This window comes from Calypte anna, chromosome 3 (assembly GCF_003957555.1).
Source record: "Calypte anna isolate BGI_N300 chromosome 3, bCalAnn1_v1.p, whole genome shotgun sequence".
NCBI classification, from domain to species: domain Eukaryota; kingdom Metazoa; phylum Chordata; class Aves; order Apodiformes; family Trochilidae; genus Calypte; species Calypte anna.
Genome location: NC_044246.1, coordinates 60454483 through 60594293, shown reverse-complemented (window position 1 = coordinate 60594293; position 139811 = coordinate 60454483). Strand labels below are relative to the sequence as shown.

Here is a 139811-nt window from a genome sequence, read left to right as displayed (position 1 = left end):
AAGACAAACTATGATGTAATTGGGTGGGAACTTCCCCTCACTGTATGCGAGCAGCACTGGAGCGATGGGATGCAAGTTGTGAATAAAATCACAGAGTTGATTTTAATTAATCCTGGGTTTTATTTGTTACAACCAGCCTGCAATAGCAGTGCTTTTCTGGTTTATATCTTCGACTGTGGTTCATCTGCCATAAATTGGGGCTCACAATTTTCCATTCCTAGCCATGTTCCTCTCATACACAGACGGAAAGCTAATCTGATTTGCAAAGTTGTCAATCACAGCATTGATTATGTGGTTGATAATGGTGTTAATGCAATAATGAAATGGCAAGGAGCTTTTGCAATGTTTTCTTTGAATAGCTTGTGGGGCCCCATCTATATTACAACCACAGCTGACCCAGGGAACCTGGCTATTGACAAATTACCCTATAACTCTGGTCTAATGTTTCTATTGATTGACCCAAGGTTGCTAAGACCTCAGTCTTGCAAACCTTTAGGTACACAGTCCATATTTTTGTCTGTTTGCAAAGCCATAAACTAGTTCTGCTTACAAGAGATTTCCCATTCAGCCAGTTAGGCTTAGACACCTTTACATGAAATTCCTTGAAAAAGGCTACTTGTGCTGCAGAAAAATGTATTTTAAAGAAAAATTGGTACTTATGTTGATGTCTCTAATTTTCACTATTCCATGTAAGACTTAAATGGTGCTAAGAGAAACAAAGGTCAAATTCTGGCTTCCTCACTTCACTAAGAAAACAGCCTCTCTTGACAACAATGTGCTTTGATTTTTATCCTGAATTTTATATTTTACACTGTAATATGGCCCAGCAGTGTGAATCAACTGTTTTATTCTTGAGAGCTTACATCAAAATGAGTTGAAGAAACTTATTTGTTTCTTCTTCTTGGGTGTTTCCTACTACTATATGAGCATTTGCCTGTAACGTTATATTTACAGTGCTTTATTTTCTCATGGAAAGATCAGAATTGACTCTTAGAGGTTGTATTGGTCTATGATGAATTACAATAGAATGTACTTATGAGAGAGATTCAGATAAAAGATCCATCTCTTTTACATTTTGCTTTCCCTAGGAAGAAGGGAATTTTCATTTCTATTAAATTACAGTTCACAGTTTCCCTTATATGAGTATTATTTCATTAAGCACACTCAAGAAAAAAACAGCTGCGGATACAAACAGCTTCCCAACTGGCACTGATTTTCAAAGAAATGTGTTACCAGTTTTCAAGTACTATATTCACAAAGGTCAATAAACTCAAAAAGCACAGACTCATTGTTTGAGCCTACAGAGTGCTCAGGGGAAAATGTGCATCAAGAAGAGCTAATCTCTTCAAAATCATTTTTTCTTAAGTGTTTACTTCAGGTCATTTTTTAGCATTAAAAAGCATCCCATGTATAGACATGACCTTCCCAAGACATCTGTGATATCTTGTATCAAAAATAATTATTATCCTAATTTTCAGATAATTTAATTTTCTTGATCTGCAGTCAAGAGCTTCACACTTTTTTTTTTTAAAATATGGATTATCAATTTTTTTTCTTGAAAGGAAGAAATAAAACATATCAAAATTTGGTCCAGTTATTAAATTTAAAATTATTTATTATTTGATGTATGTATAAAATGTTTAATCAAAATTGTCACTGTGTTATTTTATTGTGATACTAACTCTGATTATTACCCATGTGATATATAGCAGTATTTCAGTTATATGCCACTAAAAGAATCCTTCATTGTTAAATTTTTTTGTGACTGGTTGTTATCACTGAGTGAGAAGCACTGTTGTCCCATATGCAGTTTTAAATGAATGTTGCTGTCTTTTAAAGTGAGTGGAAACAGCCATTTATATACACATAAAACCAAAGACTAATAGCACAACATACTTGTCTAACACTGTTTTTCCCAGAAAGCCTCAGAAACCAGCTTTTGCATTCAAGGTCTGACTCAGCCCCCCCTTTCCCCCCAGTGTATATCCATCCAAGCTGTGCTCAGAGCAAGTGAGAGTTTCCCGCCAACTCCATAGGCACAAAGTAACCTCACTTTAAACTGATTCGATGTGTCTGCACAGCAGGTGTGTGCTAAGTGCTTAAACTGATTCAAGGAACATCAGGCATTCAATTTTCTGTTCCGACTAAGCCTGCTGCAGCTTTTGAAAAAGAAGAGGTATTGCAGCACCAGGGCTGCTTGCAACACCCTCTGGAGCTGAGCAAGAGAGCAGTGCACCTCCCACCTCCCTCTAGGGACACACTGTGCTCCTCAGAGGGAAGGGAGTCTGGAATCAGATGTGGATGACTTCTCCTCGAATGCCCTCCCAGCCCATAATCCACAAACCCCACTAATCTGCACGGGGGCTTCCCTGCATTATTGTGGATTAGTGACGTTCTGCTGTATCATATATTTATGCACTGCTTGCAGACCCTATTGAAAGTACTGTCAAGACTTGGCCTGGCATCTCACATACTGTCAACCTTGTTTGGTACAGGTACAAACAAAGATGTATAAATAATGTTATGTTTACTTTATGATAAAGCTTTATACAGCATACTATATGCTCACCTTATAGCATAACAGTTTTTCACAGCCTTGCAAAGGGGGTTTAAATATCTCTCATCACATTCAGACATTCTTTTACACAACAGCAGCCTCTCACAAATCTGTCAAGAGGCAGTGGTTTTCAGGGTCTTTGTCTGGATGCTCCTTTACACCACAACTTTTCTGGTGGCTTGGCTTCCAGCCTAGCAGCTGGAATTACTCATTCTGTCTCTCTCAAAAAAGGATCAGTAAGCCTATATCCTGCAGGAAGCCTGACAGTCTTAGGCTCCCCACTCCTGCAGGCTCCACTCACCCTTTTTTTTGTAAAGTCTACTAGCAGCCCTCTGGCAAGCATGGCTCTGCTGAAAAGTGGTCCTGACTGAGTGAAAAGGAGAAGCAATTTAGAGGACACACAGAATTCCTTTAATCTCAGGGTTTATTTCATCTCTTCCCTACTCAGTGCCATCACATTATCTCTTTTCCTCCACTTTTCCATGGTGAGCCAAGAGGGCAAGCTGCTTTAGGTAAGATCAGGAGAATTGAGATAGTCCTTTGCCAGGCTTCTCAAGCTTTTTCTGGTGTTACTGTGCAAGGCACCCAGCATCCAAGGTGCTGGTGGTCCCTCTTCCTTCCCCTTCCACTCCATCAGTCCACAGTCTTCCTCTGCGTAGCTGCCATGGGAAACTACCACCATAAATGCCAAAATAGACCTGTGGGCCCCATGAAGAATAGCAGCACTGAACTGTTTTCTCTTGTTCATGACAAAAGGCTGGAGCCAGGCAGTGGAGTGTCAAGTGCAAGACCCAGAGAGCAGTAATGGTGTGCTGTGGAATGACAGGGGGGTGACCATGCAGGGAAAATGCCTCCCTAAGTCTGCTAACAGCACATGGAGACTCACCCAAACTGTTCTGCATACCTCGCAAACACTTACATTACAAATCCTCGTAAGTTGTTCTTTAAGAGGAGAAAATACTATAGCTCACTGTAGCTGGAATTGCTGTGTAAAGTCATGTCCGTCCACTTCTCCAGGGTCCTGCCAGGGCAGCCTGCAAGAAACACTTTTCCTTTTAAAACTTATACCTCACTCAGCATCACCTATATCATCTGTAGCCTCCGCTCTCTCTTCCTTTTTCTGTTTGACTGGCTGCCAAGAACCTTTGTGCAATCCCTACTCTTCATTAAAGCTTCTGCAGAGTGATAAAATGTGGCAGGGACAAAGAGTAGGAAAGATTCTGATACTGATGAGAAGGTACAAGTGTGAGCCACATAGAAGAGTAAGTTTTGTGACAATGAACTTCTAACTATTCAGTACAATCTTCAGCTCTAATACTTATTTCACTGTGGATAAGTTGCTGCTATTCATATTTAGTAAATTATTTCTCTAGCTACACTGGTGCCTTGCCATACCATTTTTGGGTTTTTTTCTTGTGAGCAGAATTAAAAGAAAAAAAAGTCTTTCTTTTCTCCTAATGTGGATTAAACTGTAAGTTTCCTCTTTGGCCATTTTATTTTCTTACTGGTATTGTAACTGCTGTGAAGGCAGGAGAGTGAAGTCAAATGAATCCTGTGGTCTGTGAATTTCTTTCAGCAGAGTATCTGGAGATGTTACCTGTCTATTTCTTCTCCCTTCCACAATCTGTCAGTTGTTTTTTTTTTCCTGGTGCACAACTGTTATGGGAAGCTGGGCTCACAAATAACAAGTATATCCAGGACCACCTGCACAGAGTAATGACAGCACTGAACTCCTTTTCTCCACACTCTGAAAAATGTAAAGGTTTATTACAGGAATGCTGTATCTCTGGAAGCAAAACCAGGAACACCTATTAGAGGTTGTTAGCCTTACTGAATTGGGTTGGGTTTTTTTTTTTTGTCTTGAAGAGAAGAGGCTGCTGTAGCTTGCAACTATATTGAATTTTGTCCTGTATACAGCATTTATCAGTGTTTCTGAGGAAATTTTTGAACTGTAAATTGACTGTATATATGACAGAAATCACATACTTCTTTAGAGAAGTAGCGGGAACAGTCTTTACACAATATGCACAAAACCTCTTATGATTAAATGTGAACAGACCACGCATCTCTGCCATGTTAGCTCAATAATCCAAACTTCCCTTGGGCGAGTTGCCTGTGTGTCTAAACAGCATGCATCTGTTCTTTTCCACCCCTTGTTTACATGTTCTTCCTCTCCCTGTGCCTGCATCATCCTCATTTTAAAGACATTCCTTAATGCTTTGCTTATATCTCATGTATATTTCACAACTGCCTGCTGTAAAAGGAGTATCTGCTGAGGGCTGGTTTTATACAATTTAGGAGGCAGTGTTTGGTTTTAATATATTAGCATTCATTAAGAATAACTCCATGAAGTCATTCAAGGTTAAAATCAAGCTTTCTGGCTTCAGGCTGACTGGGCAACATTATGAAATACCACATTGCATGGTAATGTAACTGACACATCTACAGTGATACATGCAATAATACAGAGTAAGGGATTTAGAACAGGAGAAAAAATGTATATTTAAAATCAGTAAGAGTTGCGTTCAAATAAATTTATTTTTACTAAGCATTATAAGAGGGAAAACACACATTAAGGAGATATATTATTGTTTCTTAAATGATGACTATATTTTTTGTCTGTTCTCAGGTATTAAACAGTCTGATTTGCAGAAATGCTGAGCAAATATTTGCTCAGTAGTGCTGAAAAAAATAATGCTGAGTGGGTAGATTCTATGATGTCCACCATCTTTGTAACAGTACATTGCTGCACAAATATTAGAACAATGAAGATGCACATTTCACCCTAGGATGGAGTAAAACACTGATGCTGCTTGAAAATTGTTGCTAGAGCAGCCCAGTTCTGAGAAGAGGATTACAAACCTTTCTACTTACATTATTTTGTGTTTTCTCTTTACTATTTAAAGGGTTCTACAATTAATAACCCAGATAAGATGAAGTGGGTTGTTTGTCCCTCTACTGAAACTACAATTGGTGCTATCAAACAAAGCACTCAGCATAAGACTTGTTTACATGTTTCGTCTGCTTGCTTATCATATTTGAGTGCTGATTAGTGCTGCCCCAGTCTCTTTTTCCAGAGCCTCTGGTTGCCAGCCTGGAGTTGAGCCCACTCTGGAGTCTCAACAACAAAAGTAAAATTCGCAGAGAAATATTTTCCCTTTTTTATGTCAGCAATACAGCATATGAAAAAAATCAGTAACATTAGGAATGGGCGCATCTGACATTTCATTCCTACAAAATGCATCTCGCATAGTAACAATGCATTGTTCAGAAAGCAAGCCAATTACTTTGAAGGTATAAACAGAAAACAAACTATTATTCCTCTATGTAAATGGATATTTCTCTAGGAAAAAGGTTTCTGCTGATTAATCTGCCAGAATGAGAAAAAACTTCAAATTAGCAAAGTAGAACATTGGTATGGAATTAAAAATCAAGCTCTAAAGAAGTCATTGATACAATTTCCGCTTCCTAGGCTTTTTTTCTTTTTTCCTTTGTAAAGTAACTTATCAATTCACATCTCTCTTGGCTGTGGTGGCTATAAAGAATCAAAAATATTTTTCAGATGTCATGTTGATCTTCGATCATTGTAAAAGCAATTATTTCCTTTGGACAAAACCCTCTGTTTGTTAGCACTGAATGGTATTTATCAGTCCTTTTCCTGTTTAGATAAGTTGTTCAGTGTTGATATATTCAAAACCACTCAATTGGTTGGAATAATATCTGTGGCTTCCCATCAAAAGAGTGATGGCAGTAGCTGTGGGTCTAAATCTCAAAGCACCACTCTAGATTTCTGAAGTGATTAGTCCAGAGTATTATCACTCTCCACCATCTGGCTCTCTAATATGGAAACTATATTAAAGGAATCAGAAGACCTACAGAGGCTTCAGCACTTTGGTCATAGAGTGTTTTGCAGCAAAAATGTGGAAGCTATTTGTAAAACAACAAGAGATGTGCCCAAATAGAAAAGAATTTTTTCTGCTTGCAGAGAAAATATATGTCTGTCCTCCCTCACTTTAATTACTTGCAAGTGTATAAAGCCATACATATGTATACTGAGATAATACAGCTTAGCACATATACGCCGGCTGCATGTTTAGCATGCTAAGAGTGAAATCTGTTTAAATTAAGAGTCTCATTCTGGTTTTGATGTCACTACAATTAGTTGATGTGTTGGATGGATTCTGAGGCTTTGATTCATCTACGCTTTAAAGGTTTTGAAGTTAAATGCTTTGGATAAGGCGGAATTAAAGAATCATCAGAAATTTCTGTGTCAAAGCCTCACAATCCAATACATAAAAAGTCTTGTAATTCAGTGTACTGTATATCTTTGTGTATAAAAATATCCCTTTATAAAGAAGAACAAAAGATACGCTTCTCCACTCCAGGAACATTACATGGAATAAAGAGCCTCTGAAAACCTCCAAAGCACAGAATGCAAGCTTGTGCTGCCAGACAAAAGTGAAAGCCTATCCTGTTTTCTCTCTCCCTGATGTAGTTGCTGTGTCAGATGAGGGCATCAGGGCAGATTCAAAAGTCAGAATGAAGAAAAGAAAAACAGTGCAGAGAGGAAAACTGTGGTGAATTCTGTCCTGTGAACACCTAGGTTTCCCCTGCCGAAGCCCAGCCTGAAGCTTTCTAATTTTTTTTTCTGTTTTCTTTGCAGAAGTGCAGATAAAGGTGTTTTTTAAAAAATGGGCTATCAGATTCCACTCTTTCATAGGTGTTATGCTCCAGGGTATTGGGAGTTCTGTATCCGGTAAAGAGAGAAGCAGAAAAAAAATGAGGCCTTTCCGCCTGTTTCCTTCGAGCTGTTTAGGAAGTTATTTCTTCTTAATATAGTGGTTTTATTGTTACCTCATAATGAAAATAAAGCAGTTTCTTTTCATTGCCACAGAATCCTGAGCTAGTGGGCTTTCAATTGCACTTGTGTAAGAAAAGTTCAGTAGCCATTAATAAGGAAACAAATATTTCACTGATCAGCACAATTAATAGAGTCTGGTTAGGTACAGATCTGTGTCTTTGGGTCCTGAAATCTCCTTCCCTGCTGCAGTAATCTCAGGGCCTCTTTTGTCATCTGTGATGCCTGCCCTACACAGAAGAGTGTAGTTCGTGGCTAACCTGAAGAAGACAGTAATGGAGCTGAGCCTACCTTTCCCTCTGCAGAAGAATTACTTTTCTTTCTCCTCTATGCAACAGTGTTTTTTTTTTAACCAAGCTCGTAAGACATTAATTGTCTTTAAGATCACTATCCTCTTGCACATATGGCCAGAACTGGTCACTGACTTCAAAAGCTAAAGGGCAATGGCTGACAGCACAGCCACATGCATCCTTTAGGAAATTAGGCTATCAAATTGCTTCAGATATGGTTTTTTATATTTTATATTCTCAGGAATTTTGACCACAGTACTCTGATCATGATAGCCAAGGTCTGTAATAAGTAAAAATTCAACAAGCACCATCTTCTCACCCAAAATTTCAACTTCTCTTTCTTCTCCACATATCCCCATTGTCTATAAGCTACTTTACCATGAAGGCTGCAGATCCATGTAGTGCTGCATATGGAAGAAAAACCAGCTCAAGTCAGCTCAAGTTTATGGACCCTTTTCTACTGCTCCTGAGCTAATCAACCCTGTATTGTGCTTTGTATCCACATTAGTTAACAGAGCTGTCTGTGTACCCTAGGGTGAGGTGCTAAAATGATCAGGAATCATTTTTTAAGGTATTGTTAAACCCAGGTTTTTCCAATGTTCTGACTATCATCTTTTCTACTTCAGTAGTGCACAGCTCCAGTAGGGAAAGGAGCTAGGAGATGAGTCTTTAACTGGTTCTGATACCAAAGGGAATAAATCTTTATTTAACCCTGAAGTGTGAAATTCTGTCCTGGCTGGAGCTACTATAAAGTTTGTCTTTACTGCAGAATGAATAGAATCTAATGCAGCCACAGCACAAGGGCAGGAATCCAGGCCCCACCGACATCAGGAGTAAAATATCCCATGAATTCAACATCTTGGCACTGACTAAACTCCAATAGCTGTGACTCTGTGCTAGGGTAGCAGTAAACCCTGTGAAAGATTGTTTGTGGGTAGAATCTCCCCTGCCACAAAAAATTCCAATCATAACTATGGAAAAGAATTATTAAAGGAGCAAAAGATAAATTTATTGCTCCAGACTTAACTGTCCTGATCTTTTCAGAAATTAGCTAGGCAAATAATTTATGGAAGTATTTAAACTTTTCTGGTGCTATTTTTTTTTAAAACCAGTGTCAATATAGATTGTGATCCGTTTTCTGTAAAACTGGCATTAACAGTGCAGACAGAGATAAGAACATCAAAAAATGCTAGTTTAACAGAATTAAAAATATGATTTTCAAACATGCAAGAAATAAATCAGTTGCTGTCTGGATATAAAAGGAGAGCAAAAAGAGCTGTCAGCCTTTGTGCACAGTGTTCAGCCAGTTCCTGATGACCTTTTGTATGCTGGCTCATAACACAGAGGACATGCTCATGAAGACATAATTCTGGCAAAAACTCCTTTTGCCTGAGTAAGGGGAGAACAGCAGCCCTCACACAGTGTACAAGCAATAAGAAGGCATGTAAAGACTAGCATAAGATAGTTTTTGATAAGGGAAGATACAATAAATATATTTTCCAAGCAACTTATTTAGACATTTTATCTTCTGGTTTGTACCCAGATATCTCAATATAATCAAGAAACTGCAGTAAGGTAACTCATTTAAAATACATTTGTGCTCCACCATTACTCATTGTTGGGCACCTATATTCTATGATTGACAGCTGGAACACAATAACAGTGGTTTTTTCTGATCCTAAGGGGACAGTATTTTTGGCAGAAATTGCCCTGGTATTCCAAAAGCTACCATTTATCTCCTTTCCCTGAGTTAGTAGTCTTGCAGTAACTGTTTAGCAGGAAGTAAGGGGATTTCGTGACCCTTTGCCAGTAAGAGAATCACAAAAAAACCCCAAACAAACAAACAAACAAACAAAAACCTGTGTCCAGTATAATCACAGTAAGCATATACTTTTTTTGCCTGCAAAGGAGTAATCAAATATTCTGGTGTCCTCATTGCAGTAAGACAATATGCACATTTCCTTCTTTTTAGTGGAAATTGGGACAAGATAATGAAAATGCCACTTTCAAAAAAGCAGATTTAAGTAAAGTATAAAGTATGTAATGTTTCTTTAGACAATTCCTTCTGGTAGAGATTTTAATACAGCTTTATGTCCTGGATTTCCATCAACAGAGATGTCATCTCTGTTGTAATTAAACTCAATCATTTTCAACAGTATAGGATGCAGAGTCACTTGGAAATCAACATTAGGAAAGTAAACTTTTCCAGTAATTATACTTTAAAAGATTCAGGAATAGGTATTTGCAGGAAGATGTGACTACTATGACATACAAATTACTTGAATTATTATGGGTTCTTTTTAACATGATGTAGCAGTAAATTAAAATAAGGGTTTTTTTAAAAAGGATTTACAAATGGACATCAGCTCTTGTTTTCAAAGATTGAGATAATGGTACTTATCACACGAAGAAAGTTTCTTGTCCAGTTTTCATGAGACAGATTTTTGTTGTTTGGTGTTTTGTTGGTTTGGGTTCTTTTTAAGTTTCAAAGCAGACAAGCTCCATCTGAGATAGATAAACTGGGATATATACAAGGGAGCCATAAGACAAGCATTAAACGGCTTAGAAGATTGCCTAAGTGCATTACTAGCTCAGCAGTTGTAAGGATTACTGTTGTTGTTGTTTGGGATCTTTTTCTGGAAATACCGTAGCAGATAACAGTTTAAAGGATGACAACAAAGTCGTTTTGCTGGTCTTAACAGCAATGTTTTTGCAAAGAGAAGAAGGGGCATAGGAAGAAACATGGATTCTGTGCCTGCACCGTATTAATGTAATGAAGTGCATAGATATCTGAGTTGCTTCTGAATGAGTTAACGTGGCACTGGAAGCAGAACAAATTCATTAGTGCACTATTTTCCTTGGGTTGTTTACTTGGCTGAGAGGCACAATATATTCCTCCAGATGTACAACCACAGTAAAGCAGCCATGCAGCTTCCCATATCCATAACCAGTTGTTAAGATCTGGATGGTGTTTTTCTTGAGCTATGCAGGCACAACTGATCACTTCAGTTTAGAAATTAATTTACAAACCTCTCAGAGAAAGAAATCAACCTTCTAAGTAATGAACAAAGGATAATTAAGGAAGGCCTCAACCGTAAAGAATATGACACCTACGTTGTTTCCTAAAATGCTGAAGCTGTGGAGGTAACATTGTCAAAGTTGAAATTCCAGAAAAACTACCTCTCCAAACACTTTCTAAATTACCACATAGGAGAATTAAATCATATTCATCAAAGCCATGAAAAAGAATGTTTCAGTATTTGTGACATAAGGTGAAGATCAGGACAAGAATTTGAATAGTAAGCATGAGAGGACACATTGATAAAACTTAATCTTAAATAAAGAGTTAATTTCTGCATAACACATCTTATGACAGATTGAGAGAAAAACTTTGAGAGGTTTGAGACAAACATTCTGCCCATGTGGTAGGTACAAGCTGACAGGCAGAAACTGTGGACCCTGCTGACTGAAGGATTATGGAGAGGACAAACTGTGTTAAATGATGTTGAGTGTGGGCTGAAAGCCAGTCATCCACAGGCAGGCTGACAGTCAAAAATAGGCTGAGATCTTAATTTGAGAAAAAAGGAAACACATAGGAAGGAGAGAAAGACCTGGGAGTGATTTTAATAGAGATAGTAACTTGTGCCTTAGATGAAAGAGGGCAAAGGGTATAAAGAAAGGGGTGAAGGAGTAAGACAAATCTTCCAAAGGCAATGCTGAAAAAGGGGGGATTCATGAGTCAGTGTTGTCATCCCAAAGCAAGTGAGACAAGATTGCAGTGAGAGAAATGCAGCCGTATGATTTGAAAGATGTTAACTAGCCACAAAGAATAATGATGGAGTCTTGTTTCTGGGATTTGGGTCATTTGAGACCTCGGTGAAAAGAGTTTCAGCTCTGAGGCAGAAACTGGACTGTAGAACATGCAATTTTAGAAAAATTTGGATGACAAATGGAAACAGCATCTTGACTGAGCCTGGAGCTGAAAGGGTAAGATGTAACACCTAGAAAAGCAAGTAGATACAGACTTACTATCAATGGGACAACCTCCCCTCAGGTAGCTGATTCTCATGGGGAGTCAGTGAGCTCTATTTAATCACTCTTGGTTGCTCTAAAAATCTCCCTAATTGTAATCTTAATGACATGGATATGACAACTCAACTGCCATTAGTGGTACTTCCCATGAGTCTCTGGAGTCTTCCAAATATAACACATAATTTGTAACATATGCTGTAGACCCACACATAGACATGAAAAAAGTGCTACTTAACTTTTCCTTTGGCAATTCAGATTGCTTTCTCCCCCTTTTGTTCTCCTCCTGGTTCTGCTCCTCTCCAGTGAAGCAAATAGGTCCTGGATATATTATACCACTGCAGAAAAAAACATTGCTTCTTTCACTGAATGCCCCTCAAGTGAGGGATCCTATTATTGTCTTCCTAAATGTTCCAAATGCATAAGACATTTTTCTGGGTATTAGTTCACTTTTTTTTTTTTAATTCTCCACACATCCTACCTGTCTCAGGCAGATACAGTGTGTGGAAGTTATCCCATTTGGTCAAAACTGAATGCAAGTATTCCTGATACTGAAATATTTTGAACTGTGTATGAATTATATGTGTCAAAAAATTCACCAATTCTCTGGCTGCCCACCAAAAGTAAGAGTTCTTGACAGTGCATATTAATATATGTCTGAGCTCCTTCCTTCCAGTGTTTGAAAACATGTGGAAGCCATCGTTAATGACTTTTAAGCTGTAGATTGGTTTTTGTACATAGGAGGAAGTTCTATGGCAAATTCTACTCTTAAAATTAAAATCACCAGTGAATTGATTAAAAGTAAGACTTTTTCTGTCCTACATAGGCACAAGTTGTTGTGGTAATACCAAATAGCTGTTGTGAGCAGGCAAAATTAAATACTGTTCTTCTGGAACCCTGAAGAGATGCTTGTCCCCACTTTCTCCTCACTTCACTCTAACTGTAGTAAACAGCTGTTAGTCCATTTTAACAAATAAACATTAATGGGCACATGCTGGCTTATGGAGACAGACCGGCTGCCAGACAAAATGACCCAGTTCTGGTCTTTTCAATAGGGGTGCTGAGAACACTGCTCTAACCTGGACTAAAACACAGGTCTACCAGAGGAAATGTAAATGGTTTCCTCCCTTTCAGTTATTACAACATATTTAGTGCTACTGTATGAGCAAATGTGAATTGACATTGACTCAGCTTAAGCCTGTAGGACTGAAGAAGAACTATAGGAAACCATCAGTTAAAGACATAGCAATGTGCTAAGCTGGAAAACAAAACTCTTTCTCCATTAACCAGAATGTGTTTAGGTGTTTTGGTTTAATTGTATTTGTTTCCTTTGTCACGCTTTGTCATAATGCTGGAATGTAGACACAAGTCTTTCACTTAATGTAAATTAAAATAATGACTGTAAATAAGGTAGCTTTAAATCGCCTCACCCCTATGGTTTGATACATTAAAACCTTGAGCCTCAAGAAGAGGATCAGCAAACTCCACTCTCAGCAAAGAGATGGCGACTGCCCTCAGAGCAATACATTCAAGCTGACCCAATAACTGTAAGATTTCAGTCACAGAAACTGGATGCTCCATGTGTGAGTGGCAGCTAAACTGATGATAGAACTGAGATCTCTCGTTTCAGTTTATGTCAGGGACCCTTTTCTCCTTCAAACAAGTTACTGTTTCTCTGAATAACTCGTACAAAAGGTATTTTGAACATCACTGATTTTTGGGGGTTTTCACGCTTTTGGTTATATATAATCAGACATCTTTTAGGCCCAACAGCACCGGGGATAAATCAATTTCAAAATTCATGTGAAATATAAAACAACACTGCTTAATTTTTTTTTCCTAGGTAGGCTTTAACTTGGCAGAGTCACAAAACCTACACTGCGTGAAATTTTCTGAGTGTGTGAGCTTTGCAGCACTAACCATACACATTATCAGGTGCTTCAAACTAGATGAAGGTTAGTATAACATTTGAGTAATGCTGTTTTGACACAAGTGTTTCCAGTTAGAAAGTAGATGTTGAATTTAATTGTCCAGAGCCTGAAATATTGGGCCAGAGGACAAAGCTTTCTTCCTTATTCTGAACCAGATAATCATGAGATTCAAGCCTTGATCCATTTCACCCAGCTTGAGCCTCCTAACCAACACGCCAAAGCAGGAGATAACCCCAGATGTCCTGGCCATCTCTGTAGAGATGTTATTTAACATCTGGATGGAGAAAGAAGAGCATCTCTAGAACAACTCTTAGTATGTGAATTACAATTTCCTCCAGGAGAAGCCTCTGTCTTTATTGACTGGTGAAGACATCCCAGGACAGCTGCATCTCCAGCTAAATGAGCAACTGGCTAAGGCTCTGGTAGTGCTTGTGAACTAATGTCTTAGCTGCTCTTAGGAAGAAAGGCAGGCACTCACCAGATATGCATCAAGAGGTAAGAGTGATGATTAGAACTTCAGGAAGGACTGTACTATGATCTGGCAAGAAGCTAAGATCTGCATTTTTTTAATTGGACTTTGTGGTCTACAAATGTGCATGGAAGATAAATGCTCCTATTCCTCTCATATTCTAACTTCACAAAAAAAAAAAAAAAAACCATAGATAAAAGAGGAAAAAAGATGCAAGGCCACACATGAAGCCTGGCTAGTGGTGACAAACACATAGCATATTTCTGCAGTATCTGGGGCTTGGAAAGGTGAGAAAGATGGAGCTTAAATAGAAGCTTATGGCTGAAGAGCGAGACAGGCAGAAGAGCAAGAAGGGAGAGGAAAGCAAGAAACACAACAGACAGGCAGCTGAGAACCAAGTTTTTTTCAGTTTAGTCAGTAGAAGTGTATTTCCCCCACCCACATCTGGAATAATATGAATTTTGGATTCAGAACTGCATTCTTTACTTGCCTAAGACTCCCAGTAAGTGTCTTCCACTCAAAGAATGCAGGATCTGGTGTCTCAGCTGTATGACTTCTGCATGTAGTTGGCAATAATCACCGTGTTCAAAATCAAACTGTTTTTTAATTGCGAGCAGTGTCTTCTTAAATAACACTTTCTCTCCACTTCTCTCCTACACGTTTCTTAAAAATCTCTGTTTCAGTCGGAAAATCAGAACAGCTCCAGGAAGGAAGTTGAAAATTTAGGATCAAACTTAACTTGACCTCTGCAACTAAAGTCCAGCAGGTTTAGTCAAGTTCCTAAAGAAGAACTGTGGTTTTGTTACAAGGCACAGTCCCCTATGCTGTAGATCTGTGATGGCATCCTATCAGATGGAACAGTGTCTTCACCCTCCTTCTGAGACAAAGGTAAAGAAATTAATAGCTGCTTTTAATTTTTTTCTGGAGTAACACAGGGAAGACTGATTCTGTTTGTCTATGAGACGGATGACATAACTGCTGCAGAATGAGAATTCACCTAGATGACTTCTGTGCTAACTAGTGAATGAAGAATTAGAAATAAAACTTTTTTTCAAGCAGCAAGGGTTGTAGAAGTTCAAACTAGAGATTACTCCCTATATAATTTAATAGTAATGCCCAGTGTAAAGTACAAGCTAGGAAAAAGTGTCATGGGTTGTAAACTACTGAAGATGTGCATCCAATGACTTATGGGTGTCCAGCGACTTTTGCCAAAATCTATCTGTCCTAGATGCAAGATTTTACATTTGTCTCAACTGAACTTCATGAAGCAAGTGTCTATTGCCCCACTTCTCCAACCTATTGAGGTGCCCCTAAATGCCAGTCTGTGGGTAGGAACATGGGATGCATGCTGCTTGCTCAGGCAGAGCCACTGTGCCATAATGCTGTGCTGCATCCACTTATGTCTTATCTACCATTACCCCTCTGTGAGCACATCTGTTCCAGCTCTTCCAGTTTTCTTTCAGTTTAGGCCTGATAGGATGGCTTCTTTATCCCTCAATAACCTAGTTTAAAGCCTTCCTTACAAGGCTGGCATGCCTCTTGGCAAAGACATGCACTACTATGTTGGGTGAATCCTTCCTCTGCCCAACAGTCATCATTCCTCAAAAAAGTCCAATCAGCATAAAAGTCTGGAGGAATCTGGAAGTGTGTGAAACTATACCTTGACATTAGTAGCATTTGAGTGTCTATGCAGATCTTTAGCCAATGTCCCTCATAATCCAGAGGGCAGCAAGTGAGGAATGCTGCTCTGGGTAATAAATTAATTTTATACCTGATCCCCTCTCTTCTCTTCCCTCCTCCTGCAATGTAAATGAACTGCCTGTGATCAACAGACCATCAAAATATCCTTTTCTGTTAATACTTTTTACACTGGTCTCCGTAGATGTCAATCAAATGTAGTTTCTATTCACCAAGTACAACTTATGGCATGCACTGCGCACTCTACATGCACTTCTTCCTTTTATAGTAGTTATTGCAGAGAACCTAGCCTGTCTGCTTTTTGATCTTCGCATTAAATTACTTTATCCCAGGCACTCCTCTACCTTTCATTTTCCTTTATCTGTAGTTTTGCAACTCACACTTCTCTTTGTTTCTCTAGCAAATCTTCTGTTCCCAGATCACAATCTACTCTTCACTTGTCTGAAGACAAGTTGCTGTATCAGCAGTGTCAGTAGGGAAGCCTTCTTTTGTATCAGCTCCCTTCTTATCACAATTTCCTAACAACAATTTCCTAAACTCCCATAGTGAGTCATGTCAGAAATACTCATAGCTCACCCATATCTCTTGCTTGACTAAGATAACACATAGCATGTATTGATAATATGTTCCATGACCTACCATGTAACGAGCTGACCAGTACTCACAGCTAGCCAATGCTTGATGGAAAAACATATGCACAGCACTGTTTCTTCTGTCCCTTGTTGTGGGAGCTAAATGAGTCTCTCTCTTCAGCCAAACCACTCAATTTCAGGAAAGGTGTGGGGCTACTGTATCTCTGAATCCTCTTACTCTCTCCTAAACTTGACTGAAATTACGTGGTGGATTAAGAGATGTAAGGTGGGTGAGAGGCTAACAGGCATGGGCAGAGCAGCTGTGTAAGCAAATTTGTAGAGATGACTGTGCTTCCTCTTTCTACCAGAGTCACTCAGCTGTCATGACATGATTTTTTTTTCCCTCAAAAGGACAACTAACTGTACTGCCATACTTATCTGAAACTCTCTTTAGTAAAGGCAAGGCCACAGAAGATTGATAAAGTGATAGCTTTAGCCCAAACCTAAGCAGTAGTGAACAGCAGTTGCTGGCAGGTGATGGTCAATGATGTCCATGAAATTTGTGCAGTATATGGGCAGGCTGAAAAATTAAAACTTCCTACTTCAGTTGTCTAGTCCTCAACTGAAAATTTCCCTTGAACATCACTATTATGACTTCCAGGGATAATTCACGGTAACTCTTACCCTTTTAGATAAGGTGCTTTTAACTTCTCACTACCCCTCAGCCTGGAGACAGTAGGTTCAGACATGTCATTAACCCAAAGAACACACCTACATATTACTGCCAGGCTAGTGGTTATTGGTTAGGTACAACTTCAGCTATACTAACAATGCATTGTGTTTTCAGTAGTTAAGAGGACTATTAAATGCTAACTTATCTAATCACATTGGGCTCCCCTGTCAACTGTACAAACAGAAATGTTCTTTCTAGAGTTTACTTGCTGAAGATTTCTGCTAAATACCTAATGAACTTATCCAGAGTAGTTTCAGATCCAAAACTGTGATTTATATTCATATTCTTAAGGGGACACTTGATACCAAAAGATCTCTCTGTACTTAGCTATGGGCCCAGATTTTTATGGGAGTGTCTCACTTGCCAATGCTATCAGGCTAGGAAGAGGTGACCACTTACGTATTTAGTCTTCTAGTGACAGCTGATATTAAGACAAAATGTGTATTTTAAGAATAGCTGCCAGCAGCCTTCTCCTGAATCTTCTCTTAGATCTCACAGAAATTGACTTTCTGTGACATGCTCAGCCTTTGGTCTCCACAGAATCATGCAGACCAAATGGAAATACTGTGTTAAAGACAACTAAGGCAACCACAGCACAAAGTTGGTGAAAACAGTGATAAAATCTTTCCAGACTAATTTGATCTCCCAGAAAGGGAAGTCACGGAGGAGACAAATACAGAAACTGCCCTCATTTTCATTCGTCTCGTTTTCTAGCACACAGCAGAGATGCAGCTTCCTCCCTCTCAGGGCCAGGCTGTTTTGTTTTCGCCATCCCTACTTCCTTTAAAAAAGAAAGCAAGAATCTTTTTATACGTACAAACAGCTGGTTCCCTTAGATCTAGCCTGCAGGCACCTTTCTTCGGATTGTACACAGTTCCCTCGGCAGCCCTAAGCTACAGCAGCTGATTTTTGGGAGACACCAACCCAAACCCCTCCCGTTCGTCACAGCCCTTTTGGCGGGACGCGCCCTCGGGCAGCCACGTTTCAGTCAAATGCTGAGTGAAAACTGCAGAGGCAAATGCAGGTTTCACGTGTCGGGGCACACTGTCTCCAGCCGCTCTGCGAATAGGACGGCTCACCCCAAAAACAGCACTACAGAGAGCTAGAGAAAAGGAGGTGACAGCTCTGCCGGTGGCGGCGGACGGGACCTGGAAGAGTCGGGCCCGCCTCCCGCCATGCCCCGAGCGGGCTGCCCGGCGCGGAGCACGCTGGGAGTTGTAGTCCCGCCGGTGCACGGCCCCTTCTCCCCTCCGCACCGCGCTCCCACCGCTGCCGCCCTCGTTTGCCGGAGGGTGGCGGCGGCTGGGGCAGACCCTTCCCCGAGACGGCAGGTTCCCGTCGGCCAGCCCCGCTCGCCCAAGCCGGGCATGCAGCGGCTGCTACGACGGCTTCTCCCCGCTGTCTCGCTACTACCGCCGGCGGTGGCGGCCGGCGCCCTCCAAGCCCGGCGGGCTGTGCCCGCCTTCCCGCGTCTCATGGAGCTGAGGCCGGCGGTGGGACCGGGAGGGGACGATGGCGGAGGGGACACCTTGCGTGCGGCCGGCGCGACTCCGCAGGACGGTGAGGAAGCGGCGGGTCGGCGCGGAGCTCGGGGGAGGGGGAAAAGAATGGCTTGCGAGGCCCAGTGAGCGCTTCCCCCCGCCGCTGCCAGCTGGGGGAGGGTGTCCCGGGGCTCCGCAAGCGGCTGGACGCGGGGCGGGCGCCCTCCAGTGCCGAGGGGCGGTGCGTGGGTTGTGCTGCGAGTGAAGGAGTGGGGAGAGGTCCGGTGGAGGACGTCCCGCTGATGATAGCTGAACTGTGCAGGAGGCAGTGAGAAGTCTGTGGAATATTAGGGAGGCAGAAAAGGAGGTAGATAATTGGTTTCAGGTACGTACTGAGGCACATCCACAGTTGATCACGCAGGAAGTAACTCACCCGTTAAGAAACATGGAAAAAGGGGCAGTGAATAATAAAAAAGAGAAATGCAAGATTGTGAAGGCAAAAACCCACAGGAAGAAGGGGCTTCCGTCAAAACCTGAGGTTCCCCTGGAGAACCGTTTTGCAGTTCTGTGGACTGAAGGAAAAAAAAAACCTACACCAGGTAAGTTGAGTAAGGCAGACTATTTGGCTTACTTTATAACAACAAATGCTCAGAAGCGTCAGTGCTGGATTAATGGGACGCTCCCTTCTCAGAAGTGTATTTGCAAATCTGACCCTCTCACCAGAGGTCTGCAGCTTACCAGGAGCTTGAATGGAGGCGATTGCTGAAAGACTGCCTAAACTTGTACAGCCACTGACTTTTATCTCTTCCTGCTGTTTCATGTGGGCACCAGTGGTACAGGTAGGAGCAACCCTAAAGCTGTCACAAAAGATTACAGAGCACTGGGAGCAGTGTTGAAGAGCTCTGGGGCACAGATAATGTTCTTAACAATCCTTCCAGCCGAAGGGAAGCGGCTGCAAATGGCAAATCAAATTGGACAAGTCAATGAATGGTTAAAGGAGTGGTGCCATAGTCAGGACTTCAGTTACAGGACTCACTTTGATAAACCTGGTCAAAAAGGTTAGAAAGTCTTTGGTCAGCGGCTTGGCAATTTAGTTTGGAGCACCTTAAACTAGTGATGTGGGAGGGAGGATCCTCAGTTCATCCCATCCACCCCTTCGAGACCAGAGCCAGTAATAGATGTTCTGGACCTGGAGGAGTACCACAGGCCAGCAAGAAAACATCTAAACTGCAGAATATAATCCCTGTCAGTCAGTCTGCTGCAGTGAGGACCCTTCTTAGATGCCTCTGCATATGCACACAGTATGGGGAAGAAACAAGAGGAGCTGCAGATGTGCACATTCCTGCAGGGCTGTGATATTATTGGTATCACTGAGCCACATGGTGGGATGACTGCTATGACTGGAGTATGGTTGGGTACCTTTGGGAAGGACAGGCAAGGCAGAAGAGGAGAGGGTTTCACCCTACACCAGTGATTAGCTGGAGTCCATGGAGCTTCTCCTGGAGATGGATGAGGAGCTGACTGGTTAAAAGGCAGACAATAGCAGAATATATCACACTGGGGGTCTGCTACAGGCCTCCTGACCAGGATGTCTGAGAAGAGGAGGCCCTGTATAAGCATACAGGAGCAGCTTTGCACTCCCAAGCCTAGGTCCTCATGGGGCTTTTCAGCCAACCCACTATCTGTTGGGGGGACAGTACAGCAAAGCACCAGCAATCCAGGAAGTTCCTGGAATGTACTGGTGAAAATTTCCTCCTCCAAATGGTAGAGAAACAAACAAGAAAAGGTACTATACTGGACCTTGATCTCATTAATAGGGATGGGCTGTTGTATGAAATACAGCAAAGCACCAGCAATCCAGGAAGTTCCTGGAATGCATTGGTGACAACTTCCTCCTCCAAATGGTAGAGGAGCAAACAAGAAAAGGTACTATACTGGACCTTGATCTCATTAATAGGGATGGGCTGTTGTGTGATGTAACACTTAATGGGAGACGGCTGCAATGGACACAAGATGGTAGAATTCAGGATCCTTAGGGCAGCAAGGAGGTTGGGAAGCAAGCTGACCGCCCTCAATTTGAAGAAATCAAACTTTGTCCCCTTTAAGGACCTGTTTGACAGGGTATCATGGGACAAAGGCCTGGAGGGAAGAGGAGCCCAGGAAGGCTGGTCCCTGTTCAAGGGTCACCTGCATGCCCAGGAGCAAAGTGTCCCAACAAAGAGGAAGAAAAAGCTGGAATGCCAGGAGGCCTGCATGGAGCTCCTGGGCACGGGTAAAATATAAAAACAAGGCCTATGGTGAGGTGGAAGTAGGGACAAGTAACCTGGGAGGAGTAAAGAGAAGTTGTCAGAGAAGCCAGGGATCAGATTAGGAAAGGCAAAATACAGAATCCCTCTGGCAAGGGATGTCAAGATCAACAGGGAAAGTTTCTACAGGTGTGTCAGTGATAGAAGGAAGACTAGGGAAAATGTAGGCCCTCCTCAGAAGGAAACTGGTCATGCAAGACATGGAAAAGGCTGAGATACTCAATGACTACTTTGACTGAGTGTTCACTGGCAAGGGCTCCCATCACACCACCTAAGTTGCAGAAGACAAAGGCAGGGACTGAGAAAAGGAAAATCTCCCCCACTATAGGAGAAGAGCAGGTTCGAGACCATCTAAAGAACCTGAAGGTACACAAGTCCATGGGACCCAGTTCATCTGCAGCTTCTGAAGGAACTGGCAGATGAAGTTGTGTCGTGGTCCGTTTATTATTTTATATTTTGATTATGAGGATTTCTCAGCCTCTGCTTCAGAGATGAGGCATAAAATTGCAAGCTAACACGTTTTGACACTTAAGTTACAAGGATTTATTTATATCACAGTTAAGAAAGGGTAAACACAATTTGCTACTTTTGGAGAGACGAGTCCTTAAGGAAAGAAAGGAAGAAAGGAGAGGGTAATTTAAAATATTTCACCCCCAGCTGGTCCCAGCGGAGGGGGGGGGTAGGAGTTGTTTTACTGCGCTGCTGCTTTCCACTTGTGCCTTCAGAGTTCGTAGTCACAGGAGCTGGCTTCCGCGGGGTTCTTCGGAGCTGCTGGCTGCTGCTGGCTTCTGCTGGCTGCTTTTTGGTTCTTTCTGGGGGATTTTTATAATGCAAAGGAGAGCGGGTCCCCCTCTTTTTTTCCTTTTGTGTGAGTTATTCATGAAACAGGCTTTCCCGGAATTGAGCATGCTTCCCGAGAGTTACCTTATCAGTTCGTTAAGATACGCTAAATTCGCGACGCCTGGCCAAATGTCAGGCGCCAGGAATTTGTTGTCCTGTTTGCCAGTCTTTAGATATGTTAATGTGGCAGCATGTTTGATATGTAAGCTTAAAGAAAAAAAATTAAATAATTCTTGCTCAAGAATCAAATATTTTTTTAAAGTGTTTGCAATAAGTTGCAAAGCCACTGTCCATCATGTTTGAGAAGTCATGGCAGTTGGGTGAAGTTCCCACTGTCTGGAAAAGGGGAAGCATAACCCCCCTTTTTCAAAAAGGTAAAAAAGGAAGAGGTGTGGAGCTACAAGCCAGTCAGTCACATCTCTGTGCCCAACAAGATGATGGAGCAGATCCTCCTGACGGTTCTGCTAAGGCACACGGGAAATAAAGAGGTAATTTGTGATAGCCAATATGGCTTCACTAGGGGCAAATTATGCCTGAAAAATCTGGACACTATCTACAATAGTGTCACTACATCGGGGGACAAAGGGAGAGCAACTGATGTCATCTACCTGGACTAGTTCAAAGTGTTCAACACTGTCCTACACAGTCCTCTGATCTCTAAACTGGAATTATATGGATTTGATGGGTGGACCATTTGGTAGCTAAGGAGCTTCTCTGGATGGTCTCATTCAAAGAGTTGTGGTCAATGGATTGATGTCCCACTGGAGACCAGTGACAAGTGACGTTCCTCAAGGGTCAGTACTTGGGCCAGTGCTGTATAACATCTTCGTCAGTGACATGGACAGTGGAATTAAGTGTGACCTCAGCAAGTTTGCTGACAACACCAAACTCTGGTGAGGTTGGTATGCTGGAGGGTATGGATGCCATCCAGAAGGACCTTGAGAGGTGGGCTCATGCAAACTGCATGAAGTTCAATAAGCACAAGTTCTACACCTGGGCTAGGGCAATCCCAAACACAAATACAGGTTAGATGGAAATTGGAGGGACTTGAGGGTGATAGCTGACAAAATAATCAACATGGGTGATGAGTACTTGTAGCCCAGAAAGCCAACTATATTTTGGGCTGTGAAAAAGAGAAAAGATCCTGACAGGATTAACTCCTGTAAGGAGAGGGGATCAGGCCAAGCTGTTTGCGTAAAGAAGTGGACAAAGCAGCTGAGACAATGATTAACTTCTGTCTTGAAGATAAGTAGGTGACTCTGGGGGAGTGCAAACACCTGCATGGAAGACAGGATGAGGCTGAGGCTGCCATAACCAACAGATAAGGGGAAGACAATTGCAAGGGTCCAGTTATCCTCTATAACAAGAGGATGAAGTCATCAAAAGCACAAAAGGTAAAAAGTTCAAGACCCCAAGACCTATCCCCAAAAAGATGACTCTGCCCAGACTCCACCCAGACTCTGCCTGTTATGAATATGTATGTAAGGATGACGTAACCTCCCGTTTTAATGTATAAATATCCTAACCCTTTCCCTTAACCCTCGGAACTCTTTGTCCAGCGCGAGCTGGGGGTTCCCCGGATCCGAAAATAAATATCTTTGCTGTTTAAAGGCTCAAAACTTTGTCTCTAAACAGTTTGCTAACCTTTTTCGGCTTCAGCTGCATCAAAAGAAGTGTGGCCAATAGGTCAAGGAAGGTGATTCTCTCCCTCTGCTCTTGTAAGACCCCACCTGGAGTACTGTGTCCAGTTCTGGAGCCCCAGACACAGGAAGGACAAGGAGGTACTGAAGCAAGTCCAAAGAAGGGCCACAAAGATGATCAGAGGGCTGGAGCACCTCTCCTAGGAGGACAGGCTGAGAGAGTTGGGGTTGTTCAGCTTGGAGAAGAGAAGGCTTTCAGGGAGACCTTATAATGGCTTTCCAGTATCTGATGATAAGGGTTAGTGGCTTAAAACTGGTAAAGGGGAGATTTAGATTAGACTTTAGGAGGAAATTCTTCACTATGAGAGTCGTAAGACACTGGAAGAGGTTGCCCAGAGCAGCTGTGGATGCCCCCTGCCTGGAAGTGTTCAAAGCCAGGTTGGATGGGGCTTTGGGCAACCTGGTCTAGTCAGAGGTGTCCCTACCTATGCAGGGGGGTTGGAACTAGATGATCTTTATGGTCCCTTCCAACCAAAACTGTTCCGTGATTCTTTAATAAATATTTCACAAAATATGAGGGATGGATTTTTTTTTACTTGAGGCAAAACCTGTGGACTGTACAGCTAATTGATTTGAGAGGGGACATCATTAATCACTAGCTGGGCTTCTTCTATGCCCGTCTACTATCCTGAGCTGACAGAATTTTTGACAGTGGCAGAACTATGTTGCTTTATGGAGCAGACAGAGCAAAGGAAACCTATAGTCTGTAATATACAGTACTCTGATTTAAAAAATAAGTCCTTTTTCTGGAAGGACTGATGTTACCATAACAAATTGCTTTTGCTTCCAGCTGGTTATAATTCTGCATTTCTAAATTTGTTGATAACTTTTCTGTCCCAGACTGACCTACTTGTTTGTCAGTTTCATGGATTTTTGTCCTGTCCTTTGAGATCTCTTTGAAGGAAGGATTGTTGTGTGGTTGCAACAATCTTCTGTGTAAGCTTTAATCTTAATATTAAGAAATAATTTTATAGCTGCTTTAACATCTGTTTGGTCCCCTGCACAGGGAAGAAGCAACAAATCTAATCAGTTTGGAAATTTTTTATAGCCTCTGAGAAAAAGTTAGGTTTCTGACCACAACCAGAGAGTGATTTATTCCTCCCTACTTTAGACTGGGTGAGCTAGCATTTAGTCAGGTTGTTTTTTTTCTTATCTTCCCTAGTGTAAAGTGATATATACAGGAAACGTTCTACTGGGTGATAATAACCCATATTGGGTCAAATATATTGATTTTATACATGTAGTGTAGCTCTGCATGCCATAAGAATATAATATGCTGTTTTGTTGCCAAATTTTTCCCTTGGGCCAGATTTGTACTATCTGCAGTGGTCACAAGAAGAGCTTTGAAAGTGTGTTGTCTGTAGTAATGAGCTGTCCCAGGATAAACTGCAATTCTGACACAAGGCTTCTTCTACTACAGTAACCCTATTGTGGAATCGTCCCGAAATAATATTGCTGGATGTCTGTTTATGTGCACATTTTTTGCTACTAGAGAAGATTTTACTTTTTTGTTTACTTTTTTTTGTTTACTTTTTTTGTTTTTTTTTTCAAAGTGTAACGTAATATGCAAATATTGGACTTTGCTGATGCCAAAACATGGAGGAGACCTAAGGAAACGACCTACATTTAGATAGTGCTGTTGAGGAAAAAGATGTTTTAAAAAAGTTATTAATGACATTAATCTGTCATTGTTGTATTACTCTGAGATAGGTATGTATGTATGTATGTATGTATGTATGTATGACTTTATACATGCAATATGAGTTTTGATTTATACTGACTCATTCTTTAGCTTGGATACAGAAAGTCAATTTTTAGAACAAGTTTAGATCATTGCTGTCTAGAACATGTTGCAGTGTGTGAGAGATACAGAGCTAGAATAATCATCTCAGTCCTGAATTATATCATCAGCTGAGAACTCGTTATATGTAGGTGGTAGGATTCCTTCCTGCTCTTTCATTCCTCATTTTCAGTGTGCTTACACTGGAATTCATTTACCAATGTTTGTCTGCACTGAATTTCATATGTCATGACTGTTATCTATTCTTTTTCTTGCATGTAATTGTATTCACTTAGAACCAAACAGAACTGTAAGTCAGTAAATATTGAAGGCTGAACTCCCTTTTTTTGCTGTTTCACGTAAAATGTTGAAGTATTTTTGGTGATATGCTGGAAGGAAGAAGAGTGGTGTACTTAGGGGGTTTATGTGTTATATTCATTTGCTGATAATCAGACAAATGTGTTCTTGGCATATTGCTTGTGTGTAATATCTAATCTGTTTGTATCAAAAACTATATATTGCTTGTGTATGTCTCTTAGCTGTTTGTATCAAAAACTAATGCCCAGTGTTTTATTTAAAATGCGTTATAGTTGGGCTGGAGAATGTGCAGCAAAAGAAAGACTTGGAAGAGAGTAAGAAAAGGATGCAACAGAGGAAAGAGCCATGTTCTGAAGTTTTGGTGGAACCTCTGATGGCAGAAATGCCATTTGTCGACACAGATATTGAAGAGGAATTTGTTAGTAAGTATATTAGACAGAAGTAGTGTGAAAACATAAATGCATCATATACTCAGTGCTTGGTCCTGCCTGTTGGCATATACCAGTGGGCTGTGCACATGGAACAGAGCCTCCCTGCTAACATAGGATCCAGTGCAGAGCCTAGGAACTGCAAAATTAAAAATTTACTGTTTTGTAATCCATTGCAACAATGAGTCACAGGATAAAGACATCTGTGTTAATTCACATTCCTGTATATGAGCTTCTCAAGTGATGGCTTTTGTGAGCTGTATTCCAGTGTGTGGATTCTCAGCATGGGGCTGTAGAAGACCACATTAATTGAACAGTGGGTGTCTGCAGCCTGATCATTTTATGCATATATCTCAAGCCATGTGCTGGGAGGGGATCCGGAAAGCCTTGAGGTAATAAGGTGGGAGAAAAATAATTTCTGGTGCAAAGCAAGAATTGAAAATAGACACTTTTGTTATGTTGGAAAGGGTCTTTGGAAAAGGAGAAATTAGAGAGTAGATGTGGCTTGGATTAAATTTTCTTCTGGCCTGGGTTCGGTCCTTGGAAAAATCTCTGTGGAAGTGTTTTCCAAAGTTGCCCTTATGGAGGGAGATAAAAGGCACAACACTTCCTCTTCTGGATCAAGAAGCTAAGTATGTCCGAGTGAGAAGCCTAAGAACTGATCAGGGGCCTGGAGAGAGATCAAAAGCATTTGATCTGTAAACAAGCTGCATGTTTGAGGCTCCCCACTAGCGTTTGATCCTTGATAAGTTGGCAAGTTGATAAGTTGACAAGTACTAGTCTAATAGAACCTTTTCCTTTAATAATCCCATGTATTGTCTTGTTGTAATATCTCTAAATGCAGTGTGCATGGGATTTTTGAAACTTGGTACTGTCATTTTTTCTCTGAAGTCACATACGTGTTCAAATGCAGACAGTTGCAGGCCAGTGCTGACTCCACTACTGTGTGAGTGAGCTAAATGAAATAGTTTGGAAGTGAGGTGTCTGATAAGCCTTGCTGAGAGGTGCAGGCTGTTTGTTCAAGTATGATCCTATGTATGATCCTCTCTGCTTCTGTGACTGACTACATCAATTTGAACTGGAATCAGATCTCAATCAGACAGGGCAGAGCAGATGATGGGGAGACATGCTCCTGTTAGCTGTCTGAAGTCCAGCTTCTGGTGACAAGACATTAAGTGTATCTTTGTTTTAGTTTGTCTGTATGCTGAAAGTATTTTTTTCTCTCTTCAGTGCATGCAACCTCCGAAATAAATATAAAGAAGAAAAGAGAGAGGAATACTGAAAGGGAAATTGAAGAAGACAGTAAGAAAAAGAAGAAAAAGAATAAACAGTATAAGCCGAATTATTTCATTTCTCTTCCAATTACTAATCCAGAGGTGACATTATTTAATATTCTAATGTGGTATAACCATAGTTACTTCAGCTGCATGTGTTTATAAGAAGAACAGTGTTTAATCTTGAGCAAAAGAGTAATTTTCAAGTATTTTAAAACAGCATTCAGAGCCTATTCAAAGATCAACTTTATGTAAGATTTTTGTGAAGAAAATTGCTCATTTGGTAAAGAGTAGAGGTAAAATATCTTTTTATTCAGTTTGTCAGTCATGTATTTCACATTATTTTGACTGAAGCTGGCTTAAATTTCCCCTCTGTACTGTTTCACTTACTTATTTTGTCATTCACTTAGAATAAGGAAGAGGTACATTCATATTTAATTAATTAAGGAAATCACTAGCAATATTTTTAGCTGTCCTTATAGATAGGAATTTAAATTTGGATTTGTTCCTAGGCACTTTGTAGTTTAACCTTTTCCAGTAAAGTTAATCATGTTATTTAAAATTCAAATAACTTATTGTTTTAGTGAGATGTTGTTCAAATGGATTAAAGAGGTGCAGAGAGCTATTTGAAAAAATGTATTTTTTGTAGTTAGTGTGGTTTTGTCTCAGATGGTGAATGAGAATGATGTCTTACATACTGTGTAATATCTCTGGTATGTCTTTCTTACTTTTTGTGTCTCTGCAAACAGGGAAAGTAGATGCATTATGCTTTAAAAGTAAAACCCAACAGATGACTGCCATTTCCAAATTAGGTTTATCTTTTAATACCAGAGAGCTGTCTCAGGTGAATTTTAACTCATCCTGAATCTGTGCTGTTTTCGGGTGGTAAAAGATTTAGAGAATCTGAAATGAAAATACACCAAGGTAGGTTTGGAAAGTGCAGTGCAGTCTTTGATTCTGCAAAACATGTTATGTCAAGAAGATATTGTGAAGTCTGGTTTTATAAGATCCAGGATAGCCTGACACAAATATTGTGGGAAATCTTTTGTGCCATCTTGTTCTGAAATATCTTTTTCTCTGTCCCCTGATTTAACAAGTGTAGGAGTAACACAGGTTATATAATCTGATAATTGAGAATTCCTGCTTACTATTGTTACTATACTGAATGTCAGGTTGAGTGAAAAGAAATTTAGAGAGTAAAGGAATGGAAAGTATCAAATCTAAGAGTGTCTGGGGACTTCTGGACTTTGTTAGAAAGTTTTGTTTATTCTTGCCTAGGTGTAGAGTTGTTCTGAAAATAGAAAATACATGTTGAAATTTGTATAGGCAACATTAGCCAAAATTTAGTGATAGGACACCTGGTTTCTTGATAGTTTCTTACCTGGTAATTACTGGTAGTATTTCACTTTGTAATGTTGTTAGACCTTGTTTTTTTGAGTATCTGTTATATACAGATTATTATATATTACTGTTATATATATTACTGTTATATATATTACTATTATGTATTATATATATTACATACTTTATACTGCTGTTATTATACAGCAATATAACTGCTCTAGTGTTGCAGGTGCTAAAACTCGTTTTCATATTTTATGTAGCATTCTAAGCTTTACACAGGGAACCATGTTGTAATAATGGATATTTCTGGAACATTTAATGAACTGTTCCTCTTGGGAACTAAAAACTTTCCTTGTTTCCATTTTAATTATGTTTTGAATCTTCAGAAAGAAAATGTGACGTTCCATTGGTTTTGAGCTTATGTTGAACTTTACATTATTATTTGCGCAAAAGTAGTGTAAATGGATGATTATCATTGTATCCTTTTTGGTAGGTTATTTCAAGTTCTGTTTCATCTGATGTGTTATCACTTGTGTATAATTATAATTGTAATTAATATATTAAATATTTAAAGCTTACAGTCTTTATATTCACTTATTAGTAGAGTTCTTGCAGTAATTATGGAAGTAATTTTTCAGAATAACATATTCTGAGTAATGGAAGAAGGGACCTCGGGATCAGTGTTTGAGGACTTACTTTGAAGCACTGTTTAAAATAATCCCAGAGGGGAATTGTTGAGTATGATCTACCCTCAGACATTTATTTAAGTTAGGAAATTTCAAGTTAAAAGAAAATTTGATATTGCAGAGGGACTGATTTCCTACAATTTCCGTGGATTTGGTGCTTGTGTGAAAGAGAGAGCCTTGACAGGAAGCTGAACATGAGCCAGCAGTGTGCCCAGGTGGCCAAGAAGGCCAATGGCATCCTGGCCTGTATCAGGAACAGCATGGCCAGCAGGTCCAAGGAAGTGATTCTGCCCCTGTACTCAGCCCTGGTGAGGCCACACCTCAAGTCCTGTGTCCAGTTCTGGGCCCCTCAGTTTAGGAAGGATATTGAGGTCCTGAAGTGGGTCCAAAGGAGGGCAACTAGGCTGGTGAAGGGACTCGAGCACAGATCCTATGAGGAGAGGCTGAGGGAGCTGGGGGTGTTCAGCCTGGAGAAGAGGAGGCTCAGGGGAGACCTCATCACCCTCTACAACTCCCTGAAAGGAGGTTGGAGCCAGGTGGGGGTTAGTCTCTTTTGCCAGACGACTTTCAACAAGACAAGAGGGCATGGTCTTAAGTTGTGCCAGGGGAAGTTTAGGTTGGATATTAGAAAGAATTTCTTTACAGAGAGAGTGATCAAGCATTGGAATGGGCTGCCCAGGGAAGTAGTGGATTCTCCATCCCTGGAGATATTTAAAAAGAGACTGGATGTGGCACTCAGTGCCATCGTCTGGTAACCGCAATGGTGGATCAAGGGTTGGACTTGATGATCTCTGAGGTCCCTTCCAACCCAGTCGATTCTATGATTCTATGAAGGATCCTGCTTGTGTTGAAGGCTATGGTGTGAGTGTGGCAATCAGCTGTTCTAGACCTGCCAGCTGAGGAATGAGTATCTGCATGTTTGTTAGCCTGTCACACCCTTGCATCTGAGAATCAACCACAGTGTGTGGTGCTTATTGCTCACGCCAGAAAGGAACTGCCTGAGGAGCTGGAGGGAGTTTACAACAGGAGCAGGAAGGGACTTGGAAGTACTACAGAGGGAGACACTGTGGGTAAAGGGTATTGGCTGATAATCTGAATGATGGATAGGGTTGCTCTTTTTCAGAGCTGGGATGGTCTTAGTGCTGTGATGAAACAGTTCCACACTGATTTCTGTATTCTGAAGGAGGCTTGTACGTTTAATTCTTTTCTCTTTGCCAGCTCTTAGGTGCAAATTAAGGTTAGAAGCAATAGTTGAAAATGGAATAAAATTGTAGTTCACATTATAGGTGATTTCAGTTTTGAGGTTTTGATTTTTGTGGGTTGTTTTTTTGTGGGTTTTTTTTTCTTTATGGGGATAACAGCATTGGCTTTAGTTTATAAACTTAGATAATAATAAGGATAATAATACCTAGTTGATACATTGTAATTCCCAGGGATTACATTTACCGCTGTTTTGCTTAATTGTGGATCAGATTTCTCCTACACTTGAGACAACAGAAGTGGTATTTGTCCAGATCAGTTCTGACATATGAGAAGGAAGATGGCTTTTATATTAATATGATTTATGATCAAAATGTGGGTGAAGTTTTTTTCATCTGTTTTACGCTGCCTAAGGCACTTACAGTTTTGTAGATTCCATGCCACCATTTTTTAGGAAGTGGCTTTTACTTTCCTCATTCATACTCTCCCTAAACTATGTTTCTTTCATTTATAATTTGGTTTTATTCATATGGCATTATTAGGTATCTATGGCACATTAGATAAAACTCCTATATGGCACAACTTGTCTCAAGACATTTGGTCAGGAAAACACTGACCACTCCTATTAGATTGTTGGGGTTTTTTTCAGGAAATTTCTGTGTTCCTTATGATTAACAGAGCTACCAAAATATATCAAGACTTTTATTTTGTAACCTAACAGCTACTTGCACTTGTCAGTATGAACAGTGTATTTGTGAAGCATTCATGATTGAGCTTCAAATTAAAAAAAATCAGATTGAAATTTTTTACACGCTTCTTTTAGACTTTATAAACCAAAGCTGCTTTGTTTGTAGTTTCTTGGCTTACTGTGCTTTAAGAAATAACTAGTTTTGTTAGATGGTCAAGGTTATTTAGTTTGATTTAATTTCCACTAACATAGTCAAGAATTGTTGCAAAATTTTTTGTGATTTTTCTTTTTCTTTTTCAATCACTACAACTATCATAATGGCAAGCACAGTAAACATTTTGGGTGCAATTTGTAAAGCATGTGTAACCATACAAATAATTTTCAATGAAAAAAATGTAATTAAAATACTTTTAAAGAAAAAGACTGAAGTTAAAACTACATACATGTTGTATGGAAGTTCATTAGAATACTTTTGAACAGAGCATATAAATTACATCTGTCTGTTGGATAGTATAATCAGAATAGAAAATCTGGTGTGCTACATATTATTTTACTGAATATTCCTGGTATGTATGTGTCCGATCCTGCAAAGATCTCTTCTTCCAGACACTTGTCTGCATTTAGCAACACACAAATTCAGCAAAGTAGTCAGAGAAGGTCCTTGAACAAGCCTTTTATTTGGTTTGCTGGCAACGAAAAACTGGATGAGCTTAATCTGCTCCAGGATTTTATCATTCTTATGGAAGCAAACTGCTGTTAAGATGTGAGGAGTGTCCAGTGATTTATTAATCACTCTGTTCCCACTCTTGAGTTTTCTCGGGTCAATTAGCAGAGCTTTGTCAGAGGATAAAACTTTCTTCTGCTAGACTGGTTTTTTACATGAATGTTTGATTTCAGTTTGTGTGCTTTCTTGTTCACTTGCATGATGGGATACAGTAATTGCAATGGCTAAATGTTGTTTCTGTGTCTGTATTTCTTCCCAGATTACTGCCAGTGTCCGGGCTGTCCAAGATGCAGTAATACAAAAGGATCAAAGGCTTTCAGAAGCAATGGTTCGCTCTGGCTCATTGCATGTCACCATGTTAGTGATGCATTTAGCCAATGAAAAAGAAATTAGCATGTAGGTATTTGGTGTTAAATTAAGTATGTGCACGTATTTTTGCTGGAGAAGTTCATGAAAAGACTGGAAGGGTAACAGATGCTTTTTTTTTTTTTTTTTTTTTTTTGTCAGCCTGAAATTACTAGGGTAATACGGCAACATTTAATTCATGTTATTCTCAAGATGCTAATTTTAGTATTAACTATTTCCCTAATTTATGGTTATGTCATGAGCTCTGAATAAAGCAAGTTTTTTTCTCTTTTATTTTTCATATGGTATGATGAACTTGCATGCAAAAATCTCATGTTGGCTAAGCAATTATTTTAAAACAATGTTTTGATCCAGGGGACACAACAGATTACCAGGGGAATTTTCAGAATTTCATAGCTTATTAAATGTTATAAGCTAAATCAGTAATTGTCACAGAAGGACTTCAATGAAGTAAATCTTAGCTCCAAGCTAATGCCTTATGCAGTTATATCTCTTTTCACATCCCTAAATGAATTTATTATACTAAACATTTAAGTAGATTAAAAAAGAGGTGGCCGTTAGGCCTTATCAGAAGTATAATTTTTATCTCACTTCAGTGATATAGCTGATATTTTTTTTATTATATAAAAGGTAGAAATGTTGTGGAAAAGCATATGTAGTTCTTTGGTGTTTTTCTATTACATGCTGTCCTGCTGCTTGACAAGCCTACTTTAATGTACAATGTCAATGGTTAATATGAAGATATTCAGAGTTTTAAGTCTATCTAGCTGTAACTTACAGAATCACAGGATTACCTCAATTAGAAAAGACCTTCAAAATCATCAAGTCCAACCGTAATGTAACACTGACAAGACTTTAACTAAGCCATATCCCTAAGAATTATGTCTATATTCTTAAATACCTTCAGAGATGGTGACTCTACCACTGCCCTGAGCAGCCTGTTTCAATGTCTAATAACTCTTTCAGTGAAGAAATTCTTTCTAACATCCAATCTAGACCTCCTGTGGCTCAACTTTAGCCCATTTATGAATGTTCAGTATAATAATTAGTGTGTCTAGCTGCAATTTTGACTTGAAATGAAAGTACAAGTTGTATTTTATAGTCCTGCTTTACACAGACCTTACTGACAGTTTGTATTTAGATGTGGTGCCCAATGCCCTGAACATGAGTTGTCACTATATTTGCACATATTAAGTGTAGAACACTTTGGTAACTATAACAGAATATTATGTTAAAATGCTGATAAATGGCCTACTGGAATTATCTGGGAATCCTCTATTGCTTATGTGTCAATTTTGTAGCAAATTGCTGATGAATTAAAATTCATCAGATCCTTATTATTCAATGAAAGAGAAGGCTCATATTTTCATCTCCCCCATATGAGTGCTTTCAGGAGTCCTCTGTCATATGTATGTATGTATTAACTGCAAGGTTAGCAGGCATGTGATCCATGTACTGAATTATCTATATGAAATAGTGCAGGGAGACAATGCTTTAGTTATGGGTATACAGGTACAAAATTATGTGTCTAGTAAGTGTGTGTTGAATAATTTTTCCCCCAAAATATTTGACTGTTGAAGTGCAGATTGCTCATAGGAAAACAAGAATCCATGATACAATGTAGGAACCATTTGGCAATCAAGGGAATGCTCTGATAGGTGAAGTATTTAGCTAAAAACATTTAACACACCTAAAAATAATGAGATATCAGTAAACCTCAATCAACTGCACAGATTTTTTTTCTTGGTTCCTTGAATGCTATATCCTTAAGATGTCTACACTTTTACTGCTGAGCATGTGAGTCTGTCAGCATCCTTACCTCCCATGGTCTCATCTAAAGAATGTGCCTTTTGTCTCCTGGATAAGCGAACCATCTTCCTTCTGCCCTGCTTAATTGAGCACCTGAAAATCAGGGAGAACAACCACTGACTTGTGTGCAAAATTTTTTTTAAAAAGGATTTAAAGTGTGGAAATTTTAAAAATGGCAAGTGCGAGGATATCTCAAAGACAAGTATGCCTCCTCATGAGTATTCTTTTGAGTCCTAAACTCTGCATCAAAAGAAATATTCCTAAATTCAGTATTTTCTGCTACTCATTGAGCATCTTCTCAGCTCTCTTCACCCAAGCACTTACGGAGTTCTTTTCTGCCTCTCCCAGCAGAACTCCACAGTCCAGGTATGCAGGACCTGTCCTGTAGTCAGCAGCAGCTTCCCCAGTGCTTCACCCCTTCCCTGGCCCTATGCCTTCTGCAGGTATCTAGCTCAGCTGTCCTCAGGTATTCTAGATGGCATTTTCTATTACATGGAATTTTTTTTTCCATAGCTGTTATTTTCTGCTTAATCTATTGGGAGAACTTGAAAGAGTAAAAAGTCAAATTTTCCTTTCTTTGCTTCACCAATTTTTGATACCAGGTTAATGGAAAGAAGCCAGTATCCAGGCTGGCAAAAGAACATGTGTGTAATGTAGGGTGAGAGTAATTTCTTAAACAAAGTGAAGCTTGTCATCTGGGTATCTGAGAGTTCAGAGATACTTACATTTGCAGCCATTAAGTTACTTTGTTATCTACAGTTTTTCTACCGTGTTTGCACAATAGTCCCTCTGTCTGTACAGAAATGAAATGCGTTGAATGCTGTTTGAAGTCCAAACACGTGATAAGAATGTGCTAAACATAACATTTAATTCAGCACAAAGTCCTTTGTGTGGTATTTTAGTACATACAGCTTTCACCATGAAGATGGGAAATTTGTATTCTAGGCCACTCTTCCTAAGGAAATACAGACCTGCATTTCTCATGCAAGTTTCCTCACTGGCCAATTGGCTGTAGCTCTAATCTTTGTAAATGCACTTTACATCTCTTTTTGTAGGACTATATGGAATCAGGGATGTGTGATTTTAAAAACCATCAATCAATCAAGCAAGCAAGCAAGCAGGAGTCCTGAAAGTGCTCCTTTAGGCAAAGGAGTTTTAGTCCATGGTGACTGTATGCACAGTCATGGGATCAGGGCCTAGAAATGAGAATACCTGCCTCAGCAGTAGATGCTTTCATTACCAGACTGCAGTCCCCAGCTCTTCTTGCTTGTTACCTGTCAAAGACTCTGTGCATCTAACCTTTTCATTATAAATAGGACAGCTGAAAGGATTCAGCTTACCTTTTTTTTCAAAGTTGCTTGTTCTAACAAGTAATCAAAATTAGCAGCTTGGAAACTTCTAAAGAAAAGCATCAGATTTAAGTGCTATAATATTTATATTACAACAATATAGAAAAAACCCCTCACTGATTCTATAATCCTGATTTGTATTCACTTAAAATATAATGGGTTTTGGTTTGTTTGTTTGTTTTTTTTTTCATTTCCTTTCCCCACTTTGAAGAAAAATGCTTGTAACCCCTGAGGGTTAGTTGCACTGAGTGTTACTGCTATTTGGTGGCATAAATACTATTTATTATGGAATAACAAGAAAATACCACTGTTGTGCTAGTTGCTGTTGACTTTACTTGAAATGTTTGTGCATCATTCTTGCAAAACAATTGTTAAGACTTTAAAGAGCGATTGATAGGATATGAAAGTACAAAATATACTACAGTGAGATGACAACTATTTTTCTAAATATTTTGGTGTTTACAAAATTACAGACAAAACAAAAAGAACTAAATTTTCAGTGACACAGGGCTAAATTAAAAATTAACTACAGTGTTTGAATTGACCTTTCATGGAGCTCATCAGGTAGAGTTGAGCTGGTCAGTGAGTTCTGCAGCATACCCTACAGTACTGAAATATGACCTTTGTTCAGCTGAGGAACAGAGCTTTCCCCAACTCTGCACACCCAATTCTCAGAGGCAGCACATTCAGAGATGGACTTTGGGTTTGTGCATGATTCACATATGGGCACATGTATGCCACCTGAAAGCCTGCTGCAATCTGGCACAGTATATTTGAAATACCTGTCCTTTTGGAACAAATTATTAGTTTTATGTCAGTAAGTAAATAAAAAAAAAGTAAGTAAACAATTACCTGCTAAGAAATTTGACAGGTATAATCAGCATTCTGATTTTTGTTTTTGAAAAGTCTTTAAGATACGGAAGACTGGGAACAGGCTTATCTAATGGTGATAAAAGGGTAGGGAAGTAGAACAGACTATGCTGGAAGAAAAGTATCTTTGCCAAAGCACAAGCATCAGCATTTTTGTTTAAAGTGGTTATATAGGAACTAAAGTACCTCTAGATTGTCAATTAAAGCCCTATAAAAAAGCCACTGGAGGGCTATATCTATCCAGAGTAGCATCTTTCTTAACCTGGCCTAGGTTTCAATTAAACGTGCAGTTCTCATCAAGAGTCCATCTTGTTAAACACATAGGAAGCATGTGTGAAGTTGTTTGTAGTTTTGCAGGCTTAAAAAATGTAATTTAGCCTACTTTAGAAATCATGGTTATGCTTTTATCCAGCCAGCACAGAAAAAAGGAAAGTCAACTCTTGAGAGTTTTTAACCTGTCACTGCCATCTAGCGTTTATAAAGACAACATCAGTTTAGTGAAAAGTTTAAATTATTCCATTTCGTTCAATAGAATTAAAAACTGAGCATGCAAGAAGTCTTTAAGAAGACACTAAGAATGTTTATATAGTTTTGTTTAGCATGTGAATCGCTTCAAGTGCAGGTCAAAAAAATGCTTCATGGAATAATACATGCATTTGATACAGCTAATTAAAATTACAATTAAAATGTTCCCAGGTTTCTTCTTAAGTTATATGTAGATTATTTGTGTTCATGGTACTTATCTCTTAAAGAAATTAAGCATCATTTTAGATAGTACTTCTTATAACATTTCTCAATTATCTAAATAGTAATTTCCGTACAATTTTATTACTGTGTATCTGTAATGTCACTGAATTCTGTTTTAAATACCAAGTAACGCTCTGTAGTAACTTTGGATGAAGCAGAATCCTATCATGTTCAGTTATCAAGAGATGAAAAAATTATGAGAGAATGGAAAACCAAATACTTCTGAGTAAGCATCTTATTTCAATTGAATGTAATAGAGACACTGTCACCTTAATATTTAGGCACCTGAGATAAAATCTTTTGGGTTCTGCCTTATTATCTATGTTGTTTTACAAGCCACTTAACAAAATTGTAATACTAATACTGACTGCTGTACAAATACTGCAGAAGTACTTGACTAGGTAAGAATTTGATACTTTGAAGCATTGTGTGATTTTTGGTTAGAATGATTAAGAGCAAGATAAACAGTATTAATTTATTTGACTTTCTTACAGATATTTTCTTTCCTTTTGACAGAGCAGTAGGTGCTCTTTCAGACACCAAGGATTTCGTAGAAGATCTCCTGAAAGGAAAAACTGTGGATTTGTCATTTCAAGGAATTGGTCACTTCAGGGATGAAGTTGGATTTGTGAAGCTGGTAGAAAATGATAATACAACTATACTTAAAGAAATAGCAGGTACAACTTGTCAATCTAATTTAAGTATTTTAAAGACTTTTTCACACCCTGCATGAGACTGTTAATTTTGTCAACATTAATTTACCATTACCAGTCTCATAGGCCACATGATCAGTTTCCCAGCATAGTTCAAAAGGTTATTAATAAATTACAGACAGTAGTGTTTTCTGATATCTTTTTACTTAAGTAAAAAATGTAGTGCACATTTGCAGGTGAATATAAAGACTCCGTTCTACCTTGTTTTGATCTAAGTACTATATCCAGTTTCTCAGCTGGTATTTAAACCCCTTTCTGTATGTACACTCATACTTACAACTTTAGGAACTGTATCTCTGATGCAACTCACCTGTCTTGCAAAGTCACATAGTTCTCTCCTTCATATTCACGCCAAGGAGAGCACTGAGAGATGGTGACATTCTCTCCTCTTCCATTTCAGGAGAGCCTTTAAGTTTTGTTTTTCCTGTATATTACACATATAACTTCTAAATCTCAGTGAATTAACTGTAGCTTGCCGCTCCCACACATGTAAGGGGACTGTTCAACGTTAATTCCCTTTGTTTGGCAATTTGGGAGTTACTGGAAGCTGTGGCAGGTACATGCTACTGTGCATCTGTACTCACCCATTTTCACTTCAAGGGCAAAACTCTCCATTCTGTCTTCACAGTGAAGCTACAGCCTCCGTTTTGCCAGCTAGATAAAATTCATCCAAAGATACAGTTCAAGTCAGTAGAAATATATAAATTGAAAGGAATATAAATACCAGCTAAGAAGCAGCAATCAGTACCCAGACCAAAACAGAGATGAGTTTTTTATCTATGACTCTATACTTGAACTATATTGTTTATAAGTATTAAATAAAAACTCTCAGAGAACAGTACTGTCTGTAATTCATCAGTGTCCTTTAAAACTATCCCAGAAATTTCAAGTGTTCCTTGGAAAGATTCTTTTTTAAAAAAGTGTTTTTCAGTATTGATGAATTATCTCTTGTGCTCTGAGGAATGTGAGGTCACACCATTTCTTAGTAGTGAAGTAACCCATATAGGACATTCTGCAGAGTAGCAAAGACTGCTTCTGTCATGCTGTTTCTTTGCAATCCAGTACAGAAAAGAAATGGAAAAAATCTTTATTAATACAGTGCTTTCTCTAGAAATTCATCGATTTAATTTCTGAAGAGCCTTTAGAAAGTGTTTGGTGTTTTTTAACTTACATTTCTAAGAAATGTCTAAGAAAAATTGACTAGAAGACTGAGATTTTCATCTCACCAGATTAAGCAACACTTGATAGAGGAATATTTATAATATTTGATATGGTAGAAATTGAACAGGACTTAGAATTCCAGAGAGGCTTCAGTTGTCAATCCCATAATTATTTCAAAGATTTAATTTGCCAAATATTTCTTCAGTCCTGTGGGCAACATGATTCCTCTTTCTTGTCTTTGAGTTTGTCTTTGGATTTTTTTTTTAAAGGTGACAGAATATTATATGTATGCTGTTTTATATACAGTGAGATAATTCATAAACTGTGTTCCCTTTCAGTACCTCTTGTGAAGGGAAATGGTTTGTGTTAATGACAGTAACTTTTGATTTTGAGAATTTTATAGTTAATATTAAGAACTCCAAAATAATTGTAGTTGCTAGACATGGAGAGCCAAATACATTTTAACTACAGGAAATGCATTTTTTATGAGTGATTTTCTACTCATTTTAGATTAGTGAATCAGGTTTTGATTAGAATTAGATAAGTAAAACATGAGATCAGATTTTGATCTTTGTTTTTCAGTTTGACATTCTTCCTAGTTGTCAAAATCAGTACAGTCAAATTTAGCAAACAGGCAAACCTGTATTTCCTTTGAAAAGCTGAGTACTGATACTCACTGCTGAGCATTCTTTGCTTATGTTGGAACTACGGCTCTACATTATTTTCACTTAACACTGCTGTTTAGTAAAAACATTTTTTATTTCAGTGCTTTTGCCAGCTCAGTGAATCATTTCTTGGCCTTAGGCCTCTCTAATGAATTACTTGGCTTCAATTTTCATTTTGATAGTTGTATTGTAAATGATATTTGAAGATGATAAAAGCAAGTAAATGAATCCTGTTTTTTTACCTACAGGATTTGCAGATTTTGGTTTTACAGAAGACTGGTGCATATTTATGGTTTCACCACGAGGGGGAGCTTGTATTTCATGAACGAAATGGTTCCTTTTCTGTTTAACTATTTCATTTGGTTTTGGTCCTTTGTTTTTAAGAAATACTGATTTATTGAGTTTTTTAATACAGTTAGGACTGCACTAGACAGACATGTAGTACACCTAACCAGTAATTTTCTTTAGTTTTATGCCATGACATTTAGTCTAATCTCACTAAATTGTTTTTCCTAACAGTCTGTACTAGAGAGAAATGGAAAGTGAGTTATACTGCCCATCATCTTCTCCAGGTATATTACAGCTTTACTCAAGCATAAGCAGCACAGACCCTTTTTGTTGTGCTAGGTACTTGTGCAGCTACATGGTGAATTCAACTGTGGTTAAAATATGTTTTTTACCTTTGTCAGTTACTTTTTAACCCATTCAGTTTCCCAGTGCAGTTTACTCTATAGCTATTTGTCTGTTTGCACAAAAGATGGGAGCAGTGGCAGGAATGGAGCTAGAGAGGAGCAATCACTTTTGGCAGGGATAGTGGTCTCTGAGCTTCTTTAAAGATTATGAAACTACACGTTTAGCATCTATTATAGGGTGAGTTACATTGCCCTGACTTCAGAGAGCCTAGGGAAATATTTTAATTCAGTTAATTTAGTTCACTTTAGTTCCAGATGGCTGAAGCTTAGATAAATCAATGTTGCTTCTTATCAGTTATCTTTAAGTAATTTCATATGACAGAAAAATGGAGAACTCAAGACTGCTGTACTTTTCCACTAAAACAGTTGATGTGTACAAGGTGAACAAAAAGCTTCTAGTCCAAATCCATAACATTTTCATTAAAAATGGTACTGCTGTGGCATGTTAAATTTCCTTCTAGTCCATGTGCTATTCACTGTAGTTCCTACTTGTGTGTAGCAGAGCTTTTCTGAATTGTGAAATTTCTGAAATGGGTCACTCAGACCAAGAAGAGGCATTCTCTAAAGTTGAAAGTGGCAACATTCTGTTCTCTCAAAATTGTCTATGTCAGCAAATACATATATATATTGTATATATGTATATGTATATATGTGTTGTATGAAGACTATAACCAGCAGAACCCCCCACCCCCCCAGCAATTTTTTGTTAATTCCATAACAAGAGTCAAAACACTTGCCTGCTAATGGTACTTACATGAAGCAATGATCCTATAGACCTGAGCATTGTTCATGACTTTTCTAATTTGACTATGTGCTATACAACAGTTTCCTTAATTTTAGGCCCCTTGACTAGAAAAATGCTGACGACAGGGGCAAACATTTTAGTGCAAATGAACAGCCACGGGTAAGGCCTAGCGTAACAGCAGTTAGTTTTATGAGTTAGTGCTTCCAACAGTTATTAAATACAGTTTGTTTGGGAGTTCAACATTTGTCATGAGTTAATGCTGGGCTGGCAATTAACCAAATGACAGATGCTCTCTATTAATCTCCCTCCCTGATAAAGGTAAGAGAGAGAATAAGGCAGAGAGACTTATGGGTTGGAAACTGAACTACACAGCTTTAATGAAACAGTAATGATAAAAAGGAAAAATTGTTATATATAAAGAAATATACAGAAAAATGATACCACATTCCTCCCCCCCCTCTCCCAGTAATTCTCACATCACCACCGAGGCCTCAGGGCAGCCCTGGGAAAGTCCAGACTGGACTCCTGGAGTCAGCAGCAGTCGGGAGCTGGAGGCAGGAACACACAGCTATGGGCTGGCACGGATCAGAACCACAGGCAGAGGAATGGATGGAATCCTCCCAGGATGCTGAAGCAAACAGGGACAGATGAAAAAGGGTGAAGAGAAAGGCTGAAGGAAGGGGAAGGAATTTGACCCTTGTGATCCCTCAAATTTATATTGAGTATGATGTGTATGGGATGGAATACTCTGGTCAATTTTGGTCACCTGTCTTGTCCACTCCTCCCTAAAGGAGGGTTGCAGGTGTGACCTGTTTACTCCTTTTCTCTTTCCAGAGTGTAAGATGTTCCTCAGAGCTGAGCAGTGTCCTTGGCTCTGCACACCAGTCTCTGGCTATAACTATAAACATCGAGTGTTATCAGTCCCAGAAGCAGACACAGACTGAGAAACTTGCTGTTACTTTCAGCAAGTGCAGCTACTTACAAGAGACTTAGCTGAAAGGAAAAGTACAAGACAGAAAATTAATTCTATCCTGGGCCAAACCAGAACAACATTTTATTAGTTGCATGGGGATATTTAATGCTGTGGTATTACCACATCCCTTAGGTTGCCTTTTTTTGTGCGTCACATGACAAGTAAAAGAGGCAAAAGTAGGTGTAAAAGAGCAATAGGCTGGGGCAGAAGCCTGGCTTTGGAGCACTGTATTGCCCTGAAATTCTACTACGCTTCAGGAAGGGTCTTAAAATTCTGATCAGCTGTGTGGAAAGACTGAGAAAGCATCATTACTAAGAAAAATAAACTTTGACTGCATAATCATATTTTCAGCAAGGTACAGAGGGGGCAGATAAAAGGGGGAGGAATAAGGGTTTAATAGAAAGAAGACAGGTTAACAGGAACTAGTGGAGGATCTGTTTGTAAGGCAAGGAGAAAGTAAGTCTTACAGGAGGATTTTGGCATTTACAGACTGGGTAATCTCTATGTGGTCAGGTGGGACTGGAAGGAAAGTTTTACATTTTTGGAAGGACTTTATTCAATTAGTAAGGACATTGAAACATCTACAGTTTGTTATAGTATTTCGGCTTTGCATCTTGATGTTTACTATTGGTTTTATTTTTTTGGATTTGGAATTTTAATCTGAATTTATTCTCACTGTAGTTGAGTATATGAAATATATAAAACGAACTAACCATATGCACACCTATGTGTGCATATGCTCTGCATCTTTCATTTAATTTCTCCTACTTTGTTTATTATGAGATGTTTTGATTGTTAATATCCCTCTGTACAGAACACATATGATGATGTGGTTAAAGGCCACTGAGCATTGCTGTATTATTTAATGAAGCCGGGCATGCTGTGCACTGTGTTCATTGACTTCGTTTCTCTGTAACACCCATTAGTGATTTTCACATTTGTTCCTTAATGCTAAAAATGTCAAGTATGGTTCTCTGAAAGCAAAGACAGCAAATGCTTTTAGACTTTCATTTACAATCTTCATATTGTGCTGTCAAACACTGAATAACAGTAATGCTGATAAATACCTTATTAAAATAAAGCATTAAGGTACTTTTTGTGGTATAAAATAAGGTACTCTCACCTATTCCTTTTTGTGACTGTGACATACTTGTAGGAAGTATTGAAATGGATTAAAGCCAGTAAAAGAACCAAGTTTCACCTTGTCTGACCTGTATTTCTAGCTCAGTCTAGCACTTTGAATCTTCACATTATTGTTGCTTGTCTTGTCAGGCTTGCCTTATATATTGGCATCTGTGTGGGCTTGGACCCTACATAATGAATGAGCACATCTTTCTTCTGTATATGTGTATGGTGACAGAGAGAAAAAGAGCAACCCATGCATACTGCTGATACGTTTGAAATAACTATACAGCTCACTGATATATGATAGTCATATACTACTTACACTTTACACCATAATTGGTGTAAAGTGTAAGTAGTATAGAACCAAGTAGCAGTGGAAAAAACATGAGGAAATTGGCTTGATCCTGGTTTTACCTTTTGGCATAGTGTAAAGCTCATTGTTTGCAGAGAAATGCTAGTAGTGATGGGGAGAAAAAATAGCCTTTTATATGGAGAGATGAGACACAAGGTCCTTTCTTTTCTCACATCTTGGAGATAGAAATCAACAACACATGAGGTGGTGCCTGATCCAGGTTTAGCAACCATTTTCTTTCATCAGAGATTTAGGATTGCTGAGGTGTAAAGGAGACAGTAGTTTTTGACAGGCAGCAGCCAGGGACACTCCTCAGACTAATAGTGTCCTTCATAATGTTCTTGATACAACCTTTGATTATATATTCCAAGTATAACATGGTATCTAAAATAATTTTTTTCTCATTAGTGGTGCTAACCTCTGGTGACATATAGTTGAGGTTGTGATAAACATTAGCATCTGAAATAGATGGCTTTGAGTTCTTCATTGGCTTGGAAATTAGGTCTTACAGGGCTTTGCAAGTGCATTATGCAGAGTGCTATTAGGAATGGAAGGATAACCAGAAGAGCTTCTTTGTGAAATCCAGACTTTCTGCTAACCACCAGCTAACAGACCATTCTTAAAGAAACAACTAAAGATGTAAAAATTTTTAATATGACTCAACAAGTTAGTTGTAAGTTATCTATGCTTAGCTTATCTTGTTTCTAAGATCTATTTCTAAACTCCAGATCTTTTAATTGAGGGAACATGGTTTAGAGACAAGCAGAAATTAAGAGACTGGAAGAATCACACAGTCACAGAATGTCAGGGGTTGGAAGGGACCTCTGAAGATCATCAAGTCCAACTTCCCTGCCAGAGCAGGACCAAAACTAGGGCAGGTCACTCAGAAATGCATCCAGACAGGTCTTGAAAGTCTCCAGAGAAGGAGACTCCACAGTCTCTCTGGGGAGCCTGTTCCAGGGCTCTGTAACCCTTACAGTAAAGAAATTCTTCCTCATGTTGAGGTGGAGCTTCCTGTGCCTTCTTGAATCCATTGCCCCTCATCCTATCACAGGACACAAGTGAGAAGAGGTTGTCCCTTCCTTCTTGACACCCAGGCCTCATATATTTATACACATTAAATAGATCCTCTCTCAGTCTTCTCCCCTCTAGGCTAAAAAGCCCCAGGTCTCTCATCCTTTCTTCATAATGGGTTTCCAGTCCCTTAATCATCCTCACAGCCCTCCGTTGTACTCTCTCAAGTAAATCCCTGTCCCTCCTGAACTGGAGAGCCCAGAACTGGATGCAATACTGCAGGTGAGGTCTCACTAGGGCAGAGCAGAGGTGGAGAAAAAGAAAATTTATATATGTAGCAGTTTTCCATATCTAATGAAATTTTGGAAAAGAAATGGCCATTTGTGTCACGGAATACGGCTCACTGTGCAGTTTTTCCATTAATCATTCTGTATTGATCTAGCTGTTGAATTTTTGAGCTTTTCCAGTACATAGCTGTTCTGGGTAGGTTTTTTATATCACATTTTAACTCTTAATAATTGAGGAAACAGTTGACTAATGGATTCAGCTGCATCCAATGTAAGAGAGGCCAATGACATTCAGTAATTTTTGACATTACAAAAATAAGGTCCAAGTAATATTGCAGAGTACTTCAAATTGCATGAAAGATGGTCTAAAAGCTGTCCAGAAATTTGTTCCAGGAAGTCATTGAGCTCGTAAAAATAGCCTTAAGTTTTCTAGGGTATACTTTGAAGCTGCAAACATTGGTCAGCCTGAGAATATTAAGGAAAAACAGATTTTTCAGTCTAGCTACTAATGTAGATGTCTCGGGGAAAGCTGACAGATCCTCACTGGTTAAGAGCCATGGACACTGTCTATGATTCTTGTCACCATCCTCTAATTTCTTTCAGTTCAGGCAATCCCCATCATAAACTTTAACTTCTGTGTATTTGCTCAGAGCTTCAAATCCACTTTCATGCTGTTCCATAAGCCTGAAAATATCTCTTGCCCAGAGCATCCATGCTTCCTTCATGATTTTTTTAAAGAACTCTTCCTGTGGCCAGTTCTTCAAAGAACTGCATGGATATTAATAGCATTACATTATTCTTCTGACGTTCTGTGCTCTCAGGAAAAAATTTCTCTTTGTTTTCTCCTCCCCCTGCTCCATATACTCAGATTTCTCTCTGTTTTCATTATCTTTGAAGAAGGAAGCATTGTGCTAATTCAGTTTGTAAGTCACCTTAACCAGTAAAATGTCACACTTTCCCTTAAATGTCAAATACAGCAAAATCTGGGCTATCTGTTACCAGCAAGTGTGGCCAACCTCTTGATCATGTGATGTCTGTGCCGTGACAAAGCTGTATGGGTCTGACCACCACGAGAACATGCATGGACACACACACAAACCTGTTAAATTGAAACTACAGTCTCTGAAGTAATGTTTTCTTTCCTCTGACCCAGTTTTAACTACATTTTTTCCTGTTAGAATTGCCAGGTATAGAGAAAAAAAAGACTAATTTGGATAGAGAAATAAAAGCAGATATTGTACAAAGCCATTAAGCACAAGAGGAGGTCACATAGGCTGTGTGGTTGTTCTTCAGTAGTGTACAGTGTACATGCCCTACTGTAACATATATCAATAGCACCATGTGATCACTCTGCCCTGTTGGAAACCCCGAGTTTCTGAAATTCTGTGATTATGAGCACATTGGCAAACTCCTGCTCTGACACCAGGATCTTACACCACTTAGGGGCGGGACACCATTAGGCATGCAGATCCGCAGGAGTAGAGATCTTAATTGCAGGGTTAAACTTGGCAGAAGAAATGATGGCAGAGAGTTTGAGTTTATAGGGGAGAAAATGTCTACAGTCCACAAGACAGTGTCAGAATATCACAGTATAGCATACAGCTGGTTATGATAAAAACTAATCCTATTCTGGAACACCAGAGTCAGTGCGTCCCCAAATAACGCAGTTCAGAGAACCAAACAAAGGAACCAGAAAATGGCTTTGTTACAGATAATTTCACTTTTAAATAAATGTAACATTTTATTAGCTTACTAACATCAGAAAATAAGTAGGACATTGGGTGCATGGAAGTACATGCACACCAAAACTAAATGACATAATTTGGACTTCCATTTGAAGAAGGAGCAAACATTTATTTGTAGTCTTCTTTTTTGATGTATTGGTCACTTGTTCAGCAACATTTGTGTGTACAGCTGCACAATAGCTTAATGTAGATTCAGTGTAAATTTAGACATGTTTCCTACAGACACAAAATAATACGAGCAGGTGAGCTGTACTTGTAGTTAAGTAGCTATAGATATGTAGTAGGTCTATAGCTCTAGATACACAGATGTATAGGATTAGATACATAGATCTATAGAACTACATGGCAGTTTTGCTTGCAAATACACATGAATACATGCATGGAGTGAAGGAGAGAGAATGGGCACAATCTGAAACACAAGAGGGTCCCTGTGAACCTCAAGAAGCCCTTTTCTCATTGTGAGAGTGACAGCAGAGGTTGCCCAGGGAGGTAGAGGGGTCTCCCTTGGAGATAAGCAAATCCCATGCAGGCGTAGTCTTGGGCAGCTGGGTCTGGGTGGCCCTGCTTCAGCAAGGTTTGAACAGGCTCCGTCTGGGTATGCCTCTCCACCTCAGCTGGGGACAGAGTGGCTGGAGAGCAGCCAGACAGAGAGGGACCTGGGAGTCTGGATTGACAGGAAGCTGAACATGAGCCGGCAGTGTGCCCAGGTAGCCAAGAAGGCCAATGGCATCCTGGCATGTATCAGGAACAGCGTGGCCAGCAGGTCCAGGGAAGGGATTCTGCCCCTGTACTCAGCCCTGGTGAGGCCACACCTTGAGTACTGTGTCCAGTTCTGGGCTCCTCAGTTCAGGAAGGAGATTGAGGTCCAAAGCAGGTCCAGAGAAGAGCAAGGAGGCTGTGAAGGGACTCGAGCACAGATCCTATGAGAAGAGGCTGAGGGAGCTGGGGGTGTTCAGCCTGGAGAAGAGGAGGCTCAGGGGAGACCTCATCACTCTCTACAACTCCCTGAAAGGAGGGTGTAGCCAGGGGGGGGTTGGTCTCTTTTCCCAGGCAACTCTCAGCAAGACAAGAGGGCATGGTCTAAAGTTGTGCCAGGGGAGGTTTAGGTTAGATATTAGAAAGAATTTCTTTACAGAGAGTGTGATCAGACATTGGAATGGGCTGCCCAGGGAAGCGGTGGATTCTCCGTCCCTGGAGATATTTAAAAAGAGCCTGGATGTGGCACTCAGTGCCATGGTCTGGTAACTGCAGCGGTAGTGGATCAAGGGTTGGACTTGATGATCTCTGAGGTCCCTTCCAACCCAGTTGATTCTATGATTATTTTCAACATCTGTCATAATAGTATAAGTGTTTCACAAGTTTTAATCTGGTTATCATTTAAGCATCCTGTGAGTTAGAATGGAAGGTTTGACTAATTATTCTTTTGTAAAATACATCCTCTTACAAGAAGGGATTGAAAGATGAGAGAGAATTTTCAAGTGGGCCTGTTTAAGAGTTGTCATTTGGGTCTTTGATTTCCCTTGCTTCTTTCAAAATCCCAACTTTAGTTGCATAGGCTGTGGAGCTTAAGGTTATGCATCATACACAGTAGAGAAAGAAAGGTGGCTTTTGATCTCCAAGGTCCCAAGCTTCTGGAACTTTTCTGTTGAAAAGTAATGCATAAGCTTATAAAACCTCTTCTTAAGTGTGATTTCAAAGTAGCTCACTTAAGTTGTTTCTATAAAGCCCCCCCCAAAATTTTAAGAGTAAGGAGTCTGGAATGACATATTACAGTAGCATGAAATGGCACAGTTATGCTAGCCAGCTGTGTATGCCTATATTCCTGTGCCTTGAGTCTTCCTTCCCTATTTTTTTTTTCAGCCAGCTGTGCTGTTTGCTTCCCACTGTAATGCATTTTCTTCCAGATGGGGGAATAAAGCACTAGATTTTTCTTTTACAGCTGAACTATCAAGACAAGTAAATAATACAATTAAATGCAAATAAAGGATAAAATTGTACATAAAAAATATGACATTAGCTTGGAAGGCAACAGGGAAGCTAAAAAGAACCAAATAAAAACCATCATCATACTTGATTTGATTTCTGCCACATAAATTCTGTGCCAGAATTTATAGTAGATTTCCATTTCAGATTTCCTTTGATCTGAGCAAGATTTTACCCAAACACGTATAACAGAACCTACCAGAAAATACTATTGATGAGGGCAGACAATTTTGGTAAAGACTTAGAGTTTTCCTGAAGTTTCCAGAACTTCCAGTGAGAGTAATTCCTGAGCAGTTTTAATGTCAAATTCCTGTTCTGATAGCAAAAGCAGACAGCATGGACAGCTCGCTAATTGCCATTATTTTAATACAGCCAAATTTGTGACCAATATGAATTGCAAATTTAGAAATATTTTCCCATGAAATAATATGTGCCTTTTTAGTTAACTGGAAATCTCTCTACCTGTTAGTGCTCAACATTTTTTTCCCATGTGGAACAGCTGAGACTCACAGTTGCAAGTATATTTTGAAGCATTCTATCATGTAATATCTTTGTACCTCTACATTTTTCTCCCCCGTCAGAGACTATGAAGAAGATATTTCAAGAAAAGGGCATCATGGCAGGAGAAGAAAGAGTTTTTAAACCACATCTGACCTTCATGAAGTTGTCAAAATCCCCACAGCTACGTAAGCGGGTGAGCTCACATTTCACATTGCTCAGCAGCTGTCTAGAAAGTTTTAATTTGAAAACAAAAAATGGAGTTTTTTATGCTACAGCATCATACATTCTACCTTGTAACCAGCAGAAGAGGTAAATGACTTGAAAATACTGATTTTTAAAGAAAAAATAATTAGTACATGCTCTGTATAAACAGTAGCCCTTTACTGTATGGTAGTTAGCACTCTGTCTTCCCAGGACAGTAATATCATGGTCTGTATTGTTTTGTGAAACTCTCTAAGACCAAAGGATGAAAGTATTTGTTCAAACTTACAGAACTTTTATTAGGATATAGATTATATGATACAGTTTATTTGGATAGTTTAGTTTGGTTAGTCTGTAAGAGAAAAAAACAAATAAATAATGGACTTTATATTTGGATCATGCATAATATGCAGACTGTCAGTTCCCTCTATTGAATTCACTTCGCTGAATTTCAGAGTAGCAATGAAAAACATTTTCTATATTCTCTCAGGCAGTTATCTTGCCTATTTATTTGCTTTTGGGGCAAAATACACAAAAATAGGGTAAAACTGTGATGGTAAATTTGTAGAAGCAATTCTAGTATATCTAGTTATTTCATACTAGTTTGACAGTAATATTGTATTATTTAACATAAGGTATAGGTCCATAAATTTTTTTCCTGACATTATATAGAATGTTTTTATGTGATCCTTGAACATTGACCAGGAAAATAGTTTTCAGAAAAAAAATATTTAAAAATAAGAATGAAAGTATATAATAGAAATATTTAGAGTTTATTTTTTTCCTTAGTAGTAAGAATTAAAGAAGAATACTTTAAAAATTCACTAGGAATAATCTCAAAAAATGCTGAAGGTGCACGTTTAAATTAAGTATTATCGTGGAATCAGTAAGAATGCAGTAAAATCTGAGATACATCAGGAAGCTTCAAGGGTATACATACTCACCCTGAATCAGAGAAGAGGACTTTTCCACAGATAGTAAGTGGTTTGTTATTGGTATTAAATTTGTAAGCTCCAATAAGCTTTTGCTTGTATTAATAATTGGTTTCTAAAACACTCATTTTAAAAATTCCTTCTGGAATATCAGTTGCTCAGTAATTCAATTCTTTGGTCAAAATATCTGAGACAATAAGGGTGGGTTTTTGTGCCATTATGTTTTTTTGGTTGGTTTTAGTTGGTTGTTTGTTTTATTTACATTTATCTACCTTGCATGAAATGTTAGCTAGGATGCATTCTTTCTGTGTTCTGATATTCACTGCTTTTGACAGAACCAGGTCAATGTCATTCCAAATCATCTCCCTTAGTCCTCCATAATATTGGATAATGCATGTGGTATACTAAAGATACCCTGTATAGAAAGATATTATTTATTACAAATATGTAATTTTTTTCTCTGTCAATCTGCTGTCAGGCATAAGCATCCATCTTCACTATAATTGTTTCACTGTGTCTGTTCATTAAGTGAGATAGTTTCATGCATTTTCTGAAAACAATAAATAAAAACGTGAAACATAAAAAGGATTACTATTTTGTAGCATGTTTCATTATATCTAACTGTATTTTCAGATCAGTACTCTGTTAAGCCACTGTCCTTCTAATTACATCAAAATTCCATAAAAGTTATCTTTTGGGGAAAACAAAAATATATTTTTCAAACCTTACTGTAGATACAGACATTTTTAAAATGCATATATTGTGCATATTTTAGTTTTCCCAAATTGTTGCTTATCTTTACAAAGCAAAGAGTCTGATAATTCAGTATTTAATAAAGATCTCAAAAAAACTGGCTTTCCACTTTGAAGGCACAGCATTAAGCTAAAAATGTTAAATGTAAAAACCTTGAAAACAGACATTAATGCAGGATAAAATATGAGATAAAGTGGGTTACAGAAAAGCTGTCTGGGTTACTCAGCTCCCTTTGGCTTCTCATGTTAAAGAACTTCCCTATCTACTCAGAAGTGGGAGCAATGCATTCTTCATAATTAGTTTGACAATTCTGAGATCAAATGTACCACTGAAATCTTCCACAAAATAAGGAAGTTGTGTGTGGCTCTGGGTGTCGTTGTGGAAAAAGATAAAAAGATATAATTTACTTGCACTTGTTTAGCTGTTTCCTTAGCTCATTCTTTGGAGGCTAAGAATCTTGGACTGGTGTCATTATCTTCTATACAAAGAACCTAATGAGTCACAATGAGGGAACCAACTAGAATTTTGCATTTGAAGATAACATTTCTATTCCTGCTTCACTCCCTAGCCCGCTGTATTGCAGCAGGTCAGTCACAACCCTTCTGTCATTTGTCCAGACTGCTGTTTATTTCAGGGTGTGTTGTGAAGCAGACTTCATAAATGCTTAATGACATTCGAGATCCTTTGATACCTTGTGCTGAGTGGCTCAAACACTGCGAAATTTCATAAGCAGATGATGACTGACAGCTAAATTGCTCTGGTGGCATCTGCTATCCTCAGCTTAGACAATGGTTGACAGGAAAAATTCCCTCAAAAATACAATTTATGAATAATAAATATATTCTTTTGTACTGGATATCTTCAGAATGCTGTATGTATAATTAGTTGACGAGAATATGTTAGTGAGAAAAAATTGTTTGTATTTACAACACTTGTAAGTGCTGTACAAGGCCTGATTCACTGTTACCATTATTCAGTGGTAAGGCAGTCAAGGTGCTAAATTATTTTGCAGGCTGTTTTATGATGAGTGCACTGGAAACAGCAGTAGCTGCATGATTCAGTAATTTATTAGTGTATTTTTAAACATAAATTAGGTTAAACTTTTGCCACTACCCTCATTTCATATAGAGATAATATAAGGTACTTAACTTTGTAATAGAAATAATAATTAATCCATCATAAAGGAGGAAATTCTACCTTGAATCAAATCCAAAGCTGTGTCTCCACGTTCAGATCTTTTCAATCTCAAATTCATCTTTTTGCTATCTTCAACTAGGCATACTAGCTAACATTTAATACTGGTAATTATTAAGGTAATTACTTTTTTCTCATATAAATTTTCTCTCAGTTTATGTGACTTCAATATTTTAGGCTTCTTTAAATGAAATATAGCTGAAGAGAGATGTAGTATATCTGCTGATGCCTTTTATTGACTATACTGTAAGCATTTACAGCAAATTTTGGAAGTCAGTCTACAAGTTAGCTGATGTTTCTTCTGTCTTATTTAAATAATGTCAGACACTTTTCTCATTCCAGTAAAGGTTATTACTTCTGTTATACTTACATGTCATGTCTCCTGCTTCATTAATTTGTTAATGATTTTTTGTTGCATATGCATACACCAAATCCTATGTTCAGTAAAGATCCTGTGCATGATAAGAGAAATTAAAGGGAACCCTCAGCTTCTGGTATTATTTATTCCTTTACTAATACGTTTTACTCAGTACTCAAAAATAGACTACAAAACGGGAATTTCTGTCTTACATACCTCGTGTAGTTTTCAGTTTCCTAGTTGTAATTTTGCTTTTACTTATACCCATATGGCATAGCTACATAGTTGTACCATACAGGACCTTAAGAGAAGAGAGTGACCCTCAGTAAAACCAAAGCAGTCCCCCTGTTTATCCATTCCTACTGATACTGACCTTCAGAATTCTTTGTATAATAACTCCTGGGATCTCCGGCATTTTGGGCAGGAAAGGAATACAGCTCATTAGATCTCTCTGTATTTTCACCTATCAGCCTTCATGTAAGTGTTTTGTATTGTGATAACTGCTGCTTGCTGGTATGGGAGTCTCAGGAGCATAGTTATTGGGAAACTTTGATACTGATCCTAAAAGGGCCGAAAGAATCACTTTTATGTAATACAAAACAATAAACACTTTGCTTTCACAGTCTTATGAGACCAGCAGAAACATTTTATGATTTTTCTACAGCATTTTTTTTTTAATATGAAGGTCTAGCAACAGAGGCAGAAAAAGCACAAACTGGATGACCAAACAGCTGGAAGAGTTTCTTGAATTCTCTTTCATTCCTCCTGCATTCATATCATACACAATATTGCAGAGATATGTAATGACAGTACTTCTTTTCTAACAAGAAGAAGAAGAAGCAAGGACATACACTACAGTTTGTTGCGAGCTGTAACATGTGGTGTAAGGTGTTAGTTTTAGTGATCAGTCTTTAAGTTACCAAACTCTCCTACAGAACACAGTAGATACAACAGAATGCATGCTTTTACCCTGTTACAGGATGGAGGCTGCAGAAGGCAGCACCTCTTTACGCATAAACTCTTCTAAGTCCACATTGGGGTCATCAAGGTCTAGGCAAAGAAACTTTTCCACGACAGACTTGCATTTTTCCATCCTATCTCCTTTTGAAGGATGATCAATACATTTGATAGGCTTTCCGTTGCGAATCAGTTCTGACACTTCCACTCCTCTGTCAATAATTTTGGCTGGCATGCCTGCTAATGCAGCAATGTTGGCAGCATGACTAACAGTGGATATGCCCTGCTTGATCTGATAGAAAAATATCAATTCATCTCCATCTTGGTGGGTCTCCATGGTCAGGTACTCCAGGAGAGGTGTGTCAGGCAGGAGTTCTAGATGCATTAAGCTGTGAAAATTAGTGGAGACAAAGACCTGTGGACACTGGGTTCCTTGACTGATCCAGTGTCTCAGAACAGCAGCCAGCAGGGAGAGGCCATCCAGTGTGTTGGTCCCTTTACCAAACTCATCAATAAGTACCAATGACCTCTCTGTAGCATTGTTTACTGCCTTGGCAACCTGGTTAAGGTCAATCATGAAAGTAGAGAGACCTACAGAGACTGATTCCCTACTATGAATTCTTGTGTAAATCCCATCAATTTCTCCAATCTCCGCCTCTGCTGCAGGGACGTAGCTGCCGATTAGAGCCATGAATACTATAAGACCCACTTGCTTTAGGTAGATGCTCTTTCCAGATGAGTTGGGCCCTGTGATGATCTTGATTCGTCTGGTAGCCTCGCCACTGTTCACAGGGTTGGCGACAAAGGTCTTTGCACATAGTTCCATGAGTGGATGCCTCCCATCCTTGATGTGGAAGCCATGGCGGTGAGTGAAGCGTGGCCGGCAGTAAGCATTCTCCCGGGCCATCGCTGCCAGAGCCAGGAGCACGTCTAGGTGTGCCGTATATTCCACCACACTGTTAAGAACATCAGACTTCTCCAAGATCTTTGTCTGCAGCTGGTGCATAATGAGTGTTTCCTGGTCTCTGATCTCACAGTGCAAGTCACCCAGCAGGCTGTCTAGCTCCTTCGTCCTAGCACTTCTGTAGTGCAGTTTGTCCTCTGACAAGAACATGAAGTCCAAGCCTTCGATTTCGAAGTCGCTCTTATCCACCATAGTTGGCAGCCGTGGAATGGAGAGAAGGAACCCAATCAAAGGAATGTAGATCACACAACAGGAGGGAATGTGATTGTCCAAGTTCTCCAGTTCTTTTCGTGCCACTTCTGTAAGGAAGTCTGACAGTCCCATCAACTTTCGTTTTTTCTCATCAATGGTTGGGTCCACGTTGGGTCTAACAGTGAAGCGGTTCTCTGAGTTGCTGCCTTCAAAGTCCACCACTTTGCTGATTAGATTAGCAATGTAGTGCAGATCATCAGTGAAGACACGTGAAATAGTCTGAAAGAGTTCAATATTGTTGGGCAGAGAACGACAAGTGTCTCTTAGGCACACTGCACTGTGCACTGTCTTATAGAGTGCTTGCCAGTCACTGACTTTTGTGTTGGAAAGAGTCATTCTTTTTAGAATCAGAGGCACGTTTTTAATATTCTTGAGGCAGCCTTGAAGAGTGAGGACTGTTTCGTGGTTCTGAGCCATCAGGAAGAAGTTGATAACATCGAGCCGTTTGTTCAGCTCTGTCAAGTTCCGAGTAGGCCTTGTGAGCCACAGCCTGAGCAGTTTTTCTCCCCATTTGCACCTGCAGCGGTTTAAAATTCCATATAAACTGAACCCTTCTTTTAATCCACTGGAGAGCTTATACACAGATGGATGGATATCACTTTTAAATATCTGCAGGACACAGTATGTGTCTTGGTCCATATTCACAGTATCTGACAGCACAAACTTTTTAAAGGCCAGAATAGGAACTGCAACACTGCTTTCTTCAAGTTCAACTCCAACCCTTCTCCTGTCTAGAAACTTAAGGAGTCCCCCAAGGGTTCGTATCATGAGTGGGTTTTCAAAAGGGATGATTGAGGACAGGTAGAGAATTTTCTCTGTTGCAGTCATGTGAGATGGGATAAATGGGAATTGCCTAGATAGGATCCGTTGCTTGCTGACTTCTAGGCCAAAATCCATGTTAGGAAAAAGGACAACTTCTGGTTTTCCTATCTCTTTATCACCAGCTGTCAGGTTGGTCAGGAATTTGGCGATATTTTGGTCCTGTTTTGCACTGGTCACTATACATTTAGGATTAACTTCTCCAATTACTTTTTGCAGTAGCCTGAGGTCTTCATTATCAGGTATGTCAGGCATGAAGTAGACTGAGCAGTCTTCTGTATCATAATAAGTAATTGCAAGCTGCCCTGCATACCATAAAACAGACATGTGTGTCTCAGAGCACTCTTGGTCCTCTTGTTCAGGCCCAAGTGGTGGTGGCAAGACACAATCTGTGGCTGGTGTGGTATTCATTCTGCTGGAAAAAAATTTTTATTTGCAAATCATCCAGAAAGTACTGAGAAGTAACTTGTAATTGAGAAAGCACTTATTCTTCCAACTCTGGAGAAACTAAGATGCTACCAAGAATTAAAAGATACGTTATCTGTTCAAGTGAAAAGTTGCAGCCCACGACTACAGCCACCATCTTGCTTCCAAGCAAAGCATAACTGACTGAAGTACCAGCAATGCTGGAATAGTTTTACAGTTTTTCTTCGTATCTTTTATTTTAGTAAGTATACATGTATGCCCAAATACACATAAATGCAATGGTGTACATGCATATGTATATGCACATACAATATCATCCTCGGGGGTATGGAATACCCCCATGCACTGACCACAGCTCCTCACAACAATATATCCACATTGGTTATGGTGTCAGGGTTCTATCAGGGTTTCTATACAGCACCATCACCTAGTAACAGTTTCTATCCAAGTACAGAATGTATGGCTCCAAGGATCAACCCTTGCAAGGCTTTTACATGAAACTGTAAAGTCTTGCATCTGGGAAAGAACAACCCCAGGTACCAGTATAGGTTGGGGGCTGAGCTGTTGGAGAGCAGAAGAGGGGAAAGGGAGCTGGGGGTGCTGGTGGATGGAAGGATGAGCATGAGCCAGCAATGTGCCCTTGTGGCCAAGAAGGCCAATGGCATCCTGGGGTGCATTAGAAAGGGGGTGATTAGTAGGTTGAGACAGGTTCTCCTCCCCCTCTCCTCTGCCCTGGTGAGGCCACATCTGGAATATTGTGTCCAGTTCTTGGCCCCTCAGTTCAAGAAGGACCAGAAACTGCTTGAGAGAGTCCAGTGCGGAGTGACCAAGATGATGAAGGGAGTGGAACATCTCCCTTGTGAGGAAAGGCTGAGGGAGCTGGGGCTCTTCAGCTTGGAGGAGAGTGAGGGGTAACCTCATTAATGTTTATAAATATGTAAGGGGTGAGTGCCAGGAGGATGAAGTCAAGCTTTTCTCAAGGTGACCAACAAGGAGCAATGGTTATAAACTGGAGCAAAGGCTGTTCTGTATAAATACTAGGAAGAATTTTTTCCCTGTGAGGGTGACAGGGCAGTGGCACAGGCTGCCCAGGGAGGCTGTGGAGTCTCCTTCCCTGGAGACATTTAAAGCCCACCTGGATGTGTTCCTGTGTGACCTGTGCTGTAGGTGACCCTGCTCTGGCAGGGGAGGTTGAACTCAATGATCTTTCGAGGTCTCTTCCAGCCCCTCACTTTCTACAATTCTGTGATTCTATGATTCTACCTGTTCTCCTCACAGAGTCCACAGTCATCAGCAGCAGCCCACTTCCAGCCCTCTCCCACCTCTTCCCCCTCCTCACCTCACTCTCCTCACAGATGAGCAGCTTGTTTCGGCTTCTATGTCTCCTTGTAGCTCTAAAGTTTTATCTTCACCCTCTTCCCTCTCCGGGCAGCTGCTTGGCTCTCCCTGCCACCCTCAGGCCTCACCACTGCCATGTCGTGTGCACCCCTTCCCCCAGGCCGCGGCCGCCATCCCGCCCGCACCCCTGAGGCGCTGCTGCAAACGTGCGGCTGCCCTCAGCTGCCGGTGCCCGGTGCAGTCCTCTTATGGCAGCAGTTCCCTCCCTGCCTTCATGTGGGGAATGGACCCTCAGCTACCGTAGCAGCCTCCTGGTTGAATGGGAACACCTCTTTCCTCCTGGCTCAAACTTGTCCTGTCAGCAGCTGACTTCCACCCTCCCTGGCTCCCTCAGAGACCTGCACTGAGGCGGAAGAAGAAGAGGCTGTCAGAAGCCCAGCCCACTAGCTAGGAAGGGATGCCAAGTGTCTGCTCCCATATAGCATCTCCATGAGCTGCTTTTGCATCACCTTTCAGCGTTCCAGCAGAACCCATGGCTTTCCCTCCCCTCTTCTAGGCTCCTTGCCCTTGTCACCTTTTGTGGCTTCTGCAGTTCACTGTTCAGTGGAGCTGCTTTGAGCAACTGTAAATGAATGTTCATATGCAGCCCTCACCTCTGGGGAGATGGATGTGTAGTGCTGGAGCAAAGCGTTTTGGTCTGCCACATAGAACCTGAAGCTGCTTACTGTACGATGCTGGAGACCTTGCTTTGCAGTCATGTTAAGGCCTACTACCATTTCAGCCTTCCTGCCCTGGGTCCCACAGAGGGACAAACACTGCCTGGGTGCCTGCTGACAGCAGCCATGGGGACTGCGTGCAGCTGGAGGGTTTAGCTGCAGGCTGGGGACAGCTGGCTGCACCTTTCCCACCTGCATACAGAAGAAGCACAGACAGTTAAGACATGAAAGGGTGGTTGTCTCCATGGTGCCCTGCCAGGCTTGCAAGTGGTCCACATGCAACATCTCTACAGGCCCACATGACACAGCCATGTCCCTTTACAGCCATCAGTTCATTACAGTGCTTCCTCAAGAGGCAGGTGTTGTCCCTACTCCCCCTTCAGCACCAAACATTTCAAATGGCCTCTCAAATACTACTGTTTCTCACTGTCCCCTCCGTAATCAACATCTATAACTTTCCCATGTGGTAACAACTACTTTCACTGCTGCTGCTCCAGACTTTTGCAATGAAGAAATGAATGGTGACCTTCCCATGTACCTGCATCGTTTCATCCTTTCACATCATATAATTACAAACAGTACTCCACAAAGTTACTAAAACTAGGTGGTTTTCCATGGCTGCTTTTTCAAGTAACTTTCAGTAGTGTATCACAATTCTAATTCAGTTCCTGAGCATTCATGGTTTGATTCACACCTTACCAACCTGTTTTTGACAGGCAACATCCCAGCCTATTGTAAATGCTATTTTTCTATTGGAGCGTGAAGTGATTTTGATTTTTCCCTCATTTTATTCCACAAGTACTCTAGGCTTCACATTTTGACAAGTGTTCAACTGGCTGAAAAGGTCTTTTTTTTATTGCTGATTGATGTCTGAATGTATTTCAAAGAACTGTTAGCAAAAAAGCAAAGAATGATGATTTAATTTCAAAATAAAGTACATAATGACTAATTTAGCCATAGACTATCACATTTTAAATAATGACAGTGATGTGGGGATAAATGTACACTTCCAAGTAGGTTGTATCTGAAGTTAAGAACATCCGCCACTAGATGTCATCATTTCAGAGATTAAGGACATTGGAAAACATTTCTGACCTTCACTAAATTCAGTTTTAGCACATTAAAAGTCTACTTTAGAGAAAGAGACCAAAAGCCTGTACGTTAGACTTTAGAGAAAGAGACCAAAAGTCTGTATGTTAGACTTTAGAGAGCCAAATGTACAGATATTTAGTCAGGCAAGTAAATAATTGCGTACCTAAGTAGTAAGGCAATTGCGTACTCAGTAGACATCCAGCACTGAACTTGTCTTGCAAATGAGCAGTTGTGTATGAAGCAACAAAAGAAATGCATGAGTGTGATGCTCAGGTGAATGGATATACTGTAAAGGGGTGAGGAAGGAGACTGTCTGTCCCCCTAAGGGTGTCTAGGCAAGGACCTTTTAATTTTAGAAGGGGGAAATAAAAAAAGGAGGGAGCCCTAAAAAACACATAGAGACAAAAAGCAGACTATCCTAGGATAAGGGAGGCAGCAGCCAGAGGCAAAGCTGGTCAGCCACACAGGTTGAACAGGGCACGTACAGTGTGGGGATGTTTTATGTCAGTAGGATTGTCTGGTTGAGTACTTAGTCAAACGAGATGGTAAGGGAAAGGGGGCAGCTATAAAGGAAATATACAGAGACACCAACCCGTCAAACTCAACAGACATAATCAAGAGACAAACCTAATTGGTAAAACAAATTGATGGGCCGTCAGGAAACCTCAGGCAAACCAGTACTTTACAGCTATTGGGATATAAAACTGAGGGTCCAGGGTATGAGGGGGTTCGTGGGGACTGTATAAAGAGATGGGGGCTGTGGAGGGAAATGGGATGAACAAAGGAGAAGTGGACAGAATGGGGTGTAAAACGGGCTGCTCTTATGTACAATGAGTCTGATGGACATGCTTGTCTGACCAAGCTGGTGTGCTGGGTCCTGGCTGCTGGGGGTAAATATCTGTAGCTCCCCAACCTGTGTGTGTGAGAGAGGTGCAGGTGTTCTGCCTAACCTCAAGCTGGGCCAGCTGGCAACCGGGGACACATGGGCTGGATAAGGAGGCCTGGGGTCTGGGCAGAGGTGCCAGGTGGTTAGAGAGGCCATGAGAGTGCTTGGGGGATGCACAGGTGCGCTTGTGACCCTGGAAAGAGTCCTGTGCACACCTGCACTGAGGACTTTGTGTCTACTGGGGACTGTCCAGGCTTGTGTCTCATGTGATCATGTATGTGGGTGCTGTTGAAGGCAGCACCTTCTGTAGTGAAATGAGGCAACCAGGTGCCATTAATTGCCAGGGAGTGGGCATGAGCTTGTGTTAAGCCCACCTGTGCCTGATTAGGGCGGGCCCTAACTGCGCATGAGCAGGATCGGGGGCCAATAAAAGGTAGGAACTCACAACCTCAGCATGCTTGGCTTTTACTGCTTCTATGAGCACTGCGCTAACCTGACTGCGCCCCTGGAGCTTTGTCTCAGCACCGCACTAACTTGGTTGCGCCATCAGAGCTCTTCACCACTAGGGTGAGACTCAAGTGGCACAGCCGGTTAGCGCATGGTACTTATACAACAAACCTGAGCAATGCTGAGGCCGTGGATTCGAGCCTCAGCATTGAAACTACAATGGAATGTGGAGCCCTAAACTCATAACTACTGGAATAAGGTTTTCTGAAAACAGCCTATCAGAACATAGAGGGTTTTAGATTTATTGAGGTAAAAAGTCTAATATTAGTTAAATGAAACCACATGTTCATGTTTGGTGATTTTAAAGACCCAGAAAATTGCCCTTGATGAAGGGCTGAAGTACTTCCTTATAGTAGCATGCCCAGCAATGAAAGCAAGAATAATTTCTAGCTAAACATTTCATGAAGACTGTTGCCAACCATTGGAAGCGCAAGTTATAGCATTGTGTATATTGATTTGTTTCCTACAGGACTGAAGAGGGATGGGTAGAAAGAAGGTGTAATAACACTTTTATTTCCTCATTTAAGTTTTGCAGCAGACAGTGCTTAATTAAAACAAAAAAAATGGTGTATTATTCAGTGTTCTTTTTGCATCTTGAAGTAGTTGTCCATTCAAACCATACCTCTGATTAAAATTGAAAGTATAGGAATTTAATATTAAAATACAGTTTTCTAGCAGAATACCTAATTGAATTTTATGTTGCTATTCAAAGGTGAAAAAAATTGACTCAAGGCTGTACGAAGATTTTAAAAGTCATTATTTCGGAGATGAAATCTTGCACCGCCTAGATCTTTGCTCCATGTTGAAAAAAAAACAACCGAATGGTTACTACTACTGTGAGTCCTCTGTTGTTGTTGGTAAGTACATCTTCAATTTCCTCTTCCATCAATTGTGTCTATAAGTTACATGAAAAGCAATTTTCTTCTGGAGTGCATGTTAGGTGATTCTTGTAGTAATATCCATGGAGTCTGGCAGAAGTCGGCCCTTCCATCCTGTCTCTCCAGGAGTAACACTGTGTAATGCTTCTTGCCGACAACTGAAGTTTATGTTCAAGTCTTCATCTCCACAATCCAATTTCATTTCTCATCCTAAACAGAGTGTTAAAGATGAATGCCATGTATCACTCTCCGGAGTTATTCACCTCTGTTGACTATAAAGACAGCCCGTGTGACTAAGGCAGATTAGAGGTAGTAATTACAGATGATTACAGCTCAATGAAGTGTCTCTGGTTTGGCAGAGATCTGACCTTACTTGGACAAATATACAGAGAGAGGTTTCAGTGGTATACCAGAATGTTATCAAGTCTCTAAATATCATACAGACACCTTGCCTAAATCATTGCAATGCTAGAAATTATAGTTGTGTCCTTCTGCTTTGCCTGAACAGAAGCTTTCCATCCCTGTGATTAATGGTCTAGGCTAGTCTTTTCAGTTCTGCCACAAGGTATGTATAACTTCAGGTGGTACACATGAAAGGTCTGCTGACTGAATGAGTAGAGGGTAATGGCTTGTACAATAAACCTCTCTGTGATGATTAGTTACCAGCAGCTGATTGTGCATCTTGGGACTGCTATTAATCATGTTAAGAACATGATTTAAATCACTCTAAGTGGAATGACTAGAGAATATGGAGGATTTTTTTCTTAAATGTAATCACCTCTAAATCTACTAATATATTACATGATGGGAATCTCTTTCAACAGTACCAATCCTGCACCTGCTGATCTTTAAGAAATCAGATGACACAAGACAATGGTCAAGTAGCAATACAGCACAAGTTTTTCTATGTTGATTGCTTTTCCTACATTTCCTAATAAGGTTGATTCTTTATATATAGTCGTGCTGGACATGAATCTCAAAAGACAAGTTCATAGCAGGGAACAGGTTGTAGACTTTAGAGCTCTGTTTATAGTCTTTGTAATGGTACAGCTTGTTTTTACATTATTGGGATTTTTTTTTCTGCAGTCATGTCAAAGGTTTTATGTGTTGGTGTTGGAAGGCAAAGAATTCTGAGTTTCATGCTAAAGGTTCATGTGAAGCCTAAAATTTGTATTTTTTCTTTACAAACAGTGAGACTTTTTTTGGAATTTTGTCAATGAACAATAACTCCATCTCAGCAAGAATATGGACAGTCTTAATAAGACTTAATAAAGCAGTCCTAACTTTGACCCACTTCAGGGAAAGACAACATCTGTTCTTGTATGGCTCCTCTAAAAATAGGAAAGAAATATAAAAAAATCTTTTACAAGGATCCTCAGTAATAAAATGCATACTTATAGACTAGGAAAAATTTACAAAATTTACAAAAAATAATAACAAAAATTTGTTATTATATACCGTGCAACATTTTCCAGATTTTTCATAATAAGCAGCAATATTTAAAAAAAAAAAGTTACTAGAAATCATCCCAACAAGCTAATTACCAAGTGGATTTGACATTTCCGGCTCCAAAGCATTCTAGCCTTAGTAATGAAAATATTCATGAACAAGGAATGATCAGACCTTCAGAAAGAAAGAAAAAAACATGCAACATCAGGGAAATCTTCCAAGACTGCTACCATCCCAACTATCTGAACAGAAAAAACTTCATTGGAATCTTTTCTCACGTGGCCAGTTTTAAAGGAAAGACCTGTCTTCATCATTAAGCAATAAGGAACTGAAAAAGATGAATTCAATTTATTATGAAGATACATCCACAAGGACTAAAAAATGTTGAAAGGATGAAAGCTTCTTTTTGTTATGAAGATGTATGGTTAAGGACTAAGAAGTTCCTAGAAGATGAAGATTTTATGAAGCTACTGTGATCATCCCCAAATTCTGCAAAATCATTAAAGGGATGGTGAGCATAAAATAGAAGAACTTCTGATCCAGGCACTTGTAATGTTGAGCTAATTTTGATGGAAAGATCCAAATTTCAAAGGCTTATAATTGACAGAAATGCATGTGAATATGCATTATATTCATATTTTCTAAGTATATGCTGTTTTTTTCTTCACTATTAAGACTGCCTGGCTAGTCATAGAGTCATAGAAAGTGAGGGTTTGGAAGGGACCTCGAAAGATCATCGAGTCCAAACCCCCTGCCAGAGCAGGGTCATCTACAGCACAGGTCACACAGGAACACATCCAGGTGGGCTTTGAATGTCTCCAGGGAAGGAGACTCCACAGCCTCCCTGGGCAACCTGTACCAGTGCCCTGTCACCCTCACAGGGAAAAAATTCTTCCTTCTATTAATACAGAACAGCCTTTGCTCCAGTTTATAACCATTGCCCCTTGTCCTATTGCTAGTCACCCCTGAGAAAAGCTTGACTCCATCCTCCTGGCACTCACCCCTTACATATTTATAAACATTGATGAGATCACCCCTCACTCTCCTTCAAGCTGAACAGACCCAGCTCCCTCAGCCTTTCCTCACAAGGGAAATGTTCCACTCCCTTCATCATCTTGGTCACTCTGCACTGGACTCTCTCAAGCAGTTCCTGGTCCTTCTGGAACTGAGGGGCCAAGAACTGGACACAATATTCCAGATGTGGCCTCACCAGGGCAGAGCAGGGGGGGACAGGTTATACCTGGTCATACCTAGTACCTCATCAACGGTTTTTCAAGATGCGGGTTGTTTAATTCGTATTGATATAAAACTAACACTCTGTTGGAGACAAAGGATGTCCATGAACAGTTAGTACTCCTAAATTCCTGAGTTTTGGAGTAGCTTTAGATAAATAATATCAGCTTTAAAAGTTAGTGCTGGTTTCAGAATTTTGGTGACGACTTGGTTTCTGTCTTGTGGCAAAGTGTACCTCAATGCTGCAGCACTGGTGGAAGTGGAACTTAAAGCTAGTGGAAGTGCTCAGTGGTCTTGAGGAGTGTTTTGAGGACTTCTGATTAAATGGTTATAGAATACTTTAGACAAGTCAGGTACTTTGCAAATGCTAATTGCTCTTAGTATTTTTGTTTGCACCCAGGGCCGATTTCATTTAGCCTAGGTAGACTGTTGCAAAACTAATCAAAAGCAGTACATAGATGTATGTCTCATATATCTGTGTATATAACTATATCTAATGTCTTCTGTATGTGTACAAATATTTATGTGCATCCAAATGCTTAGAGAAAGAGATATGAGAAGATTATTTAGCATGGTATAAAATTTTTCCTTCAGGTGAAATCAAGGCTTTACTATTCACAAATACACTTCAGAATGTTTTTGACTATGTATCTGATTGAGGAATTTGGTAAATAATTCATTATGAATAAAGGCTGTTCAGTGTATATTTGGTAGATCTTGACAATATTTTTTCAAAACATTTGTTTAAATCTCTCTCTTTGATCTTATCTTGTTACTGACATCTCAGAATGCTAAAATGAGACAGTCAGTCATTCAGCTGTCTTTTGAATCTGAGTCCCATTAAATGGTTTATAATGGCAGTCAATCAAGTGGTTTTCAAAGAAAGAATTAGATGCTTGTTTGGCTTTAGCTCAATCCTGGTGTGACAATGTGTGAAGAATTTAAGGGAAATATGGTTGTCACAGTCCGAACAGAATTCTCTGAAATATTTTTACAGGAGTACTACATCTGGCTTTCTCTAGCCATAGTAGTTGAATGGATGTTCTTCAGTGATGTGACATTAAGAAAGAATCAGAAGAGAGAACAGAGGAAAGGAGTCATTGATATATGAGACAGAAAATAGATGTGATAATGCCACTTTATGAACTCATAATAAAACTGAGAAGAAATAGAAGACTGAAAATAGAAGAATTGGAAGTTAATTGATAGTTGGCTAGTTTGTCAACATTCCTTGGCTTGCTTTTTTAAAAATGCACTTACAGTGACAGCAGAAGTACAGTAATATTTCACCTTCACCATTAATGCAGTCTGCAATATGAACTTTGCCCAGTTTGTCTGAAATCTGTTTAAAGTGACACTGTTTTAAACAAAGGGCAAGGCTGGCACTTGTCTTCTTCAGATAACTGCTGCTTCTGTGTCTACAGATGGTTTGATCAGTGAATCACTTCTAAATTAATGAAATATGTTTTGATTTTATCTGTTACCTATCCTTTCATCTTCCTCTGTAATTTAAAGATGCCCCTAGATCTGTTTCTTTTACTCCTTAGTTTTTCTTTCCTTGGCAGTCTATTTGTAAGCTAGCTTCTACTTTCTCCACTCTATTAGGCTGTAACTACTCTTGAGTTTCTTGCGTATCTATGACACTCTTCCTAAATTTTAATTAATGTATGGCAGTCAAACTGCTTTTGGACAGAAATGTCTTGGGCACATTCCCAGAGGCTATTTCTTAATAACTGAAATTAGTAATTAATTCACTGTTTGTGTTGAGTTTATCCACAGCTGCTGCAATTTTGTGCATACAGTATGTTTTGCCTAGATAAAAAGCAACAGGTATTGTATGCTAATCAGTAAAGTCTTTCCCTAAAGCACTATTTCTCAGCACAGTCATGTCAATATTTGCTTATAAAAATAATTCTTTTAAACATGGAAGAAAACCACTCACATTTTAATAAATAACCAGGCTGTTTATGGACAGTGACTAGAAAGTGGCTATTAATTGTTTTCTTAGACACATCAAGTATTTTCCATTCACCACTGAGATGAGAGTGGTGGTCCCATATTGATTCCTTTTCACTTGCCTTACATTAAAACTTGATGGATTTTCTCTTGAGCTTTAGTGGCCTATCTCATTGGGTATCACCACATCAGGCAATTTCTTTGTACCTGGTTATTTTCTCCTATTGAAACACTGACCACTAGGGTAGCATTTTTCATAATGAGATAGAATTTTAATCCTATTTTGTAGTAGTAGTTACAGTTTAAAATCTACATTGATAGCTTCTGTATGTGGATAAGGAGAACAAGCTGACTGAGAAGCAAATAATCAGTGTAAATCTGTTTTGAAGGTGGAAATTTTCATTTTAGAACAATTTTTCTTTGTTCTGAGGGCAAATTCAAATGTCCTCAACTTTGAACTTTGATGTTGGCAAATACGTAACAAACTTTTCATTAGAAAAGTTTTAAAGACAGGAACATGATGTTTATAATTAAATCATGCATCTCCTAAGACTGAAAATTTGTAAAACCTCTTCACCTTCAGTGATTCTTATTTCTGTGATTATGAGGTGTGTAGTATTTGTTTCATTGTACAGGGCAATTTTTGCAATTTTCTTTATAAAATATCATAATGTAATCCTATTCAGAGGAATATTGTCCTTTTATTTTTTTTTTAAAGGTGTTTGAAGTTGTGATGTGCTTTTGTAACAGAGCTTTTATCAGTAGTTAAAAATTGGCAAAAATAAGATTTTCCACAGATGACTTCCAAAAATACGTGCAGAAACTGGTTCAAAACTGGTGAAGTAATTTGAAAAGAAAGCACAAAAGCATATTTGACATTGGTGAGAAAAATGAATTGAGTATATAAAAAAGACAGAATTGATTTTTCACAACATAACATAGTATGCTGTAAAATACAACTTAATAACGTCCAGCAGCTTTTTTGTGTCCTTTGTGTTAAATACATTTTTCCTCAAGTAGACTTTGGTGTCCAAGCATCTAAATCATTCCTAAATCTCATCTACTAGAAATACTTTGAAAAGATGTAAAACATTAGTTTCAAGATACGATAATTGCAAAAAGTAAACAGACCACCAAAGAGGTGAGGATGAAATTAAACATGTAATATTCTTTCAATGACTAGATTGGTAACAGAAAATTTTTATTAAAGTTTTCCTTGCTTGACTGTTGGTTTCATTGATACATATTATTTATATGCATTTGGTCTTAACATCAAACTGAGAGTACGCTTGATTTACCATAGGTGAATTAAGCTCTTCTGAAGTTCCTTTGAGGAATGTTTTACAGTAATTGGAAGGACATGGAGTGAAAGGTTTGATGATTAGTGGAGAACCAAAGAGCTTACCCAGCGTGCTGCGTGGCTACACGGAGAGGGTCTACTACGCTTCCTACCTAATCCCTCTGAGGTGTTCTAAAATAACATATGGTTGCAGATCAACAGGGATAATGCAAACACAGACACAAAGATGGGTTTGTTGAGGAAAAGAGCTTGTTTTGCTCAATACCTCAGTTTACTTTCTCTTTCAGAGCAGTACTCAGCAACAGGAACAGTTCTTCCTGCTTCGCGGGTGTTAGCTGCCATCTCTAGGCTGATGCTGTAGTATTTAACAGTGTTTAACTCATTTCTACACAGCCATCAGTAGGTGAGGAGGCTTAAGAGGCCAAAGCTGTGGTACCAGGCCTAGGTGAAACATGCATGCATACTCGTTAGACATACTTGCAGACACCTGAAATTAGGCTTCCAATTTTTTAAGTTTCTAAACCTGCCTACACTGAAATTTCTGAGTCGACGTGGGTTCACACTGCTAGCATTCTGAGCAGATAATCTGGGTGAGTGTGGTTGACATTGCTGAGCTAGACAGCTTGATTTGGTACCATGGATTTTGGTCATCTGGATTTGCCTCGGCTATAAATGCAGGAAGAATGAATTCCTCGTGTGCTCCCTAGCCCGCACATCACTGTGCTTCACTTAAATAGCTTGATATCTGAAGTGCTGATACACTGCCATTGACCCTTTGGCATATACCTTTTAAACCCTCTGCTGTTATGCAAAGAGCAGATTTGTCTTAAAGAAATCTGAGTAACCATCCACAGCCTACACATTACAGCAAAATGTGATTGCTGACTGCAGACAATTTACAAAATTTCTCTTTGAAATAACTTATTTAGAGAAACAGTGAAAATGGCACAATTTTATTTTAATACCTAGGCACTTACCCATAGCTTGATTATTTTTTAAAATGTTTAAGTTGTTTTGAATCAGAAACTGTAGACACTGAACTTAATTGCTTTAATCAAGAGAACAAACAAAAGGTTTTCTTACACATAAAACTCTTCCTAATGAAATGCACTTGGAAAGTGGGTCAAGCTGAACAGGAACAAAGCACTTTTATTCCAAAATAAGAGTGTTCACATATGGAATTATTCAGAAACAGCTTTCAGTACTTTAAAAATTCCCAACCAGTGTTAATCTGTCTTATCTTTCAAATACAGGCAAGCCCTGTAGTATTCCTTCCCCAGTCCTGTCTATTGCATTGCAAACACAAGCACATTCCATGTTAAATATTTACATCACTTGGTTAGGATGTTATACAGCCTTTGGCAAAAGAGGAGACTTGTTCATGGATCTTTAATATTAGAAATGTTATTTTTAATACTGCACTACAGTTGCATTGGGTTGATGTGAAGATACAGGTTTTAGGACAGAACATTTGCTTTTTAATAGATATTTTTATCTGAACATATATAGCCATTCTTTGGTGAAAAACTATACTAAGGAGAGTTAATGTAAAATTACAGGGCAAAATAAAATTACATTTTTTTCAGGATATGGCCATATAAACACAGGAAAGCAAGTTAAAGCTATGATTATTTAACAGCAAATATAGTTATGGATGTGCCCTTTTAAAGCATATATTACATTCTTTGTGATCTTTATTATTGGTAAATTCCTTTTTCTATATATTGTAATTTGCTTTCCTGACAGTACCCATGATGTAGAGATGTAGATCTACAAATGTCTCAATTACTGTCCATAATATGGATTAGCTGTTATTTCAGACATTTACAGCTTACAGTTGTCTTACAGCCACCTAGTCAACTAGTTACCTAGTCAGAGCTTCTCATGTATATTTTTTCTTTACATAAATATGAATAATATCTGGTGTATCACATGATTTAATCATAGAATGGCTTGGGTGGGAAGGGACCTTAAATATCACCTAGTTCCACCCCCCCCCCCCCCCATGCCATGGGTAGGGCCACCTTCCATTAGACTGGGTTGCCACGAGCCCCACCCATCCTGTCCTTGAACACTTCCAGGGAAGAGGCATCCACAGCTTCCCTGGGCAAATTCTTTCAGTGTCTCGCCACTCTCCCACTAAAGACTTTCTTCCTAAATCTGCCATCTTTCAGTTTGAAACTGTTCCCCCTTGTCCTCTCACTACATGACCTTGTAAAAAGTCCCTCCTCAGCTTTCCTGCAAGCCCCTTCAGGTACTACAGGGGCCTACTGAAAGGCTGCTGTAATGTCCAGTGTCTCACCACCCTCATGGTGAAGAACTTCTTCCTAACATCTAGTCTAAATCTACCCGCCCCTAGTTTGAATCCAGTCCCCCATGTCCTATCACTACCTGACATCCTAAAAAGTCCCTCACCAGCTTTTTGCAGGCCCCCTTCAGATACTGGGAGGCTACAATAAGGTCTCCTCGGAGCCTTCTCCTCTCCAGACTGAACAACCCCAACCCTCTCAGTCTGTCTTCCTAGGAGAGGTGCTCCAGCCCTCTGATCATCCTCGTGGCCCTTCTCTGGACACATTCCAGCACATCCATGTCTTTCTCGTAATAGGGGCTGCAGAACTGAGCACAGTACTCCAGGTGTGGGTCTCACCAGAGCAGAGTGCAGAGGGGAGAATCACCTCCCTGGACCTGCTGGCCACACTTCTCTTGATGCAGCCAAGGATACGTATCATGTGGAATTTTTACTGCTTCTCTGTGTCATTTAACCTTTTTGGCTTATATTATCAATTTTCACCAGTTTGCTTATGAGAAACTAGGTTTTAAAAAGGTTTTAAAAACTGTTTTCCTTCTGATTGTGTATCTGCCTTTTCAATTTTAAACTCTCCAATAACTTTCAGTCATTTTTCTTCACATCTTTCTCAATGTGGAACCTCACTGGTACAATTCCACTGGTGTTGAGGCTTACATAATCAGATTTAACTTTTTTATTTTAAAGAGGAAATAGTTTTTACATATACAATTCTCACTCAAATTGGATAGCTGGGCTGTTTTCTTCCCCCAGCTTGGGGTAATTCAAGCACCCAAAGAATGGAAAAGCCAAAACCAGCAGCTAAGCATGGAAGCTAAAGGATGCACCCGTGTAACAAAGAATGCAAATCTCACAGAGCCAAAGAATGAGCCCTCCATCCTGCCCCAAGTCAGACACTATAATCCTGTGATTATTTCTTGGGAATGTCTAATCTTAGGAGGTCACAATGTTAAAATGCCCACTGGCATTCAACCATGTGGCTGACTTAGGAAAGGGTGTGTCCAGTTTCTGGTTCTAAACAGAGAGAGCCCAGGCTCTTCCAACTGAGACAGTTCTGAACATGGGTGCTTCTACTGTGGGACAGTATGCACGTCTACATAGCATTACTCCTGGTATTTACCTTACTTTGAGGTAATGCTGAATGTTCTTTTTAAGCAGCTCTTTTCTTGCCGGAAACCTTATAATCAGTTTAGCCACAGAAGTGGGTGGTGTTCCCATGGAGGAAGTTGAAAAAAAGTACTCCAGAAAAGCATTGAATAAATGCCATTTTGGACAGCCCTTGACTATGGGACAGATGTATAAACCCTACTTCCTAACAGTAGCACAGTAGATTCCCCATGATGGGCTTTGGAAAGAGCACAGCCCAGATGTTCCTTTTCTTCTGTATTGTTAGGACATGATTCATTGAAATGTTCCTTTTCTTTGGAGAGAATTTGGAGAGTGTCATACACTGACATATTTGTGAACGTCCATTTAAGGGAGCATCTTTTTTGGTTGTTGCATGTTGTTACTATCTTTTGTATATATGCTTATTTTCCAAGCTATGCTGTCTTTTGCATTCTTACATAAAAGCTTCATTAGCACCTAAATAAAATGTTTACATTTAACACTCTGAATACAGTGAAAAAATAAAGCCTATTTTATCCGTTAGCATAAACCAGCAATTTAAAAATCAGAGCAAATACTGAAAATCCAAACCACATTTATCATTCCTGAGGATAAAAATATCTTCTCTAGAAGGAAAACACAGTTGCAGTTTGTGCAGTACACAGAAATTTTATGAAAATAAATAGAATCCATATCAAAGAAAGAAAACCATTTTACTTCTTTTAAAGCCCATTTATACATGAATATATTTTGTAAAGAAATACTTTTCAATACATTGAGGAAGGGAGAAAGAATTTGTTATTTGACTTACTCTATGATTTATCCTCTTCTCATTCTGACAGCAAATACTGAATCACATTCCCCCCTTTATAAATATCACTGTGTCCCTGGAGTAAAGAAATATATAGGAATTCCCTCTCAGTTATTTAAGTTGCACCCGGCATCTCAGTAAAAGCTCCCAATTCTTGAATTCCTTTCTGAGACTGGAAGTATTTTTCTCAAAATGAAACAATCTTTGTAGAAATAGAATAACTGTTCATATAGGAAACTAAAATTCCAGAGCACACTTCCCTCATAGTTACAGAACTTGAAAACTGAATTGAAAGACCATGAGCATGTTTCTAGGTGATGATACAAGCAAGTCATCAAGGTGTAGAGTTAGCTGGTGCTTGAGAACCTTCTAGTAAATTGCTTCTAGCTGTTAGCTCACTTTTGACTCCATAGAGTTCTAGGACAACTTTTAAATTATACATTTTTAGTGTTAATAACTTTGTATTAAGTCGATATCCCCTCTACATTTTTATTTATAGAGATGTGATAGAAAATCCTAATGTGCAAGCTATATCTCACTTGTTCTCACTTTACTTTTTACTTCTGGGTATACATAACATTCAGATTAAGTGTTTTCAATACTCATGCATAATGACTTACAGAATAATTTACTCATTTGTGTTGCTTTGAAAATGCATGTATTTTGATTTTAAATCTGTGAGTATATTCTGTTAATGCTTAAGCCTCTTAGGTAAGTAGTATAATTAGGCTTACATTATTTTAATGACTTCTTGCTTTTGTCTCACCTGTAATTGGAGGCCAGTGGAAAACTGGGAGAACCATTTCTTTGAATCAGTGTCTTGTCTGTAGCAAAGGAATGGTTGTATTCCAGCAGACTTTCTGGTAACTGGCATAATTTTAATGTTACTTTGTTTTTTCTGATAAGAGTGTATGAAGGGAATAACAAGAATCTGTGTATGACTAACTAACTAAAAGTAGTTTAGTTCCCAGTCATCTGAGAAAGCAAAAGCTGGCTGGCATTCCCAGTTCTCCTTTCCTTTGTATTTAGAATGAGTTTTCTGCTTTTATCTCTTGAAAAACTTGGAGCAGAATACCATAATAAATGAATCAGTGTTACTGTGTGCCCTGATCTTTTAGTAGAGGCTCTCTGGTGCTTCTCTTCATGATGATGAATCTGGTAGATTCACACAGTAATAGCCTATTAGTTAAAATTAAACCAACAGTTATCCAACTTTAAATCCTTTGGCAATGAATGCAGTTGTGATTTGTTGGTAGCCCATATGCTAAGGTTTCACCTGTGAGTGATAAATCCTGATTATTCGATACACTTGCTGCAAAGATATATTCATAATTAATGCTTTTTTGTTTGTGAATTTCATATTCTATTCCCCCCTCATTTTCATGGTTTAAATTAAAACAGCAGGAAAAAACTTTTCAAAGGAAGGCAACAGCTTTTTTAAATTACACTCAGTAAGTGATTGGTAGACTAAATGTTTACAGTAATGTGGAATGTGTGGGCTAGATCCTACCACTGTCCCATTCCTGTCATTTTAGGAAGGACTGAGAGCAAAGTTGTTCCTGATTTAAGTTTGTTTTGACTGGTATACTGAGAGTAGAGCTTAGCAGTTTAGCACCTTTGCTGTCTACAAAAGATTGTACCCTGTGTATCACTTTTAACTGGTGTAGATACAGCCTTAACCTTGGAGCTACTGCTTTAAATTACATTACATCTCAGACGAAAGCCACGGTGCTGTACATAAATCAGATAAAACAATGAAACTCAAGGTGGAGTCTGCTGAATTTCTGAAAATAGCTGTTGAAGCTGCATGAAGTATAAAGCCAGAGAAGGTTCTATAGGCCAGCCTGATCTCTGCTATAGCACAGGCTGCCAGCCCACCTGGCCCTTCGCTGAGCTGAACAGGTTTAGGTAGGCTGAAAAAGTGATGTCCCTGTGACATCTCAGCAGTGCATGCTGCTAACATGGAACATGGATGTGTTGCCTGCTGCCAGCAGCCACAGCCCTGGCAGTGGTGGAGAATTAACTGCTTGGAAGACTTAAGCTGTTTTCTCACCTCATTGGTGTGAAGGAAGAGAGAATTCCTCTCGTCATCAGTCTAACTCATTGGTCTGGCTTCCTGCACCTTCCATCTGTGTGCACCAGCCAAGCACTTAACATTGAGGATTCTGGATACTGGACCTGGTCTCTGGTCCGAGCAGCCTTCTCTCTTCTGTGCCATTCACAGACCTTCTTCCCTCTGGGGCTGATCTTTTTGTAGGGCTGTTTTGTGTGAAAGACAAGGACATATTTAAGGATATATTAGACTCTAGAGGTTCCTTTTCTGAAAGCTTTGAGGTGAAATGTATTATTTCAAAGGAAAAGGAGTTGAGGGTTAATCCTTTTCTTTCAGAATGTTTTTTCTTTATAAGCTGAACAAACAGACTGGTTCCTCGTTTAGCTTACTAACACAACTTGGTTAGCCTAGCTAACTAATACAGTTTACTAAAGCAGATGACAAAACACAGGCAGATTTTAGTGAACCATATTAAGGTGCAGCAATCTAGCACATACTATCAGCTGACAACATCAAAACCTTACTAATTACATTTTTTTAAAATACAAGTTCTATATGTATTCCTTTGTTGACTTTATGCTAATTTCCTATTTTCTTCCCAGGAAAAAAAAAAAGCCTTTGATACAATCTCAAAACATAGCTGTATCACAGAAACTTGCCATGGCTCCTTCCTTTCTGTTCTTTAATGACAAGTATTTATTTGCAGAGCACCAAATATCACTTTTTTATAGGCATACCAGAGTAATACGGCAAAAGATTAAAAAAATCACCCAAAACACTGCAGTGTTGTTCTCACCAGAAAGTCAGCAGAAATCACCAAAGTAATAACTTAGGCATCTATTATTACTTAGGGCATCTGTCTATTCAACATTTACTTTTTCTTCAGATTGTAAAAATACATATTTAAGGAATCTTCTGCTGTTGTACTGTCAAGTACCTCTTGAAAAAATGAAACTTTTACAGAAAGGAATACCTTAAATCTCATCTCTGTCCTGACTTACATTCGTACCAGCAGCTTTAACAAGCAGGAGAAAAGGAGCTTTGTAATATTCTCAGAAAGTTAACAAATCTGGGCTCTGGAGCTCCAAATGTAAGAGATTAGGGAAAAGTTGCAATACTGAGTGTTGCAAGAGGGATGGAAAGGGGGCTGTAACCAGGGCCTCCCTGTGCAGCCTTATGCCAGTTAAATTTTGGGTATGTTCAAGTAGCCTATTTATATACTGCCTTCCAACTCTGAGAAGAATTTTAGTGTAGAATGATAATGAAGAGCAATACGTCAATTACAGAATACTGACTGAAGTTGACAGCATTAGCAGATCTGACACATAAAACTGTGGTACACTGTCAGTTCATTTCACTGACTTACTTGACAAACTTTGAAGACAAAGAATATAAGTAGTCACCTTTATTCTTTTCCTGTTTAAAAAAAGTTTATTCAATTTGCTTGTTCTAGTGGAAAATTAATTTTTATTTTTTTAACAAGCACTGTTTTTCTTGGCTGTGCACAACAGTCAGTGTTCCATAATACAAGTTTCATCATAATGTGATTGATAATATATGTACATTGCACAGCGTATCTCACTGTGCAGTGTTCATTTTGCATGGCATTTTAAATCTAATACTTTGTAATGTATGAATGGAAAACAAGAGAAAGAAATACCAGAACAGACCTCAGACTTAATTTTCTTGGTAGCCAGGTTTTCCCTGTTCATCAAAATAAGCATTTAAAAGTGCTAAAAGTTATCAGGAAAGTAAAGAAAATATTTAAAACAAGATTTGGGCAAAAATATGATGTCTTCTTAAAAAAAAGGCAAACAGCACAGTGATAATTCATTGGAAATTAAGGTTTACTAATTTCAGTATTAGAACATAGTCATTACAGTGTTGCTGCTGCCATATCCTTCTCTTCTTTAATTTATATGCACATTAAAAAAGTCATTATTTTACTATAATAACTTGACAGTAAAGGAAAGGCCTTTTCTTCTCCTTCAAAACTGTTTTGATACTCAGGTTAACTCTCAATAAGCCATCACTGGACAGTGATAGCTGTCTCTAGATACTTACTAGTTGGCAGAATCATTGAGAGACACTGACAGACTATGAATACAACTTTTTTTTCAAGGCTCATTATCACAACTGTTAGTTCACCTTTGAAATTCTAGGAGGAAAAATATCTAAGTAAATTGACTTAAATGTCACTGTCCTTTCTCACATGGCATTTAATAATTTTTATTAAGCTAAAAGGTTCCATTTCTTTTTGTGATTTTGAATGCTCTTTCTCCCACAGTAAGTAATATATCCTTCTGTTTGTGGTCCCCTTCCTCCTATACATTCCTTGTTCTTTCTTTTCCACAACATCAGAAACTAGCAGAATATGGAATTAAATGAAAGTATGATATGTCTCAGAGACTTAAGTTTGTAAGGTGAGCCTTGAGAAGACCCTGAAACATGAGGTGTGCCTTTCTGCAGCTTTTCAAATCTCCATTGTCTTGGGGCTTGCCTACAAGTCTCTTATGTCAAGGAGGACACATTCTTGTATGATGGAATCCACTATAATGTCATAGAATAATAGAATCATAGAATTGGCTGGGTTGGAAGGGACCTCAGAGATCATCAAGTCCAACCCTTGAACCACCGTTGTGGTTGCTAGACCATGGCACTGAGTGCCACATCCAGTCTCTTTTTAAATATCTCCAGGGACGGAGAATCCACTACTTCAGTGGGCAGCCCATTCCAATGTCTGATCACCCTCTCCGCAAAGAAATTCTTGCTAATGTCCAACCTAAACTTGCCCTGGCACAACTGAACACCGTGCCCTGTTGTCTTGTTGAAAGTCGTCTGGCAAAAGAGACCAACCCCCGCCTGGCTACACCCTCCTTTCAGGGAGTTGTAGAGAGTGATGAGGTCTCCTCTGAGCCACCTCTTCTCCAGGCTGAACACCCCCAGCTCCCTCAGCCTCTCCTCATAGGGTCTGTGCTCGAGTCCCTTCACCAGCCTGGTTGCCCTCCTTTGGACCCGCTCCAGGACCTCAATCTCCTGAACTGAGGGGCCCAGAACTGGACACAGTACTCGAGGTGTGGCCTCACCAGGGCTGAGTACAGGGGCAGAATCACTTCCTTGGACCTGCTGGCCACACTGTTCCTGATCCAGGCCAGGATGCCATTGGCCTTCTTGGCCACCTGGGCACACTGCTGGCTCATCTTCAGCTTCCTGTCAATCCAGACTCCCAGGTCCCTTTCTGCCTGGCTGCTCTCAACCACTCTGTCCCCACAGCAGGAACAGATCAGATACCTTGGGGCATACACACCACAGGTAGACATATACACCCTGCAAAGGGTGCTATGAGTATTCTGGAGAGTTTGAATATTTTGAGGTTTTCACCCAGAGATGCTGTACGGTTTATTCTCAGCACAGCTCTGAATGAATTCCTGAGGGTGAACAATTTGGACAGTTGGCAGATTTGATCTTGGACCTTTCCCTGAGGTTATACTTAAAATAGAAGGCAGATGTATCAGTGGCTGGCATCCCAGCATTTGCTGAATGGTGCATTCAGCAAATAGAACTCACCAAAATAGTGATTTACAGAAAATTGGAGCAAGATTCTCTCTGTAGAAGGCAGTGTTGTAAAACACATATTGGTGAGACCTCCCTGGGAGTATTCTAATATGGTTTTTAAAAGCAGAACTAAAATAGGCACTTCTCATTTAGAATGTGAATGCCAACTCAGTATAATTTTTTTTTCTCTACAATACATGTTTCTGGAAATATTCTTGAGCCATGGAAGAATAAGAAAATCAAATACTTTAAAGGTAATTTTGACTAGTAATTTCAGCTTTTTCTCTAGAAAAACTGAATTGGAAGTGTTCTGAGAAGGACATAGTTGAAAATTTGATAGAATTACACATTGCATTACAAATTGAGTATCAGACAAAAATGGGAAATAGTCCGAATTGTCATACACAGTAGGAAGATGTTTGCATTTTGGGAAGTTGAACAGCTGATTTTTGATCTCTATTTGCTTTTCCTCTAGATGGGGATTGTAATTCTGATTTGGTAGATGCTCCCAAAACAGCATTTGGAGTGATAAACTGTCTTCTGCATTATGTGTGTGTTAATGTACATAGGCATGGGAACGGCTTAGGTTCTGAGTGAAGAACTTTTAAGTTGAAATGCAGATCAGCTTTTCTTCATCACCCACTTTTTACATAATTTGCACCACAAGCATCATCTAAAAAAAGCTTTGCTTGGTTGCTTCTGGATCAGCTGAACAGTATTCGGCAACATTAAGAAGTTTGAAATTGCTTCTGCTTAGAATGAATACTTTTTAGTTTCTCTCAGTCTTTATCTGATCTGAAGAGAGACACTTTCCAAGATTCAAATTTGTAATTTCTGCTTGGTGGAGGCCAATAGTTCTGTTTGCTGGCTTTGTACTGTTTTTTTCTTGGCTAGTCTAACCATCCTTGATAAAGGATGATGCCTTGCCTTCCCTTACCTGGAAAAGTTTCACCTCTCAGTTTCAGTCCCAAGGTGTCCTCCAGCTTCCCTGCCTCCCAACAAAACACACACCAGTGTCCCTTGGGGCTTGTGCATTTTTAAAAATACCTTGTCTGTTTAGGCCTTGTATGACTAGATTTATTATAATCCCATAGCTAGTCACACTTAGGTGCCTGAAATAGCTGCAGGCTTTGCAGCAAAAAATACATTTGAAAATGTATCTTGTGTGTTTCACCGAAATTTCAAGAGATGTCAAAACAGAACAAACACCAGGCCTCAAGCTAGCAAAGCCCCAAAATGTGATCATGTCCACCATTTTCACAGCATACATTCCCAAAGACTTGAGATGGACCATATCCAGCTGGGGAGGTTTCTGTTGACTTCATGATCAGTCAACCTTCATCTTGCAAATCAGAGCATGCACACTGATCTCACCAGTGTTAAAAGGTCCTTGAATCCTGTGTCTTCTCTGCATCTATTCTTGCATGTTTGGTAGTTTCAGCTAAAAGAAAGCTTGTAGGTTGAGGGAAGAGGTCTGTCAGTGCTGCTGACAATTCCAGAGTTGCTTAATAGAGTATCATCAGCCTGACACTCCTAGATTGCCGGGAGTACTTTGAAAGCAATCTGTAAGAACTGTGGTTATCACATGTTTTAACAGAAGGATGCTTGGTTTTAATTACAAGCCCTAGTGCTTCTCGGGCTGCTTTTTAAAAGATGCTTGTCAAAAGATGACAGCACTGGGTGTTTTGTATTTAGGTACTACATAGATGTGATCTGTCTGTATAAAAGGAGATTATGCCTACATAAAACTGAAAAATACTTGGTTTTTGTTTGGTGCATTATTTGAACATTTCTGATTTTTTAAGCTTTTCCTGGTGGAGAATTTTTTTTTACTTTTGCCTGCGTTCTTGTTTGGATCCTGAGCAGAATGGAAGATACTCCTCCCTCTTAGTCTCTCTGTGCTTTGATGACTGGCTTTCCTTATGCCCTGTAGTATTCATGTTTAATTCACTTATGTTGTAGAATATGGGTCATGTTCTCTTCTTTTTGCACTTGGTTAGGCTTACAGTATCTCCTCAAGTAAGGCAACTGCACAGCTGAAATGAATTTCTGTTCACATAGAACTTAATAACTGTTACAGTTATTTTTTAAAGAATTATATATTCCATCTTGATTTTTTGTTTCTGCTACTGGAAGATAATAATTCTTAAAGCAGGAGATGATTTAAATATTTTTAAAAAGAGAGTAGATCTGGAAAATAATTTTTTAAATTACAACCTGGCAACATTATTTTAATGCATTTAGGTTTGGAATATTATTCAGTTTAAAGACAGTTCTATTTTCATATGGAACAATACCTTACAAATATATTAAATATACTACACTTGTTCTTCTCCAATAAGCTGACTTATCTCTGTAACTAATATGAAATATTCATAGGATTCTCTAATCAGAGATTCTAACAATGAGGAAAATAAACATATAATGTCATGACTCAAATAGTAGTTTGAATATGAAGCACTAGACATTTTGTGGAGAATTTCTGCCACTAATTAAATTTCTAGTTTTCTGGAAAGAGTCATACTAACCAGAACACTTTAAAAGTGCAAGTTATTACTAGTAGAATTCATACCCTCCTCTTGTGGTAAATGGATTATTTTCTTCAACTGTAAATATTAGTCTTTAGAATATAAACAAGAATATAAAAAAAAAGTCATTAAGCCTTATAATTTACTCTATCGGTGTAATAAGGAAGACAAATGTATGCTTTATCTGTCCTTAATATTAAATGTTAAGAACCATTGCTATCATAGGTGGTTTATTATATTCAGTGGAATCTCAAAATGTATCAGAGATTGCAGGTATTACCAGGGGTGACATGAAAGATTAGGTCTTTTAACAGAAAATATTTGTGAATTCATTTTCTTCTAATTTTGTTGTGGGTTTTTTCCATTCTGAATGTAAAAAAAAATAAAAATATTCAAAAGTAAAGTGACTGCATCCAGGAAAGGCTGCATCTTCAGTACACAGATGATCTTTCATCTATGGAACACCATGGTTTTCCTGGATCTTCCGGACTGGAAATTGTGTGCAGACTTTCTAGACTGTAATTTCTACATATCACAAAATCTCAGATTTGTTCTGGTTGGAAAAGACCAAGCCCAGTGTTTAACCGTGTCCCTAAGCACCACATCTTCTAAACACCTCCAGGAATGGTGACTCAAGCACCTCCCTGGGCAGCCTGTTCCAGTGATTAATTACCCTATCTGTGAATAAGTTCCATCTAACATCTATTCTAATACTCTCCTGGCAGAACTTTTGAGACCACTTCCTGCATTCTTCCATAGACCCACATTCCTTCAGTATAAGCCTAACGCAGAAGGCTTGTAGGATTGTGCACTGTGTGTGCGTGTTACCTGGCCATTACAACAACTGCTTTAAAAGTTTTGGCAAATTGCTAGTTAGTCAAGCAGATGTAAAAGTCTCAAAATATTAAATATGTGCATGCTAGCAGAAACACACATCCAGAGGTCAGGGAGTGATTTTATTAACTCCCACGGTGAAGGAAAATCTGTAGTCTTACCTCAACTTCTAGTAGACAAGAGGCATCCAGGGGCTGTTGTCATTATGAATGGCTTACCATGGGTCAGTCTTCAATATGGGCTCACTGGACACCAGAGAGCCACTGCTCAGCCACATGGTTCATGATGTACATTTTCTGTTGTCTAACAGAACAGGTCCATGATGATGACCATTGCCAGTGGAAGCTTGGATATTCACAATACCCTTCCCCTACAGTGATGCTTTGATAGCTAGCAGCATGTGAGCACCCTGATAATGCTAGTCTGAGTACTTTAAAAATTGAATGAACTACAACACAAAACATGTAGAAAGCTGGGTGTTGGCTTCTGGTGAATGCAAGAATACTTAAATAAAATATATGTCTTTACCTCTGGTTTTATTTACAGAGTTTGGATCAATAGACTCAGTTCACCACAGGCTGTGCTGATTCAGTATCCTGTCTCACTGTGTATGCCAGACTTCCACTATTAGGTGTTTTATTACTTATTTACTTTCAAATAATTAATGACTGTGTTGAGTAATGCTGGGATGAGCACTAATACCTGTAGGACTGCCTTTTGATTGTTTTCCATCTTTAATCACTAACTTACTCCTTACTGCCATTGCATCTCATTAGTTTTTTTATTACCTTAGAAAAGCCTGAGTTTATGACATCCAACAGGTGACCTTTATCACACACTTGTAATCTATACCCTGTTGAGAAGGAAGACTGAGGACCTGGAGTGAAGGTGACCAGCTCAATTCCTACTGAAGTGGGGAGTGAATCCCCACCCAAATGAGAGCAGTAATTCCAGTTTGCCTCTTGCATCTCCTCTAAGGGCTGCCCCTCCTGCAGCAGCTCGACCAGCTTTTGTCCTTCATTGGTGTTAGAACTTAATTTTTGCTTCTGGAGGAAAGAAGCAATATATATATATATATATATATATACACGAAATATAAACTTAACCACATTTTCTTCCCGTTCTTAGCACACTTATGAAGTGGAGGGTAGCTGAGATGGCAAAGGGCACATAGCCACACTTAGACTTTCTAAATGAGAGGCACTCAAGGTGGCTAAGGTGTGCCTATATTTTTAAGTGTCCATCCCTTCTTTAAAATAAGGACGAGAACGGGAAGATCTGTCAGTTGTCTTTAAAAAAAAAAAAATAATTGCATGGCAGGGAGGAAAGTGCAGATTGTGAGTGGTCCCCCGACCCCGACCTCCGCGGGCTGGAGCTAGCGCTGGGGCTGACGGATCCGGAGCGGATCCGGAGCGGAGCCGAGCGGCGGTGGGGCGGGGCGGGGCGGGGCGGTTCGGTTCTGCCGCTGACTGCCGCTCTACGGACAGCAGAAGCGATTCCTACGCGGGCTGTAGCCTGATCCGCAGCTTTCGCTTGAGGGGCACGGCAGAAAAGGACGAGGGGGGAAATCAAGCGGCAGATACCATGGGCCAGCTCTGCTGCTTCCCCTTCTCCAGGGGGGAGGAAAAAATCAGTAAGTGGGCATCGGGCAGCTGTGGGCAGCGCTGCGGGGTCCGGCGGGGCTGCTGCGGGCTCCCCCCGGTTCGGGGTGGAGGGGACGAACGCATCGGGCAGCTGATGGGCATTCCCTGGGCTTTTTCTTTTCTTTTGGAAAATTAACGGTTTGCCTTTTAGGAAAAAAAAAAAAAAAATATTGGGATAGGTGGAGATAAACTGAGCTATGTTTCCCCTAAGTAGATTAAGGTTTCATTGTAATGGAGATGTGTGTCCGATTTTGCTTATGAGTGTTACAGCAGTTTATTTTTCTGGGCAAACGGAGTCAAAGTGAGTATTTAAATTTTTCTTTTTTGCATCTGTGATTTAGAGTAAGAGATGGGAAAGGACGGAAAAGCAAGTGTGATTTTAACAAGTGCATTTTAGAGTGAGAGCTGAGGAGGTTTTGATGTTGATAGCATACATATGTTGATGGTAATGCTGATTAGCAACAGATAGAAAGAATGGAGATTTGTTGATGGCAGTGTTGACAGGTAATAAAGGAAAAATCCAGTTTATTTTCTGTTGGATGTTTGTTGGGTGTGCAGTTTTAAGCTGACCACGTAAGGGAATAGTTACACTTTAAATTCACCTGGTACTGTCTAGTCTGACTATTAAGTATATATCTATGGGTTTGCTTTTAGTTGAGTAAATAGAAGTTGCATTCGAGGAAGCAGTTCTGATTGCTTCATCCTTTGGTACACTGAGTCAAGCTAGCTAATTTGACTGGAATGTTGTTTCTGTTAAATTATATGCTGAAAATTATGTTTGCCCTAAGTTTGGTTACACAATAAAATATTTATTCTTGACTTTTTGCTTAGTGAAGTATTTTCAACCTTTCTTCTAGAAGATGCAGCCAAATTTCTGTCACATTGCATCTGAAATCAGTTTTAACTACTTCACGTAATTCATCAGCTGCAGGCTAGAAAATCCAGTTTTCTGATCTGGTTTCTATTTCTTGTTACTCTGGAAGCTGTCTAGACATAAATAAAATGTGAATTTATACCATCAATTAAAGAAAAAAATAAATATGCATGCTAATACTGTGAGAAGTCCAGAAGACAGCTTCTAAGAGAATGCGTTGGCTGTTTTAAAATATTTTTGCCTTACAGGTCATAGTATAAGGGTGAATCTTGTAAATTTTGCCTGGGGAAAAAATGGCTAGGAATGTTTTATATTTAAAAGCATTTTATCACATAGCCAGTACCAGCTGTCTTTATGTGAGAAGCAAGTAGCTAGTACATCTCAGTTCTAATATACAAGATAGATGGAGGCAGACAGCAAATAAAAATTATTTTTAAGATAGTTGACACAGAACAAGAGATATAAAGAAGCAATAGATTGTTCTTTTTGGTCCCCTCACTTCACTGCTTTTTGACTTTCCTTCTGGCATTAACTGTTATCCACCAGCTTTCTTCATATGTGCTCCAGTGAGTCAATGAAACATACAGTGAATATAAAATTTAGCTTAGCATGACCTGGAACTGCTTGTAGTTGAACAAACCATTCAGGAGACGTCAGGCAAAGTCACAGAAGCTTTTGAAAGGTGTGGGGTTTTGACATGTAGCAACTGAAAGGTGCAGCAGAATCACCTGAGAATGAGGAAAGGAGAAAAAGCATAGTGATAGGATGATGGGAATCTGATGCAAGGAGATCTGGCTGTGGATGAGGTAAGAGGGTGGTTTCTAAAATGAGGAGAAAAAAATACATGTGGCACTGTTACCAGTGATCTGAGGGGAGCAAGATAGAGTGAAAAATCTTAAAAAGGGAGGGATGAAGAGTTGGATATGATTGGCTTTTCCATTATAAAAGAAAGACAAGAGAAAAGGCTTTCCTTTTAATGATCCCTTGGCTTTCCTCTCTTCTGCTACACCTGCTTCTCCCTCAGGGCACTGGGAGGAAGTGCTGCTATGTGGCCCATGTATCTAGCATGGCAATGCCCCAGCTAGATGGAACATTTGACATGGAACAGGCAGAAAGGAGTGACTTTGCCTTCCATTTTTCATCTTGCTTTAGTATTATCATGATGGCCTTTAAACTAATTGTGTTGGGTAATCAACCTGAGCTTTTTACTGCCACTAAATTATCCTGGTTAGCAAACATGCAGGTGCAAATCATGATCATATGATTGTCATATATGAGAAACAAGAAGCACATTAAATAGAGACAAGCATTGGCAGTAAACAGAAGCTCACCCGTGAAGCTTGCATCAGTCCCAGTGAAAATTAAAATGCCCAAACTGCATTATGGTCTTCCTATAAGTTTTGTTTCAGCTGAGATGCCTCAAGTCAAACACAGCTCACAAATGCCAGTTACTGAATAGCTGAGAGTTCATTACTTGCTCAGTAAGGAAATGTTTCAATTTCATATGTAGGATAATTTTAAAAGATGTAGATTATATTATCTGATACTCTTACATAATACATATTTGTGTCGAGTGAGGTGAAAGCTCATGACTTTCTTGGTGTGGTTTGAAATTTGAGTTTAGAACTGTTTTACTTAAAATCTTAACTTCTATCCATTGCCTAATCTGAATTAAAAAAAATTAAAAAAAGGTTAACCTTAGAAGATGGAAAGGTAGAGATGCACAAAAGTACTGACAAGTGGAATCTGAGTTGTGTTAAGCTGCTTGCTTTCATCTTGTATCCACACAGAGAACGTGCTTCACATCTCTCTCTATTCTCTTCAAAGACAGATATAACCTTGGAAAACATTTAGCCAAGTTTTGAGGTTACAGTAAGCTCGTATGAGTGGTTGATCTGGACCAGATTGAAATCCCTTTCCCCAGTTTGGTCGGTACAGGGTGCCTAATAAAACCCTCGGAAAACGGCAAGTGTAAGGACATGTTTCCTTAAAATACAGGGACACAGCAGTGCAAGGCCTGAGGATTTTGTGAAGTGAGGTGGCATCCTTGATAATTAGAAGACTTCAATGAAGTTTTCTTCCCAGAATTTTCCCAGCCACCTCTTGAAACTGGATAAAATTTTTTAATCTGTACTAAATTCTGGCAAGGAGCTTTATAGCTTAAATACCTATTCTGTGAAGAGTATTGTTATCCATGCCAACAAATGCAATTTGATTTACTGAGTATAATCTAAAGAAACAGTTTTTCTGCCACACTTGAAAGAAAGCAATAACCAGAAGGTACTGTAGTGAGCACAGGACTAAGGTATTCTGGAGGGAAGGGAAGGAAAGAGAGATCTGTCCTCACCACTCATTGTGGGACAAAGATACAAGCAAAGCATGAGTAGGATGATTTTACAATTTGGGCATCTAGGACCTTCATAATATTTTCTTTCAGTTGTCTCAATGAATGTAACCATTCTAAGGTTGGGGAGCTTTCTACAGGGGTTGCAGACACCTTATTCAGCATCTGCAGTTGCTGCCTTTATGTATATTCATCTATGCATGGTATGTTGCATCCACTACCAGACAATCCTTTTTAAATAACCAATGGCTTAACTAGTTTTTTCTTTGGTTTTAGGTACAAAAAATGAGATCATATCTGTAAAGAGAGTTTCAGGAGGATGGAGCCAGGCTTTTCTTGGTGTTTACCAATTATAGCGACAAAGGCTAATGGATGCAAGTTGGCGCATGGGAGGTTCCATGTAAATATAAGAAAAAACTTTCTCACTGTGAGGGTGACAAAACACTGGGACAGGCTGCCCAGTGAGGTTTGTGGATTCTCTTTCCCTGGAGACATTCAGAACTTACCTGGACATGTTCCCTGTGTGATCTACCCTAGGTGGTCCTGCTCTGGCAGATGGGTAAAACTCGCTCTCTTGAGGTCCCTTCCAACCCCTAACACTCAATGATTTCTGTGATACTCATCTTATAACCCTGATCTGGCACAGGAGATCCCTCAGATTCCTATAAAATTGAAGGAAAGCATGCTAATTAATAGAAAAAAAATGTTTTAGAGGTTACATAAATTGAATAAAACTTAGACTTCTTTTCTAAATTGGAAATATTAGGGTGGAAATTTGTTTATTCAAAAAATCAAGCACCAAGCCAAAAAAGCAAGTTTTTATTTTCTCATTCAACAATGAATGTGACATTTTGCATTTATACTATCAGCACATAAAAGATGTATTGTCTGGCTTTCTGTCACGAGAGACAGGACAGGTTTGCCTCCCACAAATAGTAAGTCAGTCCCCATTGTTAAACAGCCCTTGTGTGTTTGCCAGGCTGTCTGACTAGTTGTCAGTACTGATTGCTCCCTGTCCTTCAGGCTGTGTGTCCTTTTAACTTCTGTCTTGTGAGGGTTTAACTCTTAGCTTCTCAAAGTGATACCCGTTCTGGTCCTATAAAGACATTATCCTTTTTCCTGCCTCTGCCCTAAATGTAGGAAAGCACATGCTCATCAGCTGAGCTGGGTGAGTCTCCTGTCTTCCCAGTCTCCCCAAGTGATGTTGTTTTGTCACTCCAACACATACTTTACTCACACAAGATATACACAAAGAGGTGTGTGATGGGGATGAAAAAAAAAAAAAAGAGTAGCTTGAAGGAAAGGTGCGTTCTTCAAAATGACATTTTGAATAACAACTAGATGTTACTTGTCTTTTTCCCCTCACAGAACTTCTGAGTGCCTGTGATTAGGTTGTTAATGCTGCTCCCATTCTCTATTGGAAGAAAAGATGGGAAATGTAGTGGTCCAAACGAAAACCAGATGTTTAATGCTTGAAATTTACACAAGTGTTTCTCCTGCTGCGACCAACAATGTTAGGTTTGAGCAAGACAACAAACCTAACCAAGGCCTGGTGATAGCCACGACTGTCACGTCTGTCAATTGTTGGTATCTCTACATGTATGTCCAGTCTTGGGACTGACATTAGCTGTCAAAAATAATCCCCCAGTAATGAGACTAGACTGCTAGGAGAATGGTATGCAGCCATGAAGGCAAAGAGAAAGCAGACATTTAAGGAAGGTCTGGGAGAGAAAGTAGGATGTTTAACTGAGCTGTTAAGTTCAATTTCATTGCAAGGTATTCAGGAGGGGATGATAGAAGAATAGGCTTTTAAATAGGAGGAAGAAGATTTCAAAAAGCCCTTAGCTTTTTCAAATTTAGATTTAAATTAGATTTTTAGATTCCTATTTGTGGGCTTAAAAATGGTGAAATAAAGCAATCTTGAAGTAAGGAGAATAAATATAATGGTGACTGAGATAATGGGGAGTTTTAAAAGTTATGTTAGAGGTATCCATATGCCATCATTCTGAAAATTAAAATGACTAGATTTTTGGGTCTGTGTTGTGTTTTTTTTATTTTTTGTTTGATTTTTAAACTAATAACTGCTACATGGCATGAACATGTATTGCTGAATTTCCTCCAGTGTCTGATCTATAGTAATTTTGGGTGGCATTTGACTTTAATTAAAAAGTGAAATTTAACCTTTTTTTCTCCCTTTAAGTTTAACACAAACATATGCAAGTACAGATTTAAATCCTGTCATCATATGTGGCCCGTGGAAATAAATTAGTTTGTTGAATTTAATTTGGTACCACTATTTATGTGCATATAAGGCATTTTTAAGTACAGAATTATATAGGTTTTAAAAGTAGGCTACGTTTTGCCATTTCATGAGTAAGCAGCAGACTGTCTTGCTCTGTAGTCTATTAGATTGCAGATATTCATCTTCCTTCCACCTTCCTGGCAAGATATTTTGAGTAAAATTAATTTCAGCTAGAATTTGGGGAGATGAATCAAGTCAAATATGATTGCCTTGGCATTAAGTTATGTTACTGATGAGGGGGATGAAGCAGCAGTGTTTATTACATAATTTATTTAGAGATATGACAGAACTGCTTTTCTCCTGAGAGGAAACATGAGCAAAGACATGGAGTTATTTAATTCATAACAACAACAAAAAATATCCAGGTTTATATGTAACTGTTCTAAAATAGTGCAAATTATAAATTCAGTTAAAAGTCCAATCTTTATATAACATGCACTTATGTATGAAATGAAGATGCATGGGGGGCTGAAAGCCTTATTTGCAAATACTTCAGTCCACAGTGACCCATAAGGTAATGCATGCTGAGAAACTTGAGTAAAAGCCTTAAACAAACCTGTTTCTATTGAAGAACTTGAAGGGCCAGGAGAAGTTAGAAGATATTTAATTTCAGTTCAGTTGTAGCAAGCAGAAGACCAGGACTAGCTAGTTGGTATAGGTGAACCAACCACCAGTGATTTGTGGCTGTGTAAATGAGAACTGCCCAGGTTCCCTTGTGCAACCTGCTGTTCCTGCAATATATGGGTTTTTTCCTGTCTTCCAGTGGTGCTACTGGGAGGTGATTGCAAAAAATGTCTGAGCTGATGGTTAAGACCCTCTTAAATCCTGGATATATTTGTGGGCAGTTTGTTCTGTCTGTTGTATCTACACTGTACGTTAGCTTAAGTATTCAAGGGTAAACAGCTTCATGTCCATCTTTATGGTCATTGTAATTGCCAAACCATCACTTTGGATAGGTAGAAAAAATAGAAACCATTTCAGTTTTCAGATGACAGGGGATATTCTTCACAAGTATTTGTGTAGTTTCCTTCTGTATTTTTGAAATTGTTGTTATTTTCCATATTATGGCCAACTGTGCCATCCTCTGTTCACATGCTACTATTACCTTACTGTCAGTACCTCTGCAACTCTATTAGCTCTGAAACACATTGGTAGAGAGAGTAGCAGAGGAGGCATAAGGTACTCCTTGCCTTTCACCTTTGCTGTGATCAAGACCCTCTTCACCCCCTGTGGGAGCTGTATGATCCTTGGCATGCCTGCCCCACTGATAAGGCTATCAAGATGAAAATTACTCATGCTTTGGTAGCCCTGCCTCTGCTTCTTTGATGGGTTGCTACAATGCCTTTTTGCATAGTGAGTTTTAGCAAGAAATATGTGATCATACTCAGTACTAACAAACGTTGCTTGTTAGAGATAAGTGCTGATCGAAACAAAGTGATTATGCTGGCAGTTGTTAGATAAGCAAACCAATAATGGCTCTACAGCCATAAAAATGTATCCTCTCCTAGATTCAAAAGTGCTGACAGAAGAGATTGTTGATCCCACGTAGTGATTGCTGCCACCATCCCCAGGCGTGTACAGTGTGCACTGGTGATGTGCACTGTGTTCACTGAACCATAGCACAGCAGCTTATGTGAGCACTCCTTGAATGCCAAACTACCCCAGTGAGGTTAAATGCTTTTCTATCCTTGGCAAACTAAACCTGGCTAATTTTGCTTGAGGAGAGTTAAGGAATCCTCAAACCCTGTGGATGGTAAGCATCACCTAGCCACAGTAAGCTCTGGGTCTAGTAGAGAATGGTGCTTCAGAAGTATGCAGACTCAGTCTTGCAGAGTGCTGGGCAGACTTGATATTTTGTGAACATGTGCATAGTGGTGATGCTGCCTTCCTGCTGCTGACAGAGCATGCTGAGATGGCAAGGAGCTGAAGTCTTTCTTTGCACATGGCAAGGATTAGCAGTGCAGGTGGGAGGGGATGTTGACCTGAATAAGTTGATTATGGTATCTTTCTCAACAGACTCTATTAGTAAAAATTAAATGGAGATCAAGTAAAACTGCAGTACTCCCTTTGTGCAATGCAAAGGATTTTACTGTTTCTAAAGAAATAAGCTCTGTGTCTGTGCAGATTGATCCACTGGTACTTATGGATTAAGTCTTGGATCATGGGTCAGTCTTCCCACTAATTTAGTGTTTTCAGGACAGTGAAATGATGTCTCTACCGACTGTCCACTCGGATGGAGAGAACAAGGAGGACCTGCCTGTTCATAGCCCAGTGCTTTCCAGAAACTGCACTGAAAACTGTTGGAAAGGCAGAGAGGTGAATGGACTATGTATCTATCTTGCTTGTGCCATCCCTCCCAGTGGTATTGCCTCATATGTCTGCTGTCCTGTAGGATAAAGTGCCTTCTCATTAGCTGGCTAACTTCCAAGGCCTTGTAGCATTTCCATGGTTATATTTCGCAAGAGGATATTTGTATTCTTCTCCAGCTTCTTCTGCAAAACCCATAATTCTCTGAGAATTCCAGAAATTAGTTTATTGACAAAGAAGTTAAAGTTAATACCTGGAAATATTAAGAGCTATAGATGAAAATTAAACAACTGATACAAGCAACAATTAAAAAACTGATCCCATAATTCTGTTATGGGATTTTTCACTGAGAAAGATGAGAAACAACCTTAAAATTGTTTTGTGTACAGCTGAAGGCTCCTTTGCAGATTATAGAAACTGAGCCTGTGATCTCAGTGAGCCCATGCAAAGGTCACCAATGCTGGAACTAGTCAGCATGCTGGTCAGACTAACAGGCTACTGGTTGACACGGTTGTGAAAAATACACTATTAGTTATACTACAGTTGTGCAGTTCTGTCTGTGTGGAAATAAAAGTAAGAGATGATGATCAGTACCACTCAGTATTGCAGCTATTATGTGTGCATAGCACTGTGAAGGAAAGGAAAAAAGTAATCTGTGAAGAAGAGTAACTTTCCTTAAAATATTTACTTTTCTTGCATATTAATGCAATGAATTATTCCTGTCATTTGTTTTTTTGCTTTTCCTCTCTATTTTAAAATTTATAGCCAAGTAACTTTTTTAGTACTCTGTGCTGCAAGGTCGGGCAGTCCACATGGAGAAGTAATCCACTGGAAACTTGCTTATGGGGAGAAGTTTCTAATCATGACATTAGACAGACGTTTTATTCATTGTTTCTGGAAGGTACTTTATTCAAAGAACTGCATAAATAAAAAAGCAGATTCCAAAGAAAAAGTAGTATTTTCTTGATCTCCTTACTGAGCACACTGATGCTCCTTCAGTTAAATCAGTTTGCAAATGTCTGGGGAAGCTTCAGTAGATACAGAATTGAGCTCTGTATTTCTTAGGTTACATAGATATCAGTTTAAATTTCATCCACCATAGGCCATTTCTTTGCCCTGTTGCAGGGGGGAGGGGAAGGAAAGGCCCAAGAACATATCCAAGCACTCCTTATGGCAGTCTAGGAAAAAAGAAGCTTGATGATCATTTTGAATATGAACAAGTTCTGCTGCAATAGCATTCAGATAGCCCTGGGCATTTTAGTGGGCCCCCAGCTGCAGTGGCAGATTACAGCTAAAAATGGCATTTAATATTACCTGAGTTGTGCTGCTTCTTGATTTGAAAAAACTAATAGTTGTGTAGACCAAAGAATGGCGAATATCATTTCTCATGAGGCCAAATCTTCCAAGGGAAATTAATTTGTTGTAAATCTCCAGCATCAAATTAAAACAAAAAGCTTGAATAGAAATTAATAACTTTTTAAACATACTGTAATGAATAGTATTTTCAAATCCTTTGTAAAGGAGAAATAATTGACAGTTAACCAATTTGCAGCATAACATAAATGAGAATGCATGTTACTTTTGCCCACAGATTTGTTTCTCTCTAATAAAAATTACACTTTTCTTGTAGTGATAAAGCCTCAGAAAAAATGTCAGTGTACAATAACTGAACAGGAAATTTTAGTAATGGTTACATTCATTAAAAATAACACTTTCAATAATCTGCCATTTAGTACTGCAGTGCTTGGAAGCTGCCTATTTCAGTTGGAATATGCAATTAGAAGCAAGCTAACCCTGTTTCAGGATTTTTGCTAAATTCTCAGCTAAAACCATGAAAGTGAAACAGATTATCTGGGGCATGAATCAAGCAGTTGTGAAAATGTCAAGTGAAACCCTTAGCAGCAGTAAGCAAGAAGAGAGCTGATTTGTACCAACCAAGGACCCGGCCTGCCAAGTGTCATGGCTGTGACAGCCTCCTGGCAATCTGCAGAGTCAAAGGCTGCGGTGAGACGGATGAGAATATCAGCTAGCCCATTTAAAAGCAGACCTATAAATAATATCAGAGAGGCTGGTTCAGATAGCAAGCCAACAAATGGCCAGCTCCATTGGAATTCTCTTTGTAAGTAGGTACATAGCAAAGGAAGGACCCTGGGTAAAATAATGTTCTTGCAGGTCTGGGCATTAAAAGTCAGATTAGTAGTCTGCTCCCATGACATACATAATTCCAACACAATTCCAACATAATTTTTTTAAACCAAGCCTGGAAGGAAAATGAGATCACTTTTAAATCATCTACAATAGTTTGGTTAAGTAGTGCGTCTGCTGCTATCCCATATCCTTTTGTGTTTGAAAGGATGAATAAAGGTAGAAAGACGAAGTTAACATACATAAACAGGTCTTGGGTAAACAGAAGAGAATAACTTCACTAAGTGTCCTGTATCTACATGTTCCACTTAAGAAGTGTATTAGATTTCTCTTATTTTTAAGTATGCAGGTTAAACATTACTGCTTATTAGTGGAAAATCTGTTTTTTAATTCACCCCATGTACACCCAGATATGAACTATTCTGTTTTGTAAGCTGCTAAGATGATTTAGAGATCATCTTTGTATCACCATTGCCACAGCTAAAGGAAGACTGGGTTCTCAGAGGAACTCTGCTTGCTTTATCCTAGCATACTATTGAATAAAGCAAAGGCCACAACATTAAGCTTTTATTGATTTTCAATGGGTAAATAATAGGCCACTGCTGTCAGATAATATTAGAAGTTGCCTAGTGAGCAGCATTCAAATACTTTATACTGTACAAGGGGAAGTCCCTTAGTACTGTTTCTCATATTCATTACTATATGCTCCTTTCTCAGTTTACTGAGTTGTATGTATGCTGTGGCATGATGCCTCTCAACCCAATGTACAAATTAGGCCACTTACTACTCACCAAACAGCAGAAGCAGCAGCGTGGTTTTCTGAAGTGCTGCAAGGCCTGTCCTGAAAAGTAGAAAGCATGGTAAAGTCTAAATATTTGGAGTTACGAATTTTAGCTTTGCATTTCCTAACTTCTGTATATTAAATCAGCACCTCAGCAGTAGGACTCCATTGCAGGAGAAGAGGAAATGGAAATGGTGGCATTCCCAGTTTTACTTGATTCACAAACCAAATCCTGTCCTCAGGTACTCACTATTAACGTGAGTTAATAGTGAGCTGCTACTGCACTACTCTGAAGCTATTTTAGGTCATATTCCTGGTTTTATTTGTGCTGGCTTCTTTGGAAAGTCAAAACCTCTGCAAGTAGAAATCCATAGAAGTAACTTTCATAGATGGGGAATTCTCAGCTTTGTTACCTGCAGATGCACCGCAGCTCTGCAGACTACTCTACAGGTCTTGGACTTTTGTGTACTGGATGAAAGGTTGTGCAGGGATGCACCTGGGTGCTGGGAGTGCATTGCCCATGCTATGACCCTGGCACAGTTCTGGCCATGGCGAAGTAGTTCCTTGTCCAGCAAGGTCATGGCACCAATTTGGAGTTAGCACCAATCCAAGACCAGTTCCAGAAAGCAGTTTGGATGCAGCCAGGTTGTATCATCTGGCAGAGCCTGGATAGTATGGACCTGAGCTGTTCTGTGCTGATTGCTCTCATATCCCAACAAGTTCTGGCATTGTGGACCTCCACTATGTGTAAACATAGCCATGTACCTCTGAACAAGAACACTGGAGTGTCAGAGATGTTGGAGATGTTACTGTCAGGACATTGAATCTAATGTCAACCTAGAACCTAAGTTGAATTTTTCTTCTCAAAAGTGGTGGGTGAGCAAATCCTTATTGTAGCCAAACAGGAAGCGTGATCTGCTAAACATGAAATGCTGTTCTCTGTTACTATATATGAACAGCTACCCCAATTTAGATATTCATTTGCTTCTACCTATTGTATTGCTGGATGACAAATCCTACTGTAACCTAAAGCCTATGAGCTTACAGGGAAGCCACTCACAATGTAGTAATTGTTAACATATGGGAAAAAACCCACATCTGTTACAGAAATAGAATAGACACACACTGGAGTGGGAAAGTGCTATACAACCAAAATGCAGTCGTTGTCTACTTCTTCCTAACCTCGTGTTTTAAATGTACTCTTTTTCTTCTCTTATGCTGTCTTATTTTGATGTTTAATGCTAGTTAATTGAGTGCTTTATTTTCGAATGGGAAATGGTATTTCTGGAAATAGGCCGGCATGTAATAACCTTTATTCCAGAAACCATTAAAATATTAAAAACAAAAAAACCCAAACAACCATCAGCAACAAAAAAAAAAACCCATAAAAAGACAAAACCAAAACAAAGTTGGTGCATCACCTCTCTTAAATAAACCATATAATTAAAGAAAAAGAAGTAATTTTATTTTACTTGGTATCTCTAGACACTAAAATCTGGACAAATAATTAGACTCTCAAGTTTTACATTTGTGTACTGGTCTGGAATGATCTGGAGGCTGCACTCATTTCTCTTTGAGAAAGGAGACAGGCCAGGTTTCATCTGTGGAAAGGTTCACCTCTGGGAAGGGAGTAAAAAACCAAACCCAAACCCTGTCTCTTTTCTGCCTCCAGGAAGCTGAAGTGCCACCAGCCCTAACAACCTTTAAGCAGGAATGGCGTGTATGTAGTGCCAGCTAAATCTACACTGGTAACTTTTGTCCTAGAAGCTAAAGTGGCACAATCTTGGAGCAGAAGAGAACAAAGTTTGGGGGACAGATTATATTTATTTTCAAAATAAGGTATTGCTTGAAACACAGTAGCCCAGGTTGCGCTTTCAGAAGAAAGACCTGGGAAGCTGTGGAGCTCCATCCTGGGGACAGTACATGTGCTCTTAGAGTAGGTACTATCTAGTTTTGGAAAAAAAGGTGCAAAGCCAGAAGGCAGGAGGAGGAACTGGTTAACATGATTAAGCAACTGTTAAAATGGGACGGGATTACTCCTATTGCATCATGCAGAATAACAAGAGAGAACATTTTGTATATATTTCAGGGTAAGCTTCCTGTCAGGGGCAGATGCTGGACTACAGAGAGTCTGTACATTTTGCAACATTGTGAGCAAAATTTTCAGATTAGTAAAGACAAACCAAGAAAACAAGGCAAACAGAGGTCCTTAATCCAGTGAAGTGTTGTCCTTCAGAGGACACTGGTGTCATCTGAATTTGTGAAACTATTACAGACAAAGTAGAAAATAAGGTAATGAGCAAAGTATTGTAGTAAGGTATACTGAGAGACACCTTGTTCACCAGCTGATTATTGCTGATTTAGTAATTTTTCATACCCAGTAATTTTTGCTGTTCCTAAAATTTGAGTAATTCTGTTTCCATAAACTTGAACTAGAGAATTGACAGAAGGGACTGAGATTTAGAGGAACTCATGGTATGAGAGAAGGGTGAGTATATGCTGTAGAAGTAAGCATGGAGAAAGGGCTGGGAAATGAGCTGGCCTTAACAAATGTAAAATGGAATGGAAGCTAAAAAAATTGTTTAAAATTTAGATACCTTATCTTGATAAACATTTGACTACAGACTTAAATTCTTCATCCTTACATAGCTAAGTGTGCACTTTAACAGTAATAGATATTGGTACTGCCAAACTTTTACTGTAGTTGATGCTTTTAGACTTGTAATTCTGATGTTAGCATACACAGCTCAACTTTTGTCAGGCTCCTGATGCTGCCTATAACTCTCTTGATCCTTAGGAATTGCTGTCCTAAATTGGTCTAGAGAAAACTCACTCCTTATTAGGTATCTGGCCTAGATTCCACATCCCCAAAATCTCAAAAATCATAGTATGGTTTGGGTTGGGAGGGACCTTAAAGATCATCTAGTTCCAACCCCACTGCATGGGCAGGGTTCCTTCCCACCAGACCAGGTAGCTCCAAGCCCCATCCAGCCTGGCCTTGGACACTTCAAGGGAGGAGGCATCCACAGCTTCCCTTCTTTTAGTCTCATCACTCTCGCACTAAAGTCTTTCTTCCTAATTCCTACCCTAAATCTCCCTTTTTCAGTTTGAAACTGTTCCCCCTTGTCCTTTCATTACATGACCATGTAAAAAGTCCCTCCCCATCTTTTCTGTAGTTCCCCTTCATGTCATGGAAGGCTTTTATAAGGTCACTCCAGAGCCTTCTCTTCTCCAGGCTGAACAACCCCATCTTTCTCAGCCTGTCCTTCTAGGAGAGGTGCTCCAGCAACCCTCTGATCACCTTTATGGCCCTCCTCTGGACCTGCTCCCTCAGATCCATGTGCTTCCTATGTTGAGGGCTTCAGAGCTGAAAGCAGTAAAATCACAATTAATTATCCTCTGATGATGACTTAATTCCTTTGAACATTTTTCAGTCTCAGGTGAACTTCATCTAGTGACTTGCTGAGTCTTCTGTGAATTAAAGTTCTCAGGCACAGATAAGTCCCTGTGGCATCTTGTCCCTCAGGTGTGTCAACTGCACCACTCAGCTTGGGCTACATCAAAAGAAGTGTGACCAACAAGTTGAGGGAGATGATTCTGCCTGCCTGGTCAGCTCTGGTGAGACCTTACCTGGGGTACTGCGTTCAGCTCTGGAGTCCTCAGCACAGGACTGACATAGACCTCTTGGAGTGGGTCCAGAGAAGGGCCACAAAAACAGAGCAGTGGGAACACCTTCTGTGAGGAGAGGCTGAGAGAGTTGGGGTTGTTCAGTCAGGAGAAGGCTCCAGGGAGACCTTGTTGGAGCCTTTCATTACTTAATGGGATCCTATGAGACAGATAAGGACAAACTTTTTAGTAGAGCCTGTATTGATAGGGCAAGGGATAAAGGGTTTAATCTACTATTTAATTAATAATTATAATTTAATATTTAAAGAGGGTATATTTAGACTAGATATAAGGAAGACTTCTTACAGTGAGGGTGGTGAAACAGTGGAAGAGGTTGCCCAGAGAGATGGTGGGAGCCCTGTCCTTGGAAACATTCAAGGTCTGGTTGGATGGTGCTCTTAGCAACCTGGTCTAATTGAAGATGTTTGTGCCCATCGCAGGGGAGTGGAACTAGATGACCTTCAAAGGTCTCTCCCAAGTGAGACCATCCTATAAATTTATTTGCTCTCACTAGAGAACTTATATCCTTGTGCTAAAAGGAGAAATGTCTTATGTCATGGTCTATTATTGCATTAGTAATTCTGTTTCACATCATAGCAATAATTTTTAAGTGGCATTTTATTCAATTTTCCACTTTAGCATAAAGCATAAGGATTGAACAAAAACATATTAAGTATCTGCAGCACTTACTGTGGCTGAGGAGAATCAGCAAATGAGTAATGTTTTTTTGTCTTCAAAATCCATTACCATCCAGTATAGCCTAATGCAATCAAAAAGATTTTCCTTTATTCCTCTCTTCTCTCATCTCTTCTTTTACATTTCACATACACATTGTTAATAGCATGTGAGAGGTTTTTCCATCACTAAATGAAGTTTATTCTTGACATTCTACAAAATATAACCTGTGACTAAGCTGAGTGCTAGTGATTGAATGCCCTCCTAAAAGCTGGGGTTACATTTCTTTTCTTAAAATGATATTTGATGTAGTATTTGCATGTTTTGAAACACCACTGATTCTCTCTGATATAACAAAATAAGTTGCTTTCTGGTGATTCCACCTGCATGCCCTTTTCAAGCATTGTGTGTGTTCTCTGTTACAATTAGACTGACATTTGGAAGGAGAGCCAGGTGTAGGAAGGACAGAGGGCTTGGTATAATGCAGCTGAAATCGTGGAGGCCTTGTCTGTAATGCCCATTTCAACACGAGTGCATAATACCACTAACTCCAGTTCAAATGAAGCACATAATTTTTCTTTGAAAGATGAATTTCATTCCCTTGATCCCTTTTTAGCCATAATCTCTATAGAAGGCATAAAATAAGAGATTACAGGATTAAACTTTGGATAAAAACACATTATGTGGTAAAATGTGTCCAAGTAATAAAGCTCCTAGATGAGCAGCAGAGTAGCTTGATAGCTATAGTATTGCATCCAGGCTGTGGGGACAGGCTAATTCTAAAGTCTGAGTTACTGCTCTGATGCCCCACATGATAACAGCAGGTGACCCTTTGATCTACAGCTGGGCCTCCATTCTTGGAGCTTAAATGACATTTTTTTCAGCTGTGCAACTGTTGTATGTGTTTACCTACCTAGGGAAATGTCAAAATTGTAAATGATACAATTTACTCTTAAGGGGAACTATTGCCATCCCTGTCCTGCTCCTCATCCTCAATGAACTTTCCTTGGCCCTTGCAGCCAAACATAGAAGTAGGAAAACTTTTCTATGGGGAGAACAGAAAAGCAAAAGGAACTATGGAATAAGATCCCGTGCTGTTTAGCTGAACTGAAGAAAAAATTCCTGCTAGTGGTTTCGCACTTAGTTCTGAACGTAGTGAAGAGAGATGAGAAAGTTGTTTTTGGCATGAATATCTCACCTTAATTCCTGAGCTGGAGAAAGGCTGAGAAAAATACTACTTTAAAAGAAGAAGGAATGCAGAAACAAAGATGAAGATCCAAATTAGAGCTGTTTAGCCTGATAGAAATAAAGAACCAAAAGACCAGCTGGCATAGATAAGCAGTTCTCCATTTATATTACTGGGACAAAATTAGAATTATATGATGCTGAAGAGGAAAAGATGGAATTATGAATGCTCTGTAGACACAGATAACAAAATCTGCAAAAGGGAAAAAGTGAAAAGATATGAGAACTGTCAATTTTAATCATCAATCCATTATGGAATGGAGTATAAGTTGCTAAAGGTTGTGGGGATTTGTTCTGTTTTTTACTTATCAGATGTATTTTTCTGGATTGACTTCACTGAAGCTTTGTTAGAATGATCTTTGACTCTTTGCATTTGGAGAAGTAGAAATATGGGCAAAGAGAGAGGGAATTATTCTTTTGCCACAGTGCAGTAAGAACTGTAGGGAATTACTGTCATGAAAGAAGGGTTGCTATTAGGTGGGAAAGTGTTGGTTATGCTCTTAAGGAATTGCATGTTTTTAAACAAAGAAAATGCTTTTACAGCTATTTGTTATTTAGCGTAGGAAGGATGTGAAAAGAAGGCCCACTTATTTAAACAAATAATTAGGACTCAATTATTCTTGATTTTTAATGGTGAAGCAAACTCAAGAATAATATTTATGTTATCTTCCCTGAACCTTCTTCTTTGGACATCAAAATTCACTGTTTTTGTAAGGCAGTCTATTTGGGCTTTTAGAAATAGATCAAAGTTGAGGAAGAACTTGTTCTGTAGAAGATCCTGAGCAGCAGTTTCATAGGTTCAGAGCCAGAGCATCAGGTCCAAGCACCTGATAGTAGAATCCTGGGCAAATGTATTAGATCCATCTATTTTGACAAATTTAGGCTGTAGTTATGCTACCAGTTCATATGATACTCCTACCCCAAGAGGTGACTCTCACCTCCTTCCTTTAGATTTAGGGTCTAATAAAATATGATTAAAGAGATAGTAAGAACAACTTGCAAATGACATTTTTCACCAAAAATTGCATCTTTAATTAGAGAATTTTATGGACATTGTTGGGCATCCACTTGAATTTCAACTATACTTACATCTTAGTCTTTTTTGGACAAGATTTTGTCTTCCTCTTGCAGTTCAAGCAGTATGCAGCTGTGTTTCACAACTCATATTACTGCAATTGAAATAATTAAATGAAAATACATGTTGACTAAATTTTGACTTTTCCCTCCATAATTTACAAATATATTCAAAATTGCTTTCCCTGAGGGAAGACGTGCTCTGTGAGACTGGTGGAATGAGTTTGTATGGTGTTTTTTGCTGAGCAGGTGCAACACCACAGGATCAGCTTGCTAAGAATTGCTCTCAACACTTGTTTAACATCTGTCTTAGTCCAAAAAAGATTGCTTTTTTTAGTCTGCTTGACAGTAGCATGAAGAAGTCTCAGCCAAAATTGTGTTCCGCTGGAAGGTGTATAGTAACAGATGAATATTAAAGAAATGATACTGAAGTTCACTGAGAATGCAAAGCAGCTAGGAAACAGTTCTTAGAAGTGAATGTATATTAAAAGATTTCCCACATCACAGCTGTGAATAAACACTTGGTTTTCATGGCTGAATTGTTCATAAGCAGGGACCTGGAGGATTTGGCAACACATTTGCACTTTGGCAATTAAATCTGTGTCAATTCTATTTTTGTTATTAGCTGTTGGCTTTTTTTGAGCCTACACCCCCCCCCCCCAGCTGAGTGACCTGACTGGGTGAGTCTCTGCTTTCCAGACTCTCCAGCTTGGTCTGTGGTCACTGGTAACCAAAGTTGTTGGGGGAGCAACCTATGCTGTCTCCCCCAGTGCAATACATTCCCAGCGTTGATTTTGGAGAGTCATTAAAAATGAGAGACTGCCAGATCTGACCTGTTCATGAATTAGCTTTTCCCTGGGAAGCAGAGCAGCCTGGTCTCTCTCTTGGGCTCTGAAAACAGGGGGGAGCTCCCACTTGGCTTTGTTGGAGGGAGGATGAACTCTCTCACTCTTCCCACTAGTTCTGCCAGCCCAGGCGGCTTCTGCTTGCCATGTCCTTTGAGCTGGTAGCACCAGGCAGTGCTGTGGGTGGTGGAAAGGGGTGAAAAATTCTGCCTGGATGTTTGCTATCACAATTGGCGTGGATGTTTTTGTTCTCCCACTGGTAGCACGCTCAGTGGATGTTCCTGTTGGTATGTAAAAGTACTTCTGTATCTTGGGCTGTTTTGTCTACCTGAATATCAGTGAGAAAGCTGCGTACAACTCACAGCTTTTGAAGCCATCTTTCCTTCAGCCATTTTGTTATCTTTGTTTCCTTTTGCACTAGACATCTTTTTAATTCATTAAGTTTAAGCATTAAACTACATAAAGGGAGTAAAAAAAACTTCTTTGTCAACAGTTTTTTTTTAATAGGAAAATAAACTCAATATATTTAACAGAGCTGCCAGTATGCCAGGAGGCTCACAGCCTTCAGTGCTCATAGAAGAATGAATAGGTTTAGCAGAACACATCCTGTTTCTCTACTTGTAGTTACAGGTGGTCAGAAATTTTAGATTGCTAAGCTTCACATGGTTTTGTCTGAATAAACAGAAACTTTTGCCACCTTTGCCAGATCTCCTGCTCAAATGGAACTGCAGGTATTGCCATCATCTCTGAAACTGGCAAGAGCACCATTTTCCTGGAATAGAATCATAGAATCATAGAATCATAGAATCATAGAATAGGCTGGGTTGGAAGGGACCTCAGAGATCATCGAGTCCAACCCTTGATCAACTACCGCCACAGTCACTAGACTATGGCACCGAGTGCCATATTGAGTCGCTTTTTAAATGTCTCCAGGGACGAAGAGTCCATCACCTCCCCAGGCAGCCCGTTCCAATGTCTGATCACCCTTTCCGTGAAAAAATTCTTTCTAATAGCCAATCTGAACTTCCCCCGGCACAATTTAAGACCATGCCCTCTTGTCTTACTGAGAGTTGCCTAGGAAAAGAGACCAACCCCCCCCTGGCTCCATCCTCCTTTCAGGTAGTTGTAGAGAGCAATGAGGTCTCCCCTGAGCCTCCTCTTCTTCAGGCTGAACAGCCCCAGCTCCCTCAGCCTCTCCTCATAGGATCTGTGTTCGAGTCCCATCACCAGCTTGGTTGCCTTCCTTTGGACCTGTTCGAGGACCTCAATATCCTTCTTGAACTGAGGGGCCCAGAACTGAACACAGTACTCAAGGTGTGGCCTTACCAGGGCTGAGTATAGGGGCAGAATCACCTCCTTGGACCTGCTGGTGATGCTGTTTCTGATACATGCCAGGATGCCATTGGCCTTCTTGGCCACCTGGGCACACAACACAATAGCTGCAACACCCAAATTTCCTCTTCACTAAGAATTACCATTTGTGTTTGTTTTATTCCATGGTCGACCAAATCAAATGAAAATATCTTTCCAGCAAAATAGAAACACATGTGTTCAGCTTGAAGGGCAGATTGATATTGCCTGGATTGTCTTGGTAGACAGTCCTGTATTTACAGAGCAACATATATAATGCTAAAGATTTTTGTTGTTTCCAAGAGGAGAGCTAAACTACACGCACTGCTTAAAGTCAGCAATACAAATATCCTGTCATAATGAGAATCTAATTTCACCCTTCCTCTTAGTGCCTTATTTGTGCTGATTCCTTAAGTTACCACTCCAGAGTTGTTTCATGGAACTCCTTCCTATTTAAAGAGGAAATTTTCAGAGCTGTGACTTTCCTGTGTCTGTTTATTGTGTTGGTTAGGAGTGGACACATGTTTGTAGTGGAACAAAGCAATCAGACGCCTCTGATTACTGAGAAGTGGGTGTGAGCTGGTATCAAATCCACCTGTGCCCAATTAGGGCAGGCCCCCTATTGAGCATGTGCAAGACCAGGGGGCCAATAAAAGATGAAACTCACAGCCACAGACTAGCTCACTCCCAAGCACTGTATTACCTTTATTGCGCCACTAGCGCTCATTGCCTCCAAGGTGAGGCTCTCGTGGCGCAGCTGGTTAAGACCCAGTACTGCAATGCCGAAAGCCCCGAGTTCGAGACTCCACAGAGAGCCTCACCTTGGAGGCAATGAGCGCTAGTGGCGCAATAAAGGTAATACAGTGTTCGGGAGTGAGCTAGTCTGTGGCTGTGAGTTTCATCTTTTATTGGCCCCCTGGTCTTGCACATGCTCAATAGGGGGCCTGCCCTAATTGGGCACAGGTGGATTTGATACCAGCTCACACCCACTTCTCAGTAATCAGAGGCGTCTGATTGCTTTGTTCCACCACACATGTTCATGTTTGTGTTCATGACTTCAAAACCATGATCTTGAATGTGTAGTCTCCTTCACAGTCTGTTGCAGTGGTGGAAGGCATATGGTCTGCTGGCTGCTTATAGCTTGTTGCTTGACTTATCATGGCCTGTGAACTCAGTGGCTTTGTGGGGCAACGGGGAATGGTATTTCTCTAACTCTATGATTCTTTTAATGTATATGGTCTAACAAATTTATCTGAAAGTCTTCAGTAAAGAAAATGTTGAACATGGTCTAACTCACAGGACATTGCATGTCAGCACATCAGTGTGGGAACCTCATCCGATTCCCGTGGAAGTCAGTGAGATTTAATTTAGTTTTGAATTAGATTCTGTAAACACAATGGCCTAATGTAGAAAAAAACTAGATGTTTCCACTGACTGCAGCCAGGCATGGCAGCCTTGCAATATTCTACATCTTCCTAGGTGTTGTGGGTATAAATGATATCTTCTTCTTGGGTCTTTTCCTGATAACATAAAGATAATGAACTGTGATAAAGGCACAACCACTGATATGGCAACTGTGTAATTCACACACAGAAATCTGTCTGTCCTTTCTTCTATTGCCCTTTCTCTGTTTTCTCCAACCCCACCATGTGCAGAAATAAGTGATAGTCATCTGCTGAAGGTGTCTTGGTTGATCAATAGTTAAAGTAGTTTTTGCCTACTGTCCAGTTCCACTGTACTGTACACCAAGCAAAGCTTTTTGCTCATGTATAGAGCAGGTAATAATCAATTATCTTATCGTGAGGGTTTATTGTGAATTGGAGCCACTGAGGAGTCACGATAGAAAGGGAGACTTGCACTGAAAAGCTTTGAGTGCTTGCAACAGCGCCTTGGCTTGTCCTCTTGGTGTCAGTGTAAATAGAAAAATGAACTTTTCAAGCATTCAGAAGGAATTTCTTAACATTTAACATTTGAAAGATTGCCCAAGCCCCTTGTGTTTCTGTTTTTACATTTGATAAAAACAATATTCTAACACTGATGAACCAAAGGGTAGCCAGAAGCATGTTGTTACCACAGCCCTCCTCAGTGTGCAGACTGTAACCTCTGCTGCTAGAGCATGGAGTTACCAACTAGCCTTGGTCAGTCTCCTTTATAATTTGCCCTATGTTGGCCTCATTTTGTTGTGATGAAAGCTTGTTGGAAAGAAAGACAAAACCATGTGTTGAGTCCATGAGGGATTGCAGAATGTTGTCTTGGAGCAGAGCTGGTAAAAGCAGGTAAAATTGGCTTTTTCTGGTAAAAAGGATCCTGTCATGAGGTAAAAAGGATCATGTCTGTTGGTTCCTGTCATGAAAAGTGGACTAGGAGTATAAACAGAAGGATCCAAGTAACTGTCATGGCTCTCTCCAAATCTGAGTTATCCACATGGACCATAAAACAGGCTATGTTGGGACCACAAAATCTGACTTTTTCAATCAGGTATTTCAAAATCCAGATCGCAGTCTTGTAAAGTATAAGGTGGTGTAGACTTGGAGAGTAAACCTAGTCCAGCAGAGAGATAGTGCAGGGAATTTGAATCCAAACTTGGACTTGGTTGCAGGTATCTGGTTCATGTCCTTTAACTGCTAGCAGTACAGTATGTGATCAAAAAGCCCCTTTGGAATAACTCTCTGCAGTTGATACTTTCCTTTTGGAAAAAAATGGAGGCCATTTCAGGACAGGTATACTTCAGTTTCAGTAATAAAAAGAACTGTATAGCATGGATGCCCTGAGGTATATTCAGAGTATGAATTTGTTTTCATCTTTCAAAAATTATGGAAGAGAATTCTGGGATAAAAATTCATTTTTATTATGAGCCATATGCATGAAAAGGCAGTGGAAGTTTTTTGTTTATGGGCATAGAAGTCATGACACAATTCATACTAATATGCATAGCAGAGATGCATATAGAGTACACACTGTATATCTGTTGTTTTTTCAGAACAGTTTACAAAGAAAGGAATTCTGAACTTTCAGACCTCCCTTTTAAATCTGAAATATTCATCTCTACAATGACTTTTTACTGTTATTCTGATAATTCTAATAGCTTCTGACTGTCTACACAAAGACTGCTGTAAAGGAATTGCATACATGCGAGAAGCAGGCAGGCAGGAGGTGCAGTGTGGAAAGAAAGGGCATATATGTGTGTGTTAAATATAGATGATCAATACCTTTTAGTATTACATGACCTATTTCTTTTTCTCAACAGTCATGAATAGGAATGATAAAATAGTATAACTACCTTGCCAATGAAACTCAGCATTGCACAGGCACTCACCCAACTGTGATTTAGGGAGTCTGAGAATATAAACAGAGGATGAGTGATTGATAGCTCGATGTGCCAGTCCTTTGAGGAGGCTGGACAGATAAATCCAAGGGCAGTCTTCATACAAGGATGTGCACACATTAGCATCCACACATCAGTCATATCCCACGTACGTCTTCCCAGTGGGAATGCAGAGCTCACTTAGGATGTACTGTAGGCTTGACTCCAGACTGTTGGTGAGGCATGAATGTCTAAAATACTAAAAACCAACAAAAACCCCAAAGCCTTTTTGTGTAGCTAAACAAACTGTGCTTTTAAAAAGGCTCATTTTTTGTAGAATCCTAGAATAGCTTGGATTGGAAGGGACCTTTAAAGGCTATCTAGATCAACCCCCAAGACTTTTTTCATGCTTGAGAAATTGCTTCTGCAGTGAGCTTATCTACTTAATTTGAATTTTTAAATGTAATAGTAGATATATGGATTTTGTGCATATACTTGTAAATGAAAACTGTTTTGCGGAAAATATTTGACAAGATCTCTGTCCTGTTTTAGACTGTGAGAAAAATACATAATATACTTCAAATGAAGTTACATTATGAGTAAATCTAGCACTACTGTTTCGTGGTATCTGGAAGCCTCTGTGACAGATCAGTTATATTGTGCATATTAATTGCTACACAGCCAAGTAGCAGAGCACTGTATTTCCCATTGATTGTGTTTAGAGTAGTGTGGACAGATTGTTAGAGCTCTGTAGCAATTTCTGTGAATCCCTAGTGAGTCTGAAAAATGAGAAACTCTCCAACTGGAAACCACAGTGGTTTGTTTTTTTTTTTTTCTAGTGAATAAAAAGAATGGGACAACAAAAACACCTATTGAGCATCTTTAATAAAAGCAAAGGAAATTTGGCGTCAAGGGTCTGCATTCAAAGGAGCATGTGGGATCAATTCATAAAAGCTGGAGGGGGATGCTTCGTTGGTATCTTAGGTCTTCTGAGAGAAAAGAGCCTGAATTAAGTCCTTCCTCTAAGTAGGTTAAAAGGATAGACTTAAACTCAGGATTTACACAGGTAGTGAAGAAACATGGTGAGCAGTGGGCCAGAGACTGTGGAGTATGGAGCTGTCTGAGTGGCTGTGGAAAGTAGTGCCTATGCTTCTCTTGGACTTGCATATTAACCTACAATATTTCTTCCTGGAAATACTAAACCTGTTACTGTTTTCCCGTATATTTAAATTTTGTCTTAACAATAGCTCAACCAGTTACCATCTACCTTTTAAAATAATTTTCAGAGTATTTTTCCAACATTTTTCCCAAATGCGATGAAATGATTTACCTGTTTGGAGTTTGATGACTCTTCAGCTAGAGAACACATTTCTTCCTTCCCCACAGTACCAACACTGTGGAGGCCCAGAACTGAAAGAGTTCAGTCTCTCTTGCTGTTTCAGAGTAGGATGTTAAGAGCTAATATAGGTGCTACCTCTGAAAATGAGGAGTTTTGTTTACCTCTCTCCCTCAAATCTCCATGTGAGTTATGTTCTACCAGTGAAATCACTCCTGGGTTGTACAATCCAGTAGGAAGACTAATAGAAGCCTTTTATAACTATAATTTATATGTGCTGCAAACCTGAATAAATTCATGTATGTGAAAAAGAACCAAGTTTATGTAATTGAACAGTACAAACATTGTGCTGAGAGCATACAATAGTATCTGTCTCACCAGATGTGCGTGACTAAGCAGCCTCTTATTACTGGTTGCAGAATGGTAACTCCAGAAAAGGACATTAAAAGTATGACCTTTGAATGTAGATGGAGGCAAGCAGTTATTTACCTAGAGCAAGAAATTGTAGTGACAAATTGCATGCCCAGTGGAAATTGGATTGCATTTTTCATAAAAGAAGAATGCCGTGGTAGTAGACAATATGGTTTATTAGGAGAATGATTAATGGAAAAGTAAGATTTCAAAATACATGTAATGATGTATGAGAATCCTGACTATGTGTACTGTTATTTCATTGTATATTTATTCATGAAAACTGTTAACAAAGTAGGGAATTGCCAGCTTCTTGCTTTTATCAGCAGGTATCTAAGAATAGACTGCTGGAACTTGCATTCCTTCAATGTCAGGACTTTAAGTTAGAAGACAGAAGAAAGACAGGGAGGGGAGTATAAGGTTTTTCCAAGTTTTACTCTTCCTTTAGGAAAAGAAATCTAATTTTTGCTTGGAGTATTTTAATCATTTTTCCCATAAGAAACTCCTGAATTACAAGCAATGAATAAAATAGAAGATTTTAGATTTATTAAGCAAAATCACAGAGCAGCTAAATTTAAGAATGCCACTAAAATGTAAATTCATCATGGGCCATGCTCTTCATTTTTTCCCAGATGGCACAAGTGGTTGTTGGCCAGAAAAAATTAAATTTGCACACTTACTCTTCTAAGCTATGTGGGTGCTCATAGTGTTAGCCTAGGGGCTTACGGGAGTGTTCCAATAAGATGAGCAATGAAATATTTTTGATCTGATTTACTGTACACCTCTTCCTGAAGCACTTTTGATTCAGAGCTTGAAGAGGGGCAAATTGCTTTTTACAATCAGGAAGAGGCAGCTAGTAACTTAAAATCCAGCTCACCCCTGATGCAGTTAAGGCATTAACTGGCATTAAGGCATCTTTTCCCTGGCAATGAATTCCTTCTCTTGTGTGTTGTGACACATAGGTGAAAAACGTGCAGCAGAGCCAGATGATGCAGAGCTGGTGAGCCTCAGCAAGAGGCTGGTGGAGAACGCGGTGCTCAAGGCTGTGCAGCAGTATTTAGAAGAAACACAAAACAAAACCAGACAGACTGATGGAAGCCCCTTGAAAACTGAAGAAGCAGTAAGTGGCAGTAAGAACGAGAACGACAATGATAAACACAAGTGAGCTCTGCGCAAAAAGCCCAGGAGCAAATATCCCACCAAGAGTGACCCCAAAACCGCGTCCCGGCTCCCTGCTGAAATTTACTGAGTGGTGCTGGGTGACAGGCACTCTGCTTTGTGAGTCTCATATCAAAAGTTTGTTCAGAATCAAAGGACACTGACTACTGGTTTAGTAAGTGCTTGCACTGCTGAAATCTGTTGTCTGCTGGGAGGGATGGACAGTGGAAAAAAGACAAGAATTGTGAAGCAGGCAGCTCCAGTCTTCACTGGTTCTTGATACCAAGAGTCCCTTCCGTGCTTTTGAAGAGAATCTGAACCCTTTGCATTTGCCTTTTGGATTGTTGTGAATGGCCGTGGAAGAGGCCTTGCCATAAGTGGAAGCGATGCCCTCAGCCTGAGGTTTTGGCACTGCTGCAGGGCTGCTCACTCCATGCGAGAGCACATGCTGTTTCCTAATCAACAGCAGTCAACCTCAAGCTAAAAATTGCCACTACAGATATTCATCACAGATACTATTACACAGTATGTAATATGGCAGGAGAGTCTCTTAAATGCAACGCTGTACTGTTCTTTACATTTTGGTAGCATTTGTTGATGTAAATTATATTTTTTTGACAACATACCTTTTTATAAAAAATATGGGCAAAAAGGCTGAGCAATTAATACCATCCAAACCAGATATGGTCTCTTTATCTCCGTACATCAGTGTTTCTAAATAACATTAGTTGCTATAAAGTGTGTTATATTGTTCTTTTCCTCTAGGAAAGAGCCATGAAGCAGACTTAGTAAAGGAAGCTTTGCACAGAGAAACACAGGCCCTGTTATCCCGACTGAATCAGATAAAGGAACTGTTATCCAGTCCTGAGATCCGCATGAAAATCAGCAAAGAGCTGTTTGAAGAAAGGCACAACTCTGAACAGCAAATGGAAAAGTTGTATTGACTCTGGACGTCCCAATGCATGATTGTGAATTGCTATGATGTAAAATTTCATCAGGTTGTTTAAAGACACAAAAAAACTGTTCAAGAAATTTTCCTTTCTGTTTCTCTTTTACTGAAAATATGAGTGGGTGCAAATGGTTCATAAGGAATCGTGCTGAAATATTTGCACAGAAAGATTCTGTTTCTTGATGGTGAAATACAGCCACTTGCTCAGTACTGCTTTGAAACACGCTTAAATGTGCAGGAACATGTCATGACTCCAAAGTGGAAAAATACTGGTTTCAAATAAATTTGAGCAAACACTGTGCCCTTCTTTTCTCGTGGCAAATAATTGGGATTTTTCTCATAGATACCTTCACTAGCAATGATATACGAATATTTTTTAAAATTGATGCTTTTAAATACTTTAAAATGGATATTTGAAAAAAAAACAACCTTTTAATGCCTTTTGGATTTGTACTGGTGTTTTGGGTTAGCACTGTCTGATTTTTATTTTTTTTGTTTTTTTTAAACAGCATTTGAATTACTTGTATAGATGCTGACATGTTGTTGTTTCTGCTGATGTTTACACTAATGCAAGAATGTTTTAAATTTTAGAATGAAATTCGGGCTCCACTGATGTCAATGGCAGACTCTCATTGGCTTTAATGGAGTCAGGATGCTGCAATTAAGATTTCTTGTGAAAATAATAATATTCCTTGGGATAATACTTGCCTTTTTACTTTTGTAGAACAGTGTTTTTATCTTGTTTTTTGTGTTTCTTCCACTTCTACATTCTGCTGCCTGAGGTGGGGTGTCAGTTTGCTCTCATTGTTCTCTCCACACACCTGCGAGATTCACTGAAGCTTTGGATGTACAACAGTGCAGGAGTAGGTCCAATATTTGAATTTTTTGTAAACATTGTTTCAAATTGCCTCTGATCATTAAAGCTATATAATATACGTTGTGATTGGTAACAGAATTGTTCTGTTAGAAGAGCTTTGTGCATATTACATTGATCTCAAGCGCTGGTCATTTATCTCGTGTGTCTAAGCTTTTTTTTTTTTCTCATTTGGTATGTAACAGTATATTCTGAAACATGTCTCATACATGCCATATTCACAATAAAGTACTTTTTCCTTTATGTTCTGTGTATGTTTCCCTCCATCTCCAGATGGGCTTTAATAAAATACAGGGTTACCAGAAATGGTGCTTGGATGAATTGCACCATTATGTTGACTGCAGATGTTGTGTCAGGATGCTGATCTAGAGCTTGAGTGCTGAAATCATGGGAAGAAATTCCTCCAGATAAGCTAGTCCCAACTCATTATGTTTTTAAATGGCAAAACTTTGAAACTCTAGGGATTAATTTATATTCTGGGGAGCATGGGTTTAGAAGGAGGTATTAGTAATACTTCCTAGAGCTTCATATCCATTCTTCAACATAAGAAATTGTGTTTGAGTTTAATGTCTCAAATTTGCTCTAGAATAATAATAATAATAATAAAAAATCCGAATCTGCAACCATCCTTATTTCATAGGCTGAGGAGACAAGCTTTTTTCCTCCTTCTGAGGAGAGTTTTCTTTGTCATGTCACACAGTTCTGAGTAGTAGTGCATTCGGAGGTAGCTATTTATATGGTAACAGGCAATTTAAATCCCATTTGCAGTTCACAACACAAAACCAGACATCAGCTATGAAAACAGGAAAACAATTTATTGTATTCAATCTGCATCTCAGGTTGTCATCTCTCTTTCCTTCTGACAAGTTCATATCTTGATTAAGTGCCTTTTTATATCACTCAGCACGTAGCAGTCACTGTTCTCAAGTTTCAGGTAAAACTTCAGAAACTAATCACTGAATTTCTATCCAGAGACTCTGATAAGTGAACTGATTGTTTGAGACAGTTTCTAGTTCTTATGGATGGCATCAAGAACAGCAAGGATGAAAAAACAAAACGTAGGGGATTTAATCACCTGGGCACAATCAGCTGCTCCAGAGTGGGTATGGCAAATATGACACAAGCCCTGCAGGTGATGTGTGTTCTTCTGGATCAGAAACTGTAGGCTAGAGGATAGCCCAGAGCCTCTAAAGATTATTAAATTATAAAATACTGAATTTAGTGCCTGAATCTGACTTGAAACTCCAGGTATTTTTAGATTTGCATCACCTTTAGTCAACACAGAAACACTGTTTAGGTTCCTTTTTGAAAAGCTCTTGATGCACATTCATCTGCTGCATTACCATCTAGCTAACAATTTAATAAATAAAATTATTAAAGAACTAAAACCCATCTTTGACTTTCAAATGTTTTGACCCCTAAAAGTCAACAGGACTGTTGTTTCTAAATCATTCATGTTATTTTAAAATGCCAACCATAGTCTTTTATTTCTCATTTTGACAAGACACCAAGATTAATTTACTCAAAATTAGTAACAATGTAGGGTAAAAAACAATCCTGCATCTGGATTGTTTCTCTCCTGACAACCTTTGTTTTGCTCTCTCCATTTTCTAAGTTTTTTATTTCCAGTGAAGCCTGGCTGGTGAATTAAAGAATAATCTCTTGTATGGAACTGTGAGATAAGCACTGAAAAATGCAGACACGTAGTAGCTTTACATATCTACGTACACAAACCTCGTATAGGCAGGTGTGAAGCTCCGAGCCACACACACCATAAAAAATGTGTTGCTTTTCTCACACTCATAAATCATTTTCTGTTTTTTTAATTAAATACTTCTTTTGGGGAATGTCTTGAGGTAGTGATGCACAGGTTGTTCTGAGAAAGTGTTGTCATTTCAAAACACATGGTGTAAGTTTGCCCATCCTTTGGTTTTGGTTCTATCTTCTAGCTTGCTCATTCTCAAAAGTGTTTCTACACATCTGATTGTAGAGATGTCTGTGACAGGTTAAAAAGCAGTAGCTCAGTTTCCAGGACTAGCCCAGCTGGAAGTCTTTGGACTGCTGTGACCCACTGAGGAAGCTGTTTCTGACATCTGTGCTTGGTCTAAGGAATAGAGCACAGAAGCTGCATCTGGTACCTGAGCAGCCCTTGCTGTAAATTGTCTGCAGTGTTGAGCTGGGTATCAGAGGTGTTTAAGGGCTGAGAGAGTAACCAGAGAGATCAATAAATGGGTTGAAGTCCTACAGACAATAATTCTCTGATGTAGGAACAGAGACAGTTCTAGAAATGGATCTCTTCCAGCATGGGTGAGTGTGACATAAGGATGTTCATTTTGTTAGCTAGATGGTAATGCAGCTGATGAATGTGCATCAAGAGCTTTTCAAAAAGGAACCTAAACAGTGTTTCTGTGTTGACTAAAGGTGATGTAAATCTAAAAAGGACTGGAGTTTCAAGTCAGATTCAGGCACTGTATCTAGATAAACTGATGCTGGAACCCACACTAATGCCACACACTATTAGTGGTCCTACTGTAGTGAGCAGGATGCTTTGAGTGGTAAAGTACTACTTCATGGCAAAGTTACAGTCTGAAAGTTAGGATTCAAGAGGCTTCATGTTTTATATTTATAGAAATTTCTGATTATAACTGTGCACACTTTTTCATGTGCTATTTTAGCCTAAAGGCCACATGATTGTGTCATGGATCAGAGTGTCAGCCATACTTCATTCTAGTGACAAGAATCATACTGTTTCCTTTTTATGTCAGTCTAGACATGATTCATATTCTTTTCAGAATTCTGTTTTAAAAAAGTCTTGAGAGATGTCCTACACATTTCTGTAGTCAGCAAGCAGGAAAAAATAGACGAGCAAAGCCAATGCACTCAGTAGAGTGCATAAAATGAAATTTAGTAAAAATATACATTGACTTTTTAAATTCAGTGATGTCCAAGAATATGCTTGCAAAATTAAGTATAAACTGAAGCTTTTTGACTGCAGATGAAATACCTCCTACAGAGCCTTCTGCAGCCTTGTGGAAGCCAGGAGGGAACATGGCTGCCTGAAGTGGAGCCTGGTAGGTGGATGCCTGAGGTTTTTTTCACTCTTGTTCTAGCCTCTGACTTAGTTTTGCACAATCTTTCCCAAAGCAGTCTTTTATCTATTAATGCCTTCTGCCTCTGCTCAGCTGTGAATGGCAAATTGTCATGGCCTGAGCAAATGAGGGTGTGAATTGGTACTACAGCTTCCAGCTGTTTCCATCCCTTTGGAGGAGGGGTGAAGTTGTCACTGAAATGCCAGAGAGGCTGATATCTTTGCAGAGAAACCTCTGGTCTCCTTGAACTGCCAGAGGTCTGAGAGGGGCCCTGAAGTCTTCTTCATCGAGAGGTGACTCCTGTCTGATGGGGAAGCAGCTCAAAACCACTGGACAAAAGCAGTTCCTGAGGGATGCACCCTCCCAGAACCAAGATGGTGAGTGTGTCAGCTGCATGAGTAGTGGGTATTTGGATGACATAAGTCTTGTTTTAGCTCTATGAAAATTGTTCTAGGTCATAGTTGTCTAGTAATTTCATTTGCAAAAACTTTTTTGAATTTTTATTCTTCCATAAGTTGTCACATAGTGATTAATAGGTAATCTCTGAAACTAATGAAGGTGCGTTTGCTTTCAAAGAGCTCATTAGTGCCAGACCATCATGTTCTATTGAAATGCTTCACACTTTTAATTTCACTTTAAAAAAATCATAATGTTGGCCTGATTTCAGGGGCACGGACTCACGCCATTCGTCCAGGAAAAGAAACTTTGAACCCTGGAAACAGAAGCACACTAATGCTGACACGTGTTTTACTCTTCTGTTCCTTTGATCAATACAGTTTCTGTATAAGCAGCTTCTTAGCATGCACTCATCTTCTCATTTATATTCTCCTCGTGTAAGTTTCTATAATGAGAACATTTGTACTGAATGAAAATCCGTCCCAAGAGACGGCTGGGCCGAGAAATAAGATGTGCTCATAGTGGAGCAATAATTAGAACAGTACATAAGAAAACAAAAAGTGATATGCCTGCCATTCTTGGCATAGGAAAAAGGGCACTCTGGCATTGATAAGCCAATGCTTTTGCAGCAGGAGGCTGGAGTTTGCTGCATTCTGGTCTTTGCTCCCACTGCTGTTTCCATGCTTTGTTTAGTGACTCATGGATGGAAAGTGAATTAGCAGAGACTGGGACATGGAACTGTTTCTTGCAAGGCCCCCTTTTGCTATTAGGGATTAAGGAGTAAACCAATCAAACTTGCAGAATTAGGGTAATTAAAAGAAGTTGATTAAGAAATGACACATGAGGATTTCAACAGAAGCTTATTTGAAATAAAAGGAGTTTTTCTTTCAGATAAGAAAGGCAGAGTAGTTTTGAGGTCAAGATTGACTCTAGAGATTCTGGTGTGGGTGTTTTGGTTTTTTGTTAGCAAAATTGCACTTTGAACTAAAAGCCAAGAAAGCATTGCACTTTCAGAATCCTTTTTATTTTAAATTCTTTTTCCATATAGGGAGCTTCGGGCCCTGAAACAGTCAGGAGAGAAGAAGGAAACATGCTGGTATGATTTAAGTTCAATTGTAACTCAGACAACAAAAAAAATGACACAAAAACAAAGCCAAGGAGAAATGCCGGCAGCTACAGATAAAATTCAGCTCTAGCTGCCAGTGTAAAAAAGTTGTAAGACATCCAAATGTTTAGAAGAAAAAAGGCTGAAATGCAAAATGCAAAATGGTAATGTTTTCTGCATGTAATCAGTCAAATGGTGCACACCTGTGTTTTCACTCAGCTGTACTGCACAGGCAAATGTCCCATTTCTCAGTCATATTTTCCAATCGAAGGTATCTGAAAGACTGAAAGTGTCTGTGAAATACCTCTCTGGCAAAGCACTGACATGAAGGGCTACAAGAAATATGGCAGGATAGAAGTTAAGTCAAGGCAAAGTCAAGGTGAAGCTCAGGAGGATTATTTCTAGAAGACCACAAAGTGAAGAAACAAGGCATGCATTTGAGGCTGCTTTTACAAATATATTTTACCATTGCATATGTCCACTGTACTTCTATGTCTAGAAATAAAAGTGGGATAAGCACTGATAGTCCCTCAAGGGTCAGTACTGGGACCAGTACTATTCAATATATTTATCAATGACTTGGATGAGGGAATAGAGTGTCCTCTATCAACTTTGCTGATGACACAAAACTGGGTGGAGTAGCTGACACCCCAGAAGGCTGTGCTGCCATTCAGAGAGACCTGGACAGACTGGAGAGCTGGGCAGGGGGAAATTAAATGTATTACAACAGGGGCAAGTGTAAAGTCTTGCATCTGGGAAAGAACAACCGCAGGTACCAGTATAGGTTGGGGGCTGAGCTGTTGGAGAGCAGCACAGGGGAAAGGGACCTGGGGGTGCTGGTGGATGGAAGGATGAGCATGAGCCAGCAATGTGCCCTTGTGGCCAAGAAGGCCAATGGCATCCTGGGGTGCAATAGAAGTGGGGTGGTTAGTAGGCTGAGAGAGGTTCTCCTCCCCCTCTGCTCTGCCCCTGTGAGGCCGCATCTGGAATATTGTGTCCAGTTCTGGGCCCCTCAGTTCCAGAAGGACTGGGAACTGCTTGAGAGAGTCCAGCAAGTAGTGACCAAGATGATGGAGTGGAACATCTCCCTTATGAGGAAAGGCTGAGGGAGCTGGGTCTCTTCAGCTTGGATAAGAGGAGAATGAGGGGTGACCTCATCAATGTTTATAAATATGTAAGAGGTGAGTGCCAGGAGGATGGAGTCTCAAGGTGACCAACAATAAGACAAGGCGCAATGGTTATAAACTGGCACATAGGAGGTTCCATATAAATACTAGGAAGAATTTTTTCCCTGTGAGGGTGACAGGGCACTGGCACAGGCTGCCCAAGGAGGGTGTGGAGTCTCCTTCCCTGGAGACATTCAAAGCCCACCTGGATGTGTTCCTGTGTGGCCTGTGCTGTAGGTGACCCTGCTCTGGCAGGGGGGGTTGGACTCGATGACCTTTAGAGGTCCCTTCCAGCCCCTCACTTTATATGATTCTATAAGCAGTCAAATCCTTACGTGTGCACAGAGAGCTACAGAAATTAGTTGCAAATAATCTTAAATTCTGGGTATGGAAGCTTCCAGCCAGCAGATCAAGGTGAGAAACCAACCTCCCTTCTTCAGAAACAAATGGACAACTGAATACTTGCTAATGGCTGAGTGTGGTGGCTGCAGTATCAAGCTGCTGTCTGCATTACTTTATGCTTGTGAAATACAGGATATTGCAATACAAGTCATGGGTAGGAGGAAATGAAATGTCTATTTTTTGTGCAGGTAATATCAGCAAACTTATTTAGGTCAATTACTAAAAAAGATCTGCTGCAAATCCAGGCAGAATCATTAAGAAAATATGGTAACTTGATAAATTAAAAGCTGCTTTACTATTGTGCTCTAAACCAAGACGTATCTCTGCACCAAGGAGAATTCTCTTGTTTGTAGAACAATTTCTAACCAGGGAATATGTGGAGAATGGCTAAATGAGCATCCTAGAACTACAAAGGTGAGGATGACACCTCCAAAGGAAAAGGTGCAAAAAAGCATTAAGAAGAATAATTGTTTAATAAATCCAGATCTTAACTTCACAGTTCCCAGAAAAACTTCAAGCACAGGACAGGTCTCCAATATGTATGTTCGTTACACTTAACTATAAAAAAAATATTAATCAAGGAAGCACATAACTGAAACTGCTTTTAGTGGTAGATGTAGCAGACATGTAGAAATAGATTCATTGCTCGTCAAGCTAACATTTATTTTAAACTGCATGACATTTTTGTTATGTATGTATTCTATAATTTTCTGTGTAGAGATAGTAATAATTTTTTCTAGAAATACAGCTAAGGCATAGAAATACACAGATTTTTGTACCTTACAATAAGATTATAGAAAAAGTAATGAAGTTATACACTTTTTTGAGAGACTGGAACTTAATTATATATAGACATTTTTGCATTTTCAATGTATGAGGGTTTCTTATTTTCAAAATAACACAGACTAAACACGTTACTGCACATAACTGGATTTAGTGAATCACACAAAAGATATTGCATGAAGAAGCCACAGATCAAGTTGAGTGATTTTTGTCTTGTTGCTGTCCTTTAACTCCAGACTATTGGAAGACCACTTTAATCTGTGGTAACTGTGAAGATGCTCCTTCATCATTACTTATTAAGCTTCTGGGTATTTTTACTAGTGTAGCATTTCTAGACCATCAATACAAATTCATAATTTATATACATTAATAATTCACACTAGGGAGTCTGACAGTGTAAAAGAGGCTGGAGGCCATGAGTTCAAAGGGAGGAAGGATCTTCTCTGAAGTCAATGAAGACACCAGGGTCATGATGAGAGACTGAAAGACTGGGTATGGAGCCCTGTCTTTGTGAAGAGCAATGTGCTCCACTGTGCTGGGTGAACAACCTACCCCACCAGCACGGGAGAACCTGGTCTGAAAAGGTGAACACAAGTAGGTCCTACTTCAAAACATTTAACAGCCTCTCTTCAGGGCTCGTTTACTTAGACTTCTTTATCCAGGCACAAAAGAGATTCTGCAAACAGGACATGCACAACCTAAAAGCAGTAAGTGGTTCTTTATTACATCCCACAATAGAGAATGGGATTTGACAAACCACAAAGCTAAGTTTTTGCATGCTTCCCACCCCCAAATCTCTCCACTGGCCAGGTGGGTATTGTACAGGAGAGGGATCAGTCTCCACAGTCCCTGGAACCTCCTCAGCAATGAGCTGCCACTCCACAAATGCTGGTTCATGGATCCAGCAATCGCTGGCATAGTGATTTTGCATACAGTGCCTCACATCTTTCTCAGCAGCCTGAATCAGAGTTGTGTAGAGAGGCTTTTTCGGATCAGGCTCGTGGCTCCAGGGCAGGTGAGCAGCTAAACCCCAGATGGAGAGAGACTCCTGGCAGGAGCTAGCCCAGCTTTGGCCTGAGCCAAAGGCAAAGTCACAGAAAGGGAAGAGGAGGTAAGACATGATTAAAGGTGGCCCGTAGCAGGCAGAAGAGCCAAGTCCTGGCTGGACATAGGTCATGTTCCTCCCTTAAGGAGCAGGAGGCAGCACTGGCAGGGAGGAAGGCGAGCTATGCCTCAGCATGTGTTGGCCCAGGAGACAAGCAGGCAGGGGCAGTGCTGGCCTCTGGGTCACCCCATGGTTCATCTCAGCTGCCCCCCCTGCACCATGTCACCCCCCTTAGCCACTGGTGACAGGGCCATGTCTGTAGCAAGACGAACCTCCTTTAGGGCACAGCGCTCCAAGGTCCCACCAGGTATTCCAGCAGAAACTCACAAATAGTGCTCTGAGTCCATTGCCCTCAGGGTTAGCTAGCCTGAATCAGTGCTATTGCTCCAAGAGCAGCTAACCTCCCTGCTGGCTTGCTCAGGACCGAGCTGAGCCTGTGTCTCAGGCCTCACCTTTTATTGGCCCCCTAATCCTGCTCATGCGCAGTTGGGGCCCATCCTAATCAGGCACAGGTGGGCTTAACACAAGCTCATGCCCACTACCTGGTAATTAGTGGCACCTGGTTGCCTCATTTCACTACACATGTCTGCAGCTGGCATGTGGGTTGGTTCCCACACCAGCACACATTCCCATCCAAACACTACAGCAGCTTGTGTGGATTAATGTTACTATTACTGTTCCAGGCTCTTCTTCTTCAGACCATTCGGTCTTCCAGATGATCTCAAGACTATCCTTGCAAGAATTAGAAAAAAGGAGGCTTCTGAAAAGTTGTAGCTAACATTTGTTACTCACTATTCTTGAAGAAATCTCATAGCACTTGGCTCCACTAATAATTTTGGCATTTTCTTACACTCTCTCCTTATTCTAGAGGAATCCTTTTTGGCATGACAGGCCCTGAAGGGCTAAATCACAGAGGAGCAGGGGGCATATGGCTAAAATCAAGCGTAACCTGAGGAGATGGACACTGAGCACACAGATAAAATACCTGTGTTGTACAAAGTATTCTCCATAATCTTGCAGTGCTTCTCTGGTGAGGGCTACACCACATGGAAATGCTCATGCTCAGCTGGTTTGTGTAATTCACCCTTCACTATTTAGATTTGTAGGTTTATATAAGACAAACACAACCCCAGCAGAGACCTGGCACAGCCTGCTGTGAACGTTTTGCAGCAGCTGAGTTACACTCCCCCAATATTAAGGAAACTTTGTATCCTGCCGGCACTTACCCTGGAAACCACACTTAAGAAGCTTTCCAAAGATATAATTTCTTAAACCAGAGAGAGGAAAGCTTGCCCGTGGTTTAGCTTCTATCCAGACATTTTCTGTTCAAGAAGGCAGACAGGGCTGTGCACAAAGCCTGGGCTGTGAAGTCTCTGCTGATACCTGCAGATGGAACCCCGGCCTGGGCCTGGGCTCACCTCAGCACTTGTATTGCCTCCACCTTCTACTGCAGCTGCAGAAACCTCATCCACAGAAGTTATGAGTATGACAAGGAAGGGTTTGGCCATACTTGTGAGCACCATAATACAGAATCACAAAACTTTCAGGGTTGGAAGGGACCTGTAAGATTACGTAGTTCCAACCCCCCCCCCCCCCGCCATGTTCAGGGACACATCCCACTGGATCAGATTGCTCAGAGCCCTGTCCAGCCTGGCCTTAAAAACTTCCAGGGATGGGGCTTCCACCACCTCTTTGGGCAACCTGTGCCAGTGTCTCACCACCCTCATGGTGAAGAACTTCTTCCTAATTTCCAGTCTAAACCTACCCTCCCCTAGTCTGAAACCATTACCCCAGTCCTATCCCTACCCAACATCCTAAAAAGTCCCTCACCAGCTTTCTTGTAGCCCCCTTCAGATACTGGAAGGCTACAATAAGGTCTCCTTGGAGCCTTTATAATATGCTTTACTGAAAAGAAAAAAGGCTTAGGGTGGGACAACACCCAGAATCCTGGGCTAGGAGACATCAGAGTTAGAGGAACGGATTTCAAATCACAGGATCTTCAGGAGGATTTTTTATCACCCAGATTTCTGTATTATTCTGACAGATGTAGAAGTAGAATCCCAAACCTGAAGGCATAAGTGTTTATTAAGAAGCTGTTTATAGACTGGGCTGCTGGTATAATGTGCAAAGTAGCTCTATTTTAAATCAGACTACTTTAGAGTGTGCCTAAAAACTGAAAATGACATTGCTTTTTACCTGAGAGAAAAATTCACCTACAGAAAAAAACCCAAAACAAACTAGGACATTTACTATCACAGAAATTAAAGTGGACCTAGTCCAACAGCTAATGATTTTGAACTCTTGTTCTGAGCCTCTGGGATAAACACAGTTAAATAATGGTAAGGTAAACCTGTGAAAATATTTACAAATTCATTCTGTAAGAAACATTCTGGGGTCAAGAATCATTATGCATAATATTATGCAAGAATAATCAGCCTGCTTTTTACTAGAAATAAAGCATTTGAGAAACTCAACATTCTTTGTTTCTTTTTGACTTTTTCCCTTCTTATAACATTTCAGAGCCAAATAAGAATATGAAATCTATCCCCTGTCTTAACAGATATTACCTGTATTAATCTGTAGTTTACATGACTGAACATATTATTTCAAGCCAGAAATTTTCACAGTCTGCTTTTCCCATGTGAATGCAAGAACTGAATTAGACCAGAGATCCATATTTCTGTCTTGTATGAGCAGCCAGCAGTGTCTGCTTAGGCAGAGACAGCTGAGTGTTTCTGTCCATGGCAGATCCTCAGTTTCCAACAACCAACCCTTCAGGGACTCCGTGAGTTGGAACTTGTGTCTGGAACTGGAAGCTTTGATTACCAGCCTGCCTGCCAAAACTGAAAATTATTTCTAAAGAGCTGAAAAGAGACAGGAGAAGATGATGATAAAATACAGTGGAAGTCATAAATGAATTAATGAGCTAGAGAGAGACTCGGTTCTATTTAACAAGAATTTATTGGGTATTGTTTGGTATCATCTCAGTTCTCACAGAAGCAGAAGTGGGCTACAAAATTCTGAGTGGCTTGGGCTGCTCATATGCCCTGCTGTTATCTGCCATGAATCTGTACCCACAGTGTGCAGGGGGAAATGGCAAAGCACACACTACACCTTGGTTAAATAGCATCCTGTAGCAAGACTTGCTCAAAACTCTTAAATACTGAGATTGACAGCTGTCCTTTTATTGCCATGCTGAATCAGAAACATTTGGCTCTTGTGGGAAGGAGGATGCTCCCAGCAGGAAGCTGGTCAACAGCTTTGGTTTTCAAAGAGGGCACTGCAAATCCTCACCGCCTAGGAGGTGGCCATGGCCAGCAGCCAAGGAGCAATCATGCGGCTCTGCCTGGCAGGGATGTGGCACCATTAGCAAGATCTCCTTCTCAAAGGTAAGCAATTCCAGTAATTTACACCCCCACCCCCCTCAGTGCAAATGTATTCCAACTAGGCTGTAGGGTCAAATGCAATACATTAGGCAAAGTAGCTAAGGTATGATAGATTTGTGGCTGCAGAAAATAAAGGCATGTTTTGAAAGAAAGTGTTCTTACCATGCTATTAAATGAGGAGAAATATTGCCTGAATAATCATTACAATTTAAATTGCACTTTTGTTTTTCCATTTGGTTTGGGAGTGAAATAGCACTGCCACAGCTAGCAGAAGAGTCTGGTTCTTCTTAATGCACCACACCTTCTAGGTGATGAGAAAATGTCTACATTCTTTTTCAGTTACGCTCCTTTCCTCTCTGTGTTCTTTAAAGTTATGGTCCTCCTCAAATACATGGCAACAAACTGGATGCATATTTTTATTTGGTGCTTTGACAGCCTGGATCCTTTCAATATACAATGCTGCATCTGAGGAAGCTGCCAGGACACCAAAAAAATGGTGGGAGGAGGTTTGTCATGCCACAGATAATCAGCCTGTGAAAGCTATTGCAGAAGGATCTTCTTAATGGAAAATCTTTATTTACATGGCTCAAGGGGATGAATATCCACTTCAGGAAAGCCCCAACTGTAAAATTATTTCTGTCCTTTAAAATATGAAATTATTTAAGTTTTTAATTCAACTAGTCTGTAAAAGCTATGACATTTGTTACCCTTACTCCTTGTGCTTTGGAAAGTTGCTGTACTATACATTTGATCATACTCAGGAAAAGCATTGATACCAAGGTGCAATCTGATTATAGTAGACTTGGTAAATTCAGGGCAATGTATTGGAGGTGATAAGATGTGCTTCAGCATTTTCTTTCTCACCACTGACACAGAGAATTATCCCCCTTCATCCCTTGCCCTCTAGTTTAATGCAGAGTTCCTTATTAACACAAATAACCTACTTGGTATTTCTTTTTTATTTGGGAATGTGTGCTCTTGTCATATGGGAACCATTCTGTGTTTCTGTATTTTTATCCTTTCATTGCATATGCAGTCTGGCACAATGATGTTTTCTTTTGAATTCCCTGTTTCTTTCCAAATCATTCTTAACATGCAGTTGAGCTTATTGATCGCTGCTATGAAATAAGCTGAATTTTTCAGAGATGTATTCATAGTGATTGCAAGATGTTTTCCCCAGGCACTAGTAGCTAATATAGAGAGCCTTACTGTGCATGTGTAATTGGGGTAGGTTTTGCATTACTTTATATTTATCAGAATTGAATTGCTTTAGCCACTGCATTATTTACTGCTATTCTCCCAAAATCTTTTTATGGCCTTTGATAGACTTAGGTTTGACTGCTGTGAATAATTCAGTATTATCAGAAAAAAGTATCTACTTATTCTTCATGTTCTTTTCATGGTCAATTACTAACATTCTGGAGTTCTACAAAAATTCCATTTCCGATTACTCTACTAATTTTATACTTATAATTGCTTAGTTTGTTTGATGCACTTTGAGGAGACACATGGTTAAAATTATTTGGTGATTAGCTCATCCTTAATTGTATGTTTGTTGTTATCTTCAAATAACTGCAATAAATTTTACAGTAAAAGTCATATTGATTCATTCCCTGGGTAATATATTTATCTGTTTTTCAGTATTTTTTCCCGTAATGCGCTCTGTATATAAGACAGATTTATCTCCCTGTGATTCTCCAGATTTCCCCAGAGGTCTTATTAAATGTTGATATCACATTTATCATTTTGTAAACCTTGGGATCTCAGGTAATTTTAAGCAGTGGGGTACAATTTGGTCATTTCAAACCATCTTGGGACTAAGTCAAGCAGAAGTTACTCGTGGTCTGGTAGCCAGACTTCACTGTGTCTGTTTTGCTACATTGCTGTGGGTATTTTCAGAGGAAAAGCTCTGCTGCACTGCATATTTAGCACCTTATCCACCTGCAGATAAGCAGATAATCTTTCATTTGTATCAGTTGCTTTCAACTCCAAGACTTTCTGGATTTGTTAGACTACTTGGAAAGGCTTAATGGAACATTGCAGTAAGAACAGGCACCTTTTGCAAGTGTACAGTTCATTTCCAACTGAAGAGGTTTAGAGATCCTTGTGTCAAAATATACTGTGAAAATTGGGCTAGAACCTTTATAATAACAAGTTTAACAAAACTGGCGTGCATATAGTCAATTCTACTGTCTGAGACACTCAAACAGTTAAGCTCATATTCAACTCCCTATTTCTCTATTTAACAATAACCAGAAGAACTGTAGGCCGTATATAACCTCACAACTAAAAAGAAAAAGAGTATTTTTCCTGGCTAACAAAAGCGCCCATGTGAAGTGAGCCCATGGTCACCTCAGGGAAGAAAATGGAGGTGCTGGTGGAGGTCAAACCACATGGGCTTACTCTTTCATCCCTCTGCCAACTTGCATATGGAGGTGAAACTAGGGCACAGACTCATACTGCATCCTCATTGCAGGATTGAGGAGATGGTAGATCTTTCAAGAATTTACAGTAACTTTGGTCCCGACTTGTTTCCCTTTGACTTTATTTAGATTCAGACAGTTTGAGAGGGAGGAAATAAGAAGCTGAGAGAGGGAAGGAGGGAAAATTTAAGAAAAAAACAACAACCCTGCATGCTGGCATTAATAACGTTATATAAAAGAAAATTTATTTTTGACCTATGAAAAGGAAAGCTGCTTTGGTTTGCTGTCATGATAAAGCCATTTTACACCATCTGGACTTATTTTCCATCTTCAGGCAGGAAATATTTTCATTCTGGTGTAAACTTCGTATCTTAATTGCAGTGATCTCTAGAAATCAGTTACAATAATAATATTGCATGAGTTAGACCAAGTATTGAGCATCAAATAGTAGATTGGCTTTCTCTTCAGAGATTCTATTTCTTTAATGTACAAGTTGTTACATCCTCACAGGGAGCCTGTTGACAGCACTTTCCCTTATGCTAGAAACAGACCCAAGATTCACTCCATGGCTTGATCCTGAACCTGTTAAGCATAGTGGGAATGGTGACCGCTATTTTAGCACTACAGAAAGCAAACTTGAAAGACTCAAGGTCCCATTGGTCTTCTGAAGGATATGTCAAGAGTAACAGTTAGAATAATCCAATTTTAGTCTTTATTTTCAAATGAAAAACTCATCACTGGAGAAGATCTTTGACATATGTCCATATACTTTTATTGACTTAAGTTTGTCCTCCATCAGGACAAACTTAACTGAAAATATACCTGTAGGATTACATTTTCCACAATGACAGAGAAACAGATCTATTTAGACATAGTCCATACCAGGCATGTCCTCATTCTCAGGAGTACCAACATTTAAACTTTGGTTCACAGGAGATGTTGTCTTAATATTTAAAAGAAATTTAAAACAAATGCAACAGTTTCCTGCCTCCAATTATCACAACTGCTTGTGATAAGAAATCCTGGAAAACCCATTTAGATATAACAGCAGGTGTTAAGATAAGCAACTAAAAAGCACCTAAACTTTCTGTCTGGAATAAAAAAAAGTTTTCCTTATCATTACTGGGGTTTCTTTTTTCTGAAAATACTTTGGGTACAGCTTAGTATGACTATGCAGCAGTTCCAGTCCTAGCAGCATCCATGAAACAGAGAACAAAGAACTAAAAAAGGAAAATAAGTGACAGTATTTAAAATTCCATAAAGTTTGCTTTACATCAATTATTATTTTGAATTAAAATATGAAGTGTGCTTATGGAGCCCAGAAGGCTAACTGTATCCTAGGATGCATCAGGAGCAGCATGGCCAGCAGATCAGGAGAGGTGATTCTCCCCCTCTACTCTGCCCCTGTGAGACCTCACCTCAAATCCTGCATCCAGTTCTGGTGTCCCCACCTTAAGAAGGACACAGATATGCTGGGATGAATCCAGAGGAAAACCAGAAAGATGATCCAGGGGCTGCAGCAACTCTGCTACAAGGATAGGTTGACAGAGCTGGGATAGTTCAGCCTGGAGAAGTGAAGATTCCAGGGGGACCTTAGAGCTGCCTTCCAGTACCTGAAGGGAACGAACAGGAAGGCTGGAGAGGGACTTTTCACAAGAGTGTCCAAGGATGGGACAAGGGGAAATGGTTTTAAATGGAAGCAGAATAGATTTAGCCTAGATCTGAGGAGGAAGTTCTCCAGTACAAGGCTGGAGAGACTCTGAAACAGATTGCCCAGAGAAGCTGTGAGTGCCCCCTCCCTGGTGGTGTTCAAGGCCAAGCTGGGTGAGGCATTGAGCAACTTAGCCCAGTTGAGAGGAGTCCCTGCCCATGGCAGGGAGGTTGGAGTAGATGATCTCCCAGGTCCCTTCCAACCTAAGCCGTTCTGTGATTCTATGATTATGAAACTCTTCTTTCAGGAAAACCTGTTCACACCTTTCTTTTCTTCAAATGATTTCTCCTCAGAGAAAAGCTGAAAACACCAAGAAACAAACATACATTCTTCAAACCTATTTTTTCAGCTGGGGAACCTTTTTTTCAATTACAATCTCTTAAGCATGATCAGATACTACCTCTTTGGATGCTGTGTGAATCCTCTTCTGACCTTGTAAATTGAGTTCTATATGTAATGCCACAGGCAATTTAATTGTTCAATACTTTCATTAGTCCCTTATTGATCAGTTCCTTTCCCTTCTTGCTGTGAAGAGAAAGGTACATTTCTCTTTGCTATTTGTTATTTAACAACCTTACTGTTTCTTTGGCGTTTTGATGATATTTGATGCTAATTTTGCCTAGTGGTACTTAAAACAACTTTTTATTTAAAATCTTGTTTAAAACAACCTTTTAAGCAATTTTACCTGGCCCTGCAAGTTCTTTTACTCTGAACCCATAGCAAATCACTTCTCCTCCCTGCATCCCTCCTAGCATCTATTGAACCAAATACTGAGCTGGGGAGTGGAAGGTTTTCCTCACCTAGCTGAAGGAATTTAGGAACTAATATTGTAGTGTGCCCTCTAAGGCTTCTCTCTAATGTATGCTGGGAAGTAAGGCACCTTGACATGCTGTGGGTTTTGTTTGCTGGGGCACTGGGGCCTCTTAGATCTCAGAGAAGCATCTGTGATTGCCATAGGACCTTTGTGGAGCCTGATGAGAGAGCAGCCATGGGAAGGCCTTGACCTGCTTGCTCCAACCAGAGGGTGTTACACGCGATCACTCTGATCAGTTATTTTAAAATAGTCTTTTATACAAACCTAAGCTTTCTGTCATAGCATAAACCCACAGCACTCCCATCCAGGCATGTCTCTTTCTCCAGCTGGTGCCTATCTGTTTCTAGGACGTTAGCCCACCCCTGGAAAAAGGGCTGCTTTGGCTCCATGAAGAAATTTGGCACCTCTGGGGACCACAGCATCACAGCAGCTGGGGCTACACCAGGCTCCCTGGCTCTCCATGGTCATGGTGGGATGCTTCTACCTTGTTTTTTGTGGTTTGCTCCAATTTTGTGGTCTGTGGACACACTGGGGTTTCTGTTCTTGGTTTTCAAATTAACAATCTCATTCACTTCAGCAGTTTTTCTGAGACTGGTTTAGTTTTCTCTGAGTTGGGTTTTGAGCTTTTGAGTCAGCTTAGACAACTGAAGGTCTAAGAGAATGTGTTGTTTAGGTTCTTACTAACACATGGGAAAAATTTAAAACATCTTTCACCTTTTTCTTATGGCATTGGCAAAGCCCAACAAATTCATACTAAATATTTCAAACAGCTACATTTTAAATTGTCCATACCCCAATTTAGGTGAGTTACTGGACCACTAACCAGCTGTGAGGAAGAAGCTAATTGTGGTCCCAATGTCCACACAGCTACAGAGAAAACAACTTGCCCCTTATTGAAGCTGATCACCTAGATTCTGGACATTTCAGATACATCCCCCTTACCAGCCCACACTCTCTCTGATGTTAGCAGCAAGGGACAAAGGTCTCTGGGGGTGCTGTGGCCTCAAAGACCTCTCTCAGGTGTCATAGAGAGCTGCTTTCTGCCAGGGGAGGAGACACTGCCTGCAGCCATTCCCCTTCTGGCTCAGAGACCCAGAAAAGGGCCCCACCAGGACCAGACAGATGGGGCCAGGTGCTGAAAGATTGAGAACAGTGGGGAAAGAGAACTGTTTATTCTATCTAACCACTTTAAAAGAGCTAAAGACACATAAGTACGTTTTGATATGCAAAGTTTGACTCGTTTGGTGGCTCACCACCAAGTACTGCAGATGGGGATGAGCTGGTACTTATGGGGTGCTGCCAATGTGTCCTGCAGCTGCTGCTGCTGCCAGAGACAGCCATTCCCTACTGTGGAATGGACACACTTTTATAGGGACAACATTGTGGGGCCAGTGGTTGCCAGTGGTTGCCCTGGTCTGACATGGCAGATGAATCACAAGCCAGCTGGCAGCTGTGGCATGTCACTGTATGGCAACAGCTGGGAAATGAAAGGGCTGCAGCTGTTTGACAGCATCATGGTCTTCAGGTTGTTTGGCAGATGGATTAATTTACTGGTTCTAATGAGTTACTGAGATGCATAATCCTCATGGTGAGATTAAATGTCTCTTGGGTGAGAAGCAAGACTGGAACGCATGATGTACACCTTGAAAAGTACACTAAGATTTAGGGACAGAGGACATTTGAGATTGCTGGTAAGGAAAAACTGTACTAACCTGCCACCTCTGTGTTTTCTCATGTCCCCTGGCCTGCACAGAACAGGACTGAAAGTAGTTGGAGGTGGCAAGATGCCACTTCATCAACACTGAATCCTTCTGCCAGAATGACTCAACCTCAGCCAGATGCTATTGAAGAAAAATCATGGATAAGTATTGACATTGATTTATGGTAAGAAAGATCAGATCCTGAAATTTAAATTGTTGCTACAAATGTTTATAACAGTAAAGTAATAAGGTAGAAACTCTGGTGGTGAACTTCTTCATTGCAAAGGCCTTTCCTGATGTTAGAAGAAAATGTCAGCCCTGTTTCCACTTTGGTCTAGCACAGAAAACCTCCTACATAAGTCCCAGGTTCCAGCATGGCAATCCCAAATGTCCCATGGGCATATTGCTAAGATATGGAAACTGTTGACCTGTTTTTTATTTCTGGCTCTTTGCCTGAGTGCTTATCAGGGAAAAGAGGAAATAGGAGAGTAAGGTTAGGAAGAGCAGGAGCCTCAGGGTAGGGTCCCCAGCATCTGGCTTTTCAGGCTCAGCTTTGTCCCAGTGACACAAGGGAGCAGCCAGGGATGCTTGGGGCACCTCTTTGCCTCCCAGACATCTCCTTTCCCTGCTGGTACACAGTGTCTCTTGGACACTAAGTTGGGAGAGCAATGGTTTCCAGGCTGGTGCGACAGACAGCTACCGGGAGGCAGAAGGCCTCCTGCTCAGCCAGGACACCCTATTTCAACTCCAGGCTTGGCCAGAAAAGGCTTAATTTGATGCAGACCTCTTTTCCATGGAAACAAAGTCACTGACTTGGCATAAATTCTTTCTTTCTTCAGGGAAATTGAATGTCCAGTGTGAACCACAGCCATTCCCAGGCTGGTCCAGCCCTGCCCTGTGTTGCAGACCCACTACCTCCACCCCTGAACCTCTCTGCAGAGCCCCTTAGCACCTTCTTGGGAATTCAAAATGACATACCAGGAGCTACCAAGAAACCAAGTGCTTGGTGGTCTCTCTGTGGAGATACTCCCGGGTGTACTTTCATGAAAGATTTTAGATGATGGCTGCATTTCCAATCCTTAAACCAAATACAGTTCTTTCTACTGCAGCTTTCATGAGTAAGAGTGTTTTAATGGCATCCAGAGAAAAAGTGGCATGCTCTTTATCTCTGTGAGAGCTCAGATTTTTGTAGTGTGGACAATTCCTTCAGTCACCTAGTCCAGAGCCTGGCTGCATGTGCTGCATTGCAGGGATGCTCAGGTCTCTCTGTCATCTTCATCTGAGTCCACAAAATGAGAGCTCAAAGCCCCCATGGACAAAGACTAGCTGAGGTGACATGGCTACTGACTAATCACAGTGACCATTTAGTCTCACATGGTTTATTTGGGAAGCAGCTAACTGAGCAGAAGAAATCACCAGGTCTCATTTGGCACAGAATGAACTCCTAGGCTCTGAGGTAAGATGTCATTAGACCCTCGGGGGCCACAGATGGTGCAGGTCATGTTTTCCCACTTCTATCCAGTCCACATGACTGCCTGTTGGAAGTGGGATGGCAAAGCCAGAACTAAACCAAACAAAGGACCCAAATCATCACCTTTAGCAGAGGCAGGGCTGAAAGACATCTTGGATACTGATTTCAAATGGGCTGAAACAACAGTGAAAACACAAAGCTGCAGTCACTGCACACAAGCACTGGCTTTGTAGGAGCACTGAAATGAAAAGGACCATCTTGTGCTGGTCCCTTGGCTAGAAAGGGAATTTACTGAAGCCAATCCCAGCACCTCGTTGCAAATTAAAACCTGCTGTAATGTCAAAACCAGCAAGTATAATATTCTGAAGAGGAAAGCAGGGGATCATAGGCATTGCCCGTGTTTTAGGTTCACTGTTGCAGGGAATGCATTAAATGCAGCTCCTGGACAGTCACAGAAAATGGGCTATGCCTGAGGGAAAGGTGAAAATCAAGCTGGGCAAATGAAGCTGGTATGTGAGCTGTTGTGACTACTGGGAGTACCAGGACTTCCTTGTCATGTCTTTTGGCAGAAAGGGCAAACAATTTACCTGAAGTAGGCTGCAGCTCCCCAGAATAGCATCCCATCAGACACATCAAAGCATTTACATTTCAGCCACCACCTGGACTAAAGCATCTGAGCTGGAGGGCAGCAGAACAGATTTTAAGACTTGGTGATTTTTTCCTCTTTGAAGATCAGAGGGGTGGCTGCCCATGCCCATCAGTGTGGTGCAACAGGGCTGCTGGCACAGGCTCTGCCTCCCTGCCCTGCACATTTCCACTCTTTCTGCACAGTCAACACCACTATGCGTCCCAGCCCTTTTTTTCCTGTAAATGCATCCAGCTTTCTCTGGAAAACATGAAGGGATGACAAATCCTTGTCTTCTGTAAGCAACTTGTCCCACTAAGTGCTCTTGCTGGTAAGAATGTCATTCTAATTGCTAATTGAATTTCTCTGAATTTACATTCCAGGAAGGGTTTTTTTAATTAGTATTATTTTTCAAAGATTTGAAGAAGCTCTTTGTATCTTTAAATTTTGTCCTAGAAAGATACATACATGCTGCAATCAGACCACTGTTATCTCTACCGTTATCACCTGATAACTGAAATTAACTGAACAAACTCTATGAGCAGGGATTCTCTGTTTTTATTTTTCAACATTATTTTCCCTAGGATTTGTGGCAGGCTGCTGTATACATATATTGCATTGTTCACACTGATAGTCTTTTAAAAAGTATCAGCAGTATAGAATTGTAGAATGATTTGGGTTGGATGGGACATTAGGGATCATCTAAAGATCATCAAGTATCATATCATTATCACTCTTCCATGCCATCTGGAACTTCTGTGCTGTTAGCAGGGAAAAGCTTTCTCAGCAAACTCTTTTAGGAGGTGGGAATAGATTGGTTGCATCTGCTGAGTTGAATTTATTCCCTGAACTTGCTAACCTCCTTAGGAGTTACTAGAGGCATCCTAATAGGCTGTAGGTAGCTTAACCTATTTGTAAGTACAGAACAAAGCTGCACTGAACAAGCAGGATTTTTAAATTATTCACAGGAATGAAACAGCTGATTAACTGCCAATGGGATTCACAGCTATGTGCAACCCCCTTTGCTAAGAAATCCCTCAGTTTTTGGTGTCAGGTGGAAATTTCAACAGCAGCCAGAAAGCTTAAAAAGCACTAATCTTATTGAACACCAGCAATGGGTTTGTGTCACTTTGAGCAACAGAGCCAATGCACGTGAGGCCAAGCAGAAGTGATGCTACTGTGGCTGAGAAAGCCTGAGGGCCATCAGCACAAAATGCTCAGAGAAAAACTCATTTACAGTCACGCTCCTCTGGGAGATGAGCCTTATGTTGCTGACCCATGGCCAGCAGCCCTTACCAGCCAAGTAGTCCTCCTGTAAGTGCTGAACCCAACACTGGCACTTGTGGATCTCAGCTGCAGGGTTGGTTTGCAGCAGTTATTAGGTATGGCACAGTAGGATGGCAAACACATCATATGTCAGAGGGAATGTATGTGGGGAGAGGCAATCTCTGAATGGCACGAGAAACATCTGCTAGGGAGAACTGTCTGCTGGTTTTTCCCTGCAGGAAAAACACTCTGGGAGATCATGTAGCCAGCAGCACTGTGTGAGATGATATCCAGGGCTATTGATGTGGTGGTTGCTATGGGAAGTATGTTCTGAGTTTTAAAGGGGGGGAGATGGGGGAATCTCTGAAGGAAGAAGTATCAGCTAGTGTCACAAAAAGAAAGGCAATGTCACCCAAACCAGAGGGTGCAGTGCAGCCTGTCTGTGGTTGGTGGACCTCAGATGGCTCAAGACAAAGACATGGAAAATTCCATGAGAAAAAATTGGGGTTTAAGAAACAAAAGGGAACATGTGAGTTACCTGCCCCCTGAAGGATGCACTTCAGGGTGTATCATTGGCCCTACCAGATGTTGTGTGTCAACAACAAAGCTGAGAGTGCTGCCCTGTAGGGGCACCCATGGCTTCTCTGGCTTAGCAATGGAGCTGCTCTCCCAGGAGACAACCTCCCTGGATGGCTCCAACCAGATGATTGATTGAAGCGTGTGGCAGGGGAATGGATGAAAAATGAGTCATCTTGTATGAATAAAATCTGTTTGGAAAAAAAACAAACAAGCAAAAAAATTAAAAACAAGGAGTGAAAGAAAGAAAATAGGGAATAAAGAGGGAAGGAAGAAAGTTTGAAAGAAAGGAGGACAAAGAAGGGATGGAAAAAAGTTTAAAAGGAAGAAATCAAGACTATCTAAAAACCCTAACAAGCACAGCTAGTTTCTATAACCATTCTTTTAAAAATAACTGTATACTGTTTGTAATAAAATTTTAATTTAGTAAATGAATCTATTTATAATCAATTTCCTTTTAAAACAAGATTTACTTTTAAAATAGCAAGATGGTTTTATAACTAATTCACAAGAGCACACATAGAGATGCGTGCATACAGACACAGCCACTCTGAGCACTCCAGCTTGGCTGAGCATGACAAGTCCAACCTGGGTACCACTGATTTTGTGTCTCATGTCTTCATTCACAGCTCTACAGCTTTGAACCTGAAGATGACTTGTGTCCTACCAGTCTAGATCATGAACATAGAATAGGCGCGCAAATTTGTCCATTAACACAAACCTTCACATGCTGTCTCAATTTTGCTTCTGATTTGCTCAGATTATCTGGACTGATGCTGTTTTATTTTTGTCTTTAATGGAAAGATCTAAACCAGAATGCAACACTGCTTCATCCATTGACCCAAAATGTTTCTTTGATAATAATAGGAATTGGGACCCAATGTAAAGACTGATAAAATGAAGAGATTCTATTGGCAGTAAAAGTCAATCAGGCTTTTAATAATTTCATTGATTTATGTTAAGATTATATTTAACAGCATCAAAGGAGAAGCAGATCTTTTAACACCCATATCTCTGTTACACCAAGCCATTGCTTTGAGCATGGGAAGGAAAGTACTGCAAAGAATGGTAGGTTACAGAAAGAAACACTGTGCAAATGGCTTCCTTTGGATATCTCTAGTCTGTATTACACATTAGAAATCTATGCAAGGCTTGCCCACTGTTTACACAATTTTATAGGTGAAAAGCAGATGCAAACCATACACAGATTATACATTTAGGAAGAGAAGATTTTTTTCAGTTTTTATGGATGCCATGAAATCTAAATACACAGCAGCTGGATTTTTGTTATCTTTCAGTAACATGATTTCTATCCTGAGTGGGAAAACGCATTTTGCCAGGAGTGCTCCAAACTCTTTCTGTGAGCAGGTGACACCAAAGGCATAGAAAGTGCTCAGAACTTCCCAAGAGAAGTCCTATACTTGGAAACCTCCCCCCCTGCTGTCTGCTGTCCCAGACAGTTTTTATGCTTCTGAAAAATGTTCATGGTTCAGAGCCTGGAGGAAAAAATTCACAGAGCCCCATGTATCCAGCAGGCAGAGCAGAGACACCTGCTTTCTTGGCAAGTGGAGAGGGGATGCCAGGAACAGGAGCTAAAAGCCACATCCAGCATCTCTATTAGACAGTGGGAGTGTGAGAAAAAGAGATGCCAGTTGCTATTTTTCTAGCTGACCTCTGACCTGTTCACCAGACTACTCCCACAGCATGATTAGAACTGTTGGGCCAGTTTTCTAAAGTGCTCCAGATGACTGAATTAGCCAAGGAATGGTCAGGCTATTTCTGCCTTACTGCCGTCGTTGCAGAGCTATAAACGTCGATGAAAAGAGTTTGCTCTGAGAGTATTCCTGCTGTTACTAATTCAATTTTATTTACTCCTGTAAAGAAAACCACCTTGGTGGTTGCCCTGAGGGGACTGTAGCAGCTGAGCATTCTGGTATGCCCTGGCTTGGGAGCCAAACAATATCTGTCCTTCTCCTGGGCAGGGCACAGGGGGCTGGATTTGATGTAGAGGGAGAGGAGTTATGAGGCCAAGACCCCATGTTTGGATGGGAAAGCATTCTTCTATCCAGATAAAAAAATCATCTGAGCTTGCTCTCAGGACCCTGCAGACTCTGGAGGAGGATGGAGGCATTGCCCAGCACCCTGGGATTGTCTTTCCCCACCCCAGTTAAATTGGTCCCTTTGAACATACTGAAGCTTGATGTCATGGCTCCCTCACAGGCTGGGATTTAAGGATCAGTTCTTTTTCCTGGACACTCCAGCTCTGTGTTGCAAAGATGCAGTCATACACTAACCATGGTGTTCACTGGGCTTTTGGGATTTAATAATGAAGGCTATTTGGTCTTCAAACCTTATATATTGCAGTAAAAATGCCTTTAAACTGAAAAAGTCACATCTCTGTTTCCTGAAAGCAATAAAGAGATCAATAATGTGAAACAGCAATAAAAGTATTATGTACTCTGCAATCTATATCTAATTTTGGATGAATAAACAGCTTTCTGATCACCTATTAATCTTTTCAAGAGCTGGAGAGCATTTCTAAACACTACTTTTCAGCTGAAGTCACGATCATCGTTACATGGCTGAACTTCTTTATGAAAATTGTAGGAAGAGACCTCTAATTAAGGGACTGCTGCTGTAGCCAGGAGAGGTCTGGGCTTGCTCTCCCTGGCTGACTCCAGCTGATGCCTTTCCAGTTCATTGATGCAGCACAAGAAAGCACTGCACAGCTCTGTCCATCTGGCTTGATATTGTCACTGCTCAGACATCTTGGTTACGTGGGTCATGTTTATGACTCAAGGAGGACTCCTGCCTATCATATAGCCCTTCCCTGAAAAGATTCCTCTGTCTTTGCTCATTGTCCTTGTGCTCATAATCAGTCTGCTTTTATATTTCTGCTTCCTTTTTCAGTGCACTATGCCAATGCAAAATGCTGGAGCATGAACCCAAGGTTACAGTCCTCAGCACAGAGCCATCTGGTTGTGTTATCCCTGTTCCTTTGCACACTGCTGGCCTAGGGCTTTCAGCAGAGCTGCACAAGCATCTCGTGCCTCTGCATCACTTCATCCTCCTGCATGGCATACAGTAGTACAAGTGAATCCCTGGCTGCTGTACTTGGGTTTTTGTTAGCATTAGGTGTGACAGGGGTGCTATAACATTTGTTACCCATTAACAGCAAAACCACCCGAGAGAGAAGCTCATGTTCCGAACATGCCTGTTGAAGGACAATAACAGTAGGAATAGCAAACAGGAAATCACACAATTGCAGCTGAGCCAATGTGTCTTCATACCTATGGGCCAAAGGTCATGATCACAGGATAAAACCCAGGTGTGAGAATATCAAAATAATAAAATATCAAACTGACAAATATAAAAGCCAAAGGATATTTTGTTGAGCCCTCCCTATGGGGTGATTTAACTTCCACTCTTTTGTACCCTAAACCTACAAGGAAGGAGTGAACCTATGTAAAACGAGTTCACCAAAGTATCTTCTTCACAAGCTGCACTTCCCAAGGCACTTATGGTCTAAGAAACAGATCATGATAAAAAAAGAAAATCCTGATTCATATGCATGAAGATCCTCTACTCACCTTCAGAAGGGGATCAGGAATATCTAGGCAGGCACCATACACATCTTCAGCTTTAATATGTTTGTTTCTACAGTGAGGATATTCTGGAGCGTGAAGAAGGATTGACGTTCATTGCTTTTGCCTTTCTCAAGGCCAAAAGGGAAAAAAATATGGCTCAGGCCTCCTTGAAAATCAGATCTTAATGCCATCCTAAAAACTGTCACTTTAAATTTGAGTTATCAGTAAAGAGAACTAACATTTGTCAAGACTCATCCACAGCTTTCAGAGGCCTTTTTGCTCAAGGATGCCTGCAACAGTCTTATGTTTCCTCACATTTTCAGGTTTTCCCCTCACCCAGGCTGCTGCAGACACCTGTGAAGGAAGAGGAGGAGGAGGGAGGGAAAGAGCAGGGCTCCAGGGAGCCACCCTAGCTGGAAAGGTCCATCCCCTGGCCAGGGACAAGAGACAGAACTGTAAACTCTGACAAGAAGAAGGCTCTACTGAGGCACTTGAGTGGAGGCCTCTTGGGTGAGTCCTCCCCCCTTAAGGCTCAGCTGCCAGAGCTGGCATGGTGAGGATGCAGCACAGCCCAGAAGAGCCATCTCACACAGAGCTTTGGGGCCAGGCTGCCTCTGCAGTGTGCTACATAGCTAATTACAGGCTGCTGAGAAATGCAAACCTACAGAGTCTAATAGCAGCTAATGTGTTGCATCCATCATGTAAAATCAAAGGGCGAAAGGGAAAAAAATACATCTTTTCTGCAAGTGAAAAAGTACTGAATTAAACAGATCCAGTTTCTCACCATTACTCTCTAACAGTGCTGCTTCTTCTGTGTCCACTGTGTAGGTTTAGCTAGAAGTGTTTTCAATAGGAGGGAAGATAATCAGACAAGTGCCTGTGCAATTTTATTTCTTTTGGTTCTTGCCTACAGTGCTACATGTTCCAGCTTTTATTTGTATTATATCAGAAGGAGAACACCACCAAGAAGTCCTGAAAATGAAAATGTGGAATCATAGAGTCATTTAGGTTGGAAAAGACCTGTAAGATCATTGAGTCCAACCACTAACATAACACTGCTAAGTCCACCACTAAACCATGTCCCTAAGCACCACATCAACACATCTTTCAAAGGCCTCCAGGAATGGTGATTCCACCACTTCTCTGGGCAGCCAGTTCCAGTGCCTGACAACCCTTTCAGTAAAGAATTTTTATCTAATATCCGATCTAAACCTCCCTTGGCACAACTTGGAGCCATTTCCTCTTGCCCTGTCACTTGGTACTATGGAGAAGAGATCAACCCCCACCTTGCAGGGAGCCATAAGGTCTCCCCTCAGTCTCCTTTTTCTCCAGACTAAACAACTCCAGTTCCCTCAGCTGCTCCTTGCAAGACTTGTTCTCCGAACCCTCCACCAGCTTCATTGCCCCTCTTTGGACACATTCCAGCACCTCGGATGTCCTTCTTGTAGTGAATGGCCCAAAAATGAACAGAGTAGTTGAGGTGCAGCCTTACCAGTGCCAAGCACAGGAAGACAATCCCTGACCTGGTCTTGCTGGCTATGCTGTTTCTGGTACAGGCCAGGATTCCATTGGCTTTCTTGGTCATCTGGGCACATTGCTGTCTCATATTCAGCATCACAACACCCCCAGGTCCTTTTCCTCTGGGCAACCTTCCAGCCACCCTTCCCCAAGCCTATAGCATTGCACAGGGTTGTTGTGATCGACGTGTTTCATCGTGCTTGAAGTCCCCATCCTTTGTTCCAGGACTCAGGTGATCTGCTGACAAACGAACATTGAAGATCAAACAAACAAACAAAAAAAATTGGTTTTAACCCCAGAAGCCATGTTGATGTCAGAAAACAGGAAGTACTTTCTGAAGTAGTCACTTCAGCTTGCCTTGTGTCAGCACTCTTCAGGGGTGAGTGGCTTTTCAAATACAGTCCTTTCAGACACAGCACTTCAGAAGGCAGAGAGAGCTTCCCCCAGTGCTAACTGGGACTGTGACACAGAGGAAAGCACTAATGGGCTTTCTCTTCTCTCATGTATGGCACTATAAATATTAAAAAGCATCCACTTGCTGCAGCTATCCCTTACCATTGAAGTGGGAGCACGTGGTGGGAGCTGTTGCCTTTTCTCTCTCTTGCCTCTTCTCCTATAGAAGTGTAAAATTTCATCCTCTTTTGAAAACACGTTTCAGTGCTTTCAGTGGTGACCCAAGCCCTTTCCTTCCCTAGCCAGTCTCATACTGCCTGACCACAATTTCACAGCAAGCAGCCCAGAAAAAAAAGTGTTTAAATGGCTCTCAGTTCATAGGCAGGCTCTGCAGTGTTGGGGGAGCAATGCTATAAACAGACTAATTGCAGATAACAGGCCTGCTGAGTTACACTCACTGAACATGAAACTCATTTCTTGTGCATTTCCCTCTCTCTTCCTTTCTGTAGTGCTTATTGCATCCCAAGAGTGATAACACTGATGTTTTTGTCAAGGGACAGATGAAGTACCCAGACCCTGTGGTGAAGGTTTCTTTTCAGTAAAGTACTTCCCTTTCATTTGCTCAGTTCAGGCTGCTTGGCTTGACAACCTGCCTTTTGGCTAAACACTACATTTTAAATACAAGATTCCCAAATCTGCAAATGAAGGGTATCTTTAGTTCTCACTAGACCTTCCCACATAGAAAGTAATTTGAATTTCAATCAGGGTAGAAAATGTGGTGTACATGCAACAAAGCTACAGAAGGCAGGCTGAGAAAACATAAATGAGCTTCATTTTTGTTGCTTTCAAGTTGCTTCTGTACAATTTCTTCAGTTCTTATTTACTGTAATCAACATCTATCCAATGGCAATTTGTAGATAATTGTGCACTACAGTTTGTTCAATATTCACCAAAAACTGCATGTTTCTGAAACCCAAGGCAATATGCTGCAAATGCTAGAGCTCCAGAGAGAAGATTAAAAGATCTCTGGCAGGACAGTTGTGGTTCTGCTCAGACAAAAGTACAAGGAAGAACAAATAAGGACCAGTGGCTCCAAGCAGCCCTTGATGATGAAGATTATTCCAAAGACAAAAAAATTCAAAATAGATTCAGCTCTTCTCTTGTGACCTGTAGTGAAATGAGGCAACCAGGTGCCACTAATTCCCAGGCAGTGGGCATGAGCTTGTGTCAAGCCCACCTGTGCCTGATTAGGGCAGGCCCCCACTGCGCATGAGCAGGATTAAGGGGCCAACAAAAGGTGAGGCCTGAGTCACAGGCTCAGCTCAGTCCTGAGCAAGCCAGCAGAGAGGTCAGTTGCTCTTGGAGCAATAGCACTGAGCCAGGCTAGTCAACCCTGAGGGCTATAGGCTCAGAGCACTACTTGTGAGTCTCTGCTGGAACACCTGGTTGGACCTTGAAGTGCTGTTCCTTAAAAGAGGTTTGTCTTGCTACAGTGACCTGTCTCAGATAAAGTCTCATGGCTTCAGCATCTCCCATATACATCTAAAAGACACTGAAGAGGTTTTCTCTTGAGCCTCTTCCTCCTGCCCAGCCACCCCTCTCTCAGACTCTGGGTGGGGGATGGAGAAACCTGTTCTTCTGTGAGAGGAGGTGTGGTGTGAGGAGGGAAGGCAGCAGCAATGGGTGGATGTTCATGTCCCGACAAAATGAAGCAACGTGAGGATTGCAACCAATTTACTAAGCTGTAAATGCCATGGAAGGTCTTGGCAGTGATGCCATGTCTTGGCATCACTCTTTCTGTGCACTCTGCTTTCATTTCACCTGCAGCATCCTTCATGCAAAGATATGTTTTATTGCAGGAAGGATAACAGAAGTGGAAAACTCCTGGTGCTGAATGCTCTGCTTCTATATCTCAGCACTGCCATTTCTGATGTTGAATTAGCTTTTAATACCAAGTGAGAGTGGCCTTAGTTTGAGCTCTGCTAGACTGAGATCAATAAAGTCACCTAGTTCTTATAGGTGTGGCTTCCCTCTGATCACATTTGAATAGCTAATTAACCTTGATCCAACTATTCTCCTGGCACTGCACTTTTTAAAGAGAAACAGTGCTTCCTTGGAACAGGAACAGTGTGTTTATGTTTGTAAAATGTTATGTAAATTTATAGGGCTACCTCAGTGATGAGCAATAACAAACACACCGAAGGTCAGCTCAGCCACCAGACTCCCTGTGTCTGTGAGTTGATAAGCCTGGTATGAAAAAAATATTGAAGTTATATACAGATAACATGATCCTCTCAGGCAAATTGGAGGTGTTATCCTGAGGAGAAAATGGAGCAGCCAGAGTGAAACAACAACTTATAGGATCTATGCAGCATGTGTGCATCTCAGGCTGTGGCTGCAATCCAGAAGGGGCAATTCCTTGCAGCTCTTGTTATTGCTGAAAACTTCAGAGGACTGAAATGGTTTAAGATCTTGGAGCAGGCCATGATCTAATTCTTCTCTCCTTCCATGTAAAAAGTACTTAATTTCTGTGCAGAGCTGTTATCCTGAGGCACAGGCCTTCCTTTGGTTTTAGGAGATGATCAGAGACAACATGTTTTGTGGT

The 139811-nt window shown here is 40.1% G+C and overlaps 2 protein-coding genes across 3 annotated transcripts; one reads left to right on the top strand and one right to left on the bottom strand.

The window, feature by feature from the left end:
• Positions 1-18312: 18312 nt before the first annotated feature.
• AKAP7 (A-kinase anchoring protein 7) lies at positions 18313-108626 on the top strand. 2 transcript variants are annotated; one of them, XM_030448095.1, is made up of 8 exons: positions 18313-18697; positions 25835-25984; positions 27221-27366; positions 32166-32302; positions 37564-37724; positions 49084-49196; positions 61111-61255; positions 107672-108626. In XM_030448095.1, the coding sequence occupies exons 1-8, from the start codon at positions 18313-18315 to the stop codon at positions 107872-107874; spliced, it is 1440 nt and encodes a 479-aa protein (XP_030303955.1). In that variant the 3' UTR covers positions 107875-108626. The 2 variants fall into 2 exon arrangements, with proteins under 2 accessions (XP_030303955.1, XP_030303956.1); XM_030448096.1 differs by lacking the exon at positions 18313-18697 and adding an exon at positions 18918-19217.
• Positions 53415-55844, bottom strand: MSH5 (mutS homolog 5). The gene has a single exon (XM_008499244.2). The coding sequence runs from the start codon at positions 55842-55844 to the stop codon at positions 53415-53417; it is 2430 nt and encodes an 809-aa protein (XP_008497466.1).
• Positions 108627-139811: the final 31185 nt, after the last annotated feature.

What these genes read in the sequence shown, in the direction of transcription:
- MSH5 (XM_008499244.2), bottom strand. Translation starts at nt 55,844, where the DNA reads ATGAATACCACACCAGCCACAGATTGTGTCTTGCCACCACCACTTGGG.
- AKAP7 (XM_030448095.1), top strand. Translation starts at nt 18,313, where the DNA reads ATGCCCCGAGCGGGCTGCCCGGCGCGGAGCACGCTGGGAGTTGTAGTC. An exon ending in CGGCGCGACTCCGCAGGACG is followed by an intron (nt 18,698 to 25,834) that starts GTGAGGAAGCGG and finishes AATGCGTTATAG; the next exon opens with TTGGGCTGGAGAATGTGCAG. An exon ending in TATTGAAGAGGAATTTGTTA is followed by an intron (nt 25,985 to 27,220) that starts GTAAGTATATTA and finishes TTCTCTCTTCAG; the next exon opens with TGCATGCAACCTCCGAAATA.